Raw genomic sequence first — 121,896 nt, forward strand, 5'->3', positions numbered from 1 at the left:
CAGCACAAGGAAATTTTCTCTTTATCATCCACAGAATTGCTTGTTAGCAAGGTTGCACTTGCAGAGATTCCTGGTGGAAAACCCTGGTAAACAGAGACTGCGGCTGCGTTTCCACACCAATAAGGAAAAGCCACTTGCCAGTGTAAACTGGGGCTACATTGTTTTAAAGCAGGGGCAGCCTCTCTTATCAGAAACGGACAAGGGAAAAAGGAAAATGGGAAATCTCAAAAGCCCACCTCTGTTGAGCAAAGCAAATGCCATATCAGTTTGGTTCGTGCTGTAAGGATGGACATTCTGACTTATAATAAATCTGAGGGGTACTTTTGCTCTTAGGAAAAGGAACTGTGGGACCTGGTAGGAGAGGAAACTGCCAGTGAGTCCAATCTACACAGAAATCAATTTCACACGGCCATAATTCAAGGAAATGGGGCGGTAGGTAATGACGTGGACATTCATTTTGCTTTATAAATTTGAACTTTCTTCTTGGCTACTATAATATTTTTTGGAAACAGCTGGTATTTTTTTCCCCTCTCATCTCCCTTGACAAGCACTTTTGCTAAACATGGGAACCTGTGAAACCTAGGTTCACACTGTGACTCATTACTATTGTTTCCTTTAACTTTCCTCACCATCTCGTCCTGCATCGTTTCCCTTTTCTCAAGAATAAAAAGCAGTAATGAGAAAAATCAGTGCTTTAAAACGTACACTAAACACACAGTGAGAAATAGACTAAGGTAAATTCACTAATTTTGCTTTGACTTTTCCATTGGCGCATATTTTGAGATTCATACATAACTGATGTTCAAGTACAGAATTACATTATTCACACAACAAAATGATTAATACATTTTCATTTTTCCCCCCCCTCTCAGAGGGCTTGGGAAAGGGGCTATAGATTTTTCTCTTATTTCTACTCTTACTGAATGTATATGCTTGGGTCTTTTTGTATATCTGCTATGAAGAAAACGGTTGAATATTTTTAAAATCACAATGGCAGTGATAGCATTGGTACATCAAAAAATATGTCCAGAACTTGAAGAGATGGGTAGCCCCCTATAACTTGTTTATTTGACTCCCAAATTGTGACAGCTTTGACTTTAAGAATCAATAAACAAACAATGATGCTTGGGTTAACTTTTAAAATATAGACACCTATACCTTACTGGCACCTCGTAAGGGAGGAAAAAATGTGTCACTTTAAGTCATATGATGGAAAAGCGGGAACCAAAGTGTCATGCTAGCTGTCGGATCAAAGCCTCTCTGACAGAAGGATGAGGCCCACGAGGGCACGTAGGTACACAAGGTCATGGTGAGGCGGAAGACCCGGGAGCCCCTGCCAGCTCCTTCCCGGGGCCCACCCACGCTCAGCATCTAGGCGTCTCAGCAGCAAGTCTCCGGAGCTTCGACCTGTGTCTCTGAGCATCCGTGCTTTATCTCCTTTTATTTTGTGCATAGCTAGCAAGGTGCGTCCTGAAGTAATTGCTTCGTAGCTTTATGCTTTGTTGGCTTAGGAAAAGTTTCACAGGAACGCTCTGCTTTCGGAGAGCGGAGGAATCCTGTAATCCCAAAATGACGTGATGGGTGGCCCGAAATGGGATGATAGTAAAGAGTCCACTTCTGACTAAAAATCTATCTATACTCTTTCAAGCGCAATGATAAGTGATTGACAGGTGGCAGAGGGAAGTAAAAAAAACTGTTGAATTTAGAATAGATCCCAGTTCTGATTGCCATTCTTGTTTTGAGCAAATGTCCTACCTTCTCAGTCACCAGAAATATACACTATATTTGCAAAACACTTGGAAAAAGCATATGAATATATAAAATTTTGTTTTCAATTCTTTAAACAATGATCATTGTAGTATTTCAAATGAAAAATAACTTTCGCATTTACATACAATACACTAAAAACCCATATTTCATGGCGTGGACTCATTTGAACAAAACTTTCATATCACTAGCATTTGTAATGTAAATTCAAAAGTCAAGAGATCTCTAAATTATCGTATTTTAAAAATAGTCCTGAAAAATAATAAACTATAGGGACCTAAAGTCTCCCACAACTGGAACATTGATTGAATACCTGACATCTCTTTAAAAGTAGTGATGTGGGAACATGGGAAGGAGGGGCTTTACTTACCTCTATTGTACGTCTCTGGCATTGAATATTCACGTTCATGCAAAAAGCAGTGTGCTTACTTCACTGGGCATTGATACCGTGATAGCAGTTGTGACTTTTCATGGGAATATTGCTGCAGAGCAACTGCCAGAAAAGCTCATCAATCAGTGTTTCTCAAATGCTAGCAGCTCATTAGTACAATGTCCTCCCAGGGAGCATGCATCTCTACCCCCCGCCGCCCCGCTTCATCCTGCAATTTGCATCTTGTCCTGGACCGACATTATCATTTCCACAATCTTTTCTTGCTTCTTCCTTTGTTATGATACGTTCACTTTCCCACCTGGTCTACAGGTTAGAGAACTGAGTACTTGGTCACTTCTAAAAGTGGACAAAGTGTGGGACTTCCCTGGTGGCGCAGTGGTTAAGAATCCGCCTGCCAATGCAGGGGACATGGGTTCAAGCCCTGGTCCGGGAAGATCCCACATGCCGCGGAGCAACTAAGCCCGTGCGCCACAACTACTGAGCCTGCGCTCTAGAGCCCACTAGCCACAACTACTGAGCCCACGTGCCACAACTACTGAAGCCCCTGTGCCTAGAGCCCGTGCTCTGCAACAAGAGAAGCCACCACAGTGAGAAGCCTGCGCACCACAACGAAGAGTAGCTCGCTGCAACTAGAGAAAGCCCATGCGCAGCAACGAAGACCCAACGCAGCCCAAAATTAAATAAATAAATAAAGTGAACGAAGTGTGATCAAGGAGAGACAAGAGTGTTGTTCTCTTAACTACTGATGTATGCATCAGTAACGAAACATTTAGGGTATCATTGGGGTCCATGAGGAAACCGCCTCGTATAAAAAAGTCTTTTGAAATCTATTCTGGATACTACTGTTATGTTGTAAAACTTTGCATATCAGGTTTTCAAAGTTTAATAATAGCCTATTTTCCTACTCAGATTACTAAGCCGTACTGTTTTTTCCATAAAGCTATTCAATTGTTGTTCGGTATCCAACTCGGTTCTTCTTTCCTGAACTTCATTAGTTTGGCATTTCTTTCTCACTGATTGTTTCTGTGTTCCTGATGAATAGCTGCTGTTTGATATACGTACTTTAAAACTGGCTTTTTGTATTCAAAAGCTACATAAATTATAACAGCAGCCAAAAATTTCTAAATAAGTAAAATGGAGAGAAATTGGGTGTTTTTTGTTTTTCTGATTGCAAATGGCCTGTCGACAGGGATCTACGTCAGGGGCAAAAGCAGGTTAGGCTGAGATCCCCTGGGAAGCATTCGACCTCAGCGTCCCTCAGGAAGAGCCACCAGCTAGGAACATAAATGCCTATATTGAAGTATAGCATCCAGTCCAACTGTTTCAACAAGCTAATTGAAAGTACAGGAGTCAAAAAGAGGCTTGCAGAGAGATGGCCCATTCTCCAATAATAAATTCAGCATTTGCTGACAAAGAAAGACTGGTAATGTCGCTCCCTTTAATGAATATACTCTGAGGATCAACAAATAATCCCTATTAAAAGGAGAAAGTATCAACAGATTGAAAACACAAAGATAGTTTGAGAAACATCTAAGGATACATAGACTCTTGCTTGCAGTATATATTCTTTTTAAAGAGGCACTTCCTCACTTTTAGAAACTAAAGAAAACTTACCTTGTATAAGTTAAGCTTGTTTTTATAAAATCTGCCCCAGCTAACAAGCCCAAAGACGGCACCAATGGCTGGATATAATGATTATTTGTTATTGCAACAGGAATGATTGAAAAGCACATTATTTCACACATCTGCACAAATATACACCATAAACCACATGGCATCTTTTTATTCAAAACTATAGAGTGAAATCACAACCTTACATCGGCATCAATGAGGGATTTGTCCTTTCTCATGAAACTACAAATTATTTTATCACAAATGCAAATTTAAATTCCCTGCATGTCTTCTCTGTTTTCTCATTTATTTCCCAGTTACACATTTTGGAAACTGAGATGGAGATTTTTTTTTTTAATTAAATGAGAAAATAAAAATTCATCATTGCTTGAGTACAGTGAATCCTCGAGTCCCCGATAGGCTAATGGGGAGAATGATTATTGCTACAGTTCAACAAACATATCACTTTGACATAATAACTAAAGGTGATTTCTCTTCAGCTGGTCCCAGGCCGGTGAGACTAAACATGGACTAACTGAAGAGAATGAGTGACATCTGCTGGACGATAAGAGAAATGAAAAGAAAAAAGTTCAAGTATGTACATGCTCACATTTCACCGTCCTAGAACCCACTGAGGTCTGCAATCTGTAACAACATAACAAAGTTGGTATAAATCCTCGGGAACAGAAGGGTAATGGGGTGTGATGGGAGGAGTACGACGTGTAGGTTGTAGTATTTTGGGTCCGATCGAGGGAGCTTCAGCCCCAGAGCAGCCATACGGCCTCTATAAATACTGCGTTTCTGTTGCCTGTGATTTTCTACATCTTATTGTTGATTTCTGTAATCTGTGGCTTTCCATCAGCTTGACTCTGGCTGGGTCTGTGGAAGCAATCACATGAGCTTTGCAAATCTAGGACCAAGAAATTCACCCAAACCAATCATTAGAAGGATCAAAACAAAACTCAGCCCCCAAATGGACAGACACATGGCATCAGACATTGCTCATTCATCCCTTAAGTTGGGCTTTCTTTTTTCAATTTTAAAAGCTATTTCTTAATGAGGTAACAGGATAACTCCTTATTGAGAGCCTATTCTGTTATTTCATTTAGGCTGTCCTGCACCTCCTTGATGTAGGTATTCTTAACTCCTTTTATAGAGAAGCTGAGTGTCAGAGGTTACACAGGCTGGAAGGGAAGGACCTGCCACTTACTCTTCAGTTCTACCTGACCCCGGGTCTGCACTTTTCACCCTACAAGCTGAGTCTGGGAACATGGTATTTTCGTATCTTCCAGTGCCAATGCCATTTCATGCCACTTTTTAACTGCACAGCCTTTATTAAAGACAACAGATAATTGTCCATACACACTGACCGAAGACCTTGATTCTTTACTCATCACTTGGTCCTGCTTTTGGACATTGTCTGTAAGCAATTGCTTTGTAAAGACCTGCAGGCCAGTTAGGTTGCACTCAGCATCTTTCCTTTCTTTCTCAAGAGCATTTTTAAATATGGTCTGGATCCTCAGTTTCTTTATTTTTACAGTGATGGACATGGATTAGGTAATTCCTAAGAGCTCCTCCAGCTGTGTATACCCAGAAAATAAACCCAGACTGAGTTGCTGGCTTCCTTCTTGCTCCATAATCACCCACTCTCAGAGTCAGTACATATACATTGTACTCCTCATTCCGTCCTTGAAAGAAGTGCTTTTTACCTTTTAGAATTTTTATTTTTGTTTACAGTATCTCATGACAACTCAGGTGAAACTACGTACTCAAAGGGAGTCTATTTTTACTCACAAACAAGGCCGCTCAAGATATTTTCTTGCCCGATTAAAAAATGGAAAAAGTGTAGCCCCTACTCTTTCAGTCATCTGAAAATGAAAACTTTATTTCGCCCAAAAAGGAAAATAGCTATGATCAAAATTCACGACACATGTACAAATGACCCCAAAACTATATTTTTTAATAAAAAGATCCTTTCTATGAATTACAGGAAAAACATCAGAGAATAGCATACCAGCTCCTTAAGTAGTTGACAGGGTTTTCAAATTTCCTGAGGTTACAACTGTTATTATTTTACTTCCAAAATGAATAAAAGTGATCTTAATATTGTTTTAAATATTAATGTAGAAGGGGTAAGTAACACAATATAAATGTCTTCTACAATTAGTCAAATTCTTGCCTTAAGATACAGCAGGTCGAATCTTGAACTCAATAGCACCATCTAGTGGAGATAAACCGGAAACGCTTGTCTTCTTTGGCTGTTCGTCCCAGTGCCCAGCAACACCTAATCCAGCCTCGCCTTCACAGGGTGGTGGGAGCCTCCGTGCAACAGGTACTTCTTAGCAACAAAAATGTTATTTGCTTGAGAATAACTTAAAGTCCCATTTATGAAATATACCAAACAATTTACCTTACTATTATAAAAACGTAAGTATCTAATTATGAGCTTATTCTTAACAACCTATCTCACATCATACAAGATGCGGATAAATGATCTTATAAGGAGTTGAATGGTGTGTGTGTGTGTGTGTGTCTAAATTACTCATTCACTCATTTATTAACAGTCATACTTAATTTGTAGTTTCTTTTATTTTCTACTTCTGCAATCTTGCATAACTCCCGTGCTCTGTTTACACTTCTGTGACAGACGTGAAACTGAACCCCATGTTACACCAACTTCCTCTTTTTTGCTCTTGTTACTACTGTTGCTTCCTGAATTACCCAGGCTACCTGGCTGACGCTGCAGTCACTTTGCACTGTTATCTGTGTATTGATTACAAGTAATTCTCCTACTCAGAGATCGTCTGAAAGACCGGCATTGCATGATTCACTATGTTCCTTTTTTCCCCCTCTTATTTTCCAGCTCAGATATCCTAGAAGCCTGTGCTGACATTGAGACTCTAGCAGCCTAGGTCACAGAATCTGATTACAAAACGTAGAGCCCCTGCCACCTCCTTGGACCCTGTTGGATCACGAGCAAAAAATAAATATGCATTGCTATTAAGCCACTGAAATTCTGGGATTGTCCGTGCTTGCAGCATAACCCAGCCAATCCTGAGGGAAACAAATGATTAGCTCAATGTAAAACAGATAAGGCAGCTCATAAATCCACTCACCTGGATGAACAAAGATACATCTTTATAGGCTGAAAGCAAGTACAGAAGGTCTTGCCCATCTCTCTGTGTTGTGGAATTCCCACTTTCCCTGGGACACTGTAGATGTCGTATGTGACATGAGACTTGCTGGCACATCCATGGAACAAAGGTCTCCGAGTCAATGCATATTTACCTCTCTGACCTCAGATTCCTCCCTTGCTTCATCACATTTCTGCTTGACAATTAAGACAAATAATCTCTGTCAAAAGAGTAAACTTCCTCTTAGCTTGTGTGTCTAAGGGCAGAGACTCTCAAACGAGTCAGGCTGCTGTTTCAACTTTCAGTTCAGTGGAGCCATTTTTGTTTCTCCTGGAAAGCAAGGTCTTTAGAGCAGCATAGCCCAAGTCACGAGAACAGAGGTGACAAGGACAAAAAGTGCCGGTTGGCCATAAGGTATTAAAAAATGCCACCTCTGATTTGGCCAGCGGGGGGATCTTCACACGGTTGAGCCCACGGAGAACTGCCATCCCTGCTAACACGGTCACTCTGTCCTGAACTCAGTGAACAAGAACCAGAGGAGGTAAAGACAGAAGCTAACATCTACAGGACAAGTCATCTTCTCCACTTGGTTATTAAGAGCTGCCTCTTCAGGGAGAGCCCTCTGGTGAGAACTTCCGTGAGTCACTAATGTTCTCACATCCTGGGCCCATTCCTAGATATCCCGTCCTGTACTCTTCCCCAGGCTTACTTGTCTCCCAAGTTACTTCTTCCAAGTGCTGACCAATCACCCAAACTACAAGCAATTCCCAAGAACTGGTGTCACTCCACACTTCTTGCAATCTCTCTTTCCAGGAAAAGTGAATCCTAAGACATACTACTTAGACACCCGGTCACTGAGATTTCCTTCTCCAGTATCCTGAAGGTCACCTCCAAGTACTATAGTTCTACAGTTCATCACCCCTGCCTAATGCAGGATGTCACGGGGAGCCATCTATAAGCCAAACTCAGTTTTTTTCTTCTTCAGATAACTCCATGTCAGGTCGCAGATGTGGATTGAGAAAGGGACAGATGGCAATGAGTTTACCAGTTCATTCAGGGCTTGTCTGATCCCATATAATCCCTTCAACTAAATGTTGGAGAGTTGTAATGACTTGAGGCTTAGAGGATCAGACAGAACTTATTTTTGATGTGCCTCTCAAGTTTCACGATTACAGGCATCTCAAAGCCCGAGAGTGAACCAAGAATTATTCTCAAAGCAATATTTACTTTCTGAAGAGAGCATGGCTTTGTTCCAGAACCCTAAGGGTATTTGCTCTGATTCACCCATCAGAGCTCATCACAGGCTCCACACTGGAGCCCACAGGTGCAGACTCTGGAAGCACCACTGGACCCACCAGGACATCGTCAGAATTGCTTGCATAGCAAACGGGGTGAACAGAAGGATCTTCTTTTATTCTGGGCCCCATTCAGGCTATCAGCCTTTGATTTACCAGGTTATTCAGCATTGGGGTTGGAGCAGACACCACACTGGGTTCATGCTGCCTCCTAAACCCAAGATGACAACATATGAAATGTTTAAAAATAAAAATGGACCTTAATAAATGAACAAGGACCAAGAGACTTAAAAAGGGGTCATGGAAATTATAAAAGAACAAAGTAGAACTTTTACAGTGGTAGGGGGCATAGGGGGTCGCCATTTGCCTTTTACTTTAAAAGTGATATTCTATCCCAACCCAAATTTCTGATCCCCTAGGCACTTCGCAGTAGCGGAAGATCCCTGAAATTTGTGGGACAGAGCTCCCACCCTCTGACGCACATGTATATTAATAGGTATCCTTCCCCAAAGTTCTAAATCAGTACTATATCTTGTGGGATGGGGATAGACTTAGGCTCCCTGCTCATTAAATTATAGCAGAAAACAAAATATTGATGCCCTGAGGCAAGATGGTAAAATCTACCTGAGTGTAAAAGCAAACTTCTGGCATTCTCTGCTTATTAGGAAAAAGAGAGACCAAAAAAATGTGTTTACCAAATCAGTAGCTCCATATTAAGCTGCGAAGGGCTGTTTTTTCTCGAGCAAAGAGATGCCTGCGCTTCTGTGTTTGGCATCGTTTTGGACGTGCTGCTCTAAGACGCCTCCTGCCACAGTACAACCAGCTCCCGGATGAAGGGAACACATGCAAGTTTCATGCACTCCTAGCTCTCAAGAACATATACAAAAGCTCCAAGGGAAGAGGGGGGAAAGACCAGTGAGTTAAAACCTAAATGTGAGCAGTAACCAAAACCAAAATTCAGAATTTTCTGGAAGGCAGAGGTCCATACAAAGTTAGAATCACGAGATTGAGCCCTGGGCCCACAGAAGGGGGATGGGGGCCCCCAGGTTAAGCCACAGCCCTTGAAAACACCTAAGAAGGTCACCGGTCAGAACAGTAAAGCTGGCCCTCCAGGCAGAAGCAAATGCAAATCCGGCTGGAGGTAAGTTGTTTCACCAATTTAGGTGCTCAGACTTTCTATAGATGTGAGCTCACAGTTTAAAAAGTAAATAAATAAAACAAAAACCGAAAACAACTAACCACCAAGACACAAGGAATAAACTGCCATGAGTAAGAGTCCGCAGAAAAAAAAATTTTTTTAAAGGTCTTCAGATATTAGAATTTTCAGACTCAAAAATTTTTTAAATGACAATATATGAAATGTAAAAATAAAAGATGAACTTTAATGAGCAAGAACCAAGAGACTTAAAAAGGGGTCGTGGAGTTTATTTTTGTGTACGGTGTGAGGGAGTGTTCTAATTTCATTCTTTTACATGTAGCTGTCCAGTTTTCCCAGCACCACTTATTGAAGAGGATGTCTTTTCTCCATTGTATATCCTTGTCTCCTTTGTCATAGATTAGTTGACCATAGGTGCATGGGTTTACTTCTGGGCTTTCTATCCTGTACCATTGACCTATATTTCTGTTTTTGTGCCAGTACCATACTGTCTTGATTACTGTAGCTTTGTAGTATATAGCTTGAAGACAGGGAGCCTGATTCCTCCAACTCTGTTTTTCTTTCTCAAGATTGCTTTGCCTATTCGGGGTCTTTTGTGTTTCCATATGAATTGTAAGATTTTTTGTTCTAATTCTGTGAAGAATGCCATTGGTAGTTTGATAGGGATTGCATTGCATCTGTAGATTGCTTTGGGTAGTATAGTCATTTTCACAATGTTGATTCTTCCAGTCCAAGAACATGGTACGTAAATGTAAGACCAGACACTATAAAACTTTTAGAGGAAAACATAGGAAAAACACTCTTTGACATAAATCACAGCAAGATCTTTTTTGACCCACCTCCTAGAGTAACAGAAATAAAAACAAAAATAAACAAATGGGACCTAGTTAAACTTAATCGCTTTTGCACAGCAAAGGAAACCATAAACAAGACAAAAAGACAACCCTCAGAATGGGAGAAAATATGTGCAAATGAAACAACAGACAAAGGATTAATCTCCAAAATATACAAACAGCTCATGGAGCTCAATATCAAAAAAACGAACAATCCAGTTAAAAAATGGGTGGAAGACCTAAATAGACATTTTACCAAGGAAGACATACAGATGGCCAAGAGGCACATGAAACAATGCTCAACATCACTAATTATTAGAGAAATGCAAACCAAAACTACAATGAGGTACCACCTCACGCCGGTCAGAATGGCCATTATCAGAAAAGCTAGAAACAATGAATGCTAGAAAGGGTTTGGTGAAAAGGGAACCCTCCTACACTGTTGGTGGGAATGTAAACTGATACAACCGCTACGGAAAACAGTATGGAGGTTCCTTAAAAAACTACAAATAGAACTACCATATGACCCAGCAATCCCACTACTGGGCATATACCCTGAGAAAACCATAATTCAAAAAGAAACATTCGCCACAATGTTCATTGCAGCACTATTTACAATAGCCAGGACATGGAACCAAACTAAGTGTCCATCAACAGATGAATGGATAAAGATGTGGCACATATATACAATGGAATATTACTCAGCCATAAAAAGAAACGAAATTGAGTTATTTGTAGTGAGGTGGATGGACCCGGAGTCTGTCATACAGAGAGAAGTAAGTCAGAAAGAGAAAAACAAATACCATATGCTAACACATATATATGGAATCTAAAAAAAGATGGTACTGATGAACCTAGTTGCAGGGCAGGAATAAAGGGGTAGACATAGAAAATGGACTTGAGGACATGGGGTGGGAGGGCGAAGCTGGGGCGAGGTGAGAGTAGCATCGACATATACACGCTACCGAATGTAAACTAGTTGGCTGGTGGGAAGCAGCAGCATAGCGCAGGGAGATCAGCTTGGTGCTTTGCGATGACCTAGAGGGGTGGGATAGGGAGGATGGGAGGGAGACGCAAGAGGGAGGGGATATGGGGACATGTGTATGTATATGGCTGATTCGCTTTGTTGTGCAACATCAACTAACACAGTATTGTGAAGCAATTATACTCCAATAAAGATCTATTTAAAGGGGGGGGGGGGTCATGGAAATTATAAAAGAACAAAGTAGAACTTTAAGAAATAAAAAAATAATAATTCTATAAATGGGTTAAATATCAGATTAGATAACATCTTAAAAAAGAATTAGTGGCCTGGAAAATAGATCTGAAGAAAATATCCAGAATAATCCAAGAGAGAACAAAGAGAACAAAATTTGAAAGAAAAGTTAAAGAGCCTTGAAAGACAGAGTGAAGTATAACACAGACTCCCACACAGAGAGAGAAGAAGGGCAATATTTGAAGAATTACTGAGTTTTCCATTTCTATAAAAGAAATAAATCCACAGACACAGAAAATACGACTTATATCAAACAGGAAAGAAAAGAATTTATCAGCAGCCAACAGAGAAAATAGAGAATAAGGTAAAATGATTAGACTGATACATATTCTCAGAAGATAGAGGAATAATATGCCTTAGTCCATTCAGGCAGCTACGACAAACTATCACAGACTGGGTAGCTAATAAGAGCAAAATTTTTACTTCTCTGAGTTCTGGAGGCTGGAAGTCTGAGATCCGGGTGCCAGCGTGGTCGAGTAGGGCCGTCTTCCAGGTAGCAGACCTCTTCTTGTGTCCATACCCCTGCACAGGGGTGAGGGAGCTTTCACCAGGGCCTCGTTTATACAGGCATGGATCTCGTTCGCAGGATTCTGCTCTCAGGACCTGATCTCAGGACCAAAGGCCCTACCTCGTAAGGTAACCCCATCACGCTGGGCACTCAGGTTTCATCATATGAATTGGGGGCTGGGGGCAGGGGTGCTGAAACATTCAGCCTATAGCAAATATCTTCAAAGAGTTGAGAGAAAATAACGGTCCATCCGGAATTAATCACTCGGCAAAACGTTTCAACCACATGGACAAAGCAACATGTTTTTTGATAAACAAAACCTAAGAGCATTACCATCATCATTTTTTCATCAAAGGAACATCTAAGAGATGGACTTCAGAAAGATGGGCAAAGCAGGAAGCAGTGGCAAGTCAGGAAAATGGTACATATATGAGTAAACCTAAACATAGACGTTCATAGTGATGATGATGAGGGTGATGTCAGATTTGTCCTATTTAATTTGAAAAAAGCTAAAATAATGGACCACAGTAGCATGTACGTCATGAGCAGGTGAATATGGCCCAAGTGTGCCACCTGGAACTTTTCTAGATGCTGGGAATACAGCCCAGCCGTAGACAAAGACAAAAAATCCCAGCTCTCGTGAAACTTGCATTCTTAAGAATTAATTTAAGAATCATTAACTTAAAAATGTGTTACACATGTATGGCAATATTTCAAGGTTTACATAAATTTTTAAGAAAAAATATCAGTGAGTTAAAAATGAAATGAAAACAAACAAGAAGGCTCAATCAATTCAAAATAAAACAAGAAATGAGCATAGAAACAGAAGATTGTATATAAAGTACAAAAAGGAGAGAATAACTCCAAATAAATTGATATTCATTATAACCACCAGTTAAGAAATAGAGATTATCAGATTGGCTTTTTTTTTTTCTTTTTAACATCTTTATTGGAGTATAATTGCTTTACAATGGTGTGTTAGTTTCTGCTGTACAACAAAGTGAATCAGCTATACATATACATATATCCCCATATCTCCTCCCTCTTGCTTCTCCCTCCCACCCTCCCTATCCCAGCCCTCTAGGTGGTCACAAAGCACTGAGCTGAGCTCCCTGTGCTATGCGGCTGCTTCCCACTAGCTACCTATTTTACATTTGGTAGTGTATATATGTCCATGCCACTCTCTCACTTCATCCCAGCTTACCCTTCCCCCTCCCCGTGTCCTCAAGTCCATTTTCTACGTCTGCATCTTTATTCCTGTCCTGCCTCTAGGTTCTTCAGAAACATTTTTTTTTAGATTCCCATATATATGTGTTGGCATATGGTATTTGTTTTTCTGACTTACTTCACCCTGTATGACAGTCTCTAGGTCCATCCACCTCACTACAAATAACTCAATTTCGTTTCATTTTATGGCTGAGTTATATTCCAATGTATATATGTGCCACATCTTCTTTATCCATTCATCTGTCAATGGACACTTAGGTTGCTTCCATGTCCTGGCTATTGGAAATAGAGCTGCAATGGACTTTGTGGTACATGTCTCTTTCTGAATGATGGTTTTCTCAGGGTATATGCCCAGTAGTGGGATTGCTGGGTCATATGGTAGTTCTATTTGTAGTTTTTTTAAGGAACCTCCATACTGTTCTCCATAGTGGCTGTATCAATTTACATTCCTACCAACAGTGCAAGAGGGTTCCCTTTTCTCCACACCCTCTCCAGCATTTATGGTTTGTAGATTTTGTGATGATGGCCATTCTGACTGGTGTGAGGTGGTACCTCATTGCAGTTTTGATTTGCATTTCTCTAATGATTAGTGATGTTGAGCATCAGATTGGATTTGTAAAATCCACCTTTATGCTATTTAAAAGAGACATCCCTAAACACAAGGACATTAACAAGGATGAAAGCAAAACGACTGGAAACTGTCTACTGTGGAGCCACACCATCTACTGTTGCCAAACAGTTTGTAGTTCAGATTGCCCAGAAAATACCATTTTTTCACCCTGTTAGTGGGTTTGTTTTTAATCTGGTTTTCCATAACTTTTAAAAATTTACTTGTTTCAGCAGGAGTGGATTTATCGGCAGTATGCACACGTTTGCGATAAGACATTTATTTCCCTTAGTCCCACACTTAGAGATATTTTTTTCCACGCCACTGGTTTCGAGCCTCGTCTGTTCATGAGATTAGATATTGTTTTCTCTTACCTTAACCCTCTCACAGCTTTTGGCAAGTTCTGTGTGACGCAAGACTAAAGGAACCCACAAGTGCACATTCCTGTGGGTAATTTTTCTTAATGCGTTTCCGTGTTGTAAATCGTACCCATCAGGCCGCAACACGAGGCAGCAGCATGGAATGCGGGAGACCTAGTACTTGTTTTTCTCGGCTCTATCACCAGGGGGCACCAAAGCCCCAGTAATCAGCAAAAGAGGCTCATTTGAGAAAAACCAGGCACCAAGGTGTAGACCTTGCGCAGAGCATAGCGCCCAGCTGAAGGCTGTCTGTGAAATGACTGGACGCGGAAACGTCTCACTGTAAAAAATAAACTTTAAAACCAAGAAATCGGGAAAATTGTACCGATGAAAATTACTTCCCTCTCTAGTGATTTTATAGGTTACACGGAACTTAAAATATTTCATGTAGAAGATGAATAAGTATATAGGAAATTATATGAATGAGTTATATTAAGTTCTTATATGAAAATACATGAATATATATAGAAAATATATAGAAAATTATTCTCTTATGCCATCTCATGAAATAATTAAAACAGTGATGCACTGGATATATATTTGCTTCTTTCCCCTATTAATCTTTGTAAAGCTTGTTGGGCCTGAGTGTCTTCTATTAACAAGCTCTTTATTATGTGATTTCTAGCCAGGGGTACCTGACTCTGTAGTTCACCAGAAAATGTGAGGCAACCATCACATCGTTAAAGCTGAGTAAGAGGATGGGTGACACGTAGTAGATGTGCAGTAACTAGTGCACATAGTTATAACTAGTGTTATGTATGTCCTGGTGATGGACATTGTAATGGATTTTGGAGCCAGCTAGACCTGTGTTCGAAACCCCTCCTAGTCTGACCTTGAGCTAAGTTTCCTGAACCTGTTTTTCCACATCTGTATCCCACATCAGTCCTGTTCCTTGGATGAGCCAAGAATTCTTGTCTCGGAGGCTGGCCCTTGCTACTCCCAGGGTCAGGATTTCTCCTCTGATACCCTGAAGTCCATTCTCTCGTCTCCTTCAGGTATCAGCTTGCACCCAAACACGCCTTATCCCCCTTCCCCGATTCTTCTTCTCCAGAGTACTTGTTATGACACAAAATACATCTTACTTCCTCATGTGTTTGCTAGAGATTCTCCCCACTAGATGGTGAGATCCATGAGAGCAGAAATTGTTTTTTCTGCTTTGATCACTGCTCCGTCTCTAGCGACTAGAACAGTGCCTGGCAAACAGGAGCACAGTAAACGTCTGTTGAGTAGTGAATGACTCCCAGGAATGTTATGGCTGATGATAGTGTTTATAAATCACCTAGCATATAATAGCAGGTAAATTGTAGCTGTTATTATGAAATTCTGTTATATTGTAGACTCAATTTCTTGAGTCCTATTACAATTTGAACTTTTTTTAAACAAGGCGTCTTGAAATTGATTAACTAGGTCATGAACATCTTTTTTTTTCTTTTAATGACATGGAAGAAGGGTAAATGAGCATATGCCTATAGCCCAAAGTATTATTTTGTGAAACCTCACTTGCAATTTTGTGTGTGTGGCAGGAGCGTGTCATAAAAGCACAGGTACTGATATAGACCCACTGCCTTTCATAGGTTGCCCTGGAGATCTTTTCTCACGGAATGTGCCTTCCTGGAAGGGGACTGACCCAACAGGATGCCTTAGATTTGGAAGGCTTGGTCCCTCTGGCCTCCTGGAGTCATCCCAGCCAGGTAATACAGCTCACGTTTTATCCTGGAAGCCCTTCGGCATCACCAGATTTAGCACTTAATGCAGCTCCAAGACTATGTCACAGAAACAGGTAAGCTCACCTGTTGGATAAGACCATCTGCTTTTCCAGCAATTCTGTGGATGACTTTACGCTTTCCCTTGGAGCCCGAGCATCTCTCCGGTGGACGGGTCCCACCAGGGTCGGCCGCTGCGCTGCAGCCAGCCGCGCTGAGCCTGGACACAGCACACAGGTGATCTAAGCAAGCGACGGTCCGCAGGTGTCCACTCAGGGCAAGGAGTCCCAGCATCCAGCTTAGCCTTCCCGGCCCACTGCGCCATCAGGAGGAGCACCTTGGCTGCGTGATTCAGCGGGACGTGTGCAGTGGGCCCCCCACGCCCCTCCCCCGCCTCCCACCCACTTCAGTGCGTTTATCCTGTCATTAGTAATCACTGCGATTACAATATTTTACTTCCTGACTCTATAACCGGAAAGATCTTAAAGGCAGGGCTGAGAACTCCCGGCTTTACTCTAAAAACAAAACAAAAACAAACTTCCCAAGAACATTTAAAGTGTTTGAGGTGCTGTCTGTATTACCACCTCACTCCACCCCAGGGTGCAAGCAAGCACAGTGTCTGGCCCATTACAGATGCGGCCTAATACACACAAATCAGTAAAGTAAAAGCGGTGAAATCTGAGTAAGGTCTGTGGATTGTGCCAGTTCCCAGGTTTTGATACCGAACTATAGTTATATAAGATGTTACCACAAGGGGAAGCTGAGATTAAGGGTACAGAGGACTTGTCTGTGCTATTTTTGAAACTTCCAGTGAACCGTAATAATTTCTTGAAGGATTAATAAAGGCCTTTAAACAATATATTTAGCCTCCTTCCTAACCAACACCCTTTGCAAAGCTGGAATTACTGTTAGGTTACTTGCCAGAAATGTACTTCTAATGAGCAGGGATGGGCAGGGAAAGGGCAGCTTCTGGAAGCTGTCAGCAGTCTGTACGATGAGAGGGGCATCTCATTACCAGAAGGGCGATCAGGGATCGTTACGTAGACAAACGACCAATGGAGAGAAATAAGAATATCTAATGCACTGATTTTAAATACATACTTAGAACTTGCTAGAAAAGATGCTGAGTAAATACATGTTTAATTTCTTGATGGCTACGGTATAATCGAGTGTAAAGAGCTGGTGGGCAGTGAACTGCCAGCCTTTAAGTTGCAAGTTACAAATACTGGGAGACAGAACTGATTCAGGCTCCTCATCTCTCCTGACGAGGCCTCTGACACGTTACCTTGACTTCTGTAACTCCCTGGATACCGACCCACCGTGATACCGTTCCGCTAGAGGATCCTGCAGTTTTCTTAGCTCTCCCAAAACCACTGACCACGCTGAACCCTTCCTGCGCCCTGTGCCCCCAGAAGGAAGCAGTGGTTAAGGGGCCCCCGACCCTGGACCTTCTGAGAGCAGAACCATGCCCGCCCAGCCCGCGTCTTCTAATAATGGCATCCACCCCACCTCCGCAGGACTCTCTTATGTACCTGCCTCTAAGAAACCCAAGCCTCCTTCCTCTTCTGAGAAATCCTTCTGCAGAAATGGACGTTCTCCCCATTGCAAGGGCCAGGATAAAACCGCCTCCCCTTCATCGTCGGTGCATTTCGTCTCACACACCAACTCCCAGTCAGCTTTATTCCTTGTTTTTTCCCTGGCCTTTCTTATTCCAGATGGTTAAAGTGAGGGTAAATTTCTCTATGCTTTTCACAATCATTAATAAACTAATCTTCATGATCAAGCTAAGAGATTTTTTCCATTCTTAGGTGAAAAACATTGGTGCAAGACGCAGTATTTCACATCAAATGAAATAACTACCTAAGTTGTTCTACCATTATAGGTAAAAGAAAAAAACCCTGCATCTTTGCTAAGAGACTTTAAAGTCTGTGAACCGTTCGGCCCTGTTCCCTCAACTCCCCTACATGCCCTACATTTCGTAGAAGTAATAAAAACTTGCTGTGTGCCAAGAATCCCAGGAGGTCCTTTTCCCACACGTATTTACTCCTCCCAGCACTTCTGGAAGAAAGTTATGATCATCCCCATGTTTCTGGCGAAACAGCACAGAAAGTACGGAGGGGCATTCAGCTCTGGTGCAGACGCCAGGGTCTGAATATGGGTTTTACCACTAACTACCTTTCAACTCCCAGATCCCTATTCCCAAGTGTACTCAACAGATATACCAGTGGGATATGCATCAACCAATGGGGCCAATTTCCTTCTACAGGGATAACTCACTCATCAGGCAACAGGCTGCAGAATCCAGAATTCTCGCTTTAACAAATCAAGCCAAGAGAAAATGTCTAAGGACTAAAGTTCTGATATAGCATCGCCCAGGTTCAGAGAAAACAAAAACAACACCCAGCTGACCTCTTGTATCGTCCCAGATAAAATACACTTAGGTTAAAAATAAGTTGCCCTCTAAATTCAACTTTCTGTTCTTTCGAGGGAGTATTTCTATCGTTTCAGTTGTCTGAGTTCACTGGGAAACATTCTTTTGAGAAACAGAAAGAAAAAGCAGGGTTCCCACTACTCAGTGGGCTCACAGGGTCGTCCCAGGGGTCAGGAGTGCAAGGGCAGCGACCCAAACTGCCGACATGCCTGGGAGGCTGGGAGGCCAGGACGCCGGGAGGCCGGGAGGCTGGGAGGGTGGGCCCGCCACACTTTCAAATGGAGCCAGCTGTCTATTTTGACCCGGTTCTTCATGAGCTCCACAGGCATCTTGAGTTTTTAAACTCAGGTCTGTGTGGTGACTTTCTAGTGTCACTTTATCCATCTTCTCAACCAGTCACGACCCCTTGGCTCTCACCAGAAGCCTGGCACTGGGAGAACCCAGGTCTTGGCAACCAGAGCAGCACTAGCCCGGCCCAGGTTGTCCAAGGCATGAACAGAAGGAAGAAGAATCAGATCTAACGTCACCAGGAGCTCAAGAATGACAAAGGCGGCCCTTACAGAGAGCATTCACCGCAAGGCAGTCCCCACGGTCTGGCCACATTACAGAGACAATGACTTCGTTCACCATCAGCGTTTATTGGGCGCCTGTTATGTGCAAAGCACTCTGCTAGGCGCTGGGCAAGATACAAAGATAAACCCACAAGACTGCCCTCAGAGAGCTTACAGTCTAGTATAGGAGCGCAGTCTCTGGAGAAGATCTTTTAGGTGTGACTGACCTCCCCTGACCCACCCACCAAAAAAAAAAAAAAAAAAGAGGGGGTGGGAGGGGGGAAAAAAGAAAAAAACCTCAAGTTTACTAGACTTGGTTTCAGCCATTTTCTCTTAGTGCGGCAGCTTCACATAAAAAAAAGCATCAATCTGAACGTCTTTTAAAATGCATACTTGTACTCATGAACAAAATTCACTTTCATTAGAAAAATGCTGAATATTTATTGCAATTAAGAAAATCCTCAAACATATCTTCAGTATTTTCATGAATTTTTTTCTTATGAATCTGTATTTGTAAAGTAAACAGTTTCCCAAATTGCATCAAAACATGCAACCACTTTTTGAAACAGATCTCTTTAAACCACTGGCAGTCAAGTAAAAGGTACACAGGCTGTCTGCTAAAAGCAAGGGAAGCGTCTGAAATGGACAGATGTTTACTACCAAAATTCACAGCTTATGGTTTTTTCCCCCCCATAAACTCATTTCAGGGCAATTCAAAGCATTATAAAATAACACCTCCATTAACCTATACCCCCAAAGACCCAAAGCTTTAGACCATTAAGCTTTAGATAGAATAGTGAACAAACGTTCCTTGTGGCCTTCAAGCCTATCTCTTAGTTGCCAGACCCACCAAAGAGCTGTAAAATAATTCCAAAAACAGAAGCTCAAAATAACCCCCTTTTCCTATTACACCATAAGGAATTTCTGAAGTTTTCTGTTATCTTCCTTTAAGCATAAAGGAACCAAATGTAATCAACTGGGGGAACAGAATCACTGATATAGCTGCTTGTCTAGGTTAAACTGCTAGAGAAAAGGAGCATGTAAGCACAACATCTTAAAATTAACTCATTTCTAAACATAACTACTTTAGATGAGTGTCTTGCAATTATTCTCTTCCCAGGATCATCCCTGGGCTCAGATGTTTCTAATTAAAAGTGTGAAGCCTTGGGTCTTTGTGGAGACTTTCTAAGACTTCTTGAAAACACTGACGCTGAGGTCGATGGTATGCTTATCAACTGAACACAGGTCCATCTTCTTCGTGCAGAATTACAGTGAACTTACAGAGCTGTGCGTACCCAGAAGTGAGCTCCTGGGAGGGGGGGCTTCTCACGCCCGTGTTGGGGCACCTTCGTCCCGAGCAACTTCCCTTCGCTGGTGCGTAAAAGCAAACGCGCCCACTGTGCTCGGGGGCCTTTCTACTCCTCTTTCTCACTGAACTCCAGAAAGTGGGTGGGCTTGGACTCAACAGTAACTGGAGTCAATTTCCACATTCATCCCCAGCAAACACAGATCCACGCATGCAGAGGCCCATGAACACCCAAACCAGCCCCGGGTCTCGCTAAGGCTGCAGGCTTCTTACGTGCACCCGCCTCAAGGAGAACACACCCAACTTTTAAGCTTTGATGCCGACAGATTTTAAGTTTGTACAAACTATACAAGAAGTTAAATCTTCTGGGTGTAAAATCTAACAGAAATAAAGTCAGATCAATATGAATTATGTGTTGACTTGTCTTTCAATCATCTTGCTGCCGTCACATTACTGAGGAGCTTTTCTGTTCAATCTCTCTGCCAAACGGATACAACAAATTTTACAGACGTGTGTGGTATAAAAGAACTACTATTTAAGGTAACTAGTCCAACTCTGTCATTTTACAGATAAAGAAACGGAGACCCTGAAAACTTTAATGAAAAAGCTGGGAGCCAAACCCAGTCTAGCATTCCTGATACTGTTCTTCTGACCTTCAGCTGACCTTCACAGAACACATACCCTTACAGGCAAGAGCTGTTCCAACCAATGCAATTAAACGGAGATGTATTTCATATGAAATAAGTATAACAAATGTTAAGCCACTAATGTAAGCTATTCTTAGAAAATATTAGCCCTTTTGGGTTACTGCTGATAGTATACCTACAGTGTTTGGTCTTGCTTTTAAGGGTGACTGATTTGTAGCTGCTTCCTTTGAGGATGCTTATTTGCCCACTGTAGAAAAAAATCATGTTAAATATGATCATATAATCAATCTCTAAATAATTTTTACATACATTTGGATTCTTATACTTTTAACATGAGTATAATTAATTTATGCAGAGAATGAGTGAGATATTACCTCTATATAAATTGTTGGCAACTTGAAAATTGGTCATTTCCATACAGGATAGGAAATCTCTTCTAGGTAATAGAAAGGGCGTCCAGGGTAACAAAAAATATAATAAAAATTATATAAGTGAATTTTGACTAGTCTGTAATCGGAGGTATAGAAGGATATGCTTAAAGAATCAGATCTGGGGTTCAAGAGTTAACACCCTTCCTTGCTAGCTATGTAATAACCCTGAAGCAATTCCACAAACTTCTGGGTCTGTTCCTTTATCTGCAAAGAGCTAACATCTGCACTACTTACCTCATTAGATTATTGAGGAGCCCATACAGTAAAATATATGAGAGTGCTTGTAAACGGAAACGCACACCGACAAATACTGATTATTATTACCCCAATAATTATTCAAATGTGGACCTAGAAAAAAAATTAAATAATTACCACTCAGTGGCACTAGGCATGCTCACTAGATAAACCATGCAACCATTTTCAATGTTCAATGGCAATGTTAAAATAAAAAAAAAAATCACATAAAGATATAATACCAAGGAACTTGTTTAGAGAAAGCACTGAAAGACACACATTTGGTTGACTTAAGAGACTTTAAAATGATTTAGAATGATTTACAGCATATAAAGAGGTATTTAGTCTTTAGTGGAGAAAGTTGCTAGTCACCTGTCAGAAAAACAAGCATTGTGGGCATTCCTAAGACAAATGGAATAAAATTCATCACTTTTCGCTATTTTGTAAACCAGGACTTCTCACCAACAACTGTATTAATTTTTCCAGTATTCAGACATACCCTAAAAGAGATAATAGAGAATGTCTGCTTCTAAATCACATCCAATGTGAACTTGCATAAATGCAAGGCATAAATAGAGTTCTCATAACTCCACAGGCACCTGAAAGTTTTAACTACCCTCCATGCTCACTTCATATTCCATAAAGAATAATGGAAATACAGGGAATACTTCAAATATAAATATTTCACAAATCCTTCTCATGTGGCTGTCTTACTCTTATAATACTCCACTCTGATGGCCTTTGTTTGTTTTTGTTTGGAAAATTAAGTAGTACACTAACCTTTCCCTTCAAATATGCCTTTTGATGTTCATTCTTACACCAAAAAAAAAAAAAAAAAGTTAACAACCCAAAACAAATAAAGATGCAAGGGAAGAGATAAACAAGATACAATCCATTAGGTATAAAAATATGCTGTTTCAAATTCAGAATAATTTAATAACTCTTCGTTATTTCATATGTATCTGGAAATGGGACAGATACATGTCCTGATCCTGTCACAAGAGGTAGAATTCCAGCATTTGGTACAACGTTCCAAGATAGGGTTAAAGTGACATTCCTGTTTCCCCTATAAAAAGATATAATAAACAGATGTCAGCAGAAACATTTGTAGTTCAATAAAAACGTTTTAATTCAAGCACTGAGGTATCAAACACTTTATTTTTAACCAGCTATTCCTAATTGGAATTCTAATCTACACACAAGTTTTTCCCAAGTCGTCTGAAATCCAAGACGATGCTGGAGAACACCAGCATTCTCACTGCAGGTCTCCCATAATGACCTACCTAAAGTCACTTAACAGTCATAGTTATTCGAGCCATCAACCAAAATGCTTAAACGAGTAAAACACAGAAAACAGAGAGATCTGAGCTAGAAATCAGGAGACAATGATTTGAAACCTAATTCTATCATTATCCAGATGGGCAAACCTGAATCAATCAAACTCTCTCAGGGCTGAAAACTTTTCATCTGCAAAACCAGGTTTGGTTAAAACAGCTCTCCCCTAAAATCCTTTCCAAAGTTGACCCACAGAGCTTAAGAGCTAAGACTGACCCAAAAGATCAGTCGTTCTAATTCCTTCATTTTGTATAAAAGGAAACTGAGGTTCAGAGAGGTTAAGTGAACCAAAACTAGAAACTTCAGTGTCAACTCCTAGAGCCACACGCGGCTTCCTCGTTCAGGTCCCCAGGCAGCCTCCTCTGGCATCCCCGAAGGAGCCCTCGGACGACAGTCCCGCTGCCAGGTCAGCAGCCCAGGCTCCCTGCGCCCTTAAGGGCAGACACCCCAGGCCCTGCTCGTCTGACCATCACAGTTGCCATAACGCGAGAGAACTGGGCACGTTTTTAGACCTGGGTTTGCACGGTACTATTTCTACCCCGTCTTCCAGTTCACATCTGTATAAATACTTTTCTTCTCTCTCAACTTTTCTTTTTAGCTGTTTTTCTTCAAAATAAAAACACATCACGTCTTTCTCTCCCCTTCATGTAACATCACACGTAAAAAATGACAAAGAATTGCTCACTTGAGACCATTTCCATCGTCAAAGAAAAAATACTTTGTTTTCATATCTTTCAACAGCAGCTTTGGATTATCACCTCTCAGAACAATCTTGTCCCACAGAACAACCTGGTTCAGAGCCTACGTTAAAATAAAAATTAATTAGATAATGCAAGAGATACAGCATCTCTGTCACTTCAAAAGTATGTTAAGCGAAGAGTTTAATTTATATGAATGAATCCAACTTTGAGGGAACTGCTAAAATCTTAAAGCAGACAAAATGGTAACAAGTGGATAGATACAGGAGTGCAACTTCTCCTGGACAAAAGAAAGATACTTCCCTAAAGGAAATCACCCCTTTTGCCAAGGCAACTGTATTATTTAGAGCCCTCAAAGTTTAATGCAAGGTTCTAGACTTATGTGCTCTCCAGAGTGAGGCCCTAGGAGAAACAGAAGGCACTAGAATCCCTAGAAGGGAAGCATTCTTTTAAATCACTTTTCCCTGTAAAACTTCTGAGACCCTCCAACTCTGTGGCCGCTGCATGATGCCAGGGAAACAGAGAGAACTAATCCCTGTAGATCACACTGCTAACACAGGTCACTGCTGCTAGACTATCTCATGAAAATTTATGTATCTCCAAGGTTTTTAAATTATCAAGGAATCACTAAAGAAATGAAGCCTTTTTAGGTTTTTTTTTTTTCCTTTAAATTAAGAAAACATAGGCACATTATTGTTTTACTATGGCAAAGTCCTAGAAGTCAGACAATTCTTTTAAGCCACTGCTTTGACATATCATAAACAAGTTTCGCTTGGAAAATTAGAGTTACGAAATGGAGAAAAAGTACATTTGTAACCACTTCTAAACGCCAAGAAATGTGTTCTTAGGAAGCTACCATCCATTAGCTTGTGAGGCCAACTGCTCAGCATTAACTGAAAAGAAATGTGGAACAGTCAATTTCTAAAGAGGGGTGCAAATCTTCACCTTCAACCCTCCAACATTAAACAGAAACATCAAGACTGAAGAACACAGAATCAAAGATATGCCAAAGTAAAATGACTTTTTATGTATATTTATTCATTCACCAAAGCAGTGATCTGTCCAATTCCAAACTGTATTAACTTACTAGCCATGCTGGAGTAAATCGGAGTTATGAATCTGACTCAGGTATATCCATCACCAAGAAGGTGACATATTTATTTGGATCATGTGCTGAGACTTGCAGAATACTTGTGCTTACAGCTGTCACTCTTATCTTCAGAGCAGCTTTTTCTGTTTAACGCTTTGTTGATTCTCAAGGGCAGGGATCAAAACTTATTCAACCCAATATTCTTACTGCCCAACAAAGTACCCTCCGTAAAAGATACGCTCAAAATAAATATACAAAGAATTGAAGGGCTAATGATTCCAGTCAACTAATCAAACCAATCAACAAATAAAGCTGATTAATTTGTCATCCCTGGAAAATGAATATACAGTTCAAATACAATACAGAAGTAGACTCACCTCTTAACTACGAATTACCTCAGGCTATGCTGGTAACAAAACATAAGGGTAACTCAGCTAAAAACAACACAGAAGCACATTTTGACTCCACAGGCTTCACCTTTCGGAGTTAATGCACATATCAGAATCATTCACCTTACACTTTTAGGACCTAAGAAGATTTCTGTGTTATCAATATGCTATATAAATATTTTAACCCTTACTCTTATCTGCACCAAAAGCTCTAAATCAGACTGGACTAATAAATTTCAGTCACAAACTAATAGTTTTAATAATGTTATAATAGGTTTTAATCTAATAGTTTAATAGCTTTTAACTATAAAACTTATAATCAACTCTAATTTATGATTAAAAAGACTACTTTCAGTGTTCAAACTGATGAGTCCTGTACAACTCAAAACAAAGTAATGTATTTCTCAATATAAATTAATTGTAGATATATGGTTTAATAAAAGACTATCAAAACAGCTCACATCATGTATTAAAAGAGGAAAAATAGAAATATTTAGATGGATTTTAAAATAATCTAAGAGACGATTCACAAATTAGTTATCTTTACAGCTTTTGATTACGTATCTGGGTAACAGAGTTGTAAGCACAGGTTACAAATTTCACTGATTCAAGTATCTTGCCGTCTATCTCTAATGGTAGCTGTGGAGAGAGACTATCTTAGCTTAAAGAGGACTTAGCTGAGGAGTAATTCGACCTCCTCATTTCCTCATATACCCATAGTTCAGCAACATCCTTTTGGAGCTTATCACTGGAAATAGTCTCCAAAGATTTTTGATAACGAATTATTTTGAACACCAACCCCAAACTATGCATCTTTATTTACAAATTACGTACGTGATACACATTACTATTATCGTTAGATATATTATTATTGATAGCGAATGTAAATGTGCATTTCAAATAGTCCTCTTGACTAATGCTGAACTGTTCTCAGCCAACTATTTATTGGATCTCTGATTTGTTTTAATCCTTTAACGTGCTGAGCAGCTCAAGAGGAGCAGATGCGTCAGCTCGGCCGCCTTCCGGTCGCTCACACGCGTCTGCACCGTTAGCATTCTCTTCAATCTGTGACTTCTTTGAAAGAAATTTTTTTAACCGTTTTTCCATTTGTGAGGATTAGTTTATTTAAAACTAGACGATATAATCTACTCAACTGGGTACACATTGCACAACTTTGCAAAGTGCTGAAAGTGAATGAATAAATGTATGTAGCAGGCTGACCTCTTGCCCTACAGAATTCCCCCCCTTCCTCCAGAGAAGGTGCATGTTTTAGGAGGCGTGCGACCATTTGACTTAAGGACCGAGTATGAGTATCCGTGTCAGTCCACAGAGTGAGTATCAGTAAAATTTCACATCTTTTCCCTCTTATTTTAAATTGAGAAATACATAAATGGACTTCTGGTTTCCAGTATGGCACATGAGGAGCTTGGAAGTTGCCACTCCATCCTAACACCAAGTAAAAAGCTGAACAAACTGAAAAATTGGCAACTCTTCTTAGATGCATAAGAAAAGAAACAGTAGCTCTTAATTGTTTTCCTTATATATCTAGGCATTACCTTGCTTGCACCCCACTCTTGGGAACCACAATGCAGGGGGGCTGTAGAAGCAGACAGAAAAACAAAAAAGACAGAAGCTACCAAAGGAGATAAAGTTTTCTTAGCAGAGTCACCTTTCCATGGGCTTGTGATTTTTACTAAATTACTCAGGTCAGATATTTCGAATATATAAAATTTATATTCTTTTCTAAAGAATGAGGTTTTAAATAGCTACGAAAATACTTCTATACATATACTTACATTATTTTTTGTTGAATATTCGGCTGATAAATAAAGAAACAACTGCTTAACATTCCAATCAAATATATTTTCTAGATGTATATAAGTTAAGGAATATATAAATCATAAAGCAGCATACAACTTTAAAACAGATTTTAGTTATTCTTAAATTAATTATTCATAGCAATACTGATACTAAAATTTAAAAAAAAAAAAAAAAGGAGAGGTGGCCCAGAAACATACTGGGCCTCTAATTTAATAAAAATATATAGAAGATGATATATTGTAAAATCCAGCTCATTCCAAAGTCAAAAAATATCAGTGAGATTATCAGTATCCTGCCCTGCTCCTCTAAGCACTACTACCTGAGATACTTCGATTAATATAAACTTAACCGAGAAACACAAAATTTAGTTTTCTGTAAAATCAACACACTAAGTCTAAGAGAAAGAGGACTTAGTATTTCAAGCACATATGATGCCACTGGAGTTCTGAGTATAACCACTCACCACAATACAACTTAATATTAAGCAAAAGTGAACTAGGATCAAGTAATTAAACCAAGTACGGTAAATTGTACAGATCATTTTTGCACATAGGCCAGGAGAGATCAAAATGTCTCAACCCATGAAGTGCTTTAGTAAGAGTACGCAGCTGAATACCAATTTGGTTTCATCAGTTTGTACCCGAGTGAAAAAAACTCACCAGGATTAATTACAAGACTGGTGTCACTGAGAAATGAACTGAGTTAATGTTTGGATTTTATTAAGCATCATATGTAAATGGATAAGTCATTTTATTATACCCGTTTATATACTAACAGCTACATGTTCATGACGTTCCACTCTTAGATATGCGTATCCACTAAGAATCACTATTTTAGAATTTAGAAGTCTTAAATATCTCTTTATAAAAACAGGTACAATTTCAAGTTTTAGCAGCCATAATAAGAAAATCTAAACTACAAATGATGAAATTGAGAATACATAAATATAATAGTTGAGGTATCAGGAAATTTCACTATAATTGCCCACATACACAAAGTTCCAACTTTCACACTAGCTCCAAACTCTCTCTCACTAGCTTAGATTTTTTTTTTTTTTTTTAAAGACATGAAGACTTAAAAGCAAAAGTTTCACACGGGACTTTTCTGATGGGGTACTCTATTTCCTAAAAAAGTGCCTAGAGAACTAATTCCTAGTCTACTTCTAAACCTAGTAATTTATTTCTAAAAAAATCAAGTTAAAAGTAATTCCAGGCTAGTAAAGAGACATGTCAGGTGAACTCCGCAGGTAGATAATCTGCTTCCACTGTTCAGATAGTTGCTTTACACAAGTTCAGACAGTTCAATCTCCATAACCAATTTTAATCCTGGGGTCTTAGAAAGGCAGATGACATCCCAGAAGTGGCAGGTAACAATGCTGCCGAGATAGTAATCTAAGACCCTAACAGAAGGTTAAACTGGCCCAGTGATCAGAGGTGTCAAAAGGCGGAAATTCAAAACAAAGAGAAAATATTTAAATCACCTCCATTTTAAATAACTCTTTTAATTGTTACGATTTCTCTGACTCTTATTATAAAAGTACTTATAAAAAGAGCGATAATGGCAAAATGCCAATATGGTTTACCAATAATCATTTGACAATGACCTGAATCACAGCAGATGCAATTCACTTTTTCAACATATGTTTCCCTCTGCTATCACAAAACATGGACATATTCCTTGGGACTGTACATGAAACGTTACATCTAGGTAGGCTGAGTAGTGGTTACATTCTTCCCTCTTTAATCTAAATGATCTAATTTTATTTTCTTTCCTAAATACAGATTCAAACTCTCTTGTAGCTTTAGATCTATTTAATGTTTCTGTGAAGAATTTAAAGTGTGTTGACACAATAATAACTCATCAATCTATAAATACAAGTTTTCTCAAGGTTGAACGAGGAGGTATTAACACGACTATACTGATGAAAACATAGGCATAGAAATTTCCAAGGTTTGACTGATTCAATGGATAAACATACTTATTGTCCCCCAAATCACTAAATATGTATATCATTGTAATACTAGAGAAAGAGCAATGAAATATTTTCTAAAAAGGATATCAGCAGTTATATCAAATGTAATGAATCCCAGATCACTTCTTTCTCTAGGTCCAGTGAAGTCTTCTACATTTTTTCTAGAAATAAAGATAATAGTTTCACCATCTTTCAAACATAACAGCATACAAAATTCCTTACATAAGTGAAAGACAGGGTCTAGCTGTATCCCACAAAGAAACAAGTAAAAATCAGAGAAACTTGTGTGACAACAGAAACATTCTAATCCACTATAAAAGTAGGTCTTCAGCTATTTTCATTTACCTTCAAAGAACCCCTAACAAAACCCAGGGGGAGAAAAAAAGTGCTCCAAGAATGTGGAAATACTCGATGTCAAGTAATTTGGTAGACTGGGTAGAAGAAAATTACATTTGACTGCAAGGTGGTATGGAAACCAAGATTAAATGAACAACTACTATTCACTGAGCACGTACTATGTATGTGTCTGGGTCAGGGCCACTATGTGTTTTTGACAATTATCTCAATCCTCACAACATGCCTACGAGTTGGGTATTACTTCCACTTCAGAAAAAAGGAAATGAAGACCCAGGAAGGTAGGAAGCTTGCTCAAGATTCACAGTAGCTAACAGCTGTTCAGTGTGTACCATGAGCCAACCTCTTCTAAGCCCTCCCAGAGCAGACAGCGCTCGTGACGTCCAGCCTGAGTCTACCGGAATCTAAAAAACAGCACCTAACAAACATCAACGCAGGGAGGAAAAGAAAAAAAAAAGTGGGGAATAGCCATTAGATGACTGGGTTGTTGGCGTTTGTGACTCAGAAATAAAACTAAGACGAGGGAGCATTTGTTGGAAGATGCCACAGATAAGGACACGAGAACCAGGGGGGAAAAAAAAAAACTACGAATCGAAGAAAGTGCCAGAGAATAAAAATTAGCATGAAAAAAAAATAGGCATTAGCGAAAGGACAATGTCATTTCAAAATTCTACTTCGGGCATTTTCGCAGATTTATTCGAGCGGCTGGCCCTTCACAAATAAAATTAAAAGCACGCCGCCTGGGAGCGCAGATCCCCTCCTGCCAACTTCGCAGGCGCCGCGGGTACCTTCGGCGGCGGGACGAGGGGGACGGACCCTGCGGAGGGGCTGTCGGGGGGCGAGCCGGGCCGGGAGCGCCCGGGACCCCGAGCCCCGCGCCGGCGGGGGTGCGGCCGGGCGGGCCCGCTGGGCTGGTGTGGTGCTCCCTCATTGGCCGGGCGCGGGCGAGGGAAGTGAGGCACAGGAAGCAAGCGGAGGCAGCGACCCGAGCAACGCTCAAAACGAACATTTAAGAGCAAGCCCGGGAAGGAGCGGCGGAGGGTGGGAGCCGAGGGAGCGCCCCCAAGGGGTCCGCCCGGGGGCGAAGGCCGCTCGGGGAGGCGGGGAGGGGAGGGGGCCCGCGCGGCAGCCCGGCCTCGGCGCCCCCCGCCCCGGCCCGGCCCGGACGCCCGGCCCCGCCGCCCGACCCCGGCCGTACTCACAGCATGATCCTCGAGACGTGCAGCCGCACCGGGACGCTCCGGTCTTTGAAGGCGGTGGTGATGAAGCAGCCGAAGGTGAGCGCCGCCATCACGCTCAGCGAGAAGGCGAACAGCGAGTTCGCCCGCGACAGCACCGTGTTCATCGCGGCCGACGCCCCGAAACCCGCTCCCCACGCACACCCGGGACCCCGTTCCGGCCACGGTCCACCTCCCTGTGAGCCGCGCCGCCTGCGCCGCGCGTTCCGGGGGCGGGGAGGCGCGCGCTGCCGCGGCCCCGCCTCCTTTCCGGTTCCCGGACGCGAGAGAGCGCGCGCGCTCCCGCCGCCTGGACACACCCACCAGCGGGCGGGACGCAACGAACCGGAGAGCCGGAGCCGCGCGCGGGCCCGCCCCTCCGCGCGCGGCCTGGCGCCGCCACCAATCAGCGACCAGCAAGGGAGGGGCGGGGCTTCGCCGCGGAAGGCCCGCCTCCTGGGCCCTGGCTTCCCCTCGTTCGGCCGGGGGCTCGACCACCGTCCTTTCCCCGCCCTTTCGGCAGGTGGTCTGGGGCTGCGGCTTCCCGGGTGCTTAGATTCCGTCGATTTGCACTTTAAACCAGCAGCGGGGCCAGGTAGTTTGGTTTGTGTCCTGACGTGTCGCGTTTGGAAGCAGCGCTTTAGAAGGCGCCGAGTCGTCCCCTTTGTCAAACCTGGTCAAAGTTAGAACTTCGGCTTTTTGGGAGGGCGTGGGAGCCTTTACTTTCCACGCCCAACCTTAGACCAGTTCCTATTAATGCTTTGCCTTCCAGCGGCCGCTAACGCTGTGTTAGCCGATAAGGATGCTGCTACCCAGTTTAAATTGTCCATTTAACAAGGTGTATCGGGGAGCTGAAAGGATGACCTCACTAGGTCCTTAGGATCAAAGGCGGTGGTGGCTGTGGAATCGCTATGTCGCACGAAGTATAATTTAAGTTTTATTTACATAAAATATTTAATATGTGTGATATATAAAGAAGATATGTACTATAAAACACATAAACTTACAATTTAACATTAGCAAGCCATCCATACATAATGGCCCTGAGGGGCCGTAGGGTTCATAACAGTGCCGGTCCCTGAGCTTAAATATACTGTCTGCCAACACCTTTATTCCTTTTGCAACGAGGCTGGCTTTTTTGTACTTATAAAAATGGGATTCAGAGGGCCCAGGAATCCGCTGAAATTAATTTTTTTAAAAAATTCTCTGTCCGTAAGCCAGAAGAGTTTATGAATACCTGAGATACCTGCAAACCAGAAAGTGATGATATAATCCTGATGCTGGCTTATGTTGTCTATCGTTGAGCCCTTGCTTCTTTGCATTATTCATTAATCACTCAATTTTCATACAGCCATGCAGTTAGAATTATTAGTAAGTGCCTGCTGTTCCAGGTAGTGTTCTAGGCTTTGAGAGTACAGGACTAAAAAGGCAAAGTCCCTGCTAAACTGGAGCAGAGCCAAGTAATGAAAAACGGATAAACTATGAACTAAGGAGAGATCCTTAGTTCAGTTAAAACCCTACATTTTTATCTTCCAGGCAGCCAGAGGCTATTCAGTAAAGCAACGATTTATTGAACACTTAGCACAGTGCATAAACAAAACAATTAGGTATTCTTATTATAGGATGACTTAGAGAAGGGATGCTTGTTGTTACAGGTGTTGATGTCCAAGGAGAGTATTCTAAAAGATACAGGACTGCAAGTATGGGTTTATGTAAGAGATACCCAGCAGTCTGGTCCAGCTGAACAATGTATGTATAAAGCATTAGGTGGAAAAGAGTCTGGAAAGGTATATTAAGGGCCTTTTGTAGAAAACCTGGCCAAGGAGTTAGGATCTTATATCACAAGAAATTACATGTTAAACAAGAGTGGCATCACTGAACAGACAGCCATTTATAAGTTACACGTAGAGAGTAAGTGCCTGAGGTCGACCACAAAGGGACAAAAAAAAGAAAGACCGATAGGGACATTTCAGAGTCAAAAATCTATGATTTAGCAATTGCTTAGATAGGGGTGTGTGCAAAATATGGTGGAAAGTAGATTGTGAAAGCACAAGGGAAATTACTATTATTATTATGACATCATGGCTTGAACTTGAGTGACTGGGAGTTCCAAAAACACATGCAAGTCCACGATAGAAGCAGAATAGGGATGGGGTGGGGAATTCTCTTATTCTGTTGTAATTCTCCCATTGTTTCTTTGGATTGTCTAGATACTTAATCGTACCATGTACATTAGAGAACACTTTACCTTTTCCTTTCCAGTTTTTTAATTTCTAATTGTGTTCTCTTGTCCATCACAGTAGCTAATATTTCTAACAAAATCCTCAATAATGGTGATAATTGGCATCCTTTCATTTCTCCAGCAAGTAAGATAGTGGCTTTGTGATGTAAGTGTTGTGTGTGTGTGTGTGTGTGTGTGTATCATATTGATATCTAGGAAATACCCATTAATTCCTTTTTTATTGAGAAGTGTTCTTTAACATGAATGAGTGTTGAATTATTTTCACCTGTGTTTTCTGTATCTTTGGATGTGATCGCATAATTTTTCTCCCTAACTCTATGCCATAGACTGAATGTTTGTGACCGCACCCCCCCAGATTCATATGTTGAAATCCTAACTCCCAGTGTGATGGTATTAAGAGATGGAACCTCCAGTAGGAGATCAGGTCATGAGGGTGGAGCCCTCATGAGTAGGATGAGTGCCCTTCTAAAAGAGACCCCAGAGAGGTCCCTTACCCCTTCCTTCATGTGGGGACTCAATGAGAAGACTGCCAGTCTATGAACCAGGAAGCCGGCTCTCACCAGACACTGAATCCACCGGCACCACGATCTTGGACTTCTGAGCCTCCAGAACTGTAAGAAATGAACTTCTGTTATTTATAAGCCACCCAGTCTATGGTAATTTGTTATAGCAACCAGAACAAACTAAGACACTCTATTAATATGATGGATTATATGAACAGATTTCCTAATATTGAACCATTGCACATTCCTGGAATAAACTCCACTTGGTCGTGATGAATTAATTTTTAATACGATCTTGGGCTTTCTTTTCTAATTGTTCTTTTAAGTTTTTGCCATAAATATCCATAAGTGAAATTGATCTGTGTTTTTCTTTTTTGGTCGTAATATTATACTCAGATTAGAAAATGAATTTGTAAGTTTTCCTTGTTTTTCTATGCACTAGGATATTTAAGTGGCACTTGGATTATCTTTAAAAATTGGGTAGAAATTACCATGAGATGCTACTCTTCTTTTTTGATGGTTATTGATTGTTCATTGTGATTACCTATATGTGTGCTTTCTCCCTTTTTTATTATTTTAATTAGTATTTTTTCTATGTTGAATTTTTTCAAAGAACTATCTTTTACATTTCCTAATTATTTCTACAGTTCTTTGTTTTCTTATTCATTAATTTTTGTTTCTAACATTATCAACTATTTCCATTCCATTTTTCCTTGGTTTTCTAGCTTTGAGGATTAGATATTTAATTGATATATTTTCATTTTTACTGTTATGATAACCACTTTAGCTGTATGCTAAAATTTTTGATCAGTTGTGTTTAAATTTTGTATTTCTCTTCTGCGGGGTAGCTTAATTGTGTGTGTGTGTGTGTGCGTGTGTGTGCATGCATGCACGAGCTACATTTCCAGGAGGAGGGACCTTTTTCCTTTTGATTGTTTTAAATTGATGTCTGATTTTATTTCATGTAGACAGAGAATGTTGTTTCTACTCTTTGGATTATTGAGGTCTTCTTTGTGGCCTAAAATGTCACTTTTGTGAATATTCAGTGTGCACTTGAAAAGGTTATATATTTTCTGCTAATGGTATACAGAGCTTGATATATATCTATGAGATCTATCTTATTATGTTATCTATGTCTTTTATATCCTTATTAACTTTTTGTTATCTTTGTTTTCTTGGATTGAGAGAGATGTGTTAAAGTCTCCAAATTCTTGTGTTTTTGTCTGTTTCTCCTCTCATCTTTATACTTTCTGCTTTATAAAATCTGTTAAGTAATAGTATGTCTTCATTATGAATGGTAGTCTTTAGCATCATAAAGTATTCTTCTTTTACTCTTAATGCTTTTCGATCTGAGTTCTAGCTTGTCAAATGCCAAGATTACATGGAAGGAAATTGAGGCTGTTATTCATCTAAAATAATACTGTAGACCTCAGTTAAGGTTTAGCACTTTTTGACTAAATGTCTTCTCCTCTTTGATAATTTCTACTGAGAACCTGATGGCAGTTATGAGAGGAACAGTTGGAGTGCTTTGTCAGCACTTGAATAAATAGGGAGTGGTCAACTGGGGAAGACATGCTTCGTTATATTTTCCAAGAGTAGGAAGAACCACAGGATAAAGGTAAAGTTTCCATCTGCTTATTTGCAAATAATTATTCTTGTGTAACACTGAGCCAAGAAGAAGGAAGAGGAGTAACTTAGGGAATACTTTAAATAAAGCTGTGTGCACATGGGCAGTTAGACTGTGGAAAAAGTAGATAAACCTGAAGAGACAGCATTGTAATCAAATGTGCTGTTGTTCAGGATGTGTACAGTGCCCCAGAAGCACCAGGCTACCCAAGGAGGTTGCTGTCGTGGAGTGTGTTATAGGTCTGACCCACTGAGGACTCCCATTAGAACGATTTTTCATCAAGGGACTATAGATTATACTGTCCATCATGGAGAGTCATACATTTTTCTATCCCTTTCAATGTCCAGGACAGAACCTTGTACCTAGTAGATGCTCAAAAAATTCTAGTTGAATTGAGGTGCCCTGAATCCATAAACTATATTTTTGAAGAATTTTCACAGAAAAAATACCCATGTCATACACAAATAACAAGTATTTAAAGTATAAATTGGTAAAATGGTATCAAGTGAAAGCTAACTTGGATATAAAGGCCGAGGACAAATTGTACAAGGCTTGAATGCCAGCGTGATAAGCTTGAACATCATCCAGGAGACAGCTGGAACCTTTGGGAATTTTAGGTCATTTGAATATAAAGACCATGGGGTCTCTAGGTAGATAAGTAATTTCTTAGGGAAGAATGAGACTGCCAGCGGGTAGACCGGGTGAGAGATTATCGCAGTAGTTCAGATGTGAGATGTTGAGCATGTGAATCAAGGCGATGGCAGTGCAGATGGAGGGAAGGAGCAGGTACCTCTGTGAATTTCCCTATGATTTCATCCATAGCCTCTAGGTTTTTACTACACTGAGAGTATTTCCAAGGACTCTGGGAAATATCCATATCAAGTCATTCAGCCCAAATTCCAACCCTGGCACCAATTCACTGGCATTTCACGGAGGACTGTTTCATGGATGAAGTCAGGAGATGTGAGACTCGTGGGTCAGAGACTAAGGACTCCGTGACTTGTGGCACAGCAGGCAGCACGAGCATCATGTTTGAATTGGTTCTTCTTGGCCTCCGAGTCCCTCAGGGGTGACACAGAGGGCCCGGATGTCAGCTGTGCCCACATCATTTGCATTTTTGCTGAGGAATGTGAAGCTTGAGGAACCTACCCTTTTATAGCAAGCAGTAAGCAAGGAGACATCACCTTCTCCCTCAAGGTTGCCCACTGCAAATACAACTCGGGAAATGGCCTGAGTAAAGAGAAGTCAGGGCTTTGCATGGTTGGCGTACCCAGCAAAACGTGCATGAACACAGAGGTTCAAAGACTTCTCTCCCAGTGCGTGCATCCAAAAGTTGTATGTGTTTCAAATTGCGATAGATGACAAATAGCCTTCAAAAGGTCGTGCCCGTTTACACTCCCAGGCACAGTTAACAACCATGGAGTTTTTGGTTTTTATGCTGAGCTGATTGCCAGTTTGCATTTCTGCATGTAAGGTTACAGATGAAATATGTTTATTGCTCATTAGTATTTTCTGTGAATTGCCTCTCCAAAATTGTCAGCCCCCTTTCTGCTATGAAATGCTGTCTCTGCCACTTCCTTGATTTTTCTTGCCTGATTTTCAAGACCTCAGAGCTCTAAGTCCAGCCCACGTTGCCAAATTTGTCTCTCCAACACTCACCTTCTCCCCGAGCTCCCAGTGCCTTGATCTGTCAGCCTCCTTAGGGCTTAACTCTTGTCCCTTCACTTAGAACGCCCGCCCCTTCTATTCTCCCCCTCCACTTTCTTCCCATCTTTTAGGTTCCAACTCAGGCTTCCCTGCCTCTTCCAAATATTCCTTGACAAGTTCTACTTACCTAGATTTCACTGCTTTGAACTCTTTCAGAAACTTGTTTACATAAACCAGAATTGATAACTTAATTTTATGTTATAATGAATTTTTATGGTTACATCGTCTATGTCACCCTTACCTCCTAGGTTTGATTGCATGGATCTATGACTTCTTTTATATCCTATATAGAGCCTCTTGGAGTACATATTATCATACGTGTATTTAACCAAACAGATAGCTTCAAAACTGTTTTTTTCAAGATATTTGTTTGGTTAATGACTGTTAAATAGACCATGCCAGTCTTATAATTCTAGCAGTTCTATTCCTATGCATTTCTTTAAAGAGAGAAAACCAGAAAAACAAAATGCTTAAGCAGAAGGAAAACCACTTTCTGGGCATTTGAGGGGACAAAGGACTATGTAATTTAAACAAAACAAAACAACACTTGTTGCTTTCAGGTCATTTTGTGTCTGTTAAAGTTTTTCCAAGCATGACTCCTATGGCACTAAGGAAATTTAACAATATGTTTCAATTTTTGTTACAGTATGTAGTTTATTTTCCTTGTTACTTACATGAAAATTACCTGTTCAGCCTAGGGCCCTTGGAAGGAAGCAAAGAAGCAAATGTTTCCACTCAGGAGGCTGTGGGGCTTTTATAAAGTTCATCGTCAGCCTCTAGAACATTCCTCCAAGCAGCCACTCTTCCATACTTTTGTCCTTCCATTGTTGTCACTCTTTGCATCTCGGCTTTGCACTCTGGGTCTTCGTTCCTGTCTCGGGCCCTCCTTTGTCAGGCTTGCTTTTTGAACCTAGCCTTTCGGTCCACTGTCTTTGGCCCACCTGTGTGCGCTGACTGTTAGCCTGCGTGACAGGTTAGCGCGTGGGTTCCCAGCTGCCTGCCCCTCGTGCACTGGCCAGAATAGTTTATGGAGCCTCCTTGGTCGGGGCAGGGCAGTTAATTGGAAATTATCCCAGAGACCCTTGGTTTCTGTGGATCTAAATGTCACCCTCCCAAGGAAAATGAAAAACAAGGAGTGCTTCCATATTCTCTAGACAATCAAAGGCATCCAGAAGTTATTGGGATTCTTTGGATAGAATAGGCAGTTGATATCCAACTTCTCTGCTCACAGCATCTAGACGACTGTCCTTTCAGGAGAGTGAGAAGCTGCTAGTGAAGCTGTGGCATTCTCTTAGCTGAAGAGCCTGGTCAGCTTTTCTCTCTTCCTGGCCTCCTCAGACCCTCCCAGAAACCCACTGTTCCAACTGTATCTCTAACATGCTAGACATCTCGCCACTGGAAAATCCAGCTTCTAATTTGTATCCCTGCAATCACTGCACACACATGCCAAGGAAGCTCGTCCCAGCTGAGGTAAAGGGGCCTGAGAAAGGGCTGTCAACCTCAGGCCAGCTTTGGGGCATCAGGTCCTAGTATGGAGTTGGCCCAGTACCCTGCTATGATGAGGGCAGACCAGCAAAGCTCTAAAGTAAGATCCAGAAATTCAGAGCATGCCTGGTGAGGCTTATTCTTGCTCCTTTGAGTTCTCTTTAGTATAGAAAAGTTTCTGGATACCCACTGGCAAACAAAGCCAGCTGCATCTGGGATGGATATAAACGGGGAAAATAGTTATGGGAACTGTGTAGAAGGGTTAACCCAATAGGCCTGAGACTGCTGCCCTTAGAAGTACCTGCTTGCAGGGTTGGCCCTTGGCTGGCATCTGGGGACTTGGCTGGTAAACGGTTCCCTGAACTGGTATAAAACTTCCCCTAAATGATAAAAGCGGCTCACTCTCCCTAAACTGTCGGTAGAACCAGTGTGGTTCGTGCCACACCTGCTTTCCTTCTGAGAGTCTGGAATACTGGTACGTGCTAGGCAGAGGGTGACTTCATGACGATTCACCTGTAGAAACCCTGGGCACTGAGTCGAACGCTCCCCCGGTGGACCGCACTGCACATGTGGTCGCGATCCCCAGCTGGAGGAATGGAGCACATCCTGTGTGACTGCACGGGGCGGGGGGGTCCTGGACGTCTGTGCCTGGTTCCCCCAGACGGCTTCCCATGCACAGTTGCCCTCGGCTGATTGTGTGTGTAATCCTTTCAGTGTCGTACACCTTGGCTGTGAGCATGACTGTATACTGAGTCCTGGGTGTCCTTCTAGAGAATCACCGAAACTGAGGGGACGCCGACACAAGGACTATCTCCCATGTCGTAAATTTTCACATTTAGAAAGCCCTAAAGGATTTCTACCAAAACATATGGAAACAGCCCCACTCTGTTTTGTAAGGGGAGTTGCTGTCGTTGTTTGGTTTCTATCCTCAGTCCTGCACGTGCACTGGGTCTGCTGTTCCGGCCCGTGCTGTCCACACACTTTGACCTCCCGCCCCTGGCACTTACCCCAGCTGGCCTTCAGGTTCCTTGCCTTTGCCACTCTGCTCCCAGTGCCTGCCTTGGGCCCTGCTTGTCGTGTCAACTCACGGGAGCACATTTGCCTGGGTTCTTGACCTTGAATTACCTGCTCAGTCCTGATTTTCACAGTCTTCTGCCTCCTCACGTGTCCGTGGCATTGGATGGAGATGGCTTTCACCGCTCCTTCTTCATCACCGGGCGATGCAGCGGCCTCATCAGATCATCTGATCGCCCTGCAAGAGGAGTGAATTAGGCAAAACCCGTAATTCCAGCCAAGTTCGCCATTCTTTGTGTGAAACCATAGCACCTTCGTGCTCCTTATTTATGTATGTAAAGCTGAAAAGAATTTAAAATCAATATATATATGTAACAGAGAAGGTTAGAAAACTCAGGGTAATACCTAAAACTGCTATTTTTTCTGAGATTTTCTTTTTAGCTACTGAGAATACCTTAAAAAGTTAAAAATCCATGTAGAACTCTATTATTCTATCTTAGTAACTTACAAAAAAGGAATAAGGAAATATTTGAATTCTTTACATCCTTACTTTGAAAGGTCCATTCTGAAGAAACAAAGTTGTCTCAAGAGAACTTATTAGATTTTGGCTTCTGGGTGCTGGAGTTTGTTCAGATTTTTTGCACTGTTACATTTCTCTGAATCCTTATATTGGAAGGAAGTAAAAAGTACCATTCAAGGGATGTGAATATACTACTAAAACTGGAATTCGTGAAGCACAGATTCTACTTCTGTGGTTTAATCATGAGTCATATTGCATGAATCAGTTCATAAGTGTATGATATTGTAGGAGCAGGTGGGGAAGCAAAGAACTTGTGACCTGGAATAAGACCTGTTAACAGACGCTGAGAAAATGATTGTGCCACGTGCACTGACTTAACCATATCAGCAGGCAAGACCCAGCGCCCCAAAGACAGCTGTGGTTCGGGTGACAGTCAGCATATGGGATTTGAGTGGTACATGAACCCTCTGCGTGTCTTTCTGCCCGTATGCTGCTGATTTGTATAAGACACGTTTCACTGTAAGTTAATCATATTTAGCAGCTGGTAGTTTTTGTGACAACCTTCGTGGGAAAGATCCCCAGTGATTCCTGACACCAAGTGATTCTTGACACCAGGATCCCTAGAAGAAAGTGGTGAAAGGTGTCTTCCTTCTTTTCTCAAACAAATATAAAGAAAAAGCAAAACTTCAGTCAATCTGCAAACTACGTTTCTTCACTTTCTATCTTCATTGAGGCTTTGAACGTAGATGTGGGTACAGAGAGGGACCCACATGACACATGTACTTCTCTTTGGTTCAAAGGCTTACGGTGAACTTATAATTCTTCTACCAAGCCTAGAATTAATGTTTCTAAGGTAAGAATTATTTCTTATGTGTGTAACACGTTTGAAAATTTATTTAAAGGTTTAGGGAGAGAGTTGCTGGAATAAAACATGTAGATGATGGATATCTGAGAATATACCTTGATCATTTACATTAATTCTTAGTGAAATAACTCCTGGTAAATCTTTTTTCTAACGTTGGGTTTTCTAGCCACATAGCCTTCATGTATTACATGTACTCCTTGGGCTTGGTTTTCTGATTATAAGGGAAGCTTTGCAAAGCTGTACCCACGTTTGCCCAGAACTGTTCTGGTTTAACCATGTTGTACTTGAAAATTTGTGATAGTATTTCATTTTCAAAAATGTCTTGGTTCATAATAAGTTCTAAGATTATGCTACAAATACAGCTGATGGTAAAGAATTTGGACTTTATTCTAAATACAATGGGATGCAGTCTTTTTGCTCATTTTGTGTTAGTACAGCTATGAGGATTTTACAGTTGTCTCACACTTTATCTTCTACCTACTCCCTTGTTTGTTCTTCTGCGTCAAGCTAGAAAAATTTTCCTGCATTGCTCCCAAGGTCATCTAGCCTCAAAGAACAGATAAAAGCCCATTTCTGCCTTTTCTGGGCCACTTGACATTTCTACGAGATTACTTCTCTCTGCCTGGATTTCTAATCCTGCAGTTCAATTACTGTGTAAGCAATCTTGCTATGTTGTTATAAACCATATCTCTATGTTTTAAATATTCTTGCTTATGGCACTTCTTTTCACATATTTTCTAATTTATTTTGACTGATCTTACAGCCATCCAGTCTGCTGAAAGTTATTCTGCTGTCCGCTTTCTGACCATGGGCAGGTTATTGTACCTTTCCTTTGTAAAATGGAGCTATTAACACTACTACCTCATAGGGTTTATATTAGTCTAGGGCTGCCATAACAAAATACTACAGACTAGGTGGCTTCAACAACAGAAATTTATTTTCTCGCAGTTTTGGAGGCTTTAAGTCCAAGATCAGTGTATGGTCAGTCAGGGTTGGTTTCTGGGGAGGCCTCTCTTCCTGGCTTGTAGACAGCCGCCTTCTTGTTGTGTCCTCACATGGCCTTTTCCCTATGTACCTGCAGAGAGAGAGCTCTCATGTCTCTTCCTCTTCTTAGAAGGACACCAGTCCTACTGGATTAAGGCCCTACCTTTATGACCTCACGTAACCTTTATTACTTCCTTATAAGCCGTATCTCCAAATACAGTTAGTTGCATTAGGGGTTAGAGCTTCAACATATGATTTTGGGAGGAGACTCAATTCAGTTCATAACAGGAGTATCATGAGCAATAAATGAGATATTACATGAAAAGATACTTGGAGTAGAGTTTCATATTCTATATTTTGGTAATTTTAGGATATACTGAAATACATAAGATATTTCTATATATTCTAAATTGATATAATAGTGCTCAATAAATGTTATCTGCTACTTTTATGTTTATTATTTGTTTTTGTTCTTGTCTGTCCCTAAGACTTAGCTTTTTTATTTCATCCCTGCCCTCCTCTCTAAGTCAATCTGTAGATCCAGGCTCTCAGCCATTGGGTCGATCATGTACCAAACAGACTTTGATGAGTCGTTCTTCACCAAAATCAGTGATTCTCATATGTAAAATTTGAAACTGCTGTTTACACTATCTACAGGAAAACAAAAACTTGGAATATGAGGTAGTTGCTTCAGTTGACCAGGGTGGAGTGGGGCAGTATTATATACAAAATTAATTGGGAAGAAAACGGTATCTTTGGCACAAGTCATACTAAGTATTATCTGAGAGAATAATTCAATACAAACAATGATAACACTCATGATTCTTGTCATGATCTGTTGACTCAGAAAAGAAAAAGGGTTTACTTTTTAGTGACTTCAGTACAGCTGACGCAATTATGATATATGCAATCTTGCTATTTTATTATCAACTGTATTCATCTCATTCATCACCTCTGGGTTTTAAATAGTAACTGCACTCGTAATGTAGTTAAATGCTGTATTAATTCTCCATCAAATATGTTACAGATCCACTCCAAGTGCTAGACCAGATATTCTTATGCCTTACAATGTGAAGTATCAGAGCCAAGGTAGTCAGGAACTGGTTCCCAAATGTTGCCTCATCAATTGGCTGCAAAAGAATTTATCTGAGATATTTGTTTAGATAAAGCTTTCTGGACCCCACTGATTCAAATCTCTGAGGATGTGTCCTGCAGACTTCTCTCTCAATCAGACTCATTGCAAGGGCCCTGGCTTTCTAAGCACTAAATCTCATGAACACCACCAGCATGTGTGGTCGGGTGGCACCCCACCATATTTCCTCCTGATATTCTTGAAACCTAAGAGTTTCATGGAAAATGATTTGAATGCTGCCCATATTTGTGGTTATAGATAGTAAGAAGGAGGGAACAGAAGGGGTCTATGAAAGTCATAGTATAGCAATGGAGAACAAGGAAGCTGATCAGGGAGATCACTGAAGCTTTATTCCCACTGGGGGAATAAAGCTTCCCTGGTTTTCTCAGGCTAAATTGGCATTTTTATATGAAGTATATATTCGACCCACACAGTGCTTTTGTCCAGTCAATGCATTATGAGAATTAATAAGGTAATGTATTTCAAAGTTATTTGAAATGATAACATTATAGATATATATAATATATATATAAAATCTCCAAATCCAATATTTATATATATGTTAGTAGTGTTTTTATTCTTAAATATAATAGTATATTAGACTGTTTAAAACAAAATATAATTCTTTGGTTAAGCCAACCATGGTAAGGAGTAGGAGTCTTTTATGCGTCATGAAACACTGGCTTAATGTTCCCATTGTGTTTTTTTTAAATATCTGATTGTTGTTATGCCAGGGAGATTTTGTCTCTTTAGAAGACTTGCTTTAATGAAAACGAGTTCATTATCTGTTTTATTGCTGCCTAAAACAACAATGTTTGGTAACAAAGAAGGGCATCTGTTAAAAAAAAAAAAAAAGTTGAACAATAGCAGGCAAATTCGCTGTTACTATTAAAAGGATTCCAGTAGAGCCTCCTACCAGAAACTGTAATAAATAGTTTCCAAAAATCTGCTTTGGAAGATACTAGCAAACAACCAATGCCAGTCCGCCTACTTCTGAAAATTCCTATGCAGCGCGATGAACTCTAGAAGCAAAGAAAACAGAAAACCCTAACACCGGCATTCTGAGCTTGCCTACTGAGGGTGGTGCCCCATGCGTGTCCTCACTGCCTCCGATTCATCTCGGAGTAAATTATCTGAAGACCCTGTGGAATTATAAAAGAAGCATTTCATTAGACTCTCAGTCCAATGTTTAGATCTGAGACACTATAAATAAATCTCTCAAGCAGCAACCCTCTCCACTGAGCTCAAATAATCAATTATAGTTCCACTGAGAGAAAGGCTTTTTCTGACTTTGCCAAAAAGCAGGCTAACAGCTGATCCATTCCTGAAGATATTCGTGCAGATTCCCAAATAATCACTATTCATCAGGAACATTCTAAGTCAAGCATCCGCAGTTCTTTGGTAATGTTTTTGATGACTCCTCGATGAATCGGAGGCAATGAGGACTGACATCCACGTTTGCAGACACAGGTGTCTGACTTTGGGGGTGAGTGAAGCAGCCTGTAGAATCACAGCAGAGGCAGTGTAGTTTGGGTGGTCATTGTGGCAGCAGTTCCTTCTAGATCATGGTAGAAGGTCTGAGGTCAGATAAGGCAGCTGCTCCCAGGACCCTTGTGTGCTGTTTAATTTCTACTTTCTTTTACTCCAGTCATTACATAAAGGCTGACCTTGTGCAATGCTGTTTTGCAGTGGTTTGATATGATTTCAGATCTACTTGTTAATGACAAAATGAAGTTGTTTTTACGAGTGAAGCGGTTTTCAAGAATGAAGTTAGTGTTTTGATGTAAAAGTGAAATCTCCTGTCAGGACGTCATCATACACGTCTGTGGTTGCCAGTGAGCACGCAGTAGCTCAGCAGCTGAGGGACAGCGCTGTGGGCTTGTGGATGGGCCTCGAGACTGTCGTATTGAGTGAAGTCAGGCAGAGAAAGACAAATAGCATATGATGTCGCTTAGATGTGGACTCTAAGAAATGGTACAAAGGAACTTATTTACAAAACAGAAGTAGAGTCACAGAAGTAGAAAACAAATGTATGGTTATGGGGGCGAGGGGTCCATTGGGAGTTGGGGATTGACATAGACACGCTACTATTTATAAAATAGATAACTAATAAGAACGTACTGTAGAGCACAGGGAACTGTACTCAATACTCTGTAATGACCTATATGGGGAAAGAATCTAAGAAAGAGTGGATATATATGTATGTATAACTGATTCACTTTGCTGTACAGCAGGAAGTAACACAACATTGTAAATCAACTATATTCCAAAAAAATTTAATTAAAAAAATAAGAATGGGTGAAGAAGCAGCTGTGACAAGGGGACATTAGGTTATAAATACTCAAGAGTGCGTGAGGGCTGCCCGACAGTGTTCAGTCTGGGCAAGGCTGCCGTTCGCTCATCTAAACAGCTCTCCAAAGACCTTGGGGCATTAGCTCCTGCCAAGGTGAAGGCAACTCTTCTACCAGGAGTGGCCCCGGGAGGGGAGGTCTCCTTGCCCGCTAACACCGCTACGGTCATTCGGAGCTCCAAGCTCTAGCAACAGGGGACTTTTCACTTCTGTGCTGGCTGCTGGCCATCAGCTCTGGTTGGTCAACCTGTCTCCCCTGAGAACCAACTCATAGACAGGTACAAGTCCCCTTGTCTGGAACGATAGCATAATTTATCTACTCTTGGTTTGGAGTATGTTATTTCTTTATTGGTTTATGAAGAGACATTATCCTGTATGCTATTGGCTTGTGAAATTATTATAATCCCCGCAGTGAACCTGTGTTAAATAAATTCTTGGCAGAGACAATCTCCGTCTCCGAATGAGCATAATTTGCCACGAAACTAAACAAATACCTATTTAAAAATGACATTTAGTGGCATTTGACTTATCATTACAAGCCTGTCTTCTGGAATTTCAAGCCATTGTTGACTTCTGAGCCTACGCTGTTACCTCCTAATGAACCACGTTTTCTTACTTTTTTGTCATTCAGTTTACAGCGTTTATCCTCAGCTTAGTTACAAAGTGCCAGGTAGCAACTAATTGCCAGTAATTTATTAGGCAAACACCATGTAATACGTAGTACTAGAATATGGAAATCATAATCATCTGTGGCCATGTTTTAAAATTTATACTGATTACATATTTCTTTGGGGACAATTTTCTAAAATGAAGCCCAAATATTATCTCACAAGATGTTTAGCACTGGAGTCTTTTCTCAGGACTTTCTTTTGTGCAGTTGTATCCAAGCGTCACAAAGCAGTGTCGAATTGTGGTGCCCTGAAACTTCTGCCGCTGCACGTCCAAAATTGTGTTGTGCGGTCCCTTTGATGTTATTCTTTGATGCCTGCCTTTCTTGCACTATCCAGTTAACCACCAAGTTCTGTCAAAATGTATCTCACGTTTATCCACTTTTCTCAGTTTTTACTTCACTACCCTAGTTCCAGCCATCACCTCACCTGGACTGCCGTAAAAGCTTCCTCACCCACCTCTGATTCTATTCCTGCCCTCTCGAATTCAGTACACACCAGCTGAAACCATCCTTCCTTGCTTTCAGTAAAGCCTTTCAATCACCTTCCATTTAATTTAGAATAAAGTCCCATGGACCTGTTGCCATGTTGCAGTTTGCTTCTGCAAGAGGAAGTCCCCAAGACAGAGCCCAGCACGCAGGCGGGTTTGTAGAGAGCATCGTGGGCACTTCCCCAGAGGACTGACAGCCAAGGGCAGTCAGCGGGCGGCTCCGCCAGCAGCTGGGAGAAGAAATGCTTCCGTCCTGAAGGGGAATCTGGGTGGCACATGACGTCGGCCGCTATCTGTGGCCCTAAAGCAGCGGTCACGCCCCCTCTGTCAGCACCATCTCATGCCCGGCCTCAGGCACAGCGGCCGTCCGTCAGGTCCTGGGAAACCAAGATCCTGGACTGCCACAGGCCACTGAGGCACCTCTTCAGTGCCTGGCACCTCCTCACCTGGCCGGCTCTCTCATTTTTCTGGGCTCTGCTTCATCTTCTCTAAAAGGCGTCCCCTGGCTTCCCTGGTTGTAGGTCACCGCCGTTAGTCTTTGTCACAGCACTGCCCTTGTTTCCTACATTGCACCCATCGGTCTATTTATCTTTTAAGTCATTAGTATTCAGGTTCTCCACAAGAATATAAGCTCCATGAGAAAAGGGAAAACTGTTTTGCTCACACTTGTTTCCCCGAAATCTAACATGGTGCTGGCACATAGTAGGCACTTGATAAGTTTTACTGAATGAATGGATATAAATCCTCAGCCCACGTTTTCTTCTGTGGAAGCTTCGCGATTGCCTAGCTGAGACGATCAGTCTGACGGGCTCCATCATGCTGCAGTGACATGTTAACCTCGGTGACCCAAAGCCCAGAGGGCCTCCTGCCCCCTCTCTGTGCCCTGCTGGGGACACATGCTGCCCTCACTCAGGTTCCCAGGCCAAGTGAGGCTTGGTCTCCTCGCTTCGTATTTGCTGAGGCAAGAAGGAGGGCAAGGGGCGGACTGTGTGCCTCCTCCCGGAATGACATGTATCCGCTCCCACGTCGCCTGTCAGAGCGAGTCACGTGGTCCTGCCCCGGTCCAGAGGCCGCGTGGATTCCAAATCAGCCCTTGCCTTGCAGATGTTGGCCAGAAGCCTCTGTCTGTGGAATCTCATCTGTCACAACAGTTAACACGGTTTTGACTTCAGTGATGAAACCGTATTTTTATTTCTGGTCAGGTCTTAATATGTATGGCACGTCTGGGCACATCACACGACAGTATTCACGAGAAGCCATTGTGAGACACAAGTGATGCTACCGGGCATTACCCAATGCCGACACCAAAACCCCCATGGAAATAAAGAACTTAAGAAAACCCATTAGCGTTTGAGAATCACTCCGACCGAGGAAAAATAAAACCTGCTTTAGCAATCCATTTACAAAGTTACTCCAAGAATTCCTAATTTTATCTCAAATCTGTAACAAATGTTTTTATCGTTTGGATTGTCAGAAAATATAATTTGTGGCATCATTTCTTTAGATGCGTTGAGTTTAAGGAATTTGTGGCAAGTATCTTTTCCAAGTTATCAACCAGCTATGTTTGTGTGTGTGTGTGTGTGTGTGTGTGAACACGTGTGTGTTCACATGTGTACTGAGAGTTGTATGTATTTCAGGGACATTGTAGCAGTGATTAGCACTAATAGTGTATCAAAGCAACTTTAAAGTGATTATTGAACGTATAAGAATTATTACAGTAACTTACTAGAAAAGCACAATATTGTTGCCATTAATTATAATATCAATAGCAATAAGCAAATTAATGATTGAGCTTTCCCAACTAATGAGTTATTCAGGTACAAGGTTGAGAAAGAAGAAAGAAATGGGTTAAAAGCAGAGCTTGAGATACACGTGTGTGGTTACTGGAAAGCATACCTGGCTGAAGAAAATTTAAATGATAATCGCCTTACAAGGTCACCTCACACAGTTATACAAGGGGTAAAACATAAATCTGATTAGGAAACTTCGCCAGGAGTTTATTGATGAAACAAAGCTACACTCCACTAAGACTGAATGCATTTTGACCTAGCCAGACATAATTGATAAAGTAGATTATCGTGAGATAAAACTGAGGAAGCAAAAAGCCTCAAGACTCCATATATAAAAAAGTTTCTAAAAGGGGATATTGTAGGATATTTATTCCAATTAAACTGCGGTTGAATAAAGCTGCCCCCTGTTGACTATGACCTGATTATGGTGATTCTGTGCTGGTGATTTATGATGATGTATTTTTATATCTACATGCAGAAGTGAAAGAGAAAAATGGATCAGCAATTGATAATTATATTTATGACTCATAACTGACCAATAAGTATCATTTCTACCAGTCACAGTAGTCCCAAGAATTCAAAGGCTACTCTTTATCTTCCCAACTTCCTTCAAATAATATTTATTGTTTTTTTTGTCCTTGGGAAACCTATGGATCAAAATTTCGGTGTAATTTCTCTTTAATGTTCAAGCCCAGGAACCTCTTTTGTTTTAAGAGAAGAATGCAGGCTCCGTTCGGACAAAGACTGTCTTGTTTACCACCACATGCCCAGTTACCATGTAGAGGCCCTCAGTGAATATATTTTTATTGAACAATGAATATCACAGAGATTTGATGGAGTTAGGCCAGGATCTTTCTATAATAATAAAAGGATAATTTTATCAAAGACTTTTCTTTTCTCTGCCTTGTTTGTTTGTTTACTTTTAGTGCTACTCAACCTAGCAACAGAAACTCAAGTGCAAGGAATCACTTTCCTACTTTTTATGGATATTGCGATTGTTAAACTCCAAGAATCAACGCCTATACCTCTATTACATGCGTTGAAAAAAAAAATGCTTCAGGTATTTTGAACGGCCTTTATTTCAAAGGACTTAGGCGTAACCATTTTAATAAATATTATTGATTTATTGAGTGAGTGACATAGAGCTTTATCTTCATTCCCTCGTTCTTTTGCCTGCAGATTTTGCTTAAAAAGTCAAAATAACTTTGAGTGTAATGCCTCTCCTATTCTTCCAATCCTTTGAGAGATTCTAAACGTGCTTAAGGTTTAACAGGGACTCTTTGGAAGGGAATACTTCTTCTGAACTCCTTTTCCTAGGTATAGACACTCAGGTGACCTCTCTCCCCCCTTTCCCTCCCCTGCACTGAGTGACTACTCTGATTGCTAAGTGTAGGGAGAAAAATCTGGGCATGCTCCCCAGCATTCCATGTTCTACCTCTTGGGAGCCAGCTTCTTACCAGGAGGGGGCATCTCTGCTGCCCCGTCAGGGGCACACTCTTTCCTGCCTTGCAGAGCGGTCGAATTCCATGCAGGATTGCCAGCAGTTGGGTGGATAAATGTTTCTAATTCCTAGAGTAAATGGATGGTATCTTTCAACCTAGCCTCTCTTGGTAATAAAGGTGATACATTGCCCCCCATCTTCCTAACTATTTGTCTTGTTCCCTGGGGAGGGATAAAAGGTGTTATTTACTGGACGCCCTCAAGCCTTCGTCATTTTTTTTTTTATAATTTGTCCCATTTTTTTTTTTTTTTAATTTATTTTTGGCTGTGTTGGGTCTTCGTTTCTGTGCGAGGGCTTTCTCTAGTTGCGGCAAGCGGGGTCCACTCTTCATCGCGGTGCACGGGCCTCTCACTATCGTGGCCTCTCTTGTTGCGGAGCACAGGCTCCAGATGCACAGGCTCAGTAGTTGTGGCTCACGGGCCTAGTTGCTCCGCGGCATGTGGGATCTTCCCAGACCAGGGCTCGAACCCGTGTCCCCTGCATTGGCAGGCAGATTCTCAACCGCTGCGCCACCAGGGAAGCCCAAGCCTTCGTCATTTTGTTACATTGGCCGGGATCCCTGAGAAATAAGTTATAAGGAAGAAAACCCAACACGGAGTTGTCAGAGCCTGGGCTTGGGGCTTGGACTTCCTGTGGGGCAGGGCATGTTGGCCTGATGTCGGGGCAACTCACCCTGTAGACACAGTAAGCATGGCGCCTAAAGCCACGATACTTTCAGGGGCCCCTGAAAGTGTTTTCAGTTCTTTTAAAATCTGAAGAAAAGAAAGAGATATAATCCAGTTTGGATTTGTCTTTATACCAATGCAGTCATAACACATAATTTTTGATAAATTTGTAATAATTTTTTTTAAATTTCAGAGACGTGGTCCTTGAAGGCACAGTGCCTAGGGTCCACAGAAGCCATAAAGCAGCCATGCTGGGTGGTCTGCAGGAGCTTCTCTTAGACTGGTCGGCCGCCCACAGTGGTGCAGTCAGCTTCTCACTGCGCCGACCTAAGTTACTCTGGCCGTGTGGATGGTGCCCCCTCTGGGTGTGGGCAGCTGTGACCTCTCTACTCTGCCCACGGGTGAGGGGCTTCTCCTAATAAAGGTAGAGCTGCAAGTAGGGGAGGCTCTGAGCAAACAACACCTGCTCAGCGTCTTTCTGAAACAAAGGCACGAGGACGTCAGCACAGGTGCAGTCTCGGGGTACAGGTCACTACAGCTTGCCCCCGAGGTACACCCGGCAAACATTTGCAGAGCGTGGGACCTCAGCGATGATGGTGTGACATGAGCCGGAAGGAGTATTCATTATAGAGAAACAGGTCTTTCTGGAAAGAGACCTTTTAGGTACTAGAAGACAGAATGTATCTGCCGCTTTCAGAAGGTAGGAGAGCTGATGGCTGTGCTCCCACAAAACACTAGAAACGTTTTAGAATTAAAATTGAGATGCCCCGATCTACATTTAGGTGCAAGCTGGTCCAAGGAACAATAACCTTGAATTCATGTGGCGTATCCATCGGATTAAATATAAAAATACTCAAAGATTCAATAGATAAACTTCAAAGGGACAGAGTAGCGTGAAGACTAGAACCAAGCCGCTGATCAAACCTGTGCCCCCAGACTGAAGAAACATGCTTGGGATTCTAGAATTCACAGTGGAGCAAAGGAAGCACCTGGAGAAATTGATAAAGGCCTCCCCAGGCCTCTCAGGAAACAGGCATTAAAAATCCCCAAAGTAGCTTTCAGTTCAGCAGTTTGTCGAGGGTGATTTTCCAGTTGGAACAAATGTGGAGAACTTGCTGGACACTTTCTCTGAGATACAAGTCTCTTAAACCTAAGCAATTCCACAAGAAAAGACAGTGGCAGCAGCCTCTGTGGCACAAGACTAAAAGTGTCTGCTCACAAGAAACTGTTGGGACCAGCCCCCCTGGGGGGCTCACACACAGAGCCCAGATGCCCACGTGTGAGGCTCAAGGGGGAATGGAAAGGACGATGCTTCACTGGGTGGACAGAAAAGTACCCCAAACGAGATCCCGCAACTGGAACCGTCTCCGCTGCAAACTCTGAATCTCTGCAAAAAGATTTCAGTGTCACAAACGTCACTCTGAGAAAGAAGAGTGTATATGGGTGGGCTTTTCCTTCCAGACATAATAATTCCATAGCACACAAATTCAGCTCTTGCTGACAAATTTCTTCTCTTTAAGTTCACAGCATAGATGTTGTACAGTTCGCATCCTTTGATAGGCAATCTGGTGAAGATAAAACCCAGATTTTTCTTTTTTTTCTTTTTTCTTCTCTACTCTCGTACGCTCAGATACTATTGAGTTTCTGCCATGGTTTTGGCAATATTAATACTGGGTTCTAGGAACGTAATTTTTCCTGGGATAACTGCCAGGAACTGGGAATTGGTTTATTTTCTGCATTTGGTATGGGGCTAGGGCTGTTGACAATCCTTTATGACCTAGTATCTCTTTGAACTTTCTGATAAGTGAGGAACATCCGGGACCTGGCATTGAGCTGGTAGGACTTCTGATGCCCTGACAGTCATTCAAGTGAGAATCTAGGCTGCAGAAGCTGCAGGAACTCCACTTCTACCCAGTTCCTGAGAACTCCTTGGACTGAGCAGAATAAGAAATTAGTAGAATCACGTTTGGATCTTATTTTAGCTTGAGATTTTTTTTTTTTTTTTTACTTTGAACTGGTAACCCACAAGAGCAAATGATTTTGATTTTAGATTCCAACTCCTTTACCCATTAACATGCTAAGGGACTTACTCCCTTTTTAAAACTTGTGAAATTCAACAATATTGAAAAATGCACAAAACAAACATATATCTTAATCAGTTATAAAGTGGTAACTCAGGTTCAAGAAATAGGATGTTGCCCCCTGCCATGTGCACCTCCCTTGTCACACCTCCTGCCCCTCAAAGATAACTACTAACCTGGTAAAACACTGCCTAGCTCTTCTTCATTGTACTTTTACCACCTAAGTATGTGTCCCTAAAAACAACGGTTCAAATCTGCCTTTGTGTGAACTTCATCTAAATGAAAGTGTACAGTAGTTTTGGGGGGTGTAGGGAATCATTTTCTCAGCACTGTGTCTGCGTGAGCCATGCATGTGCACAGCTGCTGTTTGTTTTCACAATGAACTGAAACCCTGGGTCTGGTTCACTGCCGGTTTGGTCAAGCTGAAACCAGATGGTGTCCTTGGGCTGCAGGAGCTGTCCAGCCTCAGTGCCCGCAATGCAGACCTGCAAATGGATGTGCTCTCTCCACTTGGTGGGTGGAATTCGATTCCATTCTCATAGTTCCAGCCAACACTCCCCTTGATGAGCCTCATTCGTTAGACTTTTATTGATTCTTGGGCTGTTGCCAATGGCCTAGCCGTTCGGTCTCAACTGGGAAAACCGCAAGCTCACAAATTGAAGACACTCCTCTCGGAGGCCACAGATGATGGTAGCAAACGGTGCTACAGCATGAACCATTTGGCTCACTCGTGTCGGTGCCCGTGGTAAGGGCTCATCCTGATGAGACCAAGCCAAGCCGCTGACTGAGTCTGCACCACCCAGTTTGCAAACATTGCTGCCTGGAGCCATCATGGCACTGAACATGGCGACACATCCATCATAACGGACTGGGCCAAAGGGAAAGGGTCTGGTTTTGGTGCAGAGGCCAACACCGCATCAGACGTGACCCCTGTCATTTGTCTCCAAGTGAAGGGGCTGCATGGCCTGGGGCACGCCCGCCGCCCCCCACTCCTGGCAGAGTGACTGCATTGGAACTTGACCCTCTCCTGGACCTATTGGTGGTGCCTCACCACTGTTAACTTTTTTCTGTTTGTGATATTTTCTGTGTTTCCAGTCCTATCAGCTAACCATGGGGCTCTTGAAAGTAATCTGTGTCAAGTACTCAGCTTTCTGGACCATTTTCAGTCCCTCCATGGTGTGTCTTTATCACAAAAACTACTCAGCATCAGATGGACAGCCAAGGTATTGGATGAACCTTCCATGCTCCCTGCCATCCACAGGCATCGGACACTTGATCACTGGAACAGCTTCCTTAAAAATAAACTAAAAAAGAATTTCTGACTTTACCTTCCTCATTTCCTCCTGGGTCCACACACTTTGAGAAGGCAGATCAGTCTCTGACTGTGGCTATCTCCAGAAAAGGAGCATCCCCCCTCACCTGCTTCCTGGTCATGATCAGAATGAAAGGAGTGGGGAGTTATACAGATTCATTTTGAAAGTTCAGGATTCTGCCCTGCCCATTCCTAGGCATAATGCATCTTTCTTTCCCCCAATAGTGACCCAGCCTGGTTAGTACACCCTCCCGGTGACAGCCCCGCCAAAAGGGGCCCATGGGGATTCAAACTGATTTCTAGTCGAGCCACCTGGATATATTCCTTTGGAGTTGCCTGGTCCTAGATCATCAGGACAAGGATGGCTATTTGTGGACACTGCTTGCCATCTCCCACTACAACGGCCCACATAGGCTACGCTCAGATGCAGGGGTCTCTGTGCTTTACAAAAATCCCCTTGTCCTGATTGCATCTGACCCTTCTGGACAAAAGTTCTGAGGGTCCGTAAAGGGTAATCAGGAAAAAGGTGAAGTTACAGCTCTTGGAATGGAGGAAGACCATCTTGTGTCAGTGGAGGGGGCCTATACCCTGGGCACATGAAAAGGGGACACCTTAGACCTGGGAGGTGCAGGAATGGAGGGACATCAATGATCTTTGCCCTTCAGATTTGCCCCGAGAGCCTTCCTCACAAAGAAAAATGGCCTGTTGCCGTTTTCCCAAACATTTAGGGCTCCTTCAGCTTAATGAATAACAACCTGGCATCTCCAGACAAAGGGTTCTAACTACATCACTCCCTTTAACCATGTTGAGAAGTCTCTTAGAAAGAGCAGGGGTGGCCTCGGCTCCCGCCTCTCCCTCTCAATATCTCTGAGTGTTTTCTGCACTTCTGCGCCCGTAGCCATCACTCAGATTTTCCTGAGGGTGGGTGAATGCTAGCGGCTGTAGTGTGGACCAGACTGGACCAGCTTTACCAACTGCTCTCGGTCTCTTTAAAAATAAAGCTAGATTCAATTATCAAACTAAACTGGGAACCCTAAGACTGACCAGCCATTGGGAGGCTATGTTAGAGATACCACCAACCCAAGTCCCTCTCCCCCCAAATAATGGAGGCATCGCTCGGGGTGGCCCAACAATTGTAAATACTTTCTGTACAGGGGCGCCATGAGCGTCCTTGGGATTGTCCATCTGTGTGGAAACCAGGCATTAACTTGCCTCCATCCTGAAACCGAAGTGCCTTGCACCTAAGAAGTGATTTAGAAAACACCACCAGTAGCTCATGTAGCTCTCAGATGACTGCACAGATCTCTCCAAAATGAGGCTGCCCTTGATTTCCTGGCGTCGCTCCCCAGAGAGACAAGTGACTCATGATTTATGCATACTCTGAGGATAATTATTCTTACGGTGGGAGTCTTACATTTAGAAAAGATGGTTCGAAATTTGTTCCTAACTTTAGCTAAATTGATCAGTTAAACTACCTCGGTGCTGGAAAACAGGCACTGATGGTTTATGGGACTAGTTCAGCTGGTAGGGTCCAGGACTCTGCGGGGGAATGGTTGACATCAATCCTGCAAGGTTTTCCTCATCCCGCCGTTTGGAGTCTTGTGTATAGTAGCCTTAATTACATGCTGTATGAGACACGTTGGAGGGGTTTGGTCCCAGCCTCTGTTGATCAGATTAGTCACAGGGGCTGACACTGTGACAGACTCATGGGAAAATTAGCCAGAAACCAGAAATGATGGGAAAATTTGCTGGCACACAATTCTCCATGGGTCTCTGTGTCTGTGCTCTTCTGTGAGCAGAGGCACTTGCTGCCTTTTTCGTAGACTGTCTTTTCGAGGATGTTTGTGTAACATTCTTTGGGAGATAGAGATCAGTGTCTTTCTCTGGAGCAGAGGGCAGGTTTGTGTATTACACAGTATGATAAAGATAATGGTCTCCCTCCAGGGCAAAGTTGAGGCAAGCTTACTGCCCATTAAGAAAGATGTGGGTTCCTAAAGCTTGGAGTTCCTCAGCTGTGACACAAACCACATGTGCAGGATATACCTGGGACCCTGAGGGACGTGAGAGGCTGGAGGAATTGATGCAAACACTATCCTCTTGCTACTTTCTGTACCTTGAATAATGGAGTCCTTTGACTTGAAATAGCCTTTGACCCAGGAGGCTGGTGTGTTCTGTCAGCAGCCATGAATCTATGGCAGGTAACTTATTACATTTTAAGTAGGGTAAAATCTCAGATCCTTCACGTTCTTGACAGGGGGGAATTTTTTTTTTTTTTTTTAATTAGCCTGCTTGGGAGTCATTGGGTTTGTGGACTGATACCTTCCATTTGTGTTGGAAAATTCTCAGCCATTATCTTTCCGAATTTTGCTTTGGACCGTTCTCTTTTTCCAAGACCTTGATTAAACATATGTTAGATTTTCTACTTGCATCTTCTCTCCCTCTTGTTCTTTCTTCTGTCTCTTTCATCTTGGCTAGTTTCTTCTGACTCATCTTCAGATGCACTAACTTTCTTTTAGTTAAAGCTGACCTGCTGGTGTACACGTCCATTGCTGATAGCGAGTTTTACAGTTCGAAGATACCTGTTTTTTTAATTTTTTGCTTTCAAATCTGCAATGTCCTTTTTAAAGACCCCATTCCTGCTGAGATGTTAGTTTGGCATCTATCTCTCTAAGCTTAGTAGAATACTTGATACATGTTAGATTTCTGGAAACTTCACTATCCCGAATATTTATGGGTCTCTTTCTGTTGTTCTTTGTGCTGGTTCTGATTCATATCGATACATCTTTTTGTGTGTTTCCTTATTTTTCAATGAGTGCTAGATATGTTTTTAAAAAGATGTATAGAAATAATTTAAGGCCTGTGATATTGTCTTCTTCCAGAGAGCATGCTTTTTGTTGTTTCTTTCTGACAGGTGCCTATGAGTACTAGCAACCTTGAGTCACCTTAATCCAATCTCCAGGACAGAAATTTTCTAGACCATGTAGATTGTAGTCATTGAAAGCAGCTGGCTTACTTCTGGTTCATTCTTACTTCTATATTTTACGGCTGTTGGTTATCAGCTCTAAGTGTGAGCCCTGTACCATGGTCCTCGATTTTGGCAGGCCTTGTACTTCAACTTTTATTTGTCCTTTCCTCCAGAGACTGTTAGGAGGATTGGTTAACCTCTCTGCCATCTCTTCCTGTTCCTAGGGCAAATGTGGCCCCAAATCCCTTGCTCCCCTCTCTGGATTTTCCTCTTGTCCTAAATTCTTGGTCCAATTACTTCTCACTTTTTTCATAGTTTGTTGATATTACTAGGAACATGGTCTTAATATTTCATCCAGAAATGTTTGTTGTCTCCACTGTGAGGTCTGTTCTGAATTAACTAGCCTGCCATTACCAGAAGCCAGCATTTATTTATTTTGTCAGTTTTTATTTTATTGTATGTAATTCACTTAGAGTAAAATGCACAGATCTGAAATATACACTTGAGAAGATTTTTTAAAATATATATTGCATGTTACCAGCACCCAAATAAAGATAGATAATACTCCCATCTTCCTAGAAAGATACCTCATTCCGCTTTCCAATCAATCCTCAACTCCAACCCCAGAAATTATTCTTTTAATCCATATCACCATATATTTATATTGTTGATCTTGAACTTCATATAAAAGAAATCATATAATATGTATTCTTTTGCTCAACAGAAGTTTTTGAGACTCTTCTATGTTTTGCACACATCAGTAGCTTAATCGGTTTATTGTTCAACTGTATTATGTTTTATAAATATACCACAATTCGGTTATCCATTTCCTATTGATGGACATTTGGACTATTTCCGGTTTTGATTCATATGAATATATCCATTAGGAACATTTTTTTAGGATTCATCTTTTCTCATGGAAAATGAAAGGGCATTCATATTTATATTTAGGGCATCTCTGTTACTGGAGATTCTTACACCAAGTTACACACCAAGCTACATCTTCCAACCTCATCTTCATCAGTTTGTTTCAGTTGCCATAATTTTTGTTATTTTAAAATGTATTTATTCAACAGATTCTTATAAAGCACTTAGTATGTGTTAGACATTGTTCCAAATACTTTTAAATAGTACCTTATTTAATAGTCCTGACAACCAGTTGATGTAGTTATTATTACTATTCACATTCTATGAATGAAAAAACAGAGGCACAGAAAGCTTAACTGACTTACTGGCGGTCCCAGAAATGGCAAGTCAGAGGGTCAGGAGTCAACGGCCCCAGAGGCGTTGCTGCCTCTCCGGAAGTGTTCATATATGAGCAGGGAATACCTACAACACACCCTCAGATAACCCGAGAATAACTAGGCCCGTTAAATATGCTGCAGATGTTCTTTATAATAGACCATTGTACAAAAGAAAGTGGGTCAATATTAAATGTGCTTGTTTGAATAGCCAGATTGTGAAACGGAAGGGACTTATCCCAAATGAGAGAGAGAGGAAAGATACACTTTAAAAACCTATTTGACCCCAATTAGCTCCTCACTAATGTTCCCTCACTTACTCAGACACTGATCTTTCGCTCTCTCCACATATGAGTTGCCAAATCCCCATGACAAATATGTGAAGGGGTGAAGGGCACCACTGTCTTGCCAGGACCCTCGGTTGTCTTATGAAGTCTGCCTTCCCCACCCATCCTCAAGAGTAATCTTATCTTGGTTTCGTGGACCTCAGCGTCATACATATTCATCTTTGTTTGTTTCTGCAAAATATTTAAAAAGCCCACTCCTGCCTTTGGTGATATTACAGACTAAGGCCGGTTTGGGGAGCTCCCCAAGAAAGCTTTACCAGGCCAAACTTGGAGGCAGTTACCTTGAAAAAATCAAGCCACAATGTAACTGTAAGGAAAAACTGAGGGTTGAGAGTGCTTCCTGCATCAAGTGAGAAAGATGGGCGAGAATATAAAACACTGAACCAACGTTGAGGTTGGTGGTCAAACGAAGGCTTCTCTTGACTTTTTGCCCCTTTTACATTCTGGGCCATCAGATAAAAGAACACAAAAAGTTGCATAATCTCAAGAAAATCTACTGTAAAAAACTGGATATTTTATTTGTTCCGCATCCAGGCTGAGTCAGCTGATGTTGATTTAACGCTGGGAGAGCAAGGACCTTGTCTGCCTGTTGTGCGTCGTCTCCCAGCTCACAGGACCTGCCCCAGCAGGATGTGGTGAACCGGGAGCCCTATCTTGACCTGCTCAGCGGAGGCGTAGGTTGTGGTTACTTAGTAGTCAGAAACTGCAATTTATTACTGGAGGGTGAACTTGGTTATGATTTTAAAAACAGTGATAAAATCATGGCCTCTCAAATTCAGGGGTTGCCTTTAAAAGGAAATTGAAAAAAATGCAGGCCAAATTCTCATACACTCTTACAAGTCTGTGATAGCGCTATCATCCTGTTTCATAGGTAAGAAAACAGGCCCAGAGGTTTAGGGAACTTGCCCAGGTTCATGGAGCTCACAGCTAGAGCTGGGTCTCTGAAAGACTTCACCCTAGCACTTTCTGCTGCCTTACCCAGTTTATCCTGGGACATGTGTAATGCCAGCTGACAGATGCTCCTCAGAGTAAATGCCCAGGCTTTCAGATGGCCATACAGCTTCCACTGTCTGCATTCCCCTACTTGCACAACTTTATTTAATTCATGGGCTGGTTTAGGGTTGCTGTAATACATAACAAAATATATTGCGCTGTTACCATTGCCTTATTACCGTTGCAATGATCACATCTTCAGATAAGGTTTTGCAGTTCCAGAACCTTGGTTTCTTTCTTTCTTTCTATTTATTTATTTATTTGTTTATTTATTTTTGGCTGCGTTGGGTCTTTGTTGCTGCGCACGGGCCCCCTCCAGTTGCAGCGAGCAGGGGCTACTCTTTGTTGCGGAGCGCAGGCTTCTCACTGTGGTGGCCTCTCCTGCTGCGGAGCACGGGCTCTAGGCACGCGGGCCTCAGTAGTTGTGGCGCGCGGGCTTCAGTAGTTGTGGCACACGGGCTCTAGAGCGCAGGCTCAGTAGTTGTGCTGCACGGGCATAGTTGCTCCGCAGCTTGTGGGATCTTCCCGGACCAGGGCTCGAACCCGAGCCCTGCAATGTCCCCTGCATTGGTAGGCGGATTCTTAACCACTGTACCACCAGGGAAGCCCCAGAACCTTAGTTTCTTAAACGAGGAACCATGGGTTCTAATGTGAGATCAGGTTTATTTCTAAGACCTGGAGTGCCTGCTCTCTTCCCTGTATCCAAGACTGTTGAGCATCTTTGTCCTGGGCCTGGGAAAATGAATAAAATATTCCAAAATATTTGTGATGAACAAATTTCTTAGGAAGTTATAGCTATCCTTCATATCTTGAAGCAAAATATATCATTTAAGAAGATGTATATATATACACATACAAAGGAATATTACTCAGCCATAAAAAAGAAGGAAATAATGCCATTTACAGCTACATGTATGGACCTAGAGATTATCATACTAAATGAAGTAAGTCAGAAAGAGAAAGACAAACACCATATGATATCACTTATACGTGGAATCTAAAATATGACACAAATGAACTTATTTGTGCAACAAAAACAGACTGACAGTTATAGAGAACAGACTTGTGTTTGCCAAGGGGGAGGGGGCGTGGGGGAGGGATGGATGGGGAGTTTGGGGCTAGCAGATGCAAACTAGTATCTATAGACTGGATAAGGAACAAGGTCCTATTGTACAGCACAGGGAACTATATTCAATATCCTGTAATGAACCATAATGGAAAAGAGTATATATATCTCTGAATCGCTTTGCTGTACACCAGAAAGTAACACAACACTGTAAATCAACTATACTTCAATAAAAAAATTAAATATATCACTTATTTTATATGGAACATTGGTTATGAATCCCAGTTCCGGAAATGGGCCTATTTTCTAACACCAGAGGGAGTTCGATAGATTTCTTTCATGTGAGTACATATCTGTAGTTGGCAGAGAGTAAAGTACTGTTGAAATTTGGACACTTAATTAGACAAACACACAGCAAAATTGTAGTGTTTATTATGCAATGGATTCTAATTTAAATAATTTAAATAACAAAATAATAGGAATCATTATAATAAAGCTAATAGTTGCTGAGCTTCTATCATGCACCATGAATGCTATGCATTACTGCATTTAAACCTGACAACATGTGAGGTAGATTCTTTCATAATGACGCTTATAATTGGAGATTAAAAAAATAGATTTAAAAGGAGAGCACACAGGCAGTACACGTGCTGTCAAAGACACTGAAATCTTAGCATCCTAGACAGGGGCACTTGTAGATCCCAGTTTTCTTAGCCAGTTGGCAACATCCCAGGGCAGTTGACATGTTTTACCTCTTTGAAGAAATGATAACTATTAATTGTAAAAGTATACCTATAAAAAGGCAGATGAGATCGCCACGCTGTACTTGAAAGATCATTGTAACATCATTTCACTGCTCAGACGGCCTCACGCTTTGGATCTTCAAAACGATGCCATAGTGAAAGTTTTCCCTTTAAATCGTCTTGAAAATAAGTGGTTTGTTAAAATGAGAAGGTTACAACAAATTCTTAATCACCAACGATTTGGGTGGGGCCTTTCAGCTTCAGCCCAACGATATACTTGAGTATTCAGTTAAATACTATTTATAACCCAAATATGGCACAAACGTGCACTGTAACTCAGGCCAAGATAGAGGGGGAAGACAGTGAGTACCCTAGACAATACGAATGTTTCAGCTCTAACCTGTGAATGATAACATGAGAAGAGCTGCAGTGACAGAAGCTCAGGCATGAGTCCCAGCACTTCCACTTGAAGAGGTAGAATCTCAGCAGATTGCTTGGTCATTAAGTCTCTGCTTCCTCACCTTGTACAGAAGGGATGAATGATGCCTACGGTGTATTTTCTTTATAAGGACTCAGGAAAATATAAATATATCAGGACTTTTCCTGTAAATGTGAGAGAAATCCCAATCCACATGGGTTTAATTAACAACTAAAAGGAATGTATTATTTCATTTTACTGTCAAATCTGTATTACCATCAGATCCGGCTACTTCAGGTGCAGCTAGATCCAGGTATTCAGATGAAGGTGCCATGACACTACCTCCCCAGATCCTGACTATGCTTTCCTTCACATTGGCTTCCTTCCTAGGCAGGCTGTTCCCTTACTGACGAGGAGAGCTCTAGCATCTTTAGGGTTAGATCTTGCTGTCTTAACTTTCCCTGCTGAATAAGAGCATCTTTCCCAAAACTCTTAACAGCAGTTCCAGAAATATCTTCATTGGCCTAATTTGGTCAACTGTCCTTTTCTGGAGCCAGGAGGTCAGGAACATGGACTGAGGTTGGGTGAGATATGATCCTCTAAACAAAAGATGGGTTTGCAAAAAACAAACAAACAAAAAACTCCATTATAACAGATGAAATATCTAGAACAATGAGTGCATGGCATGTAGTAGGTGTTAATAAGTATATATTAATTTAAAATTAGAATCTATTTTTTAAACCCTCAAATATGTAGAGCTACCAGCTCTCAGCCAAGTTTTTCTGGACCCCATATATGACTAGAATCTTTTTAACCTAAAGGAACCTCTACTCAGGGCTGACCACATAGGTCCATTTAACGTGACTCAATTTTTAGGATAGAGGCTGTTCTGAGTTTTGGAGAAAGCCTGCGATTTTTCCCCAAAGAGCCTGGATGAAATCTAAGTAAATCACAACTTTGCAGATAGTATTTTATTCTTCTTATGGATTCTTCTAATGCTAGCAGGAATTACTCTTTTGTTCCATTATACTGGAAGTATGGCTAGAGCCAGAAGCAAGAATTTACCCCCCAAAAGTACAATCAAACAGAATAGAACACCTCTCATCCCAACTTTCCCCAACTAACAACATAAATAATTAATATGATGATTATAATCTTTATGAGCGTTTATCCTTCATCAATAATTAGAGATATCTAATAGGAACCCGAGGCATCAGTATCTATAGTTCTGCTGTGAGTACGTTGCTTTTTTAGGACAGAGGCATTACATCACAGTGCCTAAGTCCATGCCAGGAGTTTTACAACGTGCTTTGTGAAGTATCTATTTCCATGATTACAGCTTTTGGGTACGTGTAGATAAACTAATTAAACAGAATCTACAGAACCTACAGAATGGAGATAAGGCTAAATTCAGTTATTAATTCCCTTTAAGGATTTCAACTTCAAGTGTAAACATTTCTGTTTTTCTTCAAATTCCTATGTATACAAACATGTAAAGCTCTAGTGTATTCTAACCATCTAAGACCTTTATTTGCCTTTATTTTTTTTCTCATGAGATTTCATAAAATTAAAAAACAAGGGCTGTGTTTTTATTGGCGTCTTAAGCACAGCAGTGAGCTATTATCCCACCAATAGCAACTTGCATAATTTTTTCTCTTTCATTTTATCAGCCCAGCCACCATTGAACTTCAGATTTATGAGCAAATGACTTTTCTCAGTTTGTATTCACTGTGCACAAATCCTCCTCAAAATCCCTGTTCCGCAGCTGGGAAGATGACTGCCGTTGTACTGAACATTAGCAACTTTGCTATTTGAAATGTATCCCTGTAATTTCATTTTTTTGGAAATTAGCAATAAAAAGTCAATTAGAGCCTTTAGATTTCTACCAGAGAATATGGGATCACATTTTTTTTTAAAGGAAATGGTTATTTCAATGGGCTCACTCTGTTTCCTCTACATAAAAATCTTTATGCTAAGATTTATCAACTGGAAAGCACTAGAAACAGGCAATTTTTATTATGTCCCCTTGACATTTTTAGTATAACAGCTTGGGTCAAAACTGCAGTTAAGTCAAAACAATTTAGCGCCATAATCTCTGGAAATGAAATTCTCTCTTCTTTGAGAATTTGAAGACTCATCGGGCCACATTTGAAAGTCATTATGATATTCAGCATCTGAATGACATGAAATTAAGTCTCTGAAGCACGCGCGCGCACACACACCCACACACACACACACACACACACACACAATGCCAATTCACATAGTACCTGGGATGCTAAAGGAAGCTGAGCAAGAACCTTGAAAGGGGAAAGATTAGGGGACGCAGGGGGCGCCTTACAGAGGAACTGTCCTCTGACAACTGTACCGTGGGGAGGAGCAGAGACAATACCCAGAAAGGTGACAAAAGGAGGAACCCCAGGGGCCCTTTTTCTTTGGACGTTGCTCTGAGGATCACCCCTGATCACCGAAGTCCTAATTCCCACTCCGTTATCCTATTGAGATACTGAGTTGAAGGTCACCAGCAAACGCCTCCTGTCCTTTCCTTGATCCTCATTCTTTTTGTTTTTACTCAGTTATTTGACCCTCTTTTGAACATTCAGCGTTGTTTTCAATGAACTAACTCTCAACTGCCCTATTCTTTGGCCCTTGTATCGGCTTCCTCTCTGCTGTTTTAATGGGAGCTGCTCACCGACTCTTAACCTTGAATAATCGAGAAGTATTAGCCCAGTCACCAAACATTCCCCTTTTCCTTGGTTCCCAGGTGTCAAGCACACACAAGATTCCAGCTCATGTAATCATCAGAGCATGGATAGCTGCCCCACTCATTTAGGTGCTAATTTAGGTACCTGATTAAATGCAGTCTTAGACCAACCTCTCCACTGTGTGTAAGTGTCTGTGACTCTGTCTCACTCTGTATGTACAAATCGTACTTGCTCGTTCAGATGGTAAGTGCTTAAAAATAGAAAATATGGGCAGTAACTTGAGCACGTATTTTAGAGTCATAACTGTGTTCAAATACTCTTATAGGTCACTAACTCCCTGAATTCCACTTTCTTCATCTTTAAACTGTAAATGACAATAATACTCACCCCTCCAGGATAGACTAAGATAGTAAATGAGAAGATTTATGTAAAACATGTGGCTTATAGTGAACTCTCAATAAATGATTTCTGGGCTTCCCTGGTGGCGCAGTGGTTGAGAATCCACCTGCCAATGCAGGGGACACCGGTTGAGCCCTGGTCCGGGAAGATCCCACATGCCGCGGAGCAACGAAGCCCGTGCACTGCAACTACTGGGCCTGAGCTCTAGAGCCCGCGAGCCACAACTACTGAGCCCACGCGCCGCAACTACTGAAGCCGGCACGCCTAGAGCCCGTGCTCTGCAACAAGAGAAGCCACCGTAATGAGAAGCCTGCGCACGGCAACGAAGAGTAGCCCCTGCTCGCTGCAACTAGAGAAAGCCCGCGCGCAGCAACGAAGACCCAATGCAGCCAAAAATAAATAAATAAATTTATATAAAAAAATGATTTCTTCCTGTGTTTTTATCTCCTCTCCCATCGCCCATTCTAGTAACAAAACTGTTGAGCTCAACTTTGGTTTGATTGATTGATTGATCAAAACTAACAAGATCAGTTGGGATATACTGGCCAATCACCACATCACTCTACCACATCCTCTCAACATGGTAAATGATAAAAGTATTCATCTCAATAAATCCCTTAAATTACTAATCAATATTTTATTTTTTAAGAATACACAAATGCCAGGAAAATAGGTGCACAGTATTTTTCATGTGTCTTTTAAATAATAATAAAATAACTTATGATGTTGCCTGGAAGGGTCTATAATGTGAAAAATACAGCATCTAGTTTATATTTGATGAGTTCACTTACTATGAGTTATTTTATTTAGCCTTAATTTTTATTTAGTGACACTAGAACTAGAGATGGTAAAAGTTGCCAAGGGAGAGTTTATGCTAACGAAAGAAATAGAGGTGGGAAATCAAGGAGCTCATTAAAATAAAGCGTGACATCTTGACATAAAATCCTAACTATTGGAGAGCAGTATTTTCCTACTAGTAAAGCTATAAGGAGTTAAACTTACTGCTCCAATGATAGCAGCCTTATTGAAATAAAAGTGTTCCTCAACCCAAAAGAATCCAGTCCCCTGGTGAGCTGATGTGGAGGTAATTATTTATAATAGCGCTTCCCGGTAGAGAGGAAGGAGTGAAACCTTAGAAGACACTGAGGCATGACTTAGGTGGGTTTTATTTCTGATTCTAAAGCACTGAACTGGATGTGGGTGCAGTGACTCAGAGTATTGTGATGGTCCAGCTGTCCACGGGGCATGCCTCTCTGGTGCGTACTCACGCATCGCCACGCCAGGGGAAAGACTAACTGGAGGGTCATCTCCTCCCGTCACTTAACTAACGCAATCTCACATTTAGTTACTTCGTCTTCTATAGTCTGCAGTGCACTTTCATCGATTCCCAAAGCACATGTAAAATGGCACACTGGGGCCAGTGAATAACCGCTTAGTCTAGTTCTCTGCCTGTGAGAACAAGACCAAGGGGCATTTCCAGAAAGAGGGCAGTGACTGCTTTCTAATATTTTATTTTATCTAATTTATTTTTCTGGGAACCACGCAGTCACTGGGGAAAGAAGAAGCCTGCTTTATCTGACACATTTATTTCACAGCAGTACCTCCTTTGTCTTAGGGATGTTTCATATAAATCAGTGCAAGATACACGGCATGAAAAGCATGCAACACTGACCACTATGACCAATCACTGATATGCTCCTTTATTCCCAGAAAAGCCACTTCTGTTTTCTTATGTTTTTGTTATTATTTGTGATTCTGGAACTTCTCGGAAGAATCGGGAAGCAATACAACAATTAACAGGCCCCGAGCCTGGTCATACAAATGTATAAACAAGCTCCCTGTATAATATGTCATTTTGTATCTTGGCGTATTCTTGTTGGCTTAAATGCCAAAATACTGTCACTCTACATTATTGTTCTTAAATAACTTACTCGATTTCTCTTCTAAAAATATAGCCTGTCTAAGGATGCCCTTATAAACAGTTGCATTTCATTTCTAAACTACATCAGATCGGGTTTAACAAAGATTATGGAGCTAAAAAATATATTGTTTTGGGGCTTCCCTGGTGGCGCAGTGGTTGAGAATCTGCCTGCTAATGCAGGGGACACGGGTTCGAGCCCTGGTCTGGGAAGATCCCACATGCCGCGGAGCAGCTGGGCCCGTGAGCCACAACTACTGAGCCTGCGCGTCTGGAGCCTGTGCCCCGCAACGGGAGGGGCCGCGACAGTGAGAGGCCCGCGCACCGCGATGAAGAGTGGCCCCCGCTTGCCGCAACTAGAGAAAGCCCTCGCACGAACCGAAGACCCAACACAGCCAAAAATAAATAAATAAATAAAGTAGCTATAAAATTAAAAAAAAAAAAATATTGTTTTGCTTGGTTTGGGAGAGTCAAGATGAAATACTTAACGTTTACTTGAAATTCTCTGGATATTATATGTCCTCCAGGAAGCCCTGCTGGACTCTTCGCTACCAGGATTAGGCCCTTCCTCTTTGTGCTACCCTGTCCTCACTTGTATTTATTTTATGGCTGTTTCCTCCTCTAGACTCTGAGATCCTTGTGGCAGGGATTGGTCTGCCAGCATCCAGCAAATTACCTGACATATAGTAGGTGCTTAAAGAAGTGTTCAGTGGATGAATAAACACTCTAAAGTTATGAGCCTGTAACTTTCCAGTCTATCCACTTACACATTTTTTTTTTCCCTGACAACGGTGAAAGCCACAATTTGGCGAATTTGATGAGTGATCATTAAATCATCAAGTCATGGACTATTTGATACTTTAGCTCATGGCCTACAAATATGACCATTTTCAAGGTTTGAATTGATGGGCTTAATTTTTCCTTGATATTATGAATACCAGTTACAAGAACACCAGGAACCCATTACGCAAAGTCTTCAGAGCGCTCGTGACAGTTAGATCTCCCCCAAAGGGAAACAATCTGTGTATAAATTTCAGTACCTGGATTTTGAAGTTCGGAGCAGGGAGGCGGGATGTCATTTTGCAGCCAGCACGGAAAGTCAGGAGTGTCGGGAACCGGCAAGTGTTGCCATGGCCCCCGCGGAATACTGTCAGACCAATAGGCGGGTGCGAAGCACTTTTACGGACAGTATAAATATTTTGAGCTGGAGGCATCGTTACCAGCTGATATTTTCCTTCCTCAGGACCAGCTGTTCAGGAGTATCCCGGACCGGAGCCAGGCACATTCGGGACTTGGATCTGACCAAGGGCGGCAGCAGCAGGGCTTGGGCAGCGATGTCGGTGGTAGAAGAAAGCCGGCCCTTCGCTCAGCAGCTCTCTAACGTCTACTTCACCATCCTCTCCCTGTTCTGTTTCAAGCTCTTTGTGAAAATCAGCCTCGCCATCCTCAGTCACTTCTACATAGTGAAAGGCAACCGCAAGGAGGCGGCCCGGATAGCGGCTGAATTTTACGGAGTAACCCAAGGACAAGGTATGTTTACGGCCTGCGCTCGTGTTTCACGTTGACTTTATCTTGCATGCACAATCCAAGAAAACATCCCATGTTTCCCTTAGGGACTGCTTCAAAGCGAATATTTTGCCAGCTCCTCACTGCGGAAAATATTTAACTCCCTTCATGGCCTCATAAAAAAGAAACTTACTTTTTCTGGGTTAATGAAATCAAGGTATCGTTGCAGAATAGCCTAACGGAAGCATAGTTTTAAATAGATATCAATATTTTCCTATTAATAAATATTTTCTAACTTTTAACATTTCATGTGCCAAGCCATGCTTTCACAGGCTTCAGTTACTGATTGCACTTCAACTGTCCTTTAATATACCTGAGATTTTATGATTTTTTAAAACCAAGCCTTTAGTTATATGGAAAAATAATTGTTATAAGAGAAGATTTGAAGGTTTTATTGGTTTCTCACAATTTTTATTTGACCAGGGTTAACCGCTTCATTATAAAGTAAAGCACAATGTGGTGAATATTAAGATTTATGGCATATGCTTTCCTGATGGAATTGTTGTTGGTTTTTCTCAATTTGTAAAAAATTGATTATATGAGGATAGGAACATGAATTAACAAATGTAACACATATGCAACCAAGTACATCCATCATGCTTCCTTCAAGAAATGGAAGTGTGAGACTACATGAGAAATGATCATTTTGACCCTCAACTTGAAAGGCTGTAAAACCATTTCCATTCTATTGGACTGATAGTCTGCATAATAAAAGCAATCCTTAGGATGGGCTTCAAGGTGACATTTTATTTTCTTATAGCCTTTTGATTAATTTCTGGTTTGAAAATCATCAGGCAAGTATGCACATTTTACAGCCCTACATACTTCTAAAGTAACTTTAATTTTCAGAATCAAAATACACTATCACATAATTAGAGAGTGTAATTTTTTTTTTTAAAAAAGAATGCTTAGAGTAGAAAGCTTGCCTTCTTAAAATCTGTTTTTCTACATTTTTCAATTTGTGGAATAACTTATTTTAAAATCTAGGCGACTCTGTAGATACATGGAAAGTTGAATAAAGGTAGAAGATCTTTTTTGGTGTATGAGGTAGATAAGGAGTACATTTTTTCCTGAGGAAGATTGTTCTTATGCAAAGTGAGGAATTTATGTGCTCATTCAAAGTGAGGGAAATCTAAATGCCAGGATGAAACTCTCACAAGGAAGATGGGATCTAGAGAAATAGACAATATTTAATCCTTCCCCACCAGCTCTGCTTCAGACCAGCTATAACTATTTAAATGTGGCATACACCATGTTGGTAAATGGAATATTTTGTTTAAAAACCAGCAAACATAGGAGACTAGATTTTAAAACAAAATCCATATTTTAATTTTATTTTTTTAAACCCGTATTTTTAGATATAAGACTAAATAGGCTATGCGATCATAAGGTGAGAAAGTTTACTGTCACGGGCAGCCCATAGCTCATTACCTTATATTCAAATCTCATCTACGTATTATGAGAATTGCCGTGCACAAAAACTGAAGTATTGGCTAAAAATCGACCATTTTTGGTGGATTGACAAGGGTTTTAGAGGAAACTTTGGAATCTCCTTTTGTACTTATTTACAAATATAAAGAAACACTTGTCCCCTCTTTAGCCTGATCTCAGTGTGCTCATGCTGGGAGGTCATGGGAATATGTGAAATGGCTTCCATGTTCCCGCCTACTTTTATGAGTCTGTGTTAAGATATATTAGAGCTCTAGGATTATATCCCAAAAAGGAGAGAAAGAAATCCACACTCACTAATAGAAAATACTTTTCCTGGGAATAAAAATGGGGAACATAGAGTTTTCAAATGTTTGTTTTCTGTTATTTTTAATTTTGTATCTGTTTAACAAAATTCTCCCTTCCTATAGCTTGCATTAATCTATATACTAAACAATACAATATATTATTATAATTTTTATTCAGTGTAAGCATAATTAGTCTCCAATTTTATTTTAATATTAGGAAGACAGTCAGGAAGCTTACAAGCTCTTTCTTGGTCTACCTCTAAGAATTAATTCTTCCTTGCCTAGGAAATCATTACTTTCTCTATTTTAACATAGCTTTTTCTTGTATTTACTACTACTAAACTTATTTTTATTTTGTTTATGATTTTATGATTAATCAGGCTTAATTATCTTTGTTTAATCTAGCAATTTCCTCCTTCCTAGCAGAGATTATCACCTTCATTCCATTCTGAATTAGGTTTCTCATTCCTACTTTCAAGAATTATCACCTTCATTCCATTCTGAATTAGGTTTCTCATTCCTACTTTCAAGACTTAGCCAGATCGTTCCCCAACATTTCTGATGTGGAGTTGCCAAAATCCATGAAATATGAGATGATGTGTGCATTTTCCTGTCTTTCATAATCATGGAAGACCCTGTTGACAACATTCTGGATGTCCTTCCCATGAGCTGTAGTGCTTTGGTATGAAATAAAAGAAACTCTGTCTTCCCAGATAAGGTTGCAAATCAGCTCATTGTATTAGACAAATATGGGATGAGCTTTCTTAATGCACTTTCCAATCAGGCTTGAGACCAAGGTATGATTACACAACAAGAATACGGAAAAGCAACATGGTAACTAAAATCGCTTAAGATTGTTTCCTTCTTGATCCCTTTGCTATGCCTATAAACCTTAGAAATCTGCCTTTTCATCCTTTCATTAACTCTGCCATCGTATTGAAGGGACCCGTTAGGATTTTCTGTGTAACTATCTCCCTGTTTGGTTCTTGCTGTTAAGTGTCCTGGTGATAGTCTCCACATATCAGAGGTCTAGTCTGTTTTTAAAGCTAGCACTTTACTTGGAGACTGAGTGAGACTAACAGGCGTTGAACGGCGTCTCCAGCTGTAACATCAGACAGTACAGAGAGCAGGGGGAGATGCAGGGGCGAACACTGATTTTCTGATATCACTCCAAGGGCTTGGAAGAAGCCATGTGCCACTAATAACCCACGGACACTTGGAGAGACAGCTCCCCTCCTCTGCTAAGGGTCATACCTTTCAAGTTCTATCTTAGGCTCTGAGGAGAGTTCAGTAGTTTTACCTACACGTGGACAAGGTCAGTTCTAAGTACCTGTTTATTGAGCACCCCTGGTATGGAGGCATTGAAGAAACAGGATATAAAAAAGGCAAAATGTATTGTTCCCAACTGTAAGTAGGTTATTCTAGTTGAGGAGATGGTATATCTACATGTAATACTTAACTTTCCAGATACACTAAATACCAAATGAGCCTAAAGACTGGAAAGGTCAATTTCAGATTTGGACCTTCAGAGACATTTTTATGGAGGAGGAAGATCTTGAGTTGACCCCAGGAACCCAGGAACGAGCAGAGGCAGGAGTTGGAGTGCACATAGGATATTAAGAGACAGTAGATCTGACTGGAGTCGAAGTTTCATGCAGTAGAAAAATGATACTAAATTGGGCACAGATATGAAAGAATTTGAACAGCAGGCCAAGCAATTCAAACTCAACTTTGAAGGCAGTAGGAGTCACTGAGAGTGTTTGGTATGAGTGAAGGTAGGAAAATGGGAAGAGACACGTACAAAACGCTAATTTAAGGTTGATTTATATAGTAGTGATCTTTGGAGTTGGGCAGTGGGACAGGTTTGAAGGAGGTAGACCAGTTAGGCCCCTGCCCCTCTTAAAGAGATGAGGACCTGGACTTGTTTGGTGGTGGTGGTGTGGATAGAAAAGAAAGGATGACAACAAAAAATAAATAAAAAGAAGAAAAGGAAAAAGAATGAATCTGATGATACCTTAAATAGCATTGGCAGAGAGAGTCAATGTTACCTTAGGGTCTCCCAGAATTAGTTATAACAAAGGAAAAGCCTGTCATTCAGAAAGATTAATTACCCACCCAGGCGAGCCTGCAGTTCCCAGCCTGTGCCACCCCAGAGAGCTGGGTCTTCAGCAGCTTGGTGAGTCTGGTGGGTCACCTATCTCTAGTGTGAAATGTCAGTGTGAATCAGGAAGTCGTAGAACTAGAATCTGAATTCCAGCCTTGCCTTTGATTTGTTTACTGTTTATTCCCGTTGTTCCACTTTTTTATCACCAGGCAACATTCTGGTTATGACTTGGCTCTCCATCTGCGTCTGTCCACAGAAAGAGAATGTGCTGGCTTGCCCCAGGAGTGTTTTAGTTCATCTGACATTCATGGTTCTCGCTGTAAATTACTATGTTTGCATCTTGACATCACTCTTTAGTGCTCTGTGCTCTTTGAGTTGTAAGTCCACCTCTGAGATGTGACTTTGCTCCAGCTTTGCTGACAGATCAGGTTTCCAAGCCTGCAAGGCCATGGGCCAAATGTTAGAGGGTGGAAAATTCATCGAGGTAATGTCTCTGTGAGGCTTCTTGAGAAACAATCTAGTGACACCCAGCCTCTTTGGGCGCTCCTTTCAGGGTTGAGGCTTTATATAGACTACAGAATGTATGTAGAACCATCTGGTAGACTATTTGTGCTTGTGATTTCATAAATTTGATTTCAGGGTTGCCATTAAGCATGCTTTTGTTTGTTTGTTTGTTTTTTAGTGAATCTGTTGTTGACAGTTGGAAATAGGATATGGGGTAAACGTGCACCACTAGTCAAATGGCAAAAGGACTTGTCATTCCAGAGAAGAGTGTAGCCCGGGTAGGAAAAGCAGCTAGAATTTTGTATGATGTAATATTCTTTCTCCATCAGTAAAGTCCATCCCAGGTTTAAAAACAGCTTTAAGAATTTAACTTTACAGCAGATGCCAGCAAGTGCAGCAGTCATATCCATTATACCTGTTCCCAAGGAACAACTTGTTTCATATGATTTTTGGTGCTACCATGTTGATTGTCTATGAGGTTAGTTATGTTGGGAACATTTCTCAGAATCTCAGCAATGAAAAATTTCAAGCCAACCTGTAGAATGACTTCTTTCATGCTGTTCATTGTATAAAGGTATAAAAATACCTTGAAGATGTGAGGGTTTGGGGACACATTTTCTATACTTAGGTGGAAGAACACCACTAAGAATAACTGGAATCAACGGAACTGCTCTTCTATCACAGCAGACATGACATTATAATCAAAAGTGCTACCAAAAAAAAAATTTAAGAGACTTTAATTTTGCCCACGTTCCGCTATTTTTTGGAAATGCCAGAGCACTTTTTTTGGAAGGAACCATTATAATACTGTGAAGTAGAACAGGAATCTGGGAACAAACTTTCCAAGTTTACAAAAGACTTTGTCATAGTTTAATGTATTAATATTGTTCCTCTTCCTCTATATTTGGAGAAATGCATGGAGTTTTGGAATTAAAGAACTCGGCATAGCTCATGATAGCTTAGGAGGGATCAGTTTTCCTAGGGATATTCTTCCCATACCTTTTACTTGTGTGTCTTCTATGTCAAAGGCCTGTGCTAGGCATGAAGGATAAAATATACAAACAAACCACAGTCCCTCTCCTGAAGGTGTGTATAGTCTAGTGGGAGAGGCAGAGAGAGATAATCAAGTAATTTAAAGCATGGTGAGTGCTATTTTACCAAGTTGAAGAGGCGCTCGGGGAGCACAGAAGAGCAAGTATGGAGATAAGAAGAGCTTTGCCTGGGGTTCACCAGTTAAATAAAAGCTGTGCTAAGCCCATGCATCTTCTCTCCCACAATCGTGCATGTGTCCTTATTCATAATGCTTGAAAGCTCCCCCGTTCCCCATTGTTACTCTCTGTTCTTTTCATCTCTCAACCTACTATTATTATTATTTCTAAGAATTTGTTTCTTTAGGAAAGAGCAAGTGTGCTCATTGCTTATCCACTAAGCCTTTTGAAGAATGACAAGTATTTTGGTGAACAATTTCAAAATGAAGTTTATATATAGGTGACATTGTTATAGTCAACTCTAAAATTTTTATATAATGAGGACAGTTAAAGGATGAAAACTAGGTCTCAACCCTCTGCTTTCCAATTTACTATCTTTTTCAGAAGGTGGTAAATTATTAAAAGAAGATGCTTTTCTTATTAATTGACATAACTGATACAATTTGAATTTAATTCAGTTCAATAAATACTTGGATACCTACTCTGTTCCTGGCACAATATTATGTGCTACATGTACATGGACGGATATGTATATGTGTATATATGTGGGTGTACATGCAAATAGTTACCACATATAGTATATGAGTTGCTTTTTGAGTAACAGGAGACTTGGGTCAGTGGAGCCAAACTTTGCACGTATAAAACAAGCAAACAGCAAGCAAGTAGAAATTCATAAGGTGCTAAATTGAACACAGTTAAGTTCTGCAATGAATGTTCTTTAAGAAGGTCCGTTGGGAGTATCAGGCCCTTCCTGAGAGAAGGTGGAGCTCAAGATAAAACTTCAAAGGCAGAACAAATCTGGTTATGTACAAGTGTGGATGAAACCAAGCTGACTCTAAAGAAAAAGAGAACTTTTAGATGTGGAACTGAACAAGCATGGTTCATGGGGGCAAAAGTTAAAGGATAAATGTTAGGCGAGGAGACAGAGGCAGGTGGTTGGTGCCAAAGTGAAAAATAAATACACGTGTTCTCAAATCACACATCCAAAGTAAAGAGTTCTATTAAGAGTTTTCTAATGCCTTTACTGGATTCGGCCTACAAGAAAGCGTCACTAGGTAATGATGGAAATCAGTGCCACCATGAGTATTTTACAAAATCCTGGGTGTAATGAGTCAACATGTCATTACATGTGTTCCATGAACTACATCTCAAGAGAAGGTTGAATACCTCCTGGGCGCTGAGTCGGCTGTGCACATCCTCAGGGTAGCTCCATGGCAGCTCCGTGGATTCCTGCTTCAATCTCAGCACATTAAGCTCATTTTCTAACCTGGGGAAGAGAGAGGAAAGTTTATCCCCAGTGACACATGGACCATGTCAATGAAAGCAGGGGGGTTATTTGGAACGCCTCTTCCTCCGAAATCACCCTCCAATAGATTTTTTTAAAAAAAGAAAGTGTTTGGTTACAGGCTATGTAGAACTTTTGGCATTTCTTCTTTACCAGCTGCATAAAGAACAAATCATTCATTCTTTCCAGCCCTCTCACAGCAACGCTACAAAGCAGACCACTGGCTTTTGAGACTGGAAGTGCCCCAAGAATATCAGCTCAGGGAAGGAGAGGCTTACAGAGTCTCATAAATTGTTAAATTGTTAGCACTTCCAGGTGGCCTGTAATTAAACCAGTCCATTCTGTGAAATTTAGGTTGAAGAGGACATATATTAGAAGGGTCTCTTCTTTCAATCCTGTAATTCTTCATTGGCTACTGTGGGATGGGATTTTAAAAATCTGTCCACTAAGTAGATTTAGGAGTTTTCTAGAAGAGCCTCAGGGACTGAGAGACTAGGGCGGTGCTAGGGGACAAGTTCCCATGGGCCCCCTCTCCCTTCCTGAACAGAACAATTCTACTTTCATGAATCTTCGGACGCTGGACTTCAAGAGGCATTTTTCCTTAAAGAAAAGAAGAAAATAGTGTTAAAAACTAAACTGTCCCAGTTTATTTAAAATATTATGTGAGTTACATGCATCTTTACAGACCCTAACCACCCTGTAAAATGAGTCATAACTGAATATCCATTACACATTCTTTCCTAGGGATTAGAACAACAGCAAACATTTGGGGCCCATCAGGAATGGGCATAACTATGTCAAATGGCACGAAGGCAATCTCTCTCCATGACAGCAGCTAAAATTTCCATGCCACCATTACTTACTGAGCAAAATAGAAGCATTCAGAAATACGTAAACTCTTTCCAAAAGGCTTATGGTCTTAAACTATGGGCAGAGTACAAACAAACTGAAATTCAATATGGTAATGCCATTGATGTTCTTAAATAGAAACACCAGGTCATCTCCGTCGTCAAGTGTGCAGCTTGATTTAAACGAAAACTGACAACGATGCAGTTAAAGTTAAGGCCTGTGCATTGAAAATCTCCTCGCCATCACAATGCCGCCACGTTCCTTGTTAGTCGACTGAGGCAGGTAGTCTGCTGCCAGAATGCTAAAGGATGCTGTTCTTCCTCTAAAGAGTTCTCAACACACTGTGAGAGCAGTTAAATAATGAGCATGTAAGTCATGATGACGCTGTGAGTGAATTCCTCAGGAACAACCCAACACATCTTTGATTAACCGCTGGAAGATTTTTTTTTAAATTTATTTATTTTATTTATTTATTTTGGCTGCGTTGGGTCTTCGTTGCTGCGTGAGGGCTTTCTCTAATTGCGGCAAGCGGGGGCTACTCTTCATTGCAGCGCGCGGGCTTCTCATTGCGGTGGCTTCTCTTGCTGCAGAGCACGGGCTCTAGGTGCGTGGGCTTCAGTAGTTGCAGCATGTGGGCTCAGTAGTTGTGGCTCACGGGCTTAGTTGCTCCGCGGCATGTGGGATCTTCCCGGACCAGGGATCAAACCCGTGTTCCCTGCGCTGGCAGGCGGATTCTCAACCACTGCGCCACCAGGGAAGCCCCCGCTGGATGATGGAGGAGCCACTTCTCTTTTCCAAACTCGACCTCCTTCACTAGAGAAGTGATGATTCCCCTCATCCATCAAGAGAAAGTAGTAATTTATAGAATGAAATGCTGCACCAAAGGAATTTCTGAATTTCAGAAAGCTTGGTGTCTTATTTCCCTCTTGAGCCATGATCCAGGATGGGGAATTAGGACAAGGAAAAGAGCCAGTTCCTTTAGAGTTCAAATACATAAAATCACAGATCTGTTGAATCTGGGAAGGGAATGAATGCTTCTTCATAGTGACTCTCCAAGAACTAAAAGAAAAGGAGCTAAATGAAAATTTGAGCATTTATCTCTCTGTCTTTTCCCTGTAGTTATGATGAAATTGCTCATCCAGTAAAATCTAGTAGAGGAGTGAAGTTTTAGGGCTACTTACCATTTTTCAAAGAAATCAACAAAATAAGACTGGTTTGCGTTGCAGAGACTATCTCCTGTGTAGTGAATATTAAGTCCTAAAACGATGCTTGCGTATCTAATTGGTGTGACATTCCAGGAATGTGAAAGAAAGGGAAATCTGTTTAAGTAAGCTCAAATTTAGGGTCCATTGGAAGTAACGAAAATATTTTTTAAATGATTTTTGTTTATGAAAGTTAATTGTATTCAATGTTTGAGATTTTTGTAATCATCTAAAGTTTAATTTTTAAAAGCACACACGTGAGCAAAAACCTGATTCTATAGCATTATAATGAATAATTTGATTATTTTTAAAAAATAAGATTTTCGAAAGACAAAGTATTTAACTAGAAGGAGAAAAGAAGAAGTTTGTAATTATCTAAAGCTCACGAGGCAAACTTGATTCCTGCCAAAAACTTGGATACTGAATTGTAACAGGACTACAGGGGAAAACTGCTATTATTCTAGAGAAGGAAATTATAATTTACTAAGCGAAAAGTCACATGGTCCTTGAAATAACTGACAATGGCAAATAGGAAAAACAATGCCTTGGCTATTAAAGAAACTCAGCAAATATTTGTGGAATATTTGCATAAATCACATTGCTGGTAACAGCGATTTAGTCACACATAAGTTTTTCTATCATGACACTTTTGAGATGTGTGGTCTTAGGAAAGTTGTTTAAAGTCTGTAGCCTCAGTTTCTTCATCACTAAAATGGACATAATGATATTTATCTCAGAGCGTTACTGTAAATTTCATATGGCATATAGTGTATTACCTAAACCACATGCCACGGTGTCTGGCTCCATGATGGTTAATTATTTATATTGTACTTTAAAAAATTTTAAGAACAGTACAAAAGTTCCCACAATTTAGTAACACAGAGAAGCATCAATAAGAAAAGATGGTGAAATTATCATGTTATATTTGCTAAACAGTCGCCATAAGCAGGTAATCACACTAGGACAAGCAAGTGTTCTGTCCCAGCATCATGCTAGCTCTTCAGGTATATGATTTCAGAACTTACGTGGTTGGTTTTATTTATATGTCAATTTAAGAGTAACAAGCCGGAGCCCTGTGAAAGTTTAAGTAAGTTGTCAACTTTTTTCAGTTAGTAACTAAAAGCATAGAATTTCAAGCCAGATCCAACTGGCTCCTGAGATTTTTCTCTCAGCCACTTGGTTCTCCAACCACTGGTCTTTCACATGGTGTGAACGGCAGCCTCGGCAAAATCAAGCCTCAAGCTCCTCAGGTCTCTGTGCCACCCACGGGATTTGTCTACTGGCCCCTTCCGAACAGAATTTTAAGTATTTAATACGCAATATTTCCCCTAAATACAAGCAAAAAATGAGAAGTTGGTTCTGTGCCTTTAAGACTCAAGATATTCTTGTGATTCAGACATTTTTCTCTGACAGGCTTCACACAAAACAAGATTTTCTGAGCCATCACCTGGGATCGGAGCAAAGGGAGATAGCAGGCTTGGTTAGGATGTCGAGGACCTGGAGGGGTTGCTACGTGGGCGGGCCAGTTCACAGCAGGGGTTTTAAATGACTTGCAGACATTTTTTCTACCATCATATTACTCTGTCTAAGAAACTCCTCTTGCCAGAAATTCTTTGGACAGAAATGTTTTCCTGGGCAAACTGGTCAGGTACCTGGTTATGAGTGCACTGTAGAAAGCCTGGGGTTTTCTGGAAGGGCTTTATGATGAGTGTCATGGCGTGTGACAGTGACATAGAACAGCACGCTTCCGGCTGCTCTGTTATCGTGGCCACCACAGAAAGGGCTGAAGCTTCTTAACCTCCAGCATCGCAAAGCTCGGGATGTTAACTTCCTCCGCCAAACTGGCCTTCTCACCCTTTTATTTTTTCTCTTAATCCCGGGCAGCGTTTTGAAAAGGAAAGACAAAAACCAATACTGACAGCACTAAGAGTGAAGCACTGAGTCAGCCTGTTCAGGGATTTGGCTTTTTTCCTTTATTTTCTCTGCTTTTTTTCTGCCAGCTGGTCTCTCCAGGAAGCAAGCAAAACATAGTTTTTCAGTGGACATATCTACAGAAAAGTTTTTTTTTTTTTCTTATGAAGATAGAGGGAAAAAAAAACCTTTTTCTTAAAAAAAATAAGCAGACTGTATCTGGGAAGAGGATGCAGAATTATATCATAGAATCATTGAATAACCTCAAAGTCTATCAGTGTTTTAAATTATCTGGGAACCTAGGCACAGGTTTGCAAAATAGCCCTCCAAGAACTTTTAAGGAACCCTTGCTTCTTTATTGGGCCACTGCAAGGATTATCTGAAGGTGACTAAGCCTCTACTAAGAGAATAATAAATCACAAATAATGATTGTGTCTTCTTTCTTCAGTATGAGACCATTAAGCTGTATATAGTACCATGGGGGAACAGGAATATTAAGGCTGTTCGTTGGCAGGTCTCTGGGGCTAGCGTCCCTCCTGCAGTGTCCATGACCAAGGGTGAAGCTCAAGCGCAAGTCAGAAACCAGCTTTACTACTGAAAGCTTGGCAGGAATATGGTGATGGACAAGGAACTTTCTCAAATCAGAATGTCTTACGGTGACTTCACAAACTGGAGGGTAGCATTTCTGAGATCACAGCAGTAAGTGATGATTCCCCCAGATTTTCGGAAGGTAGCTCAGACTAGCATAGTCTTCGGTAGACTCTTAAGGAATAATGCTGCAGATATAATACTGGCCATTCGTTTTATGAGATGATGGAAATCCAGCTCCGTGTTGTAATATCAGAAATTGAAATATTCTATAAGATATGCTATTTTTCAAAATAGCCAAATCTTAGGAGCTTTTAAAGCTATGTTTACAACTTGCTAAAATACCAATCAAATGTATATACACCAGAATATGTGCACAGTTTTGCTTCATACGTTGTGTATAAAACAGCTTTTGGTAAATTACTGAATTTTTATATGATCGTGTAAACTTGTTACTTAAAGGAGTTCATTTGGAAATAATCAATTCATTTTGTAAATATACATTTTCATATACTACATTTTCTTAAATTGAGGTACCTCTGTGTTGCTTTTCTGGTAAATATTCTGTGGTTAATAATTGTAGAAGGAGGAGAAAATGAGAAATGGAAAAAAGTAAACATCCTCTTTACCATAAAGTGAACCCTTAGTTTCTCAAATTCTCGGCAATTGAACTTAATAGGGGTGGTCAGCAAGTGTCTTTCTATTTCTAGCTTTGACTCGACCTACCCCACACTTTCTAGTGATAATGTCATATTTTGATTGTAATCCACGAAGTCTTTCCACACACACGATCCCTTTTCATCTCATCACTGACCTCTACAAACTACTAGATGGTACTATGCTTCTTTTATAGAGATGGTAACAGAGGCTTAAATATATAGACTTGCTCAAGGTTATTGATCAAGTTAGAGGAAAGTCAGACGTGAGCCCTGGTCTTCTGGCGTTGCCTCTGACATCGCTCATCTTGACCATTTGCAGCATTTTGTTTGTTTCATTTATACTATGAAACAAGCAATGTTCTTTTTCCAGAGCTATCTCTGTGGCGGGTTGCAGTCTTTGTAATAATCCTTCCTAGACCCAGAATTACTTAATACTTTCTGTGCTGCTTTTTCCCCATCTGCGTGGTATCCCAAACAGATTCAACATTGACTGTCCCACCAAGTCAGATCATCACCAGCTTGTGTGTCTCGTGAAGACAGAGGTTCATTTCACTCTCAGAGCTTGGAAAGATGCCTAGCACATGGCGGGTACTAAGTAAATATCCAAGGAAAGAAGGGAGAAAGGAAGAAGGGGAAAAGGAAGGGAGAGAGTGAGGGGATTCAAATTTAAGGATGTGGATCTTATCACCACTTACCACGGGGCATTGCCAATTCTAATCTTGCCTCGGCCAGTGGTGTGGCCCCTGTACACGCTGAATAAATGTTAATGGAGGGACTCTCAGAGTTAATTCTCAAAGAACAAATGAAGACAGAAAGTCAATACTGCACAGAAATTAAATCTATAACGAATGCCCCAACTCCTTCTTCTTAATCAGACCTACTGTCCCTTTTCTCTGATTCCTTTCAACTTTATGCCTTGGCATTAGCCCTCCTCCCCAAATAAAACAGACCCTCAATGTACATTTTTTAACAGGAATAGTTAATGGCTGTGAATATCTTCAAGCATCTTCTTCATTTCATATTAACTCAAAGATCTCTTGCCTTGTGGTGAGGAATGCTACTTGCTTACCTTTTGATTTCTCATTTTAAGTGAGTGCATTTTTATTCTTAATATTTTAAACTTTCTGAGCCAAACTTCAACTATTATTAAACGTTTTCTCTCTGTTCATTTAAAATTGAATGCTCAACATGGTACTTCAAAGTGTGTGTCGTGAACTGAAAACACACCAAACACCAGATATCAGAACTATAACTGACAGGGCATCGCTCTTTTTCTGTCTCTACAGCAAACCAGGAAATTGTCAAGTCTTAGAAGGTGTTACAGAAGGGGTTTGGCTGATGTAAAACTTGTTCTCAATACCTGCTGAGAACAATTCCTCTGGACTTCAGTTCTTCATCCTTTAAGCCACTCTGTATGTTACTGCTGGACCCCAGATTCTTCCTCTCTTTCTTTATTTGGCTGCACCGGGTCTTAGTTGCGGCATGCGGGCTCTTAGTTGCGGCATGCGGGCTCTTAGCTGCAGCATGCGAGCCCTTAGTTGGGGCATGCGGGATCTAGTTCCCTGACCAGGGATCGAACCCAGGCCCCCTGCACTGGGAGCGTGGAGTCTTAACCACTGGACCGCCAGGGAAGTCCCTGGACCCCAAATTCTTTAGTACCTGTTTAAGTTAGCAGAGTGGTAGGAATAATAAGAATAAGTAAAATTTTTTAAAATCTTGCTTTTGCCTCTACACACAACGGGCTCCTCAGACACAGGCAGCCAGAGGATTACAATAGGAGGAATGTTTCAGTGTCAGGAGCTCTCTTCTCTGTGGTTAAGATACCAACAGGGAGAGAGACAGCCGTAGCCCCCCAGCGTGGGGTGGGCCTCCTATTGGGACATAGTTGGGTGAGGACAGACTGCCCGCAGGACGCTGGGCTGCTCTGCCCGAGTGTACGGGGCGTCGCCTTGCCAGGCAAATTTGGGGCTGAGGCCAGTACCCCTGGGACTCCTGACTTTCTATGCTTTCTGCTCTAAGACCTACTTCTGCAGACATGTTCACATGTCAGAAACACACGTCAGTGTGCCCCCTCTTCACTTTTCACGACAAATGTCAAGATTAAACAAACTAGCTGCTGCCAGCGCCTAAACCTACCCTGAGCATGTGGTTAGTGGTGATAAAACTATTTGTGGCTAAAACTGCAGGGAGGAGATGCATTACGTGTAAAATTGTTTGGCCATTAAGCCCTTGTCCGTGGCGCATATCAGATTTTCCTCCCCGCAGCTGTCATCCTCTGACTGGAGAACACGGGTTGCTAGTTTCATTCCTTGTATGGGTTTGTGGCCTTTTTAAAACTTCACGCTGGCATTTGGTAGAGCTAGAACAGTGTGGTAACTAAGTGGGTAAAGAGAAGGAAAGGACAAGAAAAGCGTCATTTATGAGAAGAGTAAACACTACCCCAGTTCTTGGTTACACACCAGGGGCTGTTCTAAATGTGTACAATTGTAAACTCATTTAATCCTGACAAAAGTCTGATGACATAGATGCCATTGGTTATTAGGTCTGTTTTCGCCTTCCTTATTTTATGTTCACTGGTTTCGATTTGTCTGCCTGGGGTTAAGGAGCAAATGTCACACGCTGGAAAAGCACATGCAGGAAGCAGTCTCCGTTCCAGTCTTGCTTTGCTGGTAATGCTCTGGGTTACTCTGAGGACACCCCCTACACCCTCTCAGCTTCAGTTTGTTTGTTTGTTTCTTTTTTTTTTTAATTTTTTTATTTATTATTTATTTATTATGTTTATTTTTGGCTGTGTCGGGTCTTCGTTTCTGTGTGAGGGCTTTCTCCAGTTGCGGCGAGTGGGGGCCACTCTTCATCGCGGTGCGCGGGCCTCTCACTATCGCGGCCTCTCTTGTTGCGGAGCAGAGGCTCCAGACGCTCAGGCTCAGTAGTTGTGGCTCACGGGCCCAGTTGCTCCGCGGAATGTGGGATCTTCCCAGAGCAGGGCTCGAACCCGTGTCCCCTGCATTGGCAGGCAGATTCTCAACCACTGCGCCACCAGGGAAGCCCTGTTTGTTTCTTTAACTTCAGTTTCTCTATCTGCAAAATGGAGGAGTTGGGCAAGATCGGTGGGTTTGGGACCTTTTATTTTTAAGCCATTGACTGTGTATGTGTGTGTCTGTGTGTGTGTGTGTGTGTGTGAATCTGGAAGCTCAAATTGTAAAGCTGCTGGAGTGGAAGCTGCACCTTTGGAAGAGAGAGCCCACGTTTTACAGATGCACTCGAGGTAGCTCTGTTGAACTCATAGGGCTCTTTGAAGCCATCTGTAAATCACAGAAGTTGATGGTATCTGAAGTCCACTCTTTGCTCTGAAACACATAGCATTTCTTTCACGTTATGTTAACTACTGGTGAATCCTTTTTGTACCAGAGAAGCTTTTAGCACTCAGAACCCAAGCTACTCTTTGTGAATTTATCACCCCCATGACGTCACCTGCCTTATTCCAGAGCACGTAGAATGTTCTCACCTGAGCTGCTCAGAACAACTGTTGTGAGTCACCGAATACGTGTAACTGCAGTGATTTGAGAGCAGTCCCTGCACTCTTGCAGACACGTTTTCGCTTTTTTACTTTGAGGATCACCCAGGGTCACTTGATGCATGCTGTTGGCAGTTTTGCCCTCCAGCCACGCTGGGCACTGTTCCATCCTCCCCACTGTGCACACTTTCGGTGCTAAGAGGAAGTCCCTGGGTCATCTTGGGCACTCTGTGTGTCCCGTGGAGGCGAACAGTACCCCCTCTGCACATCTGGGAGAAGGTCTGACGTCCCTCACTGCCCTCAGTCATAGAGCAGGTGTTCAGCAGATTTAGGCTGTCAGGGTGAGCAGGGAAGCCCCAAGAGTAAAGGACCTCAGGGTAAGAAGAGCCAAGTGCTTCCTCGTCTCTTACTGGAGTGTTATGTTTTCTGCTAACCTCATCCTCTATTTTAAAATCTTTTTGGCTGCCCTCTCTTTATTAATTAGCATCTTCTTAATCAAAAAATAAACTACATCGGGGAAAAAAATGAACAGAACTCATTTATAGAATTTAATAAAAGACTGTAAAGCAGAAACCTGTTTAACCATGACCCAAGTCAAGAAGTAGAGCATCCTTGGAACCCCAGAGGCCCTCCAGGTAAACCTTTATAACCACAACACCCTCCTGTCCCCAAAGAGAGGGCGACTAACTTTTATTGTAATCATCTTCTTGTCTTTCTTTCTGGTTTTCACTCCTCTGAGTACATCCCAAATTGATAAGGTTTCATTTGGTCTGTTTTTAAATTTTATATAAGTTGAATCATCCTCTAAACACTCTCTCATGACTTGCTTTTTTTCACTAAATGATATGATAGGAAGACTCATCTATGTGTATATGAAGTTCACTCATGTTCAGTGCTATGAGTTCCATTCCCAATTTAGAGTAATTATGAATGATATTGCTCTAAATGTCCAGTACAAATAAGTTGGTATAGCTCTAGGACTGGAATTGCCAGGTCAAGCAGCATGAATATCTTTCGTTTTTTTACCTAGTGTTACACTGTTTTCCAACATGGTTGTATCTGTAGTGAAACCAGCAGCATATAAGAATTTGTGGTGCTTCCCATTGTTGCTAATATTTGGTATTGCCAATATTCTTAATTTTTGCCGATCTAGCAAGCGTGTAGGGATAGCTTATGGTTTAATTTTCATTTCTCTAATAATGCCATTTTCATGTTTATTAGCCATCTGTACTTCCCTTCTGTCATGTGCCTGCCAAATATTTTGCCATCTGTTCAATTGCATAATCTGCTCCTTTTTCGTGGATTTTTAGAAGTTATTTTTATATTCTAACAATTAGATAGAAAATGAAAAAAAACTTGAAAGAGCTCCTTATAAATATCTTTTGTGGCTTGGCTTTTCACTTTTTGTGGTTTTTCTTTTGGTGAACAGAAGTTCTTAATTTAAAAATAGTCAAATTTATAAATCTTTTCCATTTTGGTTAAAATTTTGTGTGTAATTTATTTGTTACAACCCTGCTGTATTTCAAGATAATGAAAGTATTTTCCTGAATTCTCTTCTTAAAGCTTTCCTTTCCAGTTATCCACTTGGAATTGATTTTTGGAATGGTATGATTTACAGTTGCTGCAGACCCACTCTGAATAAGTATAGGGCCTATCATGCCCGTCTGTTTATGGGCTTTCTTACTGGTTACGTTTCCCCAGGCCTAAACCACATTATATTGGTTTCTACAGCTTTACACTATGTCTTGATACCTGGTAAAGCTATATCTATTTTAGAAGCAACTTCTGTGATTCCCAAAACACTTGTTGAGTTTATTGTTGGAATTCATTTAACCTATCAGTCATTGATTTGAGAGAGAATTCTCATTTCGGCAACACTTGACCTTCCAATGAATAAACATGATATGTTTTCGCATTTATATAGGTTTTCTTTAATGTCTCTCAGTATTGTTTTATTATTATCCCCTGAGAAGGTCTTACATATTTTTTTTTTAATTTATTCCTAGGTACTGAATTGTTTTATGCTGCTATAAATAGTATCTTGTTAGTTTTTTTCGTTTTCCACCTGTAGGTTGTAGGCATAGAAATACAATTAATTTTTGTATATTAATTTTATACCCAGAAACTTTGTTAAACTCTCTTATTAATTCTAATAAGAATCTGTAGGTTCTGTGGGGTGTTTTTAGGTAGAAAATCTTATTATTTGTGAATAATGCCAGGTTTCTTTCTTTCTAATTGCCATACTACCATTTTCTAATTTCTTCTTCTTCCTTCAGTCTATGGATTAAAACCTTCAGCACAAAAATTAATTGACTGTGATTCTGTTCTAGGTCTCCTTAAAGTTTGAGTCTGAAGAAAATTTAACACACAGATAATGGTAAAAAATAAATACAATATATAACTTTCAGAGAAGAGCAGGAAACAGAATTATAAAATGAATCAAATCAAAAGAACTAAAGAAAGAGAACAAAGATACAGAAAAGGTGGAGAAAATACAAAATACAAACTAATATAGGAAAAATAAATCTAAATCTATTAGTAATTTAAATAACTATAAATTGAGTTCTCTAAAGATAATTTTCAGATTGAATTTTTTAAATGGCCCTTCTAAAACGTAAGGATTCAGAAAAGTTGAAAATAAAAGGATCGTGAGAGATGTGCCTCAGGAAATAAAAGTGCTGTCACTATATTAATGTGAGATAAGTAAGATTTTTAGGCAAAAACAAAAAATTACTGGATGCCACTATATAATGATAAAAGGTTGAATCTCCTAAGAAGCTGTAACAAGTCTGTGTATTCACCCAGTAAAATGGCTTCAAAATATAAAATTGAAATATTGGCATAACTACAAGGAGAAAGAGAAAAAATTTTAATAGAATTATCTTAGTAATTGATAGATTAAGGAGACAAACATTACTCACTATATAAACATATAGAAGAAATTTAAGAGGTAGCTCTTATTGGTAAATGGAACTCTAAATTCACATTCTTTTCATGTAAATTTTGAATATTTACAAAAATTGAGCATACACAGGGCCATAAAGCATGTCTTAAGGAATTTCAGATGTCTGGTATTATATACAGACCAGAGGTTGGCAAACTTTTTCTGTAGAGGATCAGAGAGTAGATATTTTAGTTTCTGTGTGCCATGTAGTCTCAGCTCTGCAGTTATTGTCTCAAAGCAAACATAGATGATGTACAATAGAATGGGTTTTGCTCTGTTCCGATAACACTTTATTTACCAAAACAGATGGTAGGCCAGATGTGGCCCAGGAGCCATAGTTTGCTGACCTCTGATATAGAACACATCCATTCCTCTCAGTTAAATTAATGCAGAAATCATTAACAAAATGCAATTAGAAAAAAATCTCGTTATGTTTGGAAACTGAGAACATATCTTTAAGTAACTCATAGGTCAAGCAATCAAAATTATGAAAAGAGCAAAATCAACTTCCACAGACTGAAGGAAGAAAATAATAAAGCTGCAAGTAGAAATTAATAAAGTAACTTTTTATCAACAAATTGTAAACAAAGCTAAAAGATAACCTGTTGAAAAACTAGTAATTAGTATACCTCTGTCAGAACAGAGCTACAAATAAACAACAGATGGAATCAAAGAGAACATAATAGCAGACGTTGCTGAAATTTTTATAATAAGTGGTTGTTATTTAACAACTTAATGCCAATAATTTTGACTCTTTGGATGAACTAGACATAAAACATATATAACATGTTATAAAACTTATGTATAACATATATAACATAAGTTATAAAACATATAACTTATCAAAGCTGAGTTTTTTAAGAAATAAAGAGCCTAAGTAGTCTGAAAATCATTAATATAATCATTAGTTTTTAAACTTCCTCCGAAAAATCTCGAAGAGTAGATGATTTTACCAGTGGCTTCCACCAAGCATCATAGGTAGAAATATTTCTAATAGGTGAATCATGACAGTAGAGAAAACAAGAGCCAAGCCTCTCTCATCTCATGGAGTCAGTGCCCTGTTACCTGTGGCGTCTTTCTTTGTACGGTGTCACCTTAGTTATCCTGAACTGCTTCCCAGAATCCCCTCTCCTCTGTTGTTCTGGGCTGGGAGCAACCAGAAGAAAAATATGTACAGAGTGAAGAGCTGCCATCTTTACACTCTGAAGTCTGCTGTGGACACTGGGCACCATGGCTGCTGGCACAGGCCACTGCTCATCCAGCAACATCCAGACCCACAGCTGGTTCAGCTCCCTCCCGACTGCCTCTCAAGTGGTGAAGGGCACCAGCTTCTCCTCAGGTCACCTGCATCTTGGAAGTTGGAGGTGGTGAGAGACAAACACCATCCAGGGTTTCTTCTGGGTTCCAGTACATCCTTGCTCTCCCCTCCTTCACATTCAGCTCTCACTGCAGACCTCCAGCCAGACAGTCTACGGTGAAGTCAAGCCCAACATACGTGCAAAGACAACAGCCTTGCAGAGACTTCTTAACCCACAACTGTGGAAGGGCTCATTGGTATAAGAAATCCCTCGTTCTATATATTATATTCAGAGGGATCGAAATTTAACTGATACATTACCAAAACTTGAGAAGGTCAGTATAAGGAAAATCAGAGGCTAATCTCACTCAGGAGTGTAGCTGCAAAAATCTTAAGTGAAATATCAGCAAACCGAAACTAGCATGAGAAATCATCTTTCTAAGAAATCTCTTATGGTAAGGTTTCCTATTTTAAATAACATCCTGGCCCATAAACTGAGCAGAAAGGTAACATCCTATTAGGAGATACAACCTTGCTTTTGCAGAAGCACACAATCAAAGCTGCTAAAGTTACCTTGCAACTATTTTGAAGCAGATCCCAAACATATCACTTAATCGACAAAGAGAAAATGGGTTGAACGATAGCCAGAATGAATGTAAGCAGAACAGGGGGTGACTATTACAGTACGTAACGTACAGTAGCTCAGGCTAGGCCTTTAACTATAGGGTGGTGGTATTGGAAATGAATGTATACGGACATAACTGAGGGAATTTTTGCAGGGGGGGATTGGCATGATGAACTAACAGGTTGGTTTATGCACAGTTCCACATCAACATCTGAAAGCCCTGGGGTAATGGCAAAGTTATTAAGGCACTTCCAGTGTAAGACGTCATAGCGCATTATTGCACATTTAAGAACTGCCATCAGTTCTTTGTCTGTTCAGGAAAAAACTTAGGTAAAATTCAACTTGATCTGAATTCACTTCAACTCGGCAAACTTGGGGACTGTCCAGATCATCTTGGCTTCATCACCACTGGCAAAACCTTCCAGAACCAAGGGGCTGTTGATATGGATATTTGAGAGGCTTCCGTGCTTCCAGAATATTATCACCTCAAAATGTGTGGCTTCTTCCTTTTTTAAAAAATTTCCTCATTTCTAATATTTTTAGTGTTTCCTAAATTTTTGACTTTTACATGAAAATGGCTCGTCTGTTATATATCAATGAGCGTTTCTTTCTTTGCAACCAGTAAATTCACCTGTGACATAGGATGGATGTATTTTTGAGCCTGCAACTTTTCTACTGCAGTGTTTTCTGTTGCTTCATTTTCATGGGCTGTCTTTGTTTGGTTGTTTGTTTTGTTTTGTTTTGCCTATGAGGTAGCAAAGTCACATCTAGTATACCAAAAACTGTTTTATATACACCATAGTCACTAAACAACTAATGAACCATGAATATCTGTAAGGTTTACCAGTAACTGAAGTATGTGAGGGTTTTGAATTTGCTTTTCAACTTTGCCACTAGACAGAAAGACAAGATTTGATGAAGAAAGCATGAATGATGCATTTATATCTACATTATAAACTAGTAAGAATAATGCCATAAAAACTAACATTAATAGGGGGCTCACTGGGTACCAGGCATTGTCCTGATTTATGTATTAATTCATTTAATTCTCAGAGAAATCCTGCAAGGTAGGCTTGCTATCCCATTTTCCATGTAAGGAAATTGAGGCACAAAGAAAGTAAGTAGCTTTCCCAAGGTAACGGTTTTAGTATTTGGCTGAACTGGGAGACGAACCAGCTTTGGCAGTTGGATTGCAGAGCTGAGGCTCCTAATTAAGACACTTAATACTGGAACAAGGAGTGTTGCTGAAATCCGGCCTCTGTGCACCGGTGCCGGGTTAAATCTCGGAGACAGAGTTTGGGGTGAAGTGGAAAGAAACAGCTTTATTGCTTTGCCAGGGGAAGGGGGCCACAGCGGGCTACTGCCCTCGAGACTGTGTGTCCCCCCTGGAGGGGTAGTGAGGAGTCTTACAGTGTCCAAGGAGCAGGGCGTGGTCAGCTCGTGGACCTTCTTCTGATTGGTTGGTGGTGAGGTAATGGGGAATCAGCATCATCGGCCTTCTGGTTCCACCCAGTCTGGGATCTACGTGCTGGTGGGCAGCATGCGGCTAACTTCTTCCATCTGGTGGGAGTTTCAGTATCTGCAAAACACCTCGAAGGACGTGGCTCAGAGTGTTATCTACAGCCCTTGAGGAAGAGCTAAACGTCCTTGACTTTGTTCAGTGGCTAAAGTATTATTATTTTCTCTTGCTTGATTGTTTTCCTTTCTTTCTGCCTTTTCTCACTTCTCTGATTAGATTTATTCTTTGACTGAAGGTTTTCTACAGACAAAAGGCAGGTCGAGGACACCGGTGGAGGTCTGTTCTGGGAAGACCTCGTAGGGTCCTGCTCGGTTACGGTAGCTCCATTAGAAAGTGGCTCTCCTGACATCTATCAAATCAAATGTAGATAAATTGCTGATGTAAGTAAAACTGGTAAAAAAAAAAAAAAAAAAAGTCACATCAATGAGACTTTAAAATCTTTTTTTCCTATGTATTGTGATAAAAAAAATTAGGAAATTTTAAATGCAATATGTACTTTATTTTAAATATATGTTTAGCAGAGGTCTGAAAAATGTGGAGTCCTGCTTTCAAAAACAGAATCGCTCTCTTTGGTTAGATCTTCCTTGTTTATTTTTTCTTTTACAGTAGTATCTTTCATTTTGCTATTTTTCCAGTGATTTCGTAGCTTACAGGCTAGCCAAGTGCTTTCAAAGATACCACGTTAAGAATAACAGCAACAGCAAAAATTGGTTTTTCCTTACTCCTCCACAGAGATCTGGGCTTCACAGAAGTCTTCGTGATGGAAATATACCATCTGTGATAACGTCATGTCCTCTTTATTGAGAATCACTGTTTACCACTTACGATTTATTAAACGTCGGTGAAAGTTATACGTGTAAATCACATAATTTATGGATATCTCTAGCAGTTAAGGGGCACTGCTGCAACCTTGCTGTGGGAATTTCTGAGTTTGGCATGACTTGAAGAGCCTCTGATTCCCAGGCATACAAACGCTGGTTAGGTAGTAATCGAGGTTCACGCAATTCTAAGATGCCTCTGTAGAGTTTAAGGTTCAAGTGGGCAGTGACCACCTTTTCACTTTGTGTCCCCAGGAAGTAGCACCTGGTAGGCACCTAATAAATATTGAATGAATGGGTGAATGAATGAATGAATGAATGACATCTCACTACCTTTATTTATTCATTACACAACTAGGAATTAATATACTTAGTAGTTAGAGTTTATGCTAGTCTCTCATGGCTTAAGCATTCAGGTATTTTGAATTAAAATTGTATTTTATTACTTTCTTTCTATATATAGGGATTATTTGTGTCTCTTAAAAAGTTGTTTGCGTCATTTGGTATAGTTTGAAATATTCCAGATTCAAGGGCATGTTTTATAACGTTATACAAGATGTTTTAAACATTTTGAGATTTTAGCTCTCAAAATTAACAAATATTTGAGTTTGGTGGAAATCACCTGTAAGAACAGCTAAAGGAGAATGACTCCTCATAATTTAGTTTCCTGGACAATGGAGACAGATATATTTTCCTCAATAGAAGCCCCTTACCATCTTGTTTCAGGATCTACCATGAAAACGTGTTTTGTGTGGACATATATATTATTATTTCAAACTATATTGAACTGGAATTTTTTATTATGCCTATAGTTTTTTTCATCATACCCCCCCAAAGTTGGTAACATTGGAAAAACCTTCTTATATGACATTTATTCTCAAAGGCTTGTGCACACAAGCTAATAAAATATCCTTCATCACATGGTTTAGGCACCACCGTTACATGTGTGGTTTTGTAATGATACCAACCGTATTTTCGTTAATTGGGATTTTTCAGGCCTCTGTGGCCTCTCCTAACCACTCAATTCCAACTAAGACAGGAGCTGTCATGGACCACAAGATGTCACTATAGGTTTCCCAGCAACCTTTACACAAGAGGTAGATAACCTTTGAAACAAGGGTTAATTAAGTTAGGTAACAATCCCTATATTTTTCCCAAGAGACTTCGGTCAGGTTTGCCCTCAGACCCATCTACCCTCATTTCCCATCACTAGGCCAATAGATGTAGGTACTCATGTTTAGACAAAACAATAAAAAGTAAAATGGAGCAAGAACGGGGCTCAGAGATGATGCTTAAGAGTTATATGTACACGTGGCTTTGTAATGAAGCGCACAGCAAGGCAGACGCCAAGAACTGAATGATGGCTTTTTCCAGATGGGACTTTGCAAGGGTGGAAATGCGGCACTTACAGGTAAAGGGGCTCTACCGTATCTTCGTGATGATTTAAGACGATGATTGTGTCTTGTACTTAGTGAACCCTTGGTAACAGAGAAAACAAGCAATCGTTTTTGGGGGGGACTCTTACATTTTTTAAACAGACATTTAGAAAAGGGAGAGATCACTGATTTTTACCCCAAGATAAAGGAGTTAAAGGTTATATCAATTTAGGTATCATTATAGAAGGCAGTTTATGAATTGAGTGGCTCTTTAGAAAATAAAAACTACTGATCTGTAGATGCTGATATATTGGAAGTACTGTTTTTGTGGGATTATGATATAGTAGTTATGATTGCAGAGAGTCTGCATCTTTTTTTTTTTAACTGGGGTATAGCTGTTTTACCATGTTGTGTTAGTTTCTACTGTACAGCGAAGTGGAGTTCCCTGTGCCCTACAGCAGGTTCTCATTAGTTACCTATTTTATACATATTAGTGTATACATGTTAGTCCCAATCTCCCACTTCATCCCACCCACCCCCTCCCCCCCGCCCCTTGGTGTCCATACGTTTGTTCTCTACAACTGTGTCTGTATTTCTGCCCTGCAAACCGGTTCATCTGTACCATTTTTCTAGATTCCACATATATGCGTTAATATACGATATTTGTTTTTCTCTTTCTGACTTACTTCACTCTGTATGACAGTCTCTAGGTCCATCCACGTCTCTACAAATGACCCAATTTCGTTCCTTTTTATGGCTGAGTAATAAATATTCCATTGTATATACATACCACATCTTCTTTATCCATTCCTCTGTCGATGGACATTTAGGTTGCTTCCATGTCTTGGCTATTGTAAATAGTGCTGCAATGAACATTGGGGTGCATGTGTCTTTTTGAATTATGGTTTTCTCTGGGTATATGACCAGTAGTGGGATTGCTGGGTCATATGGTAATTCTATTTTCAGTCTTTTAAGGAACCTCCATATTGTCCTCCATAGTGGCTGTATCAATTTACATTCCCACCAACAGTGCAAGAGGGTTCCCTTTTCTCCACACCCTCTCCAGCATTTGTTGTTTGTAGATTTTCTGATGATGCCCATTCTGACTGGTGTGATGTGATAACTCATTGTAGTTTTGATTTGCATTTCTCTAATAATTAGTGATGTTGAGCAGCTTTTCATGTGCCTCTTGGCCATCTGTATGTCTTCTTTGGAGAAATGTCTATTTAAGAGTTTACATTTGTGTCCCAAATTTAGCTTTTAAAACTGTCAGAACATGATCTAACTTCGTAGTATTTCAGAATGTCTTGAAAAGTTTATTCACACCTGTGACTTGTATGATTATGTAGATTTCTATCATATTCCCTCTTATATGTCAACTTTCCATTTTGAAGTATCTAAAAGTAATAAGGTTTCTCTCCTGTAGAAGTGCTCTGTCTCTTCGATGATTTCCAGTGTCCTTCTTTGAAGCTTTTGCAACCTTAGTGTCGCTTTATCACTGAGGATTGGCAACCACACTAAACACAGGTCCCCACGTTTTCAGATACACTAGCGTTGTGAAAACGGGAATAGAACGGCTCCTGGGAATAAAATTACCCTGTTTCATTTCCCATGTCCTTCTTACAAGGGTTCAAATTTCATTTTAGCCTTTGTGGGTAGTAATAGCATGCCATCTCCAATCTGTAGTCTATCTCAGATACTTTTTCTGAGACACGTTCAGAGTTCATGGGAATAAAATTACCCTGTTTCATTTCCCATGTCCTTCTTACAAGGGTTCAAATTTCATTTTAGCCTTTGTGGGTAGTAATAGCATGCCATCTCCAATCTGTAGTCTATCTCAGATACTTTTTCTGAGACACGTTCAGAGTTCATTATCTTCTATGAAATAATTTTTCTTATTTTCCTTATTGTTTTATCAATACCGCTTTCTTTAAAACTTCTGCCTACTCACAGAGCCTGATGATATCCTGCAGTTGATCTAATCCACTTTTTTATTTACACTAGGCAAGATGCTAGATGCTTCTATATGTCTGGAGATTTCACCGTGAGTTCTTATTTATACAATCATAGATACCCAGCATTTAAATGATTCTGTGCCAAACATATTCACTTCACTGTGCATATTTTAATGAAATCATACAGCTGTGTATAATTGACGCAATCTCTCGTCCCTTATTTTCTCCAGTAAATAAACTGAAACGTTTTCTTTCAATTCCATAGAGTCACTTTAGAAAACTACTTATACTTTTGATGTATTTAAAATTTTTTGGAAGAAGTAACTGTGATCTCCTTGATCCACCTGATTATTTATGTGAATTATTATATGTGTTCTGCAGGCCACACACACCTCAGTTAACTAAGTATGTGGTTATGGTCAAATGCAATGGCTCCTTTTCTCCCCACTGCACTGGAAATTTGCTTATTACCCCCCATGGACTATAGAAAGCCTTCTTAAAGTATTCTTGGGAATTCCATATGCAAATTACATTTTAAACTAATAAGTTTTTGACTGCCCATTGTAGGAGGTGCAGTGGTGGACCTGTTGAATAACAGGTGTATGTACTCAGAGTACGCAACATAGTGTAGGAGACAGACGTAGGAAGAGGCCATTAGAAGACCAGAGGTCCAAGATTGTTAAGACCAAAAATGTCCCAATTCTTATAAGAAAGCATCCCATGTTTATTTTACAATAACAAAAGAAAAGTGCAAAGCCAAAAAGTCAAAAGTTTAAAATTGACGTTTCTTTTAGAAACAAAAATTAGTATTTGCTTTCACTGTGTGGCTTCTGTAGGTCCTTGCACTCCCCTTATGGGTACCAGTCGGGGCAGAGGGCCAGTGGTTCATGGCAACTGGCTCCTGTAAATATGGTGGACTCCGTAAGCCCCTTCCTGGACTACCTTTAGGGTTTTCTCACCACCTAGGAATGTTTCCCCCGTACAAATAGCCTTGGCTGAGCTGACCCCAAGTTCCAGGTTTACTGGGAGTGTCTGGCCTCCTTTGTGGTGATATAATATGCCCAACGCTCACATACCACCCTGCCCTTTTATGTTAGTCCTAGACTCTGAATCAAAGAATGCTAGGGCCAGAGAACAACCATCTTCTCCAAGCTCCTCACTTTATAGAAAAGGAAACTGAGTTATCATTGTGCTATTAGCCCCAGGTCACATAGTTCCGAGGATTAGAAATCAGTCCAAGATAAGGAAAAGATATTCCTGGTATTCATTCGTGATAACTTTGAAGTAAATATTGGCAATGAAATGCAACAGCAGATATGAACAGGGGGAAATTATCGTACTCATGAGATGTTTTCTTCTCTTACCCAGCTTGTTATAAGAAGGCAGTACCCCCAATGATTTTTTTTCTGTGTATACCAATAGAAGGTAGACCCTGGTAATAGTGATTGAAAAATATAGGTAACAGAATCTGTGACCATTTTTCATCTAGACCAATCTCAGTAGGTTAATACCATGTAACAGGATCACCAGCTCAGCTAATCCTTGGTGCCCTCGCATGGTTCAGCCACTGCTCTTGGCTCAGTCATGGACCACGTTCCTTGTTCAGTCTTACGCGCCGGCAAAAAATACCAGGCACATGTTCGGTTTTTCCTCTCTTCTCTCCAGCTACCCTTTCCTCTGCCTTTTAGGGTGAAAAATCTCAGCTGTACTTAAATTGACTGCTGACGTCTTTTGGTCTAGAAATGACCTCCAGAAAAAATCACAATAGGGAGCTATGCCCATATAAATAGGAAGACTGTGATTTTGTACGGAAGCCAATTCTAAGCTTAGATCCTTACAAGACGAAAACATGAGCTAGCTACCAGCTGACCCTAAGGCACATACACTATTTATTTCTGAGGATGGAGGAGACAGACTCTGTGGTCACCGGCCACGATTGAGCTTTCTGGCTGCAACGTTGTTTATTGCTGTCATCAACAGGCGGTTCTACATTGGATTGATTTGTATCAATAGGTATTTCAAATAGGCTCTCACGTCTTAAAAGACAGGGCTCAGTTTCTATTCTGTTTCCGACTAGGAAAGGCAATTTAACAAGTTTTTACTTTCTGTGCCACTCAGATAGTTAAATACCCAGCTGGCAGCAGCCGAGTTTCCACGTTAAAAATAGAAAAGCTACTGCCTTTCTGACCCAGTCCCACCCCTACCAGCCCTGCTCCGCGTGTTTCTGAACTGAGTTCAGTGTGGAGGCCATCCTCCAGTCAGCACACGGGAATCTCTGTGAAAGCCCGAAGGGAAGGGAAAAAGTAGTTAGAAATCCAGCCGCTGACCTTTTTGTTCTGTCTGGAGCCCTTGCACTGTGCCATCTGGTTGTCTGGGCAGAAACGTCGTCCCCACTATGCCCACACACAGTGCTGTTGAAGGGAACTGCGTTAAGCAGACCCTCCCGAAAAGAAGGCTAGCGAGCGTAGAAGGATGCTCTTCTAAGCGAAGAGCTAGCTGGGGTATTCTGACCAGTCAAGGTTAGTAGAGCAGCCACTGCAAGTCTGTTGGTGTCCTGAAATAAACGATATTGACCTGTTTTTGCAAATACTAACTTGAAGCTGTGGATGCTTTCCAGAATGCAGACTCTGACATGTAAACGTATGGCATGGCAAAGGGCTGCACTGTATCTTCACCTTTTAGCGTGTGGAAAATGCACCCGTGGACTCTTCCTTATGACTCTGCAGTAAACACTCTGGGTTGTTTACCTTTCCGGTTCAGCAGGTGTTTCTAAGTTGATGTGGAAACAAGGAGAGCTGCTATTAAGCAGGAAAAGACTGTTGCCAAGCAACTAAATCTGGAAATTTCGAATCATTTAAATTGAACCATAAAGTAGGAGGGTGATGTAGGCAAGAAAATGAATAGAACCACTTCCTTAAAGCGCCCTGGCGCGAAGCTCTTAATTTTAATACTAGAAAAATAGGAACGCTATCGAGGAGAATGAGCACGGTACCGAAAAGCAGCCGTGTAAGGAGATTCTTTCTTGAAAGAATAAGTGTCAACTTTTGTAGAGCATCAATATGGTCGATGATAGACTTAAAGGTTGGAAATACAGGTTTAGACATAAAAGTGACCCCCTACTCCCCACAGTGTAAAAGCTGTATTTACTCTATAATGGTTGGGGCCTGATGAATATTATTTAGAAATTGTTATAAATTTAGAAAACATGCAAAACAAATTTTTAAGTAGAATAAAACACTATCATTTCTTTTTTTTTTTTTTAACATCTGTATTGGAGCATAATTGCTTTACAATGGTGTGTTAGTTTCTGCTTTATAACAAAGTGGATCAGTTATACATATACATATGTTCCCATATCTCTTTAAAAGACCGAGAAAGCAACCTGCTTCTTCCCCCTCACCCCTGACCCCAAAGTACCTTTCCTTTTAATTTCTCTTTAACATTAAGATTGTCAATAAAGATAAAAAGCGTGTGACTACAAAGACAAGTTAATGGTTCAACAAGTGTTTATTCAGTACTTAGTATGTTCTGGGCACTGTGCCGGCTGCAGGGAAGCAGTAATAAATAGTCTCATCATTCTCAGACTCTTTAAAGATCCAGGAGGAATGCAGGCAATTATCGTAGAACAAAGATTATTCTGCCATTTCCTACATGAAGAGTCAGTTATCTAAATACGTGCTTGACCAGAGTTATGAGCAACAGAGTTGGATATGGTGGTAAAAAATTTAAAATTAAGTAAACTCATTCACCTGGATGAGCCTCACACGTCGTCACTGAAGATAGACTCCAGAAGAAGTTGAAAATAAGCTTTCAAATTATGTTAAAAATCTAATTTTGTGTCAAGGAGATGTAGTTTTACACAGTCCTCTTTGACACAGCTTAAATATATTGAAAATAGAACAAAAAAAGAAATGGTCCATGGTTCAATTAAAAAAAAAGGAAAATGTCTTGGCAAACATTCATTAGATTTAATTCAAATTTTTCCTGCCTGCTAATGAGAATGTAAATAAGTCCAGTCTTGCTGGGGGTAATTTGATGACATGTGTAGAAATTTTAAGAATTTACCCTAAGATAATTAGACACATTCACAAAGATAAGAAATAATGTTGATTCCTCCAAACTAAAAGCCACCTAAACATCATTTAGTAGGGGATTAACTAAGTAAATAATAGTGTACCTCTACAACGACATACAATTCTACAATATTTTAAATGACTAATTTATAATATCATTTAAAATATTATAAAATTATATTTTGTGCAGTGGAACAATGACCATGTGATATCTATAAGTGAAAACAAAAGGTTAAAAGCAATATGAGTAGTATGGTTGCATCTTGATTAAAAATTGTATATTTAGAAAAAAAGTTGGGAAGGATGTACAACAAATGTTTGGCATGGTTATATTTGGAAAATGGCATTATGATTTTTTGTGTGTTTTACAATGTATTTATTGTCCTATTTAACGTACCACTTTTATAATTAGATAAGAATACAGCTATTGTTGCTGTATTGCTATATTGTTGCTACTACTTCAAATATACATTATTGTTATTATATGAAAATGTAGAAAACAGAATTCCACAGTTCTTTTCACTTTCAGGAGGTAACTCTTCGCTTGTTGAATTAGTTAGTTAGTTATAATACTTCTTATGGGCCCATTATGGATTAACAGCCCACACAGTACACTATGAGTTCTGGGGTTGAAGAGAAACTGTTGTATCATAAAATTTCATTGAACATTCCAAAGAACCCAGTGTGTTTCCTGCTTTGTCAGTTACTGATTATAACTTGAGGCAAATCATTTAATCTCTGTCTTAGTCTGCCCAGGCTGCCATAACAAAATACCATAGACTGGGTGGCTTAAAGAACAGAAATTTATTTTCTCACAGTCTAGGGGCTGGAAAGTCCAAGCTCAAGATGCCAGCATGGTCAGACTTTGGTGAGCGCTCTTTTCCTGGCTTTAGAAAGCCACCTTCTCACTGTGCGCTCATATGGCTTTTCCTTGGTGCCTGATCATGGAAGAGAGACAGAGACAGAGAGATCTTTCTTTTTTTATAAGGCCACCAACCCTATCAGATTAGGGCCCCATCCTCATGACCTGATTTAACCCAATTACCTCCTAAAGCCCTATCTCCAAACACACATTGAATGTGAAGGCTTCAACATAGAAATTTGGGGCACACAATTCAGTCCTGTTTTAATCCATTCAGGCTGTCATAACAAAATACCACAGGTAGGGTAGTTTATCAACAACAGAAATTTATTTCTGTCAGTTCTGGAGGCTGGAAGTCCCAGACCGAGTGCCTGCATGGTCATGTTCTCATGAAGACCCTCTTCCTGGCCCATTGCTGGCACCTTCTCACTGTGTCCCCACATGGTGAGGGGGCTAAGGATCTCTCTGGAGCCCCTTCTGTAAGGCACTGATCCCATACGTGAGGGCTCCACCCTCATGGCTTAAGCACCTCCCAAAGTCTCCATCTCCTAACACCATCACGTTGGGCATTAGGGTTTCAACATGGTAACTTTGGGGTGACACATTCAGTCCATAGCACTTTGAATCTCCATACAATGAAAATAATAATTTTACTAAGTTTTAGCAAGTTTTATTAAGGGCATGCTTTGTGTCAAACACTTCTCACATGGGGCCTATTAACCCTTACAACAACTAGAAAATGTAGATATTATCACCCCCATTTTATAGATGAGCAAACTGAAATTTAAAGAAATTTACTGAGTTGCATTAGCAAATTTGTGATAGTCAGAGGTCCAGTCTAGACATTCCTTCCTGCACAGCCCATTCTTTAACCCCACTACACAGCTCCCCATGGCCTCTCAGACAGGGTTCTTGTGAGGATCAATGTGATTATGTCTGAGAAAGCAGAAAAAGCCCGAAGTAGAACAGCGGTGAGTGAGACTCTGATTTAAGAAAATCTGAGTTTGCAGACTCTGTACTAGCCGTGCTGGAAGGAGCTGAGGCTTACAGGAGGAGAAGGGGCACTTTTGTTGGGGCTATCCGCGGGATTTTGGGAGGAGGAAGATTTTAAGCTGGGTTTTGCAAGATGGGCGGGATGGAGCTTAGGCAGAAGCCCATTCTAGTCTGGTGAGAAAGAATCTGACTCCAGGAACTGACATGGTCAAGAATGGCAGCCTTCTTAGCTTCCGGATTAAATCTGGCCTCAAACTCCATCCCCCAAGCTTCCTGGGGATGCCGTCTTTTCAGTCACATCTCCTGCCATCCTCTCCCTTAGACCTGGCGCAGAGGCTGGAGCTGAATCCAGCCCCATGAGGGAGGCACAGCCGGCCTTCAGCCCACACGCTTCCCCCGATGAACCCGTTGTTCAAGCCCCTTGTATCCCTTGAAAAAGGTCCAGCAAATCAACTGCCTCCACGCCAAACTAAAGCGTGTAACTCTGTCCTGAAGGTGGGGACAACAGGAGCTTAGGGCCCATCCGGTTCCTATGTCGTATCAGCGTTCGGGCGCAGCCAGAGCGTGGACTTGGGTTCCTGCTCTTACTCAGGGCCAGCACGAGTAAACTCTCTCTCTTGCTCTCTGTCTATTCCTTTCACTCATCCTCCCTCACAAGTCCCCTCCCCCCTCTTTATTCTTCTTCCTCTTCTTTTCTCTCTCCTTCTCACCCTCATGTACCTCCCCCCTCCCACCCACCCAGCCAGGAGACTAACTCTTCACTTAAGAGAAGCTGTCTTCAAGCCACTTCTCCTATTTGGACTTAATCAGCCTCTGGAAGCTGGGCAGGAAAAACAAGCACCAAAGCACAGATATACCTCAACAAGTTACTCTGCGATATGAAAAAGAGAATTGAGTTGGGGGGAAGATGATAGAAAAAGGAAGGAAAAGAGATTGTTTGGGGGAACATGCACAACCGTCCAGTTTAGCTTAAATGAGGGTATGTGAAGGTCAGCGGTAGAACATAAAACAAAGGGGAAGATCTAATCCATATTGTAGGGAACCTTTAATTCCAGGATCAGAATGTTAGACTATATTCAGCGGGGGACAGGGGGCGGTCACGTTTTTGAGCCTGAGAACGACAAGATTCCAGAGGGGTTTTCAGGGCAGCCATGTGCTGCTGTGAGGACGGAGCATGTGTGCCCAGAGCGGGGGGCTTAGCTGCCCCAGGAGAGGGGCGCCTTTTCCAATTTCCCAAAAGGCACTCTATGGCTAGCTAGCCAGAACTCTAGGTGCTTGTGGAAGTTTAATTCTGTGGCAGCATTCAGGCAAGATTGGTGAGATAGAGAATGGTGTCAGGAAAACCACCTGGGAGGGTAGAGTCCAAATTGAATCCAGGAGGACGCAGACCATACTTCATTCATCTCTGTGTATCTCCAGCATCCAGAAGGGTCAGAATTGCCTGGTAGATAGATCACCACTTAATGAATGAATAAATGGTGGATGAATGTGAGGCACAAGATTATTGCTTAAGGAAGTAGTCTCAGGGCCCATTGATGGGGACAGCGAGAGGCCTGGCACGGTTTAAGAACCAATGAATTTAGGAGTCAGAGCACCCCAGCTCTAAAGAGCCTCTACAACTCACGTGACTTTGCACGTTCATCCATCAACAGATGCCGTTAACGTGGTAGGTACTGGGGATACGGCAGTGAGCAAACTGCAACAAGTCCCGATTTCTAAGATCTGGTAATGAGTGCTATGAAGAAAGACACAGCAGGGAAACGAGACAGAAAGAGTGCTGGAGAGGGGGCGGGGAGGACATTCTCATAGTCAAGGAAGGGCTGTCCCATGAGGCACTTCCAGTGGAGAACAGAAGTCAGCGATAAGCCATGTGTGTATCTCAGAAAGAAGCCCCGCAGGCAGAGTCGACAGAAGCACAGATGGTCTGTTTGTTCAGCGTGGCTGAACTAGGACCACGGACACAGAGGAGGGGTGGAACTGAGCTCAGAGAGGAGCCTGGAGACCCTCGTAGGTCATAAGTTCCTTGGAGTTTACTCTGGGTGAGAAAGGAAGCCATCGGAGTCTTTCTGACTTTACAGAGATCCTTGTGTTTAGGACAGACTGTTGGAAGCGCATGGGTGGAAACAGACCAGTCAGGAGGCTTTTGCAGTAAGTCAGGCGAGGGTTATGGTGGCTTGGACTAGGGTAGTAGCAGTGGAGGTTATGAGATAATAGTCGAAGCTGAGTTATATTTGAATGGTCAAGGCAAAGGGACTTATTGGTGTTTGCCTGTGGGGTGTGAGAAACAGAGACAAATTCAGGATTACACAAAGGCTTTTGGTCTCGAAGTGCCTGGATGATGGAGTTGCCATTTACTGATAGGGAGGAGATTTGGGAGGATCACAGCCAGAGTTCAGTCTGGGGCACGTTAAGTTGCATTGTCTATTTAGATATCTAAGCGGAGAAGTTGAAGAGCCAGCTGGAAATACACGTCTTGAATTTAGAGGAGAGAGCTGGTCTGGCGATATAAATTTGGGATGATCACCATGTAGATAATATTTTTATCAGTGGGACCAGAAGAGATCCCCCCGAGAGTGAGTGTAGATTGATGCAAGGACTGAGCTTGGGATGAGGATCTGTGAAAAATAAAAGACGACAAAGAAGTACCTTGTTTAATAATAACTGCCTCCCTGCGAAAAAGCACAGGAAATAGTCAATACATACGAAGTTCCCCTGAAAACGGTTGTACTTAAATTGAAGACCATGTTATTAGTGCCAGGTGACAGGAGGAAAGCTAACACTGTATAAAGCAATCGAGAAGCAAAAAGGAATAGCTGGTTTTGAGAGAAAGGTGGTGAATTTGCTTTTAGAAATGTCTTGAGATGCCAGCAAAATATCTACGTGAATGTCCAGAAGTCAATTTCGTGATGTGTCGCTAAAATTTGTAAGGGAGTCCAGGTAAGAGCTATGGTTTGGAGAGCTATCCCTATGCATGTGATAATTGTCTCTGAATTTTGACCATTTCCTATCCATTTATATCTCCTACAGATATATGTAAGAGGAATAAGATGAGCTAAAGCTTTGTTATCTTAAATAAGGTAAATTACTCTATCTCCTGTTGAGAAGATGTAGTAAAAAGCTCATGGGACAGATATACGGAGGTACCTGTTTAATACAGAATTAGGTTTGTCATATTTCAAATGTGTTTAGTACCAATGTGCTAAGTACTTTCACGTTCATTACAACCCTACGATGGAGATAGAATTATCCTTCCCTTTATGGTTGAGAAAACTGGGGTTCAAGAGGTTAAATTACTACCAAAGCTCGCATAACTAGTGTCTGTGCTGGACCCTGACCTCAGGTCTCTGGCATGAAGCCCAGCAGGCTCTGTCCGCAGCTCCAGTGGTCACTAAGGGTTAATTGGGATGATGGAGTCATCCCTCCCAAGAGCAGCGCTTTTAAAAAGCGTCTTCAATAGTCTTTCTCTCTTGATTTTGGATATTCATGGGGGAAACCACTCTCTTTACTCTGTTGAAAATGTAGTCTTTTTTCTTGAGATAAAGCACAGCGATCTTTTCACTGGTCTGTGGTTTTTTCCTGTTCGGGCCCATACCCTGTCTTCTTATAAGACAAGGAGGGCTCCTAGACCGTGAACGGGAAATCAGTCAGAGGAAGTGGCCCATCCGTGCAAGTCAGTACATATACCTGGAGTTCCCAAGGCACAGCTCGCTCTGGTGGTTTCAGATCCCGACGAGCACTGTTCTTAGGAAATGAAAGACAAGCACATGTTCTGAGCAGGGAAAGACAGGACGTCTCAATCTTTGACGAGACTGGTTTTGGCAACGTGTTACTTCCCCACTAATCGATCACGTCCTCCAGGATTTATGTGGCTCTATTAATCTGCTAAACAGAAAAGTACACAGTAAGGGTCAGTAAATCCCTGGCGATTTTAAAAGTATTTTATGAACTTGTGACTAGGGATGGGTCAGATGTTGTTGAATCTGAAGCTTAGCCACATCTTTGGATCTTCTTTAAGACAAATAACGTGAAACTGCATACAGAGTCTTAGAAAGTGGCCGTGAAAGTGAGGGGTTCTGAACTTCACGGTAAATCCAGGTCCATCATGAGGAGGACTGCTGATTTAAGATCGACAGTCTGTAAAGTGTATTAGCGTGTTGCACTCTGATTCATATATGAAGATGTCATTACTCTTCACCTCTCCTTGTAATCCCCTATTTGAGATAACCGCCCTGACTTTCCTGTTTGGGACCACTAAGGAAAACTGGGTGTGACCCAATCCCAGAGGGCCATCTGCACCACTGCTAAGTCTGCTTTCCTGTGAGTCTTGCTTCCACTTCTGCGGATGGGACCAGGATGGGGAGAAGGCAAAGACTTTCTGAAAACTAAAATGGTTTCATCAGAGCCCTGAGCAGAGATCTAAGTGTAATGTTTTTATTTCATTGCACAGCACATACTGTAAGGAGAAAACAAAGTGAGTAAGGAAAAGCCAATTTCTCAAAGAGCAGTGAGCAATAAGAAAAGGCAATTTTGAAAAGAAATCAGATTTTTCAAAAGCTATTTTTCTTTTTGGAGGTGAAAGGTCATGTTACAAGGAGCTTAGAGCTCCATAAAATGGCCGAACAGAGCTAGCACATGGCAAGTGATTTTTTTTTTTTTTTTTGTTAATGCTGATCAAAAAAAGACATGAGTTGGATTTACCTCAACAGTGGCTGGCTTGAAGCGCCGTGGGGAGATGGTGATTTAGGTATGGTACAGACCCCCAGCAATCTGTAAATACCTAAGAACGTAAATGTTTTGCTCTGGTAAGGTGATGTTTACAGAACAGGGCAGGCTCTCTCCCTGTAAATGATATACCAGCTGCCTGGGAGCCGGTGTTGTTTCTAAATATAGGCGGTCACCTCCACTGTTGCTGCAGTGAGACCGTAACTGTAGACATTAGATTAGCTGGGGAAAGTTACAGATATTTTGTAAAACAATTTTCACACTGAATGATTTATCCTAAGGAGTTAAACTGAACATTTTTTAAAAATCTTAGATACCCAATTTAAAGTCTAACAAGATTGTAAAGTTAAAAAGTTGCTGCAAATGAAGATGTTTATCTTCTGTTTGGTCTTGAGAAAGCTTATAAATCTTTCTACTATAAAGCACATCCGCGTTGAAAGGTAAGATATTTAACATTGAACACATTTGAATGGAAATTTGCAGTTGCTAAATTTCAGATATTGAAAGGGAGAAACAGGGAGGGGTGAAGATTTAGTTCAAAGCGGAAACTGGGGCATGATGTATCCTTTGATTCTCACATGTTACCAGATTAATTATAGAAATTCATCTAAGGAATTATGAGGAAGAAAATGAGAGGCGGGTGCTTGGGAGTTAAGCAAGCAGAATTCAAAACAAAAACTTTTTTTCATTGACCTCAAGCATGTACTATAAATTACTCCTTTAATGGACTGACATGACTTTATTTCTTACAGCTTACTTAGGAAAGAAGAATACAGCAGCAGTGTTGACTGTGGGCTTTAAAACATTTATAAATCATCCAATCGCTTTATATGGTTTATTTAATTAAGCTGATAGCACTGAAAATCATTTTGGTCAATAGATGCTGTTATCTATGGCTTGAGTTTCCCTAATTTTGGAGAAAAAAGGATTGTTCCTTAAAATTCATATTAAAATGCCCCCTGTTAATCAGTTCATACTTAACGAAGAATGCTAGGTATTATTTGTGCATTTACATGGCAGGCACGCACTTAGCATGCTCACCTTAGCATGCTAACCTGCCCTCAATCCTGTCTCATAGGTAGTGCTTTTCCTATTTTATGAGCAAAGTGACTCGCAGAGAGGTTAGGTACTTCCCGAAGACCACCGCCCCAAGCTGGGGGGCAAAGCCAGGCCTTCCTGGCCCCTCAGTCTTTTTCCTCCGTGAACTTCTGGGCTCCAAGCCGCACCTGGTTTCTCACTTCCTTCTGGTTTCCATTTCCTTCTCCCCCTCCTCCTGCTCCTGCCCACCTCCTTCTTTAAGGCACAACAGGCAACAGGGGTCCTGTTTAAGGCAGGTGAGCAGAGCTGAGTTCATCCCAGGAAGTAACAAGGCGGTGGCTCTTAGAAGCCTGGTCCCTGCCTGATGGGCCAAGGGAGCCCTCATCCAACACTATATATTCTCGGTGCTTCTCTCACTGACCACCACCCGCCCTCTCCTGCAGATTGTGTGACACTTAACTCCTTCTTCATGCCAGTGAAGTCATATGAAGAGAGATAATAGCAATGCACCTACAAAAGTTTGGCTTCAGTTTTTTTTCTTCCACTATAAGGGACTTAAGTCTTGGTGATCAAGAAGATGACAGCGGGGACAGAAAGCTATGTGACAGTCTTGGGGGAGAGCCCGGGTTGTGACGGGATGGTAAATTCAACGAATACCTGCATTTCTTTATTTTGGCCCTGGAGTGGCCTGGTTTCGAAATGGCCCTTTTCCTGCTTTTCTCTCTCTTTTGAACATCTGCAAGCCATGCTGAAATGGTTCAGAAGACTAATGCAATCGTTTCGGTGGATAAATTGTATGCAAAACAGGAATATCTAGTACCCTCAGCTGCAAATATTGTTAGTTTTGCTGCCCCTTAAATGTCTTCATAATGTACTAGAAAGAGATGAGTCCAAAATGAATCCAAATGGCCATTTCTATAGGCTTTTCCCAGTCCCAGCATCTGGTTAATTGCTACGTTAGCCAGTGACAACGGAAGAATAGGCGGTGATCACCGATCGGCATCGTACAATTCAGCATACAGCTTTCAGAGGTAAATTAAGGATAATGAAATTTATTAACCCATTATACAGGAGGGAGCGCATGATCATTATAAATATTACAAATGAATATTTAACTTCAAACATATATTTAAGCGTTGATTACTTAAAACCTTATTAATTTACTACTGCTCTGCTGGCTAAACTGAATATAGAGGTTTCATACATGCAGTCTGTTTGGAAAGTTAATATTATAATTTTCTTATTTAAATAGTTGCAAAGAAAACTGATATATGTTCTGAAGTCCTCTAGAGTTTCACACTGCAATCAAGTTGTTTAATGATAAAACAAACAGATGTGTATGATTTTTAAAGCATTGAATATTATCTTCGTAGGTGGAACTTGAAACACAGTTGTTCCCCAAAAGAATATTATTTATGATGGTGACTTTTGCATTTTATTTAGTGAAAACATAATGTTTCAATTTCTTTTTTTTTTTTTTTTTAACAATTTTTTTTTTTTTTTTTTTTTTAAAGAAGGGACATTTTATTTATTTTCATTTATTTATGGCTGTGTTGGGTCTTCGTTTCTGTGTGAGGGCTTTCTCTAGTTGCGGCAAGTGGGGGCCACTCTTCATCGCTGTGCGCGGGCCTCTCACTATCGTGGCCTCTCCCGTTGCGGAGCACAGGCTCCAGACGCGCAGGCTCAGCTATTGTGGCTCACGGGCTTAGTCGCTCCGCGGCATGTGGGATCTTCCCAGACCAGGGCTCGAACCCGTGTCCCCTGCATTGGCAGGCGGATTCTCAACCACTGCGCCACCAGGGAAGCCCAATGTTTCAATTTCTTATAAATTATTATTTTGCCGCCAAATTTTGTCCCATCAACAAATATTTACTGGGGTGCATTAATTCAATTCTGCTTTTAATAAAGTACAGGAGTGTTGCCTACTGGAAAGAAATAATACACAGAAACTAGTAACAGTAACTCTTTGTTCAGTTGAGAATTCTAAGATCTGGATGTTGGCTTTAGTAATCTTCTGGATAAGCAGGAAATACTGCTTGATGGAAAGGCAAAACAACGGCAGTGCAGTTGTAACTAAGAGTATCAGCTCTGGAGTTAGACTATGTGACGCTTTGTAAATGTTTTCATTTCTTCTACAGCTCTCATTTCCTCAACTTTAAAACAGAACTATTAATTATTTATTAATACATTATTATTAATTAATGTACCTCAAAGAGCTGTGAGAACTAAATGAGATTCGTACACACTGCTTAGACCAGTATCATGCACGTAGTAAACACTATTCAACATCAGCTGTGATTTCCATCACTCGAAAATCAGCCGTAAGGAAAAGAAAGATTCGTATTTTCAATAATACCCCATAATATCATTGGATATAAAAAGACTGATGATTGTCAGTTGACTTCTGCCCTGTATACTGGGTTCACTGGGTCATTTCATTAACCTTGTGATATCTGTCCCACATTTTAGCCAGTGGAATTGTTTGGACCTCACTTGTGGCAAAGTTCTACTGTTAAGACCATCATACAGAAGCATAGGTATGTGTCTGGGCATTTTCAAAGGTACGAAGTGTAGGAATAATGAAGTGGTTTCTAAAAGTACAACACCCTACTATGTTTCCAATAATTTTCCTGACCTATATAAGCAAGCTTTACACATGCTTTTCATGAAATTTATGTTTCTGACCAACAGCTAAGTGACTTTATTTAAGTTGCACTAGGACTGATCAGCAGTTTATTTTTAAAAATTATTTATATTTATTGCATCCTACGGATCCACAAAAAGGGTAGTAGACAAGGAGACAGGTGTTCGCAAACCATCACATTACATCGGGAAGATTTTCTGCCTTGTCAGCATGGCTTTACTTTATCAGCCAATGATACCCTGTAAGTGAGTGTTTTTCTGATTTGCATAGTCTGTGTGTTTAATCACTCTAAGGTGATCTTTCATGTCCATTAAATAAAACTGACAATGCTGGTCTTGCCTACAAGGAAATCACTGTGCACCAACCCAGTATCTTATAAAGCCACCTGGGTGGACCACAGCGGGGGAGGGATGGGAGGGGCAGGTGACGGATGGGTGGGTGCTGGCTGGGTGCTGAGAGGGGCCTGGGAGAGAAGGAAAAGGGGGCTTCTACATGGGAGGGCACTGATTTTCCTAATGGGGAGGTGCCAAAGGCCTGTCAGAAGAGGGGTCACGGGGCACGTGACAGGTCAGGGCTTTATCCACCAGGGCACAGGGTTGGAGGCTTTGGTACCTCCATCCGTCCACTGCTGGCACAAGGAGAATCAGTGACCCCGAGCAAGCCCTTGGTGCTCCCAGCACCATTTCAGACACCGATGAGAAATATCGTATGATATCACTTATATGCGGAATCTCAAAAAAAAATGATACAAATGAGCTTACTTACAAAACAGACTCACAGACTTAGAGAACGAACTTATGGTTACCAGGGGGAAGGGTGGCGGAGAGGGATCTTTGGGGAGTTTGGGACTGACATGTACACACCGCTGTATTTAACACGGGGAACCAACAAGGACCCATCGTATAGCGCAGGGAACTCGGCTCACTATTACGTAACAGCCTAAATGGGAAAAGAATTCGGAAAAGAATAGATAACGTGTATACGTATAACTGAGTCACTTTGCTGCACACCTGAAACTACACTCCAATACAAAATAAAAAGTTACACCGAAAAACCAAAAGCCCAGTGACAGTCTGCCCCTCCCAGCGTGTGGCACCGCCTTTCTGGGACCCACCCGGCGTGTTGCAGCTTCAGGACTTGGAGCTCAGCTTCTTGACACAGTTGCAGCCCCTCCCCCCGAGGGCAGGCCACCGTCGTGGTGCGGAGAGCAGGGGGACAGCAGCGTGGGCAGGGGTGGGGAGAGGTCGGTACGCCCGCTGCCGCGTTTCTGCTGATGGTGCAAAAACTTGTTTTTCTGGGGTCTGCCTGAAAAACCACGAAATGGGGGCTTCTGGGGCAGATCTAGTGACTTTAATCCTTGTCTTCTTTGGAGAGGAATCCAAAAGGTGCAGTAGGTCTGGGAGAGGCCTCTTCCAGAACATACATCACAGCCCTCTGGGTTTGGAAACTGCCCATCGATCGGGGTCCCTTAGATCAGCATGGAATTTCTGGGACGTGGTGAATCATCCTGGTCACTTCGCTGAACACGGAGCCTCAATAATGTCTATTCCACATGAATTAACTGTATCTCTCAGGGTTTACTCTGACTCACAGATTTTTGGTTTCTTTCTTTTCTGGCAGGTTCCTGGGCAGATCGGTCACCACTTCATGAAGCAGCAAGTCAAGGTCGTCTTCTTGCTCTGAGAACATTATTATCACAGGTAAAATACAACGTGTAGTTTAAAATATGCCCTTGTCCCATGAGCGTATGAACATTCGTTGCCAATAGTAATCAACTCAAAAATAATAAAATTGCTTAATAAATTTTACTAGTCTTTTTAACTCATATAACTAGCCAAGTTCACAGTTTCTCACTCATCTCCGAAACTTCTTTTTAAATATTTCGGTGTAGTCTTATGTCTTACTATTTCAAATTTCTCATACAGTATATTTGTTCATGGCTAGTCATATTTAAGCAGGAAGTAATTGGAGGTATGTATTATTCATTACACATGTTTAATATGCTTAACTCAGTACAACGTGTACAGCTAATTGCAGCCTTAGTTCAGTCATAAAATATCCAAGAGGGGGTGATCAGACCAGATGCCTAAACAATCTTTTTTACATTACGGTGGTCTGTAGTATGTTACAGGGATTTGCCTACGAAAGCTACAAAACCATCATTTTTACACCTGTCTGCTCATCCGACTCACCTGAGGAAAAAATGAAAAGCACAGATTCCTTATTGAAGTAGAAAGGACTGTGCCTTGGCCAGCGTGATTTAAATGCACACCCGGATCTGGAAGTCCTTGCCCTGGTGCTTCCCAGTATCGGGGAGACAGGAATTTTCTCGGATGACTCCGAGGGAAGGAAGGGCTGTCGCCCACTTGAAGCAGCATTGCCGGGGGCTTGGGGCACCTGGATTCCAGGCTGGCACCCGAGGTGAATCACAGCCTGTCTGAGCCTTCTTTTTCTCACCTGTAAAGTGAGGATGCAGGCACTCCCTGCGGCCTTGCAGTTCTGGGATAACCTGTGACTATGCTGTTTGCCCATCACTTGATGAAAACTACAATGAAAACTGCAAAAATGTCACTAACTTCTAAAGGGTAACCGCCCTGAAAGGGTCATGCAGTTCTCGGAGAGGAGGGTAACCTTAGGATATTTCTCAACACGTAGCTCATGTCCATGGATAGGCCAGCCGAGAGGAGTCAGAGGATGCCCCCAGCCAGGCTTTGTGAGGCGGAATCTTGACCTTCACAGAGGCTTCTGTCACGGGTCACCTTAGTGGGCAGCAGTTGGGAATTAGCTCTCCAAGTCTGGCTGCGGGCGAGCCAATTCAACACCTCCCAAAGGATAATTTAAGGGATCTTAAAAATTGCCACTTGCTAGTGACAGAGATTTGGGGTGATATTTATTTTCTTGCCTTCATTTTAAGATTCTTCGTGTCCATTCTGGTATTGTTACAGATCATGGTAACCTGTAAGATGTTATGGGGATTTGGCCATGAAAATCTTCCTGTTACATTGCTTAGAATGATTGTCAATAGACAATGAATTACCAAAAATAGCAAGAAGGCGAGGAATCTCCTATCCTAGCAATATTTAATTATTTTAGTCTGATATCATTAGTTTAATTGGAATAAAAATATTTTAAGTTGTACTTAGTTTTCATTGAATAATAAGATAAAATCAAACATTTCCTGTATGCAGGGCATTGTAATCATTATTGCTTTGCATGTACCATCTCATTGAATCCTCATGATAACCCTAAAATTTAGCGGTTAGAGTAGTCGTCTAAATTAAAATAATTACTGCATTATGGAGCTTCAAACCCACATCTAACTGACTCCGTATTCAGACCTCTTAACCACTAGCATACAACCTAGTTGATGGGCTTCAGAGCAGGCTGCCCCAAAATATGCCCAGGTAGCATATTGATTATTTTGAATTAAAGCTGTTTGAGAAACAGCCAGTATAAAGAAGGACACTCTGCCTCTCCTTTGTCCCCGTGAAAGCAGGAAACAAAGCTCCCAGGGAAGGTATCCTCCCCAGGCTGGGAGGATGGTGAGTACCCTTATCACCAGAGAAGGCGAATTTGGGGCCGAGGAAGCTGTATAAACAAACTTTACTTACGTTTAAGTTGCTACTCCGAGCCCAAATCCTTTTGTCTCGTCAAATCTTCACAAACAATTGATTCTTTGTTTATAAAATTACATAAACAGCCTGCGTCAGACAACTTCTTAGGTCCTATACCTATGGGGCCTCCATACATAGGAAATTAAACTTGTTTTTCTTCTGTTCATCGGTCTTATGTCAATTTGATCATTAGACCAGCCAAAAGAACCTAGAAGAGTAGAAAAAAGGTTTTTCTCCCCTACATAGTCATACCTATTTAGTGACAAAAATTCATGGAGCAACTTAAGACAATTTATTTTTACCCCCGTCTAGGCTGACCTGAAATTTTATACCCCCCATCAAAACAGGTGATCCAGCCTATAAACAGTCTTTAGTTCTACAAAACAAAAGACAGAATAACAACAGCAACCAAAACAATTCATAAAGACAAAAAAAACAAGTTAAGAAAGCAAAACTTAGAGAAAACATTCAGAATCCTTTGGGCAAACTACTCAAGGCAGGATGGGGTGTAGATAAGAGGGTTACGACAATTTGGTTCTGGGGATCTGACAACTGGTCGTCTCTGGGCATTTGAACTGGCCATTCCTGCTAAACTAAAACCTGATTTGCCTGAAATTCTCCGATCTTTGACATCGTCCTCTAATGACAATTATGGAGAGGATTTTTTCTGACGTTCTGCTCCCATTTCAAAATTATTGATGTCATATTTAGGGCTATAACGTCAATGCAGTAACCATAGACCACGTCACCCCGTTACACGAGGCCTGCCTTGGAGATCACGTGGCCTGTGCCAGAACACTTCTGCAAGCTGGAGCTAACGTAAGTGCCTCTGAGAAGCGTTAACCGTTTCCACATCAACCGGCTAAGAGAATCAAGCAAAGGGCTCATTTTGCTTCTCTTTCCTTCTTCGTAGTTTTCAAAAATAGGAGAACAAAAATAAAGCTCTCCAATCGCCCCCTTGCACTCTAAGCAGGATTTCCAGTCATTGCAAAAGAACGGGTAGCGTGCTGCATGATACGGAGTATCCTTTAGGCTATTTGCTGCTTTCGTGATTCTAAATAGCCACGGATGAACATCTTTATGCCTATAATGTTTGCTCATCTTTTGAATGATTGTTTTAAGATAAAATCTCAGAAATGGAATTTCCAATTTCAGCTGCCACGAGCAAAATGGCTTCACCACAACTGTCATCACTATTACATTTGTACCTTTTTTTCCTAATTACAGAGTACCTAATCATTGAATCCGTTTTTGTGTATTTGATTCTCGGGTATTTTCTTTTTCATGATTCCCCTAGTTGCACGCTCACTCCTGTGCATTATCTACCACATCGTATTTCTATTTATCCTTGCAGTTTTTAAGCTTTGCTTATGGATATGTGTGAGCTAAATAGCCTTTGTCATCTTCACTGGCCACATGTTCTCAGGCCATCTCACTGGCCATCTGTTCCCAGGTCACGTACCTGTTTTTAAATGCCTGACAGCGAATGCTGTATGATTCTGTGACTCTCATTCTCAGAGCTCTGGTTTGGTTTAGGTAAATGCGATCACCATAGACGGTGTGACCCCGTTATTCAACGCGTGCTCACAAGGCAGCCCCAGCTGCACAGAACTGCTTCTGGAATACGGCGCCAAACCCCAGCTGGAGTCCTGTCTTCCCTCCCCTACACACGAGGCCGCCAGCAAAGGTACCCGTGACCCCAGCTTAAGTGACGAGGGGAGAAAGCTCCTTCAGCAACATGCAGTGCCCTGTTTACAGTGAATAACTGCAGGGAGAAGCCTAGGTGGAGGTATACGTTTTGCGGGGCGGGGGAACAGGTATTCGGGAAACACAAACTCACCTGTACTTTGTGTTGGCAGGTCACCATGAATGTCTGGAAATCCTGATATCCTGGGGCATAGATGTTGATCAAGACATTCCTCATCTGGGAACCCCTCTGTATGTGGCTTCTATGTCTCAGCAGTTCCACTGTGTCCGGAAGCTTCTTTACACTGGTAATTTTCTGTACATCTTCCATTCTGTTCGTACACACAAGCAATTATTCAGCTCCATATTGATTTCTGTAAATAAGCATCTTTAAAAATTACATCTCATGGCTAAAAATGTTCTTATTCTAAGCATTCTCACATATAACTATAAAACCCATAAAAAGAACCTCATTTATGGTAACGCCACTTCAACTCAAAACTCCAAAAGCCATATAAAAGGTCATAAAATTAAAATCCTCAAGGGTGAATATAATGGTGCCAAGTATGTATATCTCTGTGAACAAACCTATCAAAAGAAATGTTAGGGATTATAATTGATTAGATACCTTTTCTTCCAAGACTTTCCCAGACTTTGTAATCGACCTGAAAAGACTTAATCCCTCTTTACTTACTTGAAACAAACCAATTCCTCAAGGTTCAGCTTTAGCCCCTGAGAAACTATTCCTAATCTTTTGAGACCACAGTGATCTGTCCCACTATAGGACTGGGAGCCCTTTTAGGATATGAATTATGCCTTTCTTCCGCATCATCTCTTTTCCCTAGCACAATGCCTCTCATGTGGCAGGTGCTTAAAATATACATAAAATTAGTAAGCAGATTTCTATGGTTTTTATTGTCTATGACTCTCATTTGGCCCCTGATATATACTGACATATATTTTTAGTAATCCCTTTATGCGTTACTCACATCATCTTGGCTAAATTATAAACTTCTTCAAGCAGTGTCTGCATCTGCTATTTCTTTCCCTTTACATCTAGTAAGAGTCTTAAACGTGAGTTCTGCTAATAACGGCTGACAGAGATTGTTATTTTCTGGTTATATTCTCCCATAAATTTGTATAACCAGAAAAGTTTATTCTTTATCACCTTTTTACTTTGCTAGCAATATTATTCTTTTCCAAATATTTTATATGGGGTTAAAAAAAAACTGGAAAAGTATTGTTAGTAACTGTGGATTGATTGTTATTCTCAGGCTCTGTTCTCCCATAAAACTGATATAACCAACAGAGTTTATGCTTTCTCTATGGAGATTTTGTTATGGAATATAATTTTCCCACTAAATGTTTTATATTTGATTTGAAAATATTGAAAACAATTACATTTATTGAAACTTGAGAGTAGCAAGAGGGCCATAAAGGGACTATTAAAATGTACTACTTCTTATAAGCATCATTAGTTTTACTTGATGGTATCAGACAACAGAACTGAGAAGGGCTTAATGTTATTAATAGACATGTCTTGGTGTTGTAACTATTTATGTCCTGGAAAATGGGATTATTATTGTTGACAATATTAAACAGTGTGTATTCGTTGCACACGATGACCACCGTGTACCAGGGGCTTGCACTAAGATAAAATAACGATGTAATAGATAATTTAACATGTAAGGGTATTTCAATATAAGCATTTAAAAAACTTGCTTTGCATGCAGAAATATAGTGTGCCTTCCTGTTTAAGAGGCTCAGTGCCTTTATATATTTATTGAATTAAACTCCATGAGTGAGAAGTAAGAGGAAAATCTATATACATTTTACCCAAAGAGCTCACATATCTAGATTCATGAGTTTTCCAAGAAACCAAAGTGCTCTATTGCCTTAAAATAAATGAAAAGAATAAGAGCAATAAGCTCTTGAATAATCCTAAAAACTATCCATTATGATGAAAAGGGATATGAGTCAACCTAATTGTGCACTCTTTGTAATACTAATTAATATGACTCCTTTGGGAACTGTTGAAAATTTAAAAAAAAATTTTTTTATTATGAGATCTTTCAAGCGCAGAGAAAAATGTTAGAGAACCTAACAGAAGTGTGCATTCTCCAACCAGCTGTATCACGTTTTAAGATGACATATGCATGTTTATGTATATTATACATAAAGAAATAACTCCTTGCAGAAAGAGTTGAGGTCCTCTTCGTGGCTGACACACCTGCCTCGCCTTGGTGAGGTTAAGTGACTCATCTAACGAATTCTGTTTGTATCTACCATCATTCCTCATTTCCACGTAGGCGCTGACGTACAAAAAGGCAAATATTGGGATACCCCATTACACGCTGCTGCTCAACAGTCCTGTACAGAAATTGTAAACTTACTGCTAGAATTTGGAGCGGACGTCAATGCCAAAAACACAGAGCTTCTGAGACCTGTCGACGTAGCGACCTCTAGCAGTTTGGTGGAAAGATTACTGCTTCAGCATGAAGGTAAGAAGAATCCATGGGGGCATTAAAAAAGTTTTGTTTGCCTGAAGTAGATGAAATTTAAAGACTTTTTGTTGGCATGTAAAATAACAATGGCGCATAACATTTGGAATATTTTTTGAAAGGAGATAATTTTTTAACTTGGGTTCCACCTGTAAAGAAGAGATCATGATGATCTTGGTTTCCTTTGTGCTCATTTTACCTAAATTCTATGTTCGTTTGGTTAAGTTAAATATATTGTTTCTTTTGACAATAAGCAATATGTAATTCTGTTTAATATTTTAGTAAATATTTGGAAACATGCCCCATTTTATAAGGGCATGCATTATCTATAACGTGTTATAGAAACATAATCATGAAGTATTTTTGTTCTAAAACAGAAATTCTAAAGCCTGGTCCAGACACTGTAGTAAAACTTGCTTTGGCTTAAATAGTAAACCTAATTTGAGAAAAAAATAATTTTAAAAATTCCCCTTTTAGTGCATAACACTTCTTGGGGCTTTTGATTTATATCTCCTTCTAGAAGCAGAAATTTTTTGGAAGGTTTACATGCAATAATAATTTCATAAGCCTGAAGATTATAATGTTTTAAGGAACATGCATGGGCATAGACTATACCTCAATTATAATAAAGTCTTATAAATAAAAGCATTACAAGTGCTTATATAAATTTTCCTGGGATAATAATGGTCATACTCCCCTAGTTTACTGCAAAGCGTTGTAGTTTTTTTGTGGTTTGATTTCATGTATCTTACAACATAGAAAACTCCATTTTGATTTTAATGAACAAATACTTTCATGTCTTTTGCAGCTACCCCAAGTTCTCTGTGCCAACTTTGCAGACTCTGTATCAGAAACTACATTGGAAGACCAAGATTACACCTTATCCCACAGCTGCAGCTGCCAACATTATTGCAGAATTTCTTACAGTATCGATAAGGCAGTAAAATAATTCTAAATGTTTGAAAATCAAAAATTTCTATTTCATCTGCATAGTGTATATTTCATATTAAAATATGCTAAAGATAGGGTAAAGAGATATGAGAACACCCCGGAGAAGAAGTGAAATAGCAATTTTAGTTAACGCGTACTAATACATACTATTGTTTTATGCATTTTTACTGTTTTTGAACTATAGTATGTTTAAAATATCTATATGTTACTAGCTATTCCCATATAGCCCTTTGTTGATTTAGAAAAAAATGAGAAATTCACCATTTCATTTTTAGAATGAAACAGAAAATGTGAACCCTTACTAAAAGTATTTGTATATTATATTTTTAAAGGTCTATATTTTTCAGATAACGTGTTAGCTTTTAAATTTTGGCCTCTGTAATTGATTATCTCTATTTTTTATATTAATACAAAATATGAGTATGGTTTAGAAAAGAGCAAGTCATATCCTTTTTGAAATAAAGTTGACTCTCATTCAGGAAACCCACCCTGTTAGATGTACACTTGTCATTATAATGATTAATTCAGTAAAGAAAGGATAAATTGCCCCTTCCCTGCAAAGATCCCACTGGTCACTTCACCACTTTAAATGGACCTATTTCAGAAACTGGTAGGACTAAAACGGTCACTACTGCCCTCTCACCCTGAGAACTTTGGAACATTACACACCTGCTCAGACTATCTGAAGACCCTCTCCTTCTCAAGGGTGGCCTCTCAAGGTTTCCCTTCTGTGCTTTTACACGTATCACTCCGGCCTTCCCCCAGTTCAGAGACTGCTGATAGCTGGTGATACCTGGACCCAGGAAAATGAACTTCATATCTAGTTGATAAAGAGACCCTGGGTCACACTTCAGGGATCAGGGCAGTCCAAGGCTATAGAAAATGGAAGAAGAAAAATGCCTTAAATTGTGGGGTTTTCAAAGAAAGGGACAAGGGGGTATCACTTAGCAAATGTAGAAAACTTAGAAAATGTATGCTATCTGTGGACCTTCATTGTGGTGTTCCTAACCCTCCTTACACAAAGCAAGGGTTCTGCGTAGACTGTACTGCAAGGGAATGCTGTACACCAGAAGGTATTAGTGTAGCGGTGTCCCCTGCAGGGGTTTATTCTCTTCTGCTTAACTGTACTTGAGTGCGATGTAAAACATAATTTAAAAAATTAAATAAAAATTTTAAAAAAGTCTTTGTGCCTTCTTTGTAATTTAGACTATATTTGAGTTTATTATGGATTTAGAAATAAGATAATCAAGATACTTATAACACTGTGTAAAGTAGAAGAAAATATTTTGATGAGTTTTATATTATAAATTTATCAAATTTTGATAAAATATTTTGACCACTATTTTGATGACCCAGGGGCCTAGTAACTTAGTTCTTGGCTGACTTTCAGAGACCCATGGGAAATAAACTATTATTGTATGTAATCCCAAAGTTACTAAGATTGCATTTTTAAAAAATCATTTTAGATTTTCGAAAGTAGAAATAAGGCTGTAGCATGTTTGTTTTAAAAAGTGTCTTCTATGTGGGTAGAGACTTTTAACTTAGTCTGTTTTACAAAATATCTCAGTTTAATAAATTTGTAATATCCTCAGGAGAATATGCATTTAACTGTTTTTTTATTATAGAGTAACCCTATTAAGTATAATTACGTATTAAAACTGCTTTTGTAAAACAGTTTTCTACTAGCATTTTCCCTGAGCTAGAGGTCATCTTGGAGTATAAGAGCAATGCAAGGCATCCCTCTTAATTGATCTTGTGCCAATAAGAGAAGTAAATATCAAATATTAAAATAAAAATTGACACTTGAAAATTTTAGTATGCTGGTACCTTGTATCTTAGCTTGAGTACAATTGTCTTATCAAAGATGTGTTCTAATTTAAATATATCATATATTTGTTAATATATTAAAGTGGGATGTTTATCCCTGGAATAAAGCACTTTTTTTTCTCTTCTAATTAGTATTTGATTTTATAATGGAAGGCAATGGGAGAATATGATTCAATTGCCCTAGTTTTGTTTACCACTGGTTTTCAAATCACTGTATCACGGGCAGTGAGAGTAGGATAGTGCAGATTGAAAATTTTACCTTGAAGGTCCTCTAATCCAAATCTTATAATATATATGTCTGTAAAGGTCCAAGGATAACATTCCACAAAGACAAAGACAAAAAAAAAAAAAATACTACAGATCCTCCAATACTTAGTATGAGGTTACCTCCTGATCAACCCACCATAATTTGAAAATATCGTATGTTGAAAATGCATTTAATACACCTTCCCCACGGAACATCAGAGCTCAGCCTGGCCCACTTTAAACGTGCTCAGATCATATATATTAGCCTACAGTTGAGCAAAATCATCTAATACAAAGCCTATTTGACAACACTGCATGGAATATCTCATGCAATTTATCGAATACTGAAAGTGAAAAGCACAGTGGTTGTCTGGGTCCAGAATGGTTGTAAGCATACACCAGTTGTTTCCCTCCGTGATCAGGGGGCTGGCCGCCTGGCCGCTAAAGCTACCCAGCATCAAGAGAAGATCAGACAGCACCTCCAAATTCAAAATTCGAATGCACATCGTTTTCACACGATGGTAAAGTCAAAAAATCGTTAGGTCGAGGACCGCCTGTATTTGATACGAGATTAAAGAAATATAGTGAAATAAATACTGGAGTAAAGCACTGTTGAACACACTTATTTTGTAGGAAAACGTATTTAATTTCTATTATTGTTGTAACCACAGAGTATATTCGATGTTTCTGAGTCAGTAAATAGAAACACAGTGTAAAACGATGGCCTCTTCTGAAAAGGTCTAAATGTATCCATCGTGTTTCCCTGGATGGCCCTGAACCCAGATGACTGGTCCTCCATTTACAAACAACTTAAATCAGTATCCTCTCCCTTGGGTTATTCCCACTTTTTCACTCTAATTTCTCTACTTTCCTATTCTTTATAATTGGTTTATTTTAAGGTTTGCCCTCTCTCTTAAAAACCTTAATAATCATTCTCAGTCTTTTTCAGGAGGAAAATTTATTCAGAAAATTCAGGCCTTGCTACCTTTCCATCTGCTCTAGGATTTCAACAAAAAGGGGGTGCACTCCAGGGAATATAAACGACCTAAATACATAAAACAAAACATCTCCTGGAATTGCTATGCTAAATGGAAACATTCACTCTGTGTCATACAAGCACAACTGATTAGGTCCGGTTGCTAGAAATAGGAGATTTTAGTGTTTCTGAGCTCAAACACGAACAGATCATGCTGGTGAATCATCCGCCAGACAATGAAGGCTCCCAAAGGCTCAAGGAAGGAAAGGCTGGGGTTCTGGGGGGCATAGGATCCGCTGGATGCAAGGGAGGAGAAGTGGTGAGTCAGGAAGCTCTGTCAGGACAGCTCCCGTCAGGGGAAGAATGTTTCCCTTCCGCAGGGCTCTGCAAAACCCTCCCACGTGAGGAGTGTAGGCAGAGAACTTATGAAACGTGAGGAAGGAAGAACAGGGTTACTTCCCTGCAGGAACAGCTGGGCTGGAGTGCAGGATAGGCCCTCGAACTTCCTTTATCCTGGTGCCAGCCTCCTGCATTAGACCAAAGGGCTGGGGGGATATATGTATACGTATAGCTGATTCACTTTGTGATACAGCAGAAACTAACACACCATTGTAAAGCAATTATACTCCAATAAAGATGTGAAAAAGAAAACAACAACATCAACAAAGGGATAAAGATGTGGAGAAAAGCCTGTTTCTGATCTTCCCTTACCATAGACAAGATGGAATTAACACGCTACACCAGACTTTCAAAAAAGAAAAGTTTGGGGTTTTGTGGGGTTTTTTTTTTGCAGGGTAGAAGCGTGTCGTGGACATGGAAGGAACCATGACTCCATCTCTCCGTGTATTATTCTTGTGCCCAAGGCAGGATCCTTAGCTTGCCCCTTCCTCAAAATGGACAAGCTAGCATTTTGGACCTGATGTCATCTCGCAGGCCCTGAACTTCGGGGGACCCAGGGGTATTGAGAGTGAAGGCTGGCACCTCAGCAGTTGCGTCTGGGGCCAGGACTCAGTCTTTCTACAGCTGGCCCTCTTGTTCCCTCCTCCCACCCTTGTCGTTACAAGGAGGAGGGGCTGGGTCGCCGCTGGTCCCCTTTCCCAGAGGGCAGTGACTGACCCACCTCGAGCATGGGGAAGGGCCTCGGCCCTGGATGTGCCCTGCCCAGGCCCCGCACTGCCTGGAACTGAGCGGATGCTTCATTCTAGCCCCCGGGGCTCAGTATTAGGAAGCCCCTGACCACAGACAGAAGCCACGTTCTCCCATAACAACTTGGTCAGTAATGGGCTTGATTTTTCCCAACTGCCTCAGTCTTTCGTCTGATTTCAGAATCGCTTGAGACTTCAGGAGGAAGGGTGTTTTGGATCCCCTTTATAGATCAATGCAGTAGCTCACTCCTATGCCCTAGGCCCACACACCAGCCGCGGAGCTGACACATCTTACTGTCTACTTTCTCTTGCTGCAGCAGCGTTTAGAACAGCGCATAGCAAATCTGCAAAAACACGTGCACGACCTAACTTCTGTCGCTTCTTGCAGTTCCCACCCTCATGAACACATATGCTGCCCTCCTCTTCCATCTCTCTGGGCACACGTGTGTACAGAGCCAAGTTCAACGCCGCTCGCCCCCAGCCTCTGTCCTCAGGCCCGGGAGGCTGTTCCCTTTCACTCACTGTGTTATCTTCACAGGCTTTCAAGAGCCCTCACTCTCTATACCCACAGCAGCGGACTTGCCTGAGCATCTATGCCTCTGCCTCCGCACTACAGTTTGGCAGGTTTGCAATCAGCCAGAACAGGGTCTGACAGCCTCTACCACAGGGACGTTTGGGATCAGGTAATCCTTGTCTTGAAGGGCCGTCTCATGCCTCGTAGGAGGCTTCCCAGCATCTCTGGCCTCGACCCACTCAACCCCTGCCTGCGTGGGCCCCAAATGTGTCCAGACGTCACCAAGTGTCCCTCTGAGAACCAGTGACGT

At 41.0% G+C, this 121,896-nt stretch overlaps 2 protein-coding genes across 3 annotated transcripts; one reads left to right on the top strand and one right to left on the bottom strand.

Moving 5' to 3' along the window:
* Positions 1–22,437: 22,437 nt before the first annotated feature.
* Positions 22,438–30,664, bottom strand: SPCS3 (signal peptidase complex subunit 3). Its single transcript, XM_068532390.1, has 5 exons — positions 30,389–30,664; positions 28,918–28,993; positions 26,836–26,910; positions 23,548–23,663; positions 22,438–22,593 (listed from the first exon to the last, which is right to left on the bottom strand). The coding sequence occupies exons 1-5, from the start codon at positions 30,529–30,531 to the stop codon at positions 22,461–22,463; spliced, it is 543 nt and encodes a 180-aa protein (XP_068388491.1). The 5' UTR covers positions 30,532–30,664; the 3' UTR covers positions 22,438–22,460.
* A 200-nt stretch (positions 30,665–30,864) lies between these two features.
* On the top strand, positions 30,865–118,063 carry ASB5 (ankyrin repeat and SOCS box containing 5). Of its 2 annotated transcripts, XM_068532389.1 has the most exons (9): positions 30,865–30,998; positions 33,001–33,258; positions 67,378–67,664; positions 109,747–109,826; positions 112,452–112,559; positions 113,277–113,427; positions 113,600–113,734; positions 115,736–115,927; positions 116,736–118,063. In XM_068532389.1, exons 2-9 carry the CDS (start codon positions 33,182–33,184, stop codon positions 116,861–116,863), a joined length of 1,158 nt encoding a protein of 385 aa, XP_068388490.1. In that variant the 5' UTR covers positions 30,865–30,998; positions 33,001–33,181; the 3' UTR covers positions 116,864–118,063. The 2 variants fall into 2 exon arrangements, with proteins under 2 accessions (XP_068388490.1, XP_068388489.1); XM_068532388.1 differs by having other exon boundaries at positions 30,865–33,258.
* Positions 118,064–121,896: the final 3,833 nt, after the last annotated feature.

This window comes from Eschrichtius robustus, chromosome 21 (assembly GCF_028021215.1).
Source record: "Eschrichtius robustus isolate mEscRob2 chromosome 21, mEscRob2.pri, whole genome shotgun sequence".
Taxonomy (NCBI): Eukaryota; Metazoa; Chordata; class Mammalia; order Artiodactyla; family Eschrichtiidae; genus Eschrichtius; species Eschrichtius robustus.

Coding starts and splice junctions, on each gene's coding strand:
- SPCS3 (XM_068532390.1), bottom strand. CDS start 30,531: ATGAACACGGTGCTGTCGCGGGCGAACTCGCTGTTCGCCTTCTCGCTG. Junction 26,911..28,917: donor CATTTGATATAACTGCTGAT/ATCCTTTTTAGA, acceptor ACTTATATACAT/CTAGAAAATATATTTGATTG. Junction 22,594..23,547: donor GACGATGGAAATGGTCTCAA/GTGAGCAATTCT, acceptor ATCTTTTTATAG/GGGAAACAGGAATGTCACTT.
- ASB5 (XM_068532388.1), top strand. CDS start 33,182: ATGAACCAGGAAGCCGGCTCTCACCAGACACTGAATCCACCGGCACCA. Junction 33,259..67,377: donor ACTTCTGAGCCTCCAGAACT/GTAAGAAATGAA, acceptor TTCCTTCCTCAG/GACCAGCTGTTCAGGAGTAT. Junction 113,428..113,599: donor ACACGAGGCCGCCAGCAAAG/GTACCCGTGACC, acceptor TTGTGTTGGCAG/GTCACCATGAATGTCTGGAA.